The 135,187-nt window shown below is 40.4% G+C and overlaps 3 protein-coding genes and 1 long non-coding RNA gene across 4 annotated transcripts; 1 reads left to right on the top strand and 3 right to left on the bottom strand.

Annotated features, from left to right (window-relative positions):
• Nucleotides 1-14,655: 14,655 nt before the first annotated feature.
• On the bottom strand, nucleotides 14,656-66,370 carry hbp1 (HMG-box transcription factor 1). Its single transcript, XM_034176291.1, has 11 exons — nucleotides 66,292-66,370; nucleotides 61,483-61,640; nucleotides 61,210-61,390; nucleotides 45,035-45,155; nucleotides 44,765-44,879; nucleotides 39,491-39,606; nucleotides 39,065-39,221; nucleotides 38,747-38,891; nucleotides 24,589-24,876; nucleotides 20,658-20,799; nucleotides 14,656-15,541 (listed from the first exon to the last, which is right to left on the bottom strand). Exons 2-11 carry the CDS (start codon nucleotides 61,553-61,555, stop codon nucleotides 15,527-15,529), a joined length of 1,353 nt encoding a protein of 450 aa, XP_034032182.1. The 5' UTR covers nucleotides 61,556-61,640; nucleotides 66,292-66,370; the 3' UTR covers nucleotides 14,656-15,526.
• LOC117515645 lies at nucleotides 64,135-72,880 on the top strand. Its single transcript, XR_004562201.1, has 3 exons — nucleotides 64,135-64,274; nucleotides 67,854-67,857; nucleotides 72,869-72,880. It is a non-coding gene; the product is annotated as an uncharacterized LOC117515645 (long non-coding RNA).
• LOC117515643 (cAMP-dependent protein kinase type II-beta regulatory subunit) lies at nucleotides 71,203-90,479 on the bottom strand. Its single transcript, XM_034176292.1, is given in 12 exon segments — nucleotides 71,203-71,883; nucleotides 71,998-72,133; nucleotides 72,230-72,298; nucleotides 72,418-72,492; nucleotides 72,579-72,617; nucleotides 72,619-72,680; nucleotides 80,802-80,959; nucleotides 81,127-81,233; nucleotides 81,381-81,464; nucleotides 81,570-81,622; nucleotides 86,583-86,618; nucleotides 90,184-90,479. Coding segments are annotated over 12 exon segments (1,218 nt in total). The 5' UTR covers nucleotides 90,449-90,479; the 3' UTR covers nucleotides 71,203-71,749.
• A 12,327-nt stretch (nucleotides 90,480-102,806) lies between these two features.
• On the bottom strand, nucleotides 102,807-117,214 carry hsp90b1 (heat shock protein 90, beta (grp94), member 1). Its single transcript, XM_034176293.1, has 18 exons — nucleotides 117,166-117,214; nucleotides 116,623-116,725; nucleotides 115,360-115,501; nucleotides 115,131-115,247; nucleotides 114,723-115,054; nucleotides 114,487-114,598; nucleotides 114,248-114,373; nucleotides 113,875-113,991; nucleotides 113,645-113,782; nucleotides 113,478-113,555; nucleotides 113,340-113,405; nucleotides 107,565-107,834; nucleotides 106,920-107,165; nucleotides 105,167-105,303; nucleotides 104,986-105,064; nucleotides 104,679-104,834; nucleotides 103,131-103,220; nucleotides 102,807-103,051 (listed from the first exon to the last, which is right to left on the bottom strand). The coding sequence occupies exons 1-18, from the start codon at nucleotides 117,212-117,214 to the stop codon at nucleotides 103,025-103,027; spliced, it is 2,385 nt and encodes a 794-aa protein (XP_034032184.1). The 3' UTR covers nucleotides 102,807-103,024.
• Nucleotides 117,215-135,187: the final 17,973 nt, after the last annotated feature.

Consider the following 135,187-nt stretch of genomic DNA (forward strand, 5'->3'; position numbering starts at 1 on the left):
TCAAACGGGCCTGGACATGTGCTGTCTTGAACAGGGGAAGCTTGCTGCCCTGCAGGATTTTAAACCATGACAGCATCATGTGTTACTATTGTAATCTTTGTGACTGTGGTCCCAGCTCTCTTCAGGTCATTGACCAGGTCCTCCTGTGTAGTTCTGAGCTTTCTCAGAATCATCCTTACCCCACAAAGTGAGCTCTTGCATGGAATCCCAGACCAAAGGAGATTCACAGTCATCTTGTGTTTCTTCACTTTCTAATAATAATCATAACAGTTGTTGTCTTCTACCAAGCTGCTTGCCTGTTGTCCTGTAGTCCAACCCAGCCTTGTGCAGGTCTACAGTTTTGTCCTGGTATCCTTAGACAGCTCTTTGGTCTTGGCTATGGTGGACAGGTTGGAGTGTGATTGGTTGAGTGTGTGAACAGGTGTCTTTTATACAGGTAACAAGTTCAAACAGGTGCAATTAATACAGGTAAAGAGTGAAGAATAAGAGGGCTTCTTAAAGAAAAATGAACAGGTCTGTGTGAGCCAGAATTCTTGCTGGTTGGTAGGTGATCAAATACTTATTTTATGCAATAAAATGCAAATTAATTATTTATCAATCATACAATGTGATTTTCTGGATTTTTTTTTTTTTTTTTTTTGATTCTGTATCTCACAGTTGAAGTGTACCTACGATAAAAATTACAGACCTCTCCATTCTTAGTAGGTGGGAAAACCTGCAAAACTGACCCCCTGTCAGTTTTGCCAAAACTGCCAGTGCAGGGACGTTTTGGCGTCCCTGCACTGGCTTCCTGTTCCTGCAAGATCAGATTTTAAAGTACTGTTATTAGATTATAAAATTGTTCATGGACTTGCACCTCCCTGTCTGGCTGACCTGGTAAGCCCCTATGTACCGGCTTGGGCCCTGCGTTCTCAGGGTGCAGGACTTCTGTGTGTTCCCAGGGTGAATAAAAAGTCTGCCGGTCACAGAGCTTTCTCCTACTGTGCCCCAGCTCTGTGGAACGATCTCCCGGCACACGTTCGGCAGTCTGATACTGTGGAGACTTTTAAGTCACATTTAAACACTCATTTGTTTTCCCTGTTTTATCATTAATGTTATGATGTGTTTTTATTCTTGTATTCTTTTCATGGTTGTGTTTTTATTGTGTTTTAAATTTTTAATTGGTTTTTTTTTATGTTGTGTGAAGCACCTTGAGACAATTTCATCGTGAATTGGCGCTATATAAATTAATAAAATTTGATTTTGATTTGATTTGAAATTTGGGGTCAAATACTTATTTTCCCCACTGTACGTGCCCACTCAGTTTCTCCCAGTGGTTCTGTTCCAAAGCTGGTGATCCTTCCTGACCCAGGCATTAAAGTCACCAGGAGGATGATCTTGTCAGATGCTGGGATCACAGTACTGGTGTCAAGTAATCTCGCAAACAAAGCCCAAACACACAATGTGTATTTGTATGGTTCCAGCACTACAGCAGTGGGAGATAAAAATGTGGCATTTGTCTTAATCACCTATGACTGCTTTGACCTTCTAAGTGTTAAATATGCAACGCAGAAAGAAAATTATCATGCATGCCATATTTAACAAGGCACGGTGTCAGCTGCACACTTCTGGCTGTATCCGGCCTTCAGCTCATCAGTCTGCAGAGGATGGTGTGAAATACAAAACATATGCGGTGAGAAACAGTTCTGTGGGTAAAACATCATGTTAATGAGAGGGTAAGAGGAGAACAGACAAACACAAATTACAACAGTGCTGCACAAGAGCACCGTGCACCAACCAACGCGCCCATCCTTGAAGGCAGTGTTGGTGAGTCAACTGCACAATGTGGAACACAGTGATGGGTACTGTGGGCAGTGAACTTGTAATGAACTACAAAGCACCCTATGGTAAATAGAATCAAGCATTTTTTCCTTTCCTGCCTCAAAATATAATGATATGTTTGTACAGTAAAAGGCAAGTCTTTACTTGGAAAAGAAGCAGTCAGCTACACAAACTGATATTTGTTTATACATGCTGAATCAAATTCAGTAAGACTGCTCTTCTGGTCCTAGCTGTGCCAAAATAGCCTTTGTGTCTTCCATACAATCATGTCAAACATTATTCAAAGCATGTAGGACAGTTGGTCTGGGACTATTGGGGTTTTGGGTTTCCTTGAAGCAGAAAGGTCCTCTGGGCCTCCTCTCAGGTGCCTTACATTGTAAGTCCATGGTGTGGGTGTGGCATAGGGGAGACCAGAGCATCTTAAGGGCTCCCTGACGTCCTGCCTCCCTACAGTGCCCTCCAAAAGTAGTGGACCCCTTGGTATGTCACACTTTTTAATTTCTTTATGCCATTTCAAATACAAAAAGTAAATCAGGCTTCTCAATATAACAATTTCTAAAATGATCTTCCTTAAACTCAAACTCAAAGCAAATTAATTAAAAGTATAAAAGCCAAGATGATGGTTGCATACGTAATGAGCCCTTTGGTATAATACCTGTAAATAATCAGTTTTATTGCCAGTTTTCTTCAGACAAGTCAGGGGATGGATACATGAACATTTCCAACTCACTAAATATGTCTTGGACTTTATTTGCATCAGTTATGAAGAAATACAAACACTCTATAGTGCACTCGGTAAATCTGTGTGAAGTAGATATTTCTCACAAACTGAATGACAGTGCAAGAAGGAGAAGAGTGAGGAAAGCCACCAGGACACCCAGACAACCCAGAAGGCTATAGGCTTCTCTAGCTGTGACTGGAGAAGTTATGCATAGTGCATTTTTTGCATTTTGTATCACCAGTTATACAGCTTCATGATGAAGTGGTACAGAGGAGGATTTTCATTCAGCAAAACATCAAATCTAGGCTTGCATTTCAGATGTAGTTTGTGGCAAATTGCATCTGAACTTTCAGATCTTTTTAAGAAAATCCTCCTCTGTACTGCTTCAGAAATATTAGGTGACTTGGAAATGTTCATGTATCCCCTGGCTTGTCTGAAGAAAACTAGCAATAAAACTAGCAATAAAACTGATTATTTACAAGTATTATACCAAAGCATTCAATTACTTATGCAACCCATCATCTTGGCTTTTATATTTTTAATGAATTTATATCAACTTGTAGAGATTTGCTTTGAGTTGGAGTCTAAGCAAGACAACTTTAGAAATTTTTATACTGAGAAGCCTGATTTACTTTATGTATTTGAAATGACATAAATAAATTCAAATGTGTGAAATATCAAGGGGCCAAATACTTTTGGTTTGCACTGTATATTAGGATGCCTGTACAGCCACCTGCATCACCAATTCAATTGCAGCACATCTGACATACACTCCATATACATCTTGAAATATGCAGTCGCACACCATTCTTCATGAGGCAATCTAGGGGTTGTGGTTTTGGGGGTGGTGCAGAGGAGAAGTGTCTGGCAACCTCAACAGGACTTTTAAATATCTTCACTCAATTTTTTTTTTTTTTTTTTTTTTAATAAAGCAGTTCTGCCCAAACATCTAGAGCCAACATTTTCAACAAGTGTCCATCATTCTGGGTGTGCTGTGGGCTGCCTGTTCCTGCTGCTGCTTCTGTCTCTCTTTTTTCTGCACAGGTGGCGCGCCTGAAGCTGATCGACACACTTGCTTTTCACCTCATCAGTCTCTGCATATAAACCCCAACTCTTCATTTCATCGTCACCAGAAACTCAGCGTTATCTTCCATGGTATCTGGCCTGTCTCCTCAGAGTTTATGCGTTCCTACGCAAGTATTTTCTCGAGCTCCCACGCTCAGTAGTTTGTGTGCTGTTACTTTTCCTGCAGCTTTCTCTGAGCTTCCAAGCTCAGCGTTTTTGTGTGCCTTTTTCTAGCTTTCAGCTCGTTCCAGTATTTGGGATTCTGCTAAGATGCTGACTGTTTCTCATAGATCTGACTGTGAACTTGATTTACTTCTGGAACTATACTGGGTTCGTGTGCTCAGCAAACCACTCACCTGTGTCCTCTCCAGATTACACGTCGACAGCTTGCAGGCAGCCACCTGGCTCCCGGATTGCATCATACACTCCTCGCTCTGGTTTCAACGCCGTCCAGACTGTGGTTCCCTGGTTCCACCGGGCCCTGTCTCCACTCTGCAAGGCTGCAGACTCATCCACATCCTCCACGCACATCCCATTGTCAATAAACCTGTTTTCAGATTCACTCCACTCTTGTTTTTGCTCCCAGCACTTGGGTTCTCCGTTCCACTCCGGTCCGAACCATAACAGAGTGATTCCAACAATCCCACAAAAACACATGAGCTGAAACGGACAAAATACAGTCCATCTTGCAGACTGTGCTAAATTGCATATCTCTACCAAAATTCTAAATCATAAGTGTCAGACAAGAACAGACACACACTTTGGTCTGACAGACACTGTCTGCTATTCTCGGTAAATTGCTAAAACTAATTGCCTCTAATTAGAAAGTCTTGATTAAAATGCAGCTTCAGCTTCTGATTTAAAAGGACACCAGCAGAGATGATCCCTGTGCTAGTTTCTCTCCATTATAATTGTTCATTTTATCTTTCACTTTTCTAATTGTTCCAGTCAAGCGCCGTTCTGCATAAAAGCTGTTCATTTGTGCAACAAGCCTGTCCAGAGCAATCTGAAATCTGCAATTATGCTATTGTTAAAACACACTCAATTTCTGAAAGGTTTGAGTATGTAGAGCTGTTTAATCATTAATATTCGAGTATCATTACCCGAGGCCATCAAATATAGCCATCAGTATTGCAAAAGCTTTGCATCCATCCCCTTCTGGGGGAGTTCCGCCACTCCCCCCAGACCCCCCGCCTTATATATATTAAGCATTTTTCTATTTTTTGCCTACAATATGGCCAAATTATCATATGGCAATGTTGGCACATCAGTATGATATACGATATGACTATGCAGCAACAGTGAAAATTAAACATTCTTAAACATTCATTCATTCATTCATCTTCTACCGCTTAGTCCAATTAAGGGTCAGGGGGAGCTGGAGCCTATCCCAGCAGTCATAGAGCGCGAGGTGGGGTACACCCAGGACAGGACGCCAGTCTGTCGCAGGGCCACAGATAGACAAACAAAATAGTAATAATACCAAACTCATTTTGCACTCATCATAAGCTTAGGATAAAGTGCCCTCCAAACGTATTGGAACACTTGGTATTTCACACATATTATGTTAGAAAGATTAAAAAGAAAAGATTATAAAATCAACTGTGCTTTGTGACAGACTCACTACGATGACTGGTCCAAGATGGCAGCCGCATTTCTTGCACCTCAGCAACCAATGCGGCGTCTACTAGTCTTTATAATGTCTATGTTTGTTTACCGTCGGTTTGTGGCTTTTTATGGCTTTGTACAACAATTTTGTCCGGTTTGTGGCCTTTTTTTTTTTCCGCTGGGGCTAAATGTTTGTGACATTTCCGGTTTGTGCTTTCGGCTACAATAGAGCGAGCTTCGCACCGCTGCGTATTATGCAAAAGTTAGTGAAAATAAGCACTTCCAAAACTGAAAACACTGTTTTTGGAACCCAATAACACCTCTGAACATATTTACAAGACATTTCGCAGATGTTAGCATGGTGACATCATAGACTGGTAGCTAGCTGCAAACGTCCATTTCATTTGTGTGTAAATATAACCTCTGTGTCATATATTATGTAAAAGCTTGAGAAAAATAAATACTTCTAAAAATGAAAACGTTGTTTTTGGAACCTGATAACACCTCTGCAGTTATTTAGAAGACATTTTGTGTTGTGTGGGCCGCCAGAAGAGGAGGTACTGCTGGCCCACCACCAGAGGGCGCCCTGCCTGAAGTGCGGGCTTCAGGCACGAGAGGGCGCTGCCGCCTACAGGAACAGCCAAGGTGACAGCTGTCACCCATCAACCATGACAGCTGTCACCGATCATCTGCATCACACCTGGAATAAAAGCAGGAAGACACCTCCACCACATCGCCGAGATATCGACTTCAGTGAGAGGTAATATCCTCAGCCATTTGTGGTTATCTAATAATCTGTCTATTGTGAGTGTTTGCACGAGTACCGGTCCCTAGTTTTGTGGAAGCTGAGTGAGTGCAGGACGGCACTCTTTTCCTCTGAGGGATCACTGCTTACACATCAGAATATTGAGTGAGAGGTGGAGGTGGAATTCCCACCATTATTGTTATAGGGTGTACACACACCCACACTTGACTGTCTTTGTTTTCCGCCAGCAGTACCAGATCCGACACGCTGAGACGGTGGCCACCTGGGGACTTCGGGACTTGGCGGCTCCAGTATCCCTCGGGTTCGGTGGCGGTGGAAATCGTGTGGTTCCGGTTCGTCTCCAGACGGGCGTCTCCTATCGTCGAGCCTGCCCACACGACACCTTTATTGATTGACTTGTATCCATTCTGTAATCTGCTGTGTTTGGTTGTGGCATTCACAGCAGTAAAGTGTTCTAATTTAACTCCTTCTATTGTCCGTTCATTTACGCCCCCTGTTGTGGGTCCGTGTCACTACACTTTCCCAACAATTTTGCAGATGTTAGTGTGCACACTAACTTCCGCTAATTCAAAGATAACTTTGTCTTATTAATACCTGCAAATGCACAGAGGGTGACCTACAACAAATATTCCTTGATTTGCACGACATGAAGAAATTATTTGAATTGAGCATGTACAAATTGTTTGGAAGACAATAGGATCTAAATAATTCATTAAACAACTGCAAATTATAAAGAACACGGTGCTCATATGGCCGAGGGTATTTTAGCATTGTGTTATTTTTTATTATCTTTTTCAACTATTTCCAAATTCCATTTCCAAACCAAAGCACAGCTTGTTTAAAAATACCAAATGACATCTGATGTTATTTATAGCGGCATCTCATGGTGCTTTTCTGTCTACATTCATGCGCCATGTTCAACCTGTTACATACATCACTGATACTGCTTCAGTCTTGCAAAACAGCACAAATTTGAAAAATGTTTTAAATTTCTGTTTGGACTAACTTACATTATTGTGCCACAAGCACATCAGACATGACTTGCAATGCTCAAAGAAGTCAGATCATTTCAGCATGCCTTGTTGTGTATATGCTATAATTAGATTGGGTGAAAGGCATGGGGGTGTTGATCAGTGTTATTTCATTAAGCATGTGGCGCTTTCTTCATCCAGTTATTTTCCACTTACAGGGAAATACAGCTTTCAAGTTAACATCATCTTCTCAAACATCTTACATCAAAGGAAGGATCATACATAAAGTATAACTTGCATACTCCTAAATGACAGATGCATGATTAACAGCACAGTCTCTATATTAACTTAGCGGTCACCTTATCTTCTACTAAATGAGCCTGAGGTGAGGGAGGTTTCGAATATGGAGAGTAAGAGAAAAAAAACGTTTCAGCCATTGTTACAGAAAAATTGAGTGTTGGCGCCATCTACCTCAAAGAGAGTAAATAGTTTTAATATGAAGGAGTATTGTGTAACAAGCATTTCTTTGCTTTTACACACATATAAAGTAAGCCCCTGTGGCTCAGGGTCACCACAGCAAATTTGAGGTGGGTCTGCATGTTGAATTGGCACAGGTTTTACACTGGATGCACTTAATTTATTTCATTAATTAATTTATTTTCATTTACCGCCAAATCACAACAAAGTTGCCTCAAGGCACTTCACAAAAGTAAGGTCTAACCTTACTAGCCCCCAGAGCAAGCACATAGGCAACAGTGGTAAGGAAAAACTCCCTCTGAGGAAGAAACCCCAAGCAGACCAGACTCAAAGGGGTTACCCTCTGCTTGGGCCATGCTCCTGACACAAATTACAAAACAATTCAAAAAAACGATTATACAGGAAATGTTGCCGGTGCACAGGACGGGAGGGTTTCAGAAACAGACACCACACCCCTCTCTGGATGGAGCCACACAACAAAGAGAGAGAAATAACAGAATCAGCCATCAAAAAGACAGTATAATTTGTCAGCATTAAGCAACAGGAAGAACAGAAGAAATACTAAGGTCATCGCCGAACACTAGCGCAAAGCTTCACTTAAAGACCCAGAATTTAAATAAAGTTGAGGCCGCGGCCCGCTCCCTTTCCTAATACAATTAATTTAAAAGAGTCAAAAACATAGTAACATACTATGCCAGTATGCTAGCCATATGAAAGGAAACATAAGTGCATCTTAAATCTGTACTTGTCATTCTCTACAGAATTTGACTGTTTTATTGATGCAGGTAGATCATTCCACAGAACAGGGGCACGATAAGAGAAAGCTCTATGACCCGCAGACTTTTTATTCACCCTAGGGACATAAAGCAGTCCTTCACGCTGATAACGCAAAGCCTGGTTCGGTACATAGGGTTTAATTAGGTCAGCTAAGTAGGGAGGTGCCAGTCCGTGAACAATTTTATAGGCTAGTAGCAGAACCTTAAAATCTGAACTCACTGGGACAGAAAGCCAAAATGGAGGTAATGTGGTCAAATGTTGTTTTTCATGTCAGACGTCTGACAGCAGCATTTTGAACCAATTGGTGACCCCACATGCTGGACCGCGGCAAACCAGAAAACAGAAGATTACAGTAGTACAATCTAGAAGAGACAAATGCATGAATCCAGGTCTCAGCATCAGCCATAGACAGGATGGGACGAATCTTCGCTATATTTCGCAGGTGTAAGAAAGCAGTCCTCGTAATATCTCTAATGTGCAGGTCAAAGAACAACATAGGATCAAAAATCACCCCAAGGTTCCTCACTTTGCCAGTGTGATGTATGACATACGAGCATAGCCTAAGCGTTAGCCAGGTTTCACATAACCCAATCATATCTAAGTGATGATCCATAATTGGATCATTAATCAACAATGATTTTGAGGACAGTGATCTTATGTTAATGAGACCCAGACTAAGGACCTCAGTGGGGTTGACAGTTGGACTGTTTGGATTTAGGGGTGGTTCCAGAGTAGCATATATAAGATGCCTGGAAGTAGGTTTAGGTTTGAGACATTCCACGTGGGTTGTAGGTAGCAGACACGAAATACACAACTTCCTAACACAACTCTGCCTTACACGGAGAAATGTGGCAGGGGTGGAGTTTGAACTAGGAAGCTTCTGCACTGAAACCAAGCACACTAACCACGTGGCCACCAGTTTCCACCAGGTAAGGATTGTTTTTTTACCAAGTCAGGAAAACATAAACCCTCTGGTGATAATATGAAAAACCTCAAGCAGACCAGACCCAAAGGGGTGACCCACTGCTTAGGTTTTTACAGATTGTACAAGAGTTTCTTTCCAAGCAGTCAAAACAGAGGAGCAACATAAACAGTATTTAATTGAAAATGCAGTAGTGTCCATCTTGGGTCTCTAATATATAGACATCCATGTCCAGCACCGATAGGCTGCAGGGCAGAACTTCCCACAAAGTGATGCAATAGGAGTGGAATCCCAAACTCTGTACAAATACTCCTAATAGGCTTTTAGGAGCCTCATAAGCACCATGCACATGCCTATAAGTCATCATAGTAACTTGTACACAAACTGTGCCACGCTGTTGTTGCTAAATTTTGAACATCTTGAAATTAGCGCCACGCTCAGAGAGGATCCTTGTTAACTAAAGATAATGCCTCTAAGAGCCACTCAGAGCCACCATTCTCCCACATTAGTTAAAGAAACCCTCTCGTAGCAAAGAAAACATACTCATGGCTCATTATTCATCCTTCATTATTCAGTGGGACCCAGACTTTACAGGCATGTGTGTGGTGCTTGCGAGGCTGCTAAAAGCCCATTAACTGTACACCTGACAGCTACACAGGACCTGAGAGTCTATTTTTGGCGCGGCTGCCCTCTTACACACACAATTCCACCTGCTCTGTGTGCTGGATGCTGTATATAAAATAATTATTTTGTATCAGATTAATCTCTTCTGGAATCACAGAGGACTGTTTCATCCGGATGCTTTTTTCCTCTCTTTCCTGCTCCATGTGGAGTTTTGTACAGCTTAAGGTAACTATTTTTAATGTGTTTATAGCTTGATAAAACAGTTCCTAGCTGTAAAATTATGTCTATGGTTGATTTAATATCTTGTTAATGGATCACATGAGCTCTGCTGTGTGTGCACACTGAGGCAGAAGAGCGATTTTGCAAAAATAAACAGACAAACATAAAGTTAAAAGTGGGATCACAATGTGAGTGTTTAAAGCCGCAGAAGAAATAAAGCCAGCGAGCCTCAGAGCCAGCGAGGAGCACAGAGGCAGCTGTCCAGTAACCCGTGGTTCGGTTCTAGCTGGTCTGGTGCATTACAGGTGGACAGCAACCTGGTGCACAGGGCACAACCCCGGGACTGTACTGGAGCGTCTATTTTTGGACTGCGTTTAAAAAATGTGACATCTTTAAATGCTGCTGTGAACTGAAAACCCACACTTTAAAAGGACCAGGTGTGGGAGGGCTGGAGGTTTTTACCAAACCCCTGCCTAAAGATGCGCCAACATCGCGTTATTATGGCGCTATCACGGCACTACATGGCTTAGCGTGGCTGACGCAAGCCATTTGAGGCTCTAATGACAGGTCGGTCATGGCTCACTGGAGGCTGCTACGTGACACATGCGGGGTACAGAGATGCATATAGAGGCACCTTAGTAGCGGATACGCAATAGATGAAAACGTGGGTCATTCTTCGAATAATCGCTGACACACCCAAGCGTAGCTCATTACTCGTGACTTACTATTCGGAGGGAAAAGCAGACTAGTCACTTGAATTTTCAATAGGCGGCCAGGTCAATTGAAGAATTACACAGAAGTCAAAATTTAAATGTTCCAGTTATATTGAAAACTATACCACACAGTTTGTCTGATCATAACGATTCCAAAAAAGGTGTAGTTTGGACTGTCTGTAACTGAATATTTTGGACCCGACTCCGGATAAAGCAGAAGAAAATAGATGGATGGAGGGGTAAGTTTGTACAGTTTGTACAAGGGTCAAAAGTTAAAGTTGCTCCAATTTTGGTAAAAAGTGATGCAAATTATGAGTTAATAGGATTAATAAATGGAATAGTTTTGACAATGTTGAATGTTTGATCTCCAAAGTAAAGGTGAAACAAGGTCAGTGTCCACTGGATGCTGACATATGACCCACTACTCTGTTAACTACGCTTGATAGATGGTGTAAACTATTCCTCTTTCATTCTCTCTTAACCAAAACTTTTCCTCACTTTTTACCAAAATTGGAGCAAACTCTTCTGTGAAGAGGACAGTATTTTATAGATCAGTTGTATTGCAACACTCTTCCAGGGGAGACTTGTGACAGAAAGTAAGGCTGGCTTTAAAATGAGACTAAGAACATATTTGTCATCATCTTATTATCATATAGACCTAGTTATTTGATTGAGTGAGATTAACACATCAAATTGTATGTGATTTGTATGATCTTTTATTTATTTTTTGTAAATTTTATTGATAAAGATTTATTTTATGAACTGATATTGTAATGTTTGACTTTGTATTTTATTGTTTGGACCCCAGGAAGACTAAACAAATAAACCCCTGCACAAACTGAAACTGACCCGTCACCATTTTTACCCCATAATTCCATAACATTCCATCACAGAGAGGCCATACAGTCCTATACAATTTATTAATCTTTATGATGAGACAAATAATGGTATGGTATACAGTAGTGTTGAGAATAATAGTAGTGCTATGTGACTAAAAAGATTAATCCAGGTTTTGAGTATATTTCTTATTGTTACATGGGAAACAAGGTACCAGTAGATTCAATAGATTCTCACAAATCCAACAAGACCAAGCATTCATGATATGCACACTCTTAAGGCTATGAAATTGGGCTATTAGTAAAAAAAGTAGAAAAGCGGGTGTTCACAATAATAGTAGCATCTGCTGTTGACGCTACAAACTCAAAACCATTATGTTCAAACTGCTTTTTTAGCAATCTTGTGAATCACTAAACTAGTATTTAGTTGTATAACCACAGTTTTTCATGATTTCTTCACATCTGTGAGGCATTAATTTTGTTGGTTTGGAACCAAGATTTTGCTCGTTTACTAGTGTGCTTGGGGTCATTCTCTTGTTAAAACACCCATTTCAAGGGCATATCCTCTTCAGCATGAGGCAACATGACCTCTTCAAGTATTTTGACATATCCAAACTGATCCATGATACCTGGTATGCGATATATAGTCCCAACACCATAGTAGGAGAAACATGCCCATATCATGATGCTTGCACCACCATGCTTCACTGTCTTCACTGTGAACTGTGGCTTGAATTCAGAGTTTGGGGGTCGTCTCACAAACTGTCTGCGGCCCTTGGACCCAAAAAGAACAATTTTACTCTCATCAGTCCACAAAATATTCCTCCATTTCTCTTTAGGCCAGTTGATGTGTTCTTTGGCAAACTGTAACCTCTTCTGCACGTCTTTTATTTAACAGAGGGACTTTGCGGGGGATTGTTGCAAATAAATTAGCTTCACACAGGCGTCTTCTGTCACAGCACTTACAGGTAACTCCAGACTGTCTTTGATCATCCTGGAGCTGATCAATAGGTGAGCCTTTGCCATTCTGGTTATTCTTCTATCCATTTTGATGGTTGTTTTCCGTTTTCTTCCACGCGTCTTTTTTTTTTTTTTTTGTCCATTTTAAAGCATTGGAGATCATTGTAGATGAACAGCCTATAATTTTTTGCACCTGCGTGTAAGTTTTCCCCTCTCCAATCAAGTTTTTAATCAAACTACGCTGTTCTGAACAATGTCTTGAACGTCCTATTTTCCTCAGGCTTTCAAAGAGAAAAGCATGTTCAACAGGTGCTGGCTTCATCCTTAAATAGGGGACACCTGATTCACACCCGTTTGTTCCACAAAACTGACGAACTCACTGACTGAATACCACACTACTAGTATTTTGAACACCCCCTTTTCTTTTCTTTTTACTAATAGCCCAATTTCATAGCCTTAAGAGTGTGCATATCATGAATGCTTGGTCTTGTTGGATTTTTGAGAATCTACTGAATCTACTTGTTTCCCATGTAACAATAAGAAATGTACTCAAAACCTGGATTAATCTTTTTAGTCTACTATTCTGAACACTACTGTATATTGAAAACTATACAACACAATTTGTCTGATCATAAAGATTCCAAAAAAGGTGTAGTTTGGACTGTCTGTAACTGAATATTTTGGAGTGAAGGGGTAAAAAACAAAAATGGCTAAAGAATAATTTTAGTTTGTACAAGGGTCAAAAGTTAAAGTTGTTCCAATTTTGGTAAAAAGTGATGCAAATTATGAGTGGAATAGTTTTGACAATGTTGAATGTTTGATCTCCAAAGTAAAGGTGAAACAAGGTCAGTATCCACTGGATGCTGACATATGACCCACTACTCTGTTAACTACGCTTGATAGATGGTGTAAACTATTCCTTTTTCATTCTCTCTTAACCAAACATTTTCGTCACTTTTTACCAAAATTGGAGCAAATTCTTCTGTGAAGACGACAGTATTTTATAGATCAGTTGCATTGTAACACTCTTTCTGGGGAGACTTGTGACATTAGAAAGTAAGGCTGGCTTTAAATTGAGACTAAGAACATATCTGTCATCATCTTATCATATAGACCTAGTTATTTGAGTGAGATTAACACATCAAATTGTATGTGATTTGTATGATCTTTTATTTTTTGTAAATTTTATTGATAAAGATTTATTTTATGAACTGATATTGTAATGTTTGACTTTGTATTTTATTGTCTGGACTCCAGGTAGACTAAACCTATAAACCCCTTCACAAACTGAAACTGACCCGTCACCATTTTTGCTGTTTTTACCCCATAATTCCATAACATTCCATCACAGATGGGCCATACAGTCCTATACAATTTATTAATCTTTATGATCAGACAAATAATGGTATACATACTTTCAATATGATTGGATATTTTAAAATACTTCATTGACCACTACCTAGAGGCCGATTGAAAAGTCAAGTGGCTGTCTGCTTTAATCAGAAGAGGAAGGTCTAAGGAGTATTTGAGACAAATTTGGTCCTTGGGTCACCATTTGAAAAATTCTTCTGTAAATATTGTATTTTCTGATGCACTAACGTACACAGACAGATGCAGAAAAGAAAAAAAAAAGTCTTGGTAATCTAAACGCATCACTGCTGTTTAATCTTGTCTTGTAAAAAGGGAACACTTCCACTGTTGTGACTTAATTTTTTTTAGAGTTTTTTTTTAGTAAAAGCTTGTGAATATATTAATATAACCCTATATTTTAATTTGCTTTTGGACACCTCTCCTTGTCCAAGACAGAAGGACACGGTGCAATGTAATATGAGTTTCAATTATAAAACCTTTTAGATGTGTCCTCATTCAGCTCGACAGTGTGGCTTTGTTCATGGTTACTATGATGGGTTTGATGTGCACGTCCACCAAAGACAGCAGAACAAAACACTGGAAACATCAGGCTTTAGCTGTGGTTTGACATTTAAATGACTGGATGCAGAGAGCTCTTGAACCCTGACACTTGGTTCAGCATGATGTCCACAAGAAGCAGCTGATTATTGTAGCAAAATACAAAAAAAGTGAATTAACATGCACACAAGTTCCATTATGAGAAACCATGACTACAGAACCCTTACTTATGAAAGAGAACAAAAACAGAGAAAAGTGGGTAGGATGCAGATTTAAAAAATATTTATAGTGTAATACAGGGATACTTGTGCAAGAGGCTGGCAGAGGTGTGAACCTGTACAATATCAACAAAGCATGTTTAATACAATAGCGACCTGAAAGCAGAGCGTGGCCATCAGGCCATGCTTGAATACATCACGTTACCAAAATTATTATACAAATGGTTTCCACCATTAAAGGCTGTATATGATGAGGTTACATATTTATATAAAGTGCATAAGACAAAAATGTATACAGTGAAGGCCTGAAGTGCTGTGTGACAGAGTAAAGCAAACATCACCACCGGCTGGAAACACAGTCTTATGTGATCAGGTGGCTGGGCGGCAACAACGCATCACTTAGCAAATCGGATGGATATACAAGTATTTAATATATATATATATTTATACTGTATTACAAAATGCATGTAAGTTCAACCAATCTGTGCAATAGCTCAATGTTACAAATATAATCAATATGAACAGCTGTGTAAAGGTGATCTAAAAATCCCCATTTCATACAATTATAAATAGACATTTGTAGATTATTGCTCCGTCTGCACTGAAGCATAGCACCACAGGCTCTCCTTTTTCAAACCTTAAACATGAAAAAACCTGAAATAAGTGAGAAGATTCACGCTTGTTTCAGGAGAGTAAGACCTTACGGATATTAAAGATATAAGAAAATATATATGCACTGTTAGTGACTACATTATGCGCTTTGTATATAGTTCATATTTCTCAATTTTAGGTTACAAAAACAGAACAAGTTCGGCATCACAGTGGAGTCTCCAGAATACAGGAGAGCAAAGAGGAATCAAGCGATCAGTGGGGCTCCTCTTCACGTTAACCACCAGTGGCAAGGGATTGTGGGGGATGATCTATTGCTGGGAACCCTGTTGAAAGACAAGAGGAACAGTCAGTACAGAGTAAAGTGCTTATTATCACAGGTGGCATGTAGGCACAAGACATTATTTAAAGCATGTACACAGAAGAAAAAACAAAAAACAAAAAAACAAATACACCTTTTCATACACCAACTGAAATTAATGAAGGAAAACTGTGGGAATGTGTAAGTCAAATCTGATATTGAAACAGAAATTAAAGGTGAGCTGGGATTGAACATAAAGGAGTGATTGTTACAGAGCTTAGACTCCTCATCATAAAAATACTGATGTTCTCAGGTTCACTTGTGACCTGGACCATTCTGTGCCGAATTGCTGAGTAAAATTTATTTACATACAGTAGCACCTTTCACAGACAGAGTCACAAAGTGCTTTACAATACAACGTTAAAACAATATAAACACACTCCATGCGAGAACATTCCATGACAATCAATCGTACACAAAAATCATAGAAAGAAAAAAAAAAGATGGAAAGGACTTTAAAAATAAAAAAAAATAAAAAACAACACACAAAGAAGACAACGACAAACAATAATAATGCATGATCTCCTCATGTTGTGTTTCCTCACACCTCCAACTACATGCATGTTAGGTGAATTGGTGATTAAATTGAAAGATTGAATGTGTCTGTCTCCATCTGGTGGCGCTGCAATAAAGTGGTGGCGTGTCCAGGGTGTACCCCGCTGCTCACCCAGTGACCACAGAGATAGGCTGCAGCCCCCTGTGACCCTTAGTTTTAATCATCGTCATGGCAATCCCTCGTGACAAGGAAGATTTGTCTCTTGGTAGATTCCTGGAGGAGATGGTGTAATTCTACATCCAGGGTCGATGCAGAGACGCTTGCGCGAGTTTAAAGCTTTAGTTTAAAGCTTTTTAACCTACCATCCCTGGTTCTCAAAACCAGGCACCTAAGTGGCTCTACTCTACTCTTTTCTACTCTCCTATTTTACTCTTCCTTTTTAGATATTTAGATATACGTACTTACCCATCTGTCTCTTTGGCCTGAATCTGCAATGTCTGAGTCTACCCAGTTGTAAAGTGGGTACCAGCCTTGGCTAGAAAGTAACCCACCATGAACTGGAATCCAATCCAGGGGAAGTCAGATTTTCATCCGTATCACGTCACGGAAATTGGTGTGTGTGTTTTTTTTGTTTTTTTTTAAATCCTCATAGCAGCGGAATGATGTGGTGCCACATGTTCCAGGTGCTCGCACTGTGTTCGTGCACGTGCATGAAAACAGTCACGGCAGTATCATGCATGCCTGTCCAACCGTGTGTCCCTCCCAACAACAGGTGGAATATTTCGCGGTTCCCAATTTTATTTTTTGGGGGGTTTTTTGCTAATTTTTCTGCTTCTTTCGCCCAATTTTGTGTTATGTGTGAAGGGGCCATGACAGTTGATAGTTTTCTTAGGTATGAAAGTCTCACCTTTAACTCCTCCAAACATATCTCTTGTCATTGCACCCAAACAGCTCTTTGTCTCATCTGATCAAAAACTTTTCTCCAGAAGGCATTTGGCTTATCCATGTGTGCGGGTGCAAGCAGGAGCTTCTTTCTTGGTTGGCACCCTCTCGGTCCATGGCAATCTAAAACTTGTTTCACTGTGGACAGTGATGTTGGCGTTCCAGCAGGTTCCAGTTCCTGGCAGGCCTGAGCCTTGGTAGTTCCTGGGTTGTTCCTGTACATTCTAACCAATTTCCTGTCATCTGAGGGTAACAGTTTTGGTCTTCTTCCAGATCATGGCAAAGTGGCAACATATTTGACTAACTTGTACTTACGTACAGTTGTTTGAACTGATGATCCTGGTATCTGCAGTTGTTTAGAAATGGCTCCAAGAGACCTTCCCAACTTACCTAAATCGTCAATTCTGCTTCTTAGATCATCACTGAGTTACCTGGACTTTCCTGTTGTTCTGAGTACTGGTCAGTCTAATGAGTGCTGTCAAGGCGCTGAGAAGACTCAGGAGTTAAAATATGTTGTAGAACCTTCAGCACCAATTATTAAAATATTTAAGTGAATGTTTGTATATATTTGAGCCTGTATGTATTAAATTCATTCATAATGTATGCTTGTATATATTTGAGCCTGTATGTATTAAATTCATTCATAATGTATGCTTGTATATATTTGAGCCTGTATGTGTTAAATTCATTCATAATGTATGCTGTACAATGATTCCATCCTGGCTAAAGAACAGGTCAAAGACATCATTAAATGCCGAAAGTTACCATGACATTCATACCCAAGATGAGTCTATGTAAACTACAGCTGTTAACAAGGGCGTAGGTTTGGTCTCAGCTTTGGTAGGGACAATACCACCCCCCCCCCCCCCCCCGGCCACCCTGCCCACCACCACCACCCCCTAACCCACTCATACCATTAGACGCACAAGTACAGCATAATACATAACATATGACGACATAATGCTGAATAATTTAACACTTTATTTACAATATTAAGCGTGTAGGCAAACAAACAAATAGCTTAAATAACAAAATTGCACCCAAAATCACGAATCTATTCGATAGGCCTACACCTGAGAGAACAAGACAACAAAAAAATACTTGTGGAGCTAACAAAAAAAAAAGTTTTGCAACCAAGATGTATAATCTATTCTCTTCATCAATAATGCAGTTGTAGGTATCTGGCAACCTAATTAAAAAAAAAAAAAAAAGGGATTTCCAATGATATATATGGTGTATTACGGTAAATGAAGCCTGTGATGTCATAACGCAGAGGAAAAACACGGAAGTTTCACACTAATGCGCCGCTGATTCTCATTACCATAAGTTCTCATGTAAGCCCTCACTCTGAAAAATTTAACACTGACAGCAAGCCAAGAACCCGTGCTTTCCAACAGCATGCTATATGTTGCATATATTACGGTAAAGTGCGTTCGGTGACTTTTGAAACGAGGCAAAAGTATGAAAAAGAGCGCAAAACTGACAAAAAAGTACAGAGACAGACAGCAAACATAAATGTAGTAATTTCTGAGGAAAAGGCAGGATGTTAGTGTCATTTGTGAAGGTGTGTGTGGGTGTGCAGTTTATTTTAAGTGTGGCGCACAGCATTGTTCGCAAGCCCCCCCCCCCCACCCTTCTTGTTTTTCTGCACCGGAGCAGTGTTGCTAGATATGAAATATGAAAGTATCGTACCAAAACCTCAAAATTATCGTATTTTGGGAGAAATGATCGTACACAAACAAAACGCATACAACGTAGCTATTTTAGTGTTTTTTTTTTTTTTTTTAAATTTCCAAAGAATTTTATGTCACATTTTTAAACAGTAATTATAGTAATGGGGAAACTAGAACGCACTACTAGAAAGATTTTTTTTTTTCTGTGAAGGGACACAAACGTGTTAATTACCAGACTAGAAAGAGTCGAATTCAACCTCGAGGTGGCTGTCGTCATCCGATGCCATGGCCACTTGTGCAGATTTTGTTGAACACAAAAAAATGTTGACACCTCCATAAGGAACTTGAACTTTTTTTTATTTTTCTTGTATATCTCTTTGCTCTTGTGTTTTGTTCGTTTGTTGTTGCATTTGTTGAAATAAAGTTTAAAAAAAAAAAAGATGGTTGGGGAATCTTCCTGTCACGGCAGATTGGATGGGAACTCATTACTTTGTATGGGGAGGGGGCAGGCTTTCAAATGACGTTGTCCCGGGCGGCCAAAGCCAGCAGCAGCCCTGTGTGTGGTGTGTCTTTGATGCCGACTGAGTGCAACGCCTGCAAAATGATTCTTGGGTGTCAGAGAGAGATGCGTGTTTGGGCAACAACTGAAATTATCGTACATTTTGGATTTTTTCCCATTATTGATCGTACATCGTACAGAGGGCAAAACTATCGTACAAATACGATAATTATCGTACATCTGGCAACACTGCACCGGAGCCACCCATCCTCTGCGCTCCGGGACCTCCCACTTTACAAATTAAGCACTGCCTGCCACGAGATGCGCTTTGTTTACGTCCATGTGAGAAGAACGTGAGCCAATGAAATTGCAACATGGGTAACCCTGTCACTCTGGCACGTCAAAAACACAAAACGTGACGACTAAAATTATAGTATCGAGTTCGCAAAAAAATAGTGAATGATTCTGTTATATAAACAAAAATGCTAAATATTGGTAGGGACTATTTTGCCATCCCAAAATAATGGTTTTGACTTGTCCCTATGGTCCATATGCAAACCTACGCCCCTGGCTGTTAATGCAAATGATTACTTTAAGGAAGTGTCTACATGCATTCATGGTGAAAGATGGGAGTAGACAGCAGGCATATGCATATGTACCCATAATATCACAATGACTTAGTTTTGTAACTGGTGAAAAGAATGTCCACATTTCTGCCTCTGTGAGTACACACAGTTTTCAAGTTGATTCTATTAGGGAGGGGTATTATTTCAATAAATTTGGAAATCTATAAATGTTTGCATGGAATATGGACATATACATGGAATAAACCATAGCGGGATAAATTTTGGGTCATTTGGTTCCAAAAACCCATATGGACGGAGCGTTTGAAAATTTCAAATAACTTGTGTGTCATATATGTGCTGTTGACATAGAAAACCACTCTGTTGCTTATAATTAGTTCATTGTGGCCATGTAATTCTTTACATGTGATGATTATACCCAACTGATGTTCCTAAATAAAAACTACATTGATTTTGTTTGTTACAATTGATCGTAACATATGTACTGAAATTAGGTTTTTTTGTCAATTACTCTTAAAAAACACCAGATAGGCTTATTGTTACTATAGAAACTGAATATAAACTTGGGGTCAAGCAACATTTGGAGCCAAATTTCAAGTCTCTAGGTGCAGCGTTTCTCAAGATATGACATTTTCGTCGATATTTTTGGTGATTTTTGAACCCGATATCTTCACTGGCTCCGACCATATGAGTTTTTGGAACCAAATGATCCAAAATTTATCCTGCTATGGTTTATTCCGTGTATATTTCCATATTCCATGCAAACATTTATAGATTTCCAAATTTTTTGACATAACACCCCTCCCTAATTCTATCCACACAGTTTTATAAATGAGGCGCATGCCTAGATATTTGGAAGATGGCACAGAATGAGCATTCCTCCTTACCGAGTTGGTTCTTTTACGTTTCCAGCAGTCTGGATTGAGTCTTTTCTGCTCCTCAGCAAGAGCTTTGGCCTCCATGGTGTATATCCTCCTCTCCTCACTCTTCATCTTCTTCCACTTGTCACCCAGGATAACACTAATGGCTCTGGAGTGAAAGATCAGAGGCATAAAAATAAATAAATAAATAAATAGATAGATTAAAATAAAAAAAAAAAATAAATAAATAAAAAAAAAAAAAACAAGCACTTACTGCCCCCTCAACACACCCTGTATTTTCCAGGATGCTTTGATAGAATCTGTGAAAAAAAAAAAATTTAAGCAATGTTAAATAATTAAGACTCCCCCTCTAGCTGCCACTTTATCGTGGTGGGGGAGTTTGAGTACCCGGATGATCCTAGGAGCTATGTTGTCGGGGGCTTTGTGACCCCTGTAGGGTCTCCCAAGGCAAACAGGTCCTAGGTGACGGGTCAGACTAAGGGCAGTTCAGAAGCTCCCATGACCAGTAAAAAAAAAATCAAGGACCGAGACGTTGCCCGGTATGGCGGAGCCGGGGCCCAACTCTGGAGCCAGGTCTGGGGTTGGGGCTCGTGCACGATCGCATGGTGGTCGGGCCTTAGTCCATGGGGCCCGGCCAGTTTCAACCAGAAAGAGAGACGTGGGCCCGCCCTCCTGTGGGTTCACCACCCGCAGAGGGGGCCATGGGGGTCGGGTGCAGAGAGGATTGGGTGGCGGTCGAGGGCGGGTGGCCCGGCGACCCGGTCCGCGCTCACAGCCCCTGGCTGTTGGGACGTGGAATGTCACTTCACTGGGGGGAAGGAGCCCGAGTGTGTGCGGGAGGTTGAGAGATACCGACAAGAGATAGTCGGGCTCACCTCCACGCATAGCTTGGGCTCTGGTACCCAACTCCTAGAGAGGGGCTGGACAATCCACTTTTCTGGCATTGCCCACAGGGAGAGTCGGAGAGCTGGGGTCGCTGGGGTCGCATTGCTTATTGCTCCCCAGCTCAGTTGCCATGTGTTGGAGTTCACTCCGGTGAACGAGAGGGTCGCGTCCCTACGCCTTCGGGTCAGGGACAGGTCTCTCACTGTTGTCTCGGTCTACGGGCCGAGTGGCATTGCAGAGTACCCGACCTTCTTGGAATCCCTAGGAGGGGTACTAGACAGCGCTCCGACTGGGGACGCCATTGTTTTCCTGGGGGATTTGCGGCGACAGTGAGACCTGGAGGGGGGTGATCGGGAAGCACGGCCTCCCCGATCTGAACCTGAGTGGTGTTCAGTTGTTGGACTTCTGTACTAGCCACAGTTTGTCCATCACGAACACCATGTTCAAGCACAAGGGTGTCCATAAGCACACGTGGCACCAGGACACCTTGAGCCGGAGGTCGATGATCGACTTTGTAGTCGTATCATCTGACCTTCGGCCATGTGTCTCGGACACTCGAGTGAAGAGAGGGGCTGAGCTGTCGACCGATCACCACCTGGCAGTGAGTTGGATCTGCTGGGAGGGGAGGAAGCCAGGCAGACCCAAACGTATCGTGAGGGTCTGCTGGGAGCGATTGGCGGAACCCTCTGTCAGCTAGGTCTTCAACTCCCACCTCCGGGAGAGCTTCTCCCAGATCCCGGGGAGGTTGGAGACATGGAGTCCAAGTGGACCATGTTCTCCACCTCCATTGTCGATGTGGCCGCTCGTAGCTGTGGTCACAAGGTCTCTGGTGTCTGTCGCGGCGGCAATCCCCGAACCCGGTGGTGGACGCCGGAAGTAAGGGATGCCGTCAAGCTTAAGAAGGAGTCCTACTTGTCTTTGTTGGTAGGTGGGACCCCGGAGGCAGCTGACAGATACCGGCAAGCCAAGCGTGCCGCAGCCCGTGTGGTGGCAGAGGCAAAAACTCGGGTCTGGGAGGAGATCGGGGAGGCCATGGAGGAGGACTATTGGTCGGCCTAAAGAAATTCTGACAAACCATCCGACGCCTCAGGAGGCGGAAGCAGCTCTCCACCAGCACTGTCCACGGTGCGGGTGGGGAGCTGTTGACCCTGACTGGGGATGTTGTCGAGCGGTGGAAGGAATACTTCGAGGATCTCCTCAATCCCATTGTCATGTCTTCCGAAGAGGAAGCAGAGACTGGGGACTCAGAGGCAGATTCATCCATTACCCAGGCCGAAGTTACCGAGGTGGTTAGAAAGCTCCTCGGTGGCAAGGCTCCTGGTGTGGATGAAATCCTTCCTGAGTACCTTAAGTCTCTGGATGTAACAACACACAATGCTTGATATGTCACATGGCATTGCAATTTTGCAACACAGTAGTCAGTGGCCAACTTAAGATTCAGGACTGGCTGTGCTCCTCTTCAAATTTGTTTTTGATAAAGCTTTATTATTATTATTTTATTATTCATGGACTCACTTCATCTGTGTACACGTGGCTCACCATCTGTGGCCTGCTAACCCTCAACCTCCTTACAGATGACTTAAAGTATTATGATCCACTAAACCTAAACCTACACATCACCTATGGTTATGGCAGGTGATAGTACACTCCTGACAAATGGCTCTGCTGTATTGTTTCCTTAAGCAGGCTATTTTGTACAGATCTTTCTGCTCGGATATTTGACATCTGTAATGCCAGGGTTGTGGTAGCTGATCTGCCAGTCAGCTGCAAAGCACCACATATTACTGAGGACGGGGGGGGGGGGGGGTGGCTGGACCACAGTTGAGGACAGGGAAAGCTGCAGGATTTGTTGTACTGGAGCTGAGCTATTCTCCCGACACTGCAAATAATCTTTGCGTCAATCAGGCAGACAGCCATCATTAATACTGTGGAAAGGGTGATCTCCTGGATTGTAACTGCAGGGTATTACACAGTTTTTGGTAATGGGAAAGGTAACTGCATCAGAAATCTACGTCTATGAAAGTGTTAAACTTGTACAGATTCCCTTATCTCTGCAGTGAGATTCATCTCTCTGGGGTCTCAGCCACTGAGATTGTAAGTTGCCTGCGAAGAATTTATGGAGTCATGAGGACCCACACTAGAGGTGTTTGGTGATGCCAATATCTTTGCAGGAGACCTAAAATTAGAATCCTGGCGCTGCCTGCCACAATGTATGGTTGTGAGGCTTTGATGCTAGCCAGTGACCTCAGGCAATGGCTAGATGTCTTTACTAGTACGTCTCTTCGCAATTCTTTGGATACTGTTGGAATGACTTTGTTTAACAGCTACTTTAGGAGACTAAGATGAGGTGCATCACTTGCACTGTGAGGGAATATCAGATGTAACATTTTGGTCATGTGGTATGCTTCTCTGATCATGATCCAGCGCACACGTGCCTCAGTGCTGAGAACCCCAGCGAGTGGGAAAAGCCAAGGCGATGCCCATATTTCTCCTGGCTGTGAAAAATGGTTACTTTTGGGAGGTAGCGATGGACCAGTTTTTTGCCTTGGATCAAATGGGGTTCCATAGTGTGGTGGATGTGTTGACATGCAGCACCTGAGCTGCTCTCAACTCCACTGCAGTATTATTGAGGCCATACAAAATCTATTTTCCTCCCTGCTGAAATATATCCGGGACCAGGTCATCATCACTTGTTTGACTTTGATTTTTGACAACTTGTGTTCATACGTGATATGAACATATCTATAATTGCATCTGGTCATGGGTTCTTTGGGAGTAGTCTGCTTCACCACTCACTTATACTACCAGATTATTTTGTAGTATAACTGCTGGACTAATAACTCGCCAGTATAAGGTTCACTTCTACTCTGCAACAAAACAATTACAGAAAAAAAGAGAATGGTGCATGAATTCATGACATGCACAATATAAATCCACAGGGTGTCTCTATTAGTTTGTTTTCACTCAAGAAATGACAGGCTCAGTCATTAAACCCAGTTCAATAATGTGACTGTGTAAACAAGTACACTGGTTTTCAACAGCATCACCCCACCTGTTATCCTTCCCAGGATACATCTGTGTGTACTCCACTCGGTACTTCTTAGCAAAGAGCATGAAGGCATTCATTGGCCGCTTGCACTTTGTAGGTGTGGCACCACTGACTGTCCCTGAGGTGTGGCTCCGATTTGATTTGTTACTGGTGATACGGGGTGAGCTGGAGCGCTCAAGTTTATCACAGTCTGGGCTGACGGTGCCCCCGCTGGACAGGGAGGTCCTGCGCTGACGGGCCATGCTGCTGAGAACATACACTGCTGAAGAATCCAGCGGGGTGAAGTCATAACTGTAAAAGACATGAAGGAAGAAGAAGAAAAAAAGCAGTCAACACTAAAACCTGTTTTAAATGACTTTGTTTTTTTTTAAGACATGTATATCTTCTACAGGATGCGAAAAAGCCTGAAACATTACTACATGCTGTATGCAGCTCAGTGGATAAAGCAGTTCATCCACATTCTGAAGGGTGACGGGATCAAAGCCTGTTTCCTTGAGCAATATTATGAACCCCAAACTGCTCCATCTGGGTATGATGATAAATTCTGAGGGTGGTGACAGGTCTGGTGCCAAGGTGTCATCCCAAAGGCATGTAGCAAAATGCAACTACAACCCATGCTAAAAGTTAATAAAACATGGGTTAAAGCAATCAATTTTCATCCGACTGAAATTTTTTCCTGGCAAAAATCAATGCCAGCAATTCCCTAAAATGTGGCGTAGTGGGGGCACACACTCTTTTTTCCTCCATAAGTACAATAAACACATTACAAAGTATACAAATCTATTCTAAATAGCCTCTAAGGCCCCTGTCCCACTGGCGATTAGGAGGAATTGCGCATGGATTGCGCACAAAATTGGCTCATATTCGCTTAACATCCGCAATATGCGTGAAACATGCTTGTATGAGTCGGCCGACACCCGCACACGTCTGCAATTATCCGCAGAGGCACGTTTTTCCGTTACAAGGATTTTTTGAGCTGCACAAAATTTTGGCTGCGGATGCCATCCGCCTTACATACTCCATACATACTCAATACATACACAAACATACTCGATCTATGCGCTGTATATTCACCGTCATCTCCTGATATCTGCAACTGACAGGGATTTGCGGCTTGTCAGCAGACTGGGACAGTGTGGAAAACGGATATTTTGCATGCCCATCATGTCCACATCACAAATTAAAATAAGTTGTAGCGACTGTATACAGATTGGTCTGCTTTGCATCTGATTTGCGGCGGATGCAAATCAGATGCGCTGTGTTCACAGCTGGATGCCGTTCTTTGTTCTACCAGCTGCCACACGCTCTGCGCTGGATGCTGCCTATATAAAATAATTATTTCGTGCCAAATTAATCATTTTATTCTGCAAATTGCCTGTTGAAAACTGCTCTAATCACCTCCTGCATCACAGAGGAAGCTGCAGCTGGGCCGTTCGCATGCGCTCCAGCTGCAGAAAGCATTTTGAGCCGTATAAAAAGGTAATTATTTGACTTGTTTACATTGTCAAGACTTGATAAAACAGTTGTGTGTTTTTTCCTTCTTGTCTGCAGCTGTTACACCATTTATTCCTATGTTTATAACAGATTTAACTTCTAATCGTTCAGACGAGCTGTGGTCTGATGCGATCCGCTGACGTCACCACTCGCCCTGTTCACTGCTTCTTTACTCCAATCAACTTGTCCAAGTCCAGCAAATGCTCCAGAGGCTGTATTGTTGGTGTGAATAGTGATGCCGACGGCTCGAGTGTGCTTCATTTATGACCACAATGCAGATGCCGTGCACGTGCAACACGTGCAAGACGTGCGCGATGCATCATAATACAGCCGTAATACTGCCGTGATAATCGCAATGTGTCTGATCCGTTTCCTCACTACATTACTTAGGACAGGGCCCTAAGGCATGCGTCAGGTGCGCGCAGCAGGGGGCAGAGAGGAGGTGAGAATGCAGCCTGCAGGTTCTCTGCACAGAGAAGTCAGAGTGCACAGTTTGGCTGCAGACAGACTGTGCACTCTGACTTCTCTTCTACTTGTTGTGCTGAGCTGCAGGGCTGCGCTCTGAGTTCTGTTATAGTTTATCTTTTCTCCCTTGACTGCGAGATGCGCGAACCGTCCTTGAGCAAATGTGGAGATGTCTGGAGTTCTACTTGATGTTGACATGTCCTGGACTTATGTCCTTTTTTTTAACTGTGATGAGAGAGTCTGAGGAGAGAAAGGAACTAACTGCCTGCAGACAACTTTTTTCTTTTCTTTCCTCCTTTGACCGCGAGATGCGTGCGCGCGCGAATGGACCGTCAAGCAAATGTGGAGATGTCTGGAGTTCTACCTGATGTCGACATGTCCCGTCTCAGGACTTATGTCCTTTTTTTTAACTATGATGTGAGAGTTTGCGCAGAGAACAAGGAATTAATGCCTGCAGCCAGACTTTTTTTTCTTTTTCTTTTAATTGTTCCTCACTACATGTGTTATACAACCGTGATTGTTCATCATATATTCGCTATATATTATTAATATATCCATAATTCATACTGGGACATTTGTCATTTTTGACCATTTTTGTTGCGGACGACAACGAACGCCCGTACTTTGTATACTCAATTCATGCGCAATTAATCCTCTCCCCAGTGGGACAGGGCCCTAAGGCATGGGTTAAAGCAATAAATTTTCATCCGACTGAAATTTTTTCCTGGCAAATCAATCCCAGCAATTCCCTAAAATTTCCTCAATAAATACAATAAACACATTATACAGCATACAAATCTATTCTAAATAGACTTTAAGGAGAGACAAAGCATAAAAAGAATGCAAAACTTGAACATAAAGGTACATAAAAGGGTGGTGGGGTGTAGTCTTGATTCTGGGGGGTCTGGGGGTGCCCCCCAGAACATTTTTTTTAAAGACCAAGTCAAATTTAGTGTATTCTGGTGAATTTTAACAGGTATGAAGCCCTCTGAAACAAATAAAACTCACTTCAATCTGTGAAGTAAAAACACAGTATTGATTATGGGGGTCAGGGGGATCTCCCCCAGAATTTTTTTTAAAAGAGCAAGTTAAATTTTGTATATTCTGGTGAATTTTAATGGGTATGAAGCTCTCAAACAAAGAAAACTCACTTCAAACTATGGGGGTCTGGGGGATCTCCCACAGAATTTTTTTTTAAAGAGCAACGCGTTAGCATGTCTATGGCATTTTCAAAGTTAAAAGTTAGCATTAAGTAGTTGCAGATGTCATCACATTCGGGTGCATTTGTTTTCAAATTGTAATATTTCTTAAATTTATTTTTGTTGAAATTTTGTGGAGTGGTTGGAAATGACAAGAGGAACAAGTGATTAAATTTTAGTGGTGATCCGGATCACGATCCGGATCCCGATGCTAACGCGTTAGCATGTCTATGGCATTTTCAATGTTAAAAGTTAGCATTAAGCAGTTGCAGCTGTCATCACGTTTGGGTGCATTTGTTTTCAAATTGTAATATTTCTTAAATGTATTTTTGTTTATATATTAATAATCTAATGATTATTATATATAATTTTAGAGAAAGAGACAAAAAGAAATAGATCACTGTGCCAAGGAGGGAATCTCTTTAGGGTCAGTGACCCTATGGCCTTGTCTACAGAAGTGTTTCATAAATGTTAAAAAATTCATATATCTGCAGTTTAGTTGAATAATAAATTGATTTTTGTCTCTTATTTGTTTTTGTCTATAAGCACATGCAATATCAATATTAGTGCTCAGATGACAGTAGCTTCTGGGACAGGTTCAAGTTGCAATAAACTGTGATGCCAAGCGCTAAGGATACATGCTATCCAGTCACAGCAGATGAAACTTTTTTACTACTGAGCAAACATCATTGTTAGACTTTTTTAGGTTCAATGATTCCACGGCGTGTAGATGTTATGGCGTCAGTGACCCCATGGCCTTGGCGGAGGTTTGCACTCTCTGAGTGCTTCTAGTTTGTTGTTGTTGTTTTTTTTTTGTTTTGTTTTTTTTTAACTTACATGTGAGTTTTGCCTTTATTTCTTGGAGTTAATATTAAAAGGCCTTTATCACGCAACATCAATGTTTAAGCTTGTAATAAAGTTATGATGTTATATTCTCGTCAAAACATACCTGGAGTAGTGTTTTGTTTTATTTTGCACATACATACATTACCGACACACCACAAAGAGATTTCCATAAGGTTTCACCTGATTATGAGCATTTTTAGATGCCTACAGCAACTATCTCAACCACTGACAACATATTACAGCAAGAGTTCACAAAAGTATTTTAAAGGCCTGACTAAAGTGTAATATGTGATCTTTAATAAGTTATTTTCATGAAAAAAGACACAAATGTGCAGTTTACTGCATTTTTTTTTCTTGTGTAAAAACACAGCTTAGATGTGGTTTGACCGAAACAAATTGTCATTAAACTTAAATAAAACAGGGATGAAGTGGAGTCACTAGGTGTTCACAGGAAACAGTTATTTATTTCTATATTTGTTTATTTATGTTCATTGTTAGTTGGTTTTACCTTTTCTGTTGTGTTTTGTTTTATCAAGTTCTTTTTGTCTGTTTCTCTAAAACTGTATTGTAGCAATATTAGTTATTATTACTTTTGTTGTTGTTGCTATTATTAATATATAAATAAAAAGAAATAAAAAAAACATAATTCGTAATACATTTGACGCTTTTACAACAACAAACGCTAAGCCATTAATTATTTATTATACAGAAAAGAAATGCACACAAACTGTGCTGAAATGCGAACAGCTTAATGCTAACTTTAACAGTGAAAACACCATAGACATGCTAATGCAGTAGCATCGGTCCCGTTTTTAAGCTATAAAATACATCTATCAACTGTTTTAGAAGACCATAACAGGTCGGTTTAACATAAAAACGGTAAATATTACTCACAGACATATGCTCTTTAGGGTTTTAGCTGGGAAAATTAAGATAAAGCGAAATAATACAACAAACCATCGACGCAGTGAGTCGGATCAATGTTTCATTGGTTTAAAGCAAAGCCACACCCCGCTCCATTTGGGGAAGGTCTGCCAATGTTCTCACGAAGACAGGGAGGAGAAGGACCGTGGCTCATGGCAAGCAGTAAACAGAGCAGAGAGGAAGGAAAATTCACAGTCCCCTTCCCCCTCAGTGTGGCACCATCCACGCAGACATTGCTGCTTTGATTAGTGCAGAATGGGATGTTGCTTGTCAAACGGTGAGAATATCATATTTCGGTCCCAAAACACGCATGACACCATGTGTGCATGCGTATGTGTGGTTAAATTTTCCAAATGACGGAAATCCATCATGGTGACGGACGACTTTAACCCATGCTCTAAAGCCCCTTTCACACCGGGGCTGCTCCCAGTTGCTTCCTGTGGTGTCATGACGACGCAGGAATTTCTGCGTCAGGTGCGCGCAGCAGGGGGCAGAGAGGAGGTGAGAACGCAGCCTGCAGGTTCTCTGCACAGAGAAGTCAGAGTGCACAGTTTGGCTGCAGACAGACTGTGCACTCTGACTTCTCTTCTACTTGTTGATGTGCTGAGCTGCAGGGCTGCGCTCTGAGTTCTGTTATAGTTTATCTTTTCTCCCTTGACTGCGAGATGCGCGAACCGTCCTTGAGCAAATGTGGAGATGTCTGGAGTTCTACTTGATGTTGACATGTCCTGGACTTATGTCCTTTTTTTTTTAACTGTGATGAGAGAGTCTGAGGAGAGAAAGGAACTAACTGCCTGCAGACAATTTTCTTCTTTTCTTTCCTCCTTTGACCGCGAGATGCGTGCGCGCGCGAACGGACCGTCAAGCAAATGTGGAGATGTCTGGAGTTCTACTTGATGTCGACATGTCCCGTCTCAGGACTTATGTCCTTTTTTTTTAACTATGATGTGAGAGTTTGCGCAGAGAACAAGGAATTAATGCCTGCAGCCAGACTTTTTTTTTTTTCTTTTAATTGTTCCTCACTACATGTGTTATACAACCGTGATTGTTCATCATATATTCGCTATATATTATTAATATATCCATAATTCATACTGGGACATTTGTCATTTTTGACCATTTTTGTTGCGGACAACAACGAACGCCCGTACTTTGTATACTCAATTCATGCGCAAGTAATCCTCTCCCCAGTGGTTCACATGTGCGCGCGTGAACGAACGTCCATGAGTGGACTAGAGATGTCCTGACTTTTTACTGGATATTTCTGGCAATCAGTCTGCTTTTTTTTTTTTCTTCAGTGTGTAGTTTTTACTGCATTGAGTACACGGTATAAAAACAATCCTGCATGATTTATACTGCGGAAACAATGGAACACAGCAGGAATCATAATTGGCTTGCCGGGTAATGCCTCTTTGCCCCGAGTTACGCCTCTTTTCCCCGACTTGCGCTGGAACCACTTCCTTTCTGCATCGAGCACAGGACGCCAAAAAAATTAAAGAGGTTTAATTTTTCGGTGCCCGACTTGCTTCCTCCTTTGCGCCCCTCGCGCTGTTGTGGCGCCGAGCTGCATCGTCTCGGCACTGAGTTGCTTCCACGCAGCGTTATCATAATGACGCACGGCGCAACTGGGAGCAACTGGAGCACCCCCGGAAGTGAAAGGGGCCTAAGGAGAGAGAGACAACGCAAAAAAAGAATGCAAATCTGAACATAAAGGTATATAAAAGCGTGGTGGGAGTGGGGTGTAGTCTTGATTCTGGGGGGTCTGGGGGATCTCCCCCAGAAATTTTTTAAAAGAGCAAGTCAAATTTTGTATATTCTGGTGAATTTTAATGGGTTTGAAGCCCTCTGAAACAAAGAAAACTCACTTCAAACTGTCAAGTAAAAATTCTTTGTCTTCTGTAGTATTTTGATCAGTTCTATAACGGTAAATGCGCCAAAAGGGTGCTGTGTTGCTGGCTGTACAGTCAATAAAACACAAAATTAGGGCCTAAAACAATTGACAATGTTGTTCTGCTGTGCACAAAGTATCACTGTCACCCGTTTTGAAAACGCATGCGCACTGAGAAACTCAAAACTGGATTATTCACATTTAATCAGTAAAATGCTCTCACTCGCAAAACAAACTAGGGCTGCAACTAACGATTATTTTAGTAATGGATTAATTGGTCAATTATTTTTCAATTAATTGTTTTTTTTTTTTTTTTTTTTTTTAACTTACATGTGGGTTTTGCCATTATTTCTTTAAGTGAGTTATTAAAAGCCCTTTATCATGCAACATCGACATTTGAGCTTGGATCAAAGTTATGATGTTATATTCTCGTCAAAAACATACCTGGAGTAGTGTTTTGTTTTATTCTGCACATACATACATTACCGACACACCACAAAGTGATTTCCTTCAGGTTTGACCTGATTATGAGCATTTTTAGATGCCTACAGCAACTATCTCAACCATTGACAACATATAACAGCAAGAGTCCACAAAGTATTTTAAAGGCCTGACTAAAGTGTAATATATGATATTTAATAAGATATTTTCATGAAAAAAGACAAAAATGTGCAGTTTACTGCATTTTATTTTTTTCTTGTGTAAAATCGCACCATAGATGTGGTTTGACCGAAACAAATTGTCATTAAACTTAAATAAAACAGGGATGAAGTGAAGGTGTAAGAGTCACTAGTGTTCACAGGAAACAGTTATTTATTTCTATATTTATTTATGTTCATTGTTAGTTGGTTTTATCTTTTCTGTTTTGTTTTATCAGGTTCTTTTTGTGTGTTTCTCTAAAATTGTATTGTAGCATTATTAATTATTACTATTATTGTTGTTGCTATTATTATTATTAATATATAAGTAAAAATAAATAAAAAAAATTACAATTTGTAATACATTTGACTCTTTTATGACAACAAATGCTGAGCCATTAATTATTATACAGAAAACAAATGCACACAAATGTGGTGAGATGCGAACAGCTCAATGCTAACTTTAACATTGAAAACGCCATAGACATGCTAATGTGTTAGCATCGGTCGCATTTTTAAGTTATAAAGTACATCTATCAACTGTTTCAGAAGACCATAACACGTCGGTTTAACATAAAAAAGGTAAATATTACTCACAGACATATCTCCTTTAGGGTTTTAGCTGGAAAAATTAAGATAAAGTGAAATAAAACAAAGAACCAACGAAGCAGCAGATCTTTGAACCAATGCTTTATTGGTTCAAAGCAAAGCCATACCCTGCTGTACTTGGGGAAGGTCTGCCAATGTTCCCATGAAGACAGGGGAGGAGCAGGACCATGGCTCATGGCAAGCAGGAAACAGAGCAGAGAGGAGTGAAAATTCATACAGTCCCTTCCTCCGCAGTCCACGCTGACATTGCTGATGCTTTGATTAGCGCAGAATGGGATGTTGCTTTGACAGTGGCCGTATCATATTTTGGTACCAAAACACGCATGATACCACGTGCACGCGCGTAGGTTAGGGTGTCCCAAAAAATGCCAACTTTAAAAAATTTCGAGTCTCACCCACCAAAAAGTTTCCTTTTGGTGAGTCATTCTCACATGTAAAATTGTTTGCCAATCAGAAATTATTTAGAGGTGGCTCAAGGTCACCAAACATTGAAAATCTAACCGCAACAATCGACATCGGTGCAAAAATTGGAATGTCATATCTTTGCCACTTTTAGAACTATTAGATCACTACTTTTCAGATGTGTACAGTTTATTTTGGTAATTTAGAAATTATAGCAGCAGATTGTGTGCTAGATGTTTACTGCAGTGACTATACAGGTCCAAACTTGGCTCCAAACCCAATTTGTGCAGAAGCTGGGCTTCATTAGTCAGCCTATGATATTGGTCAGTTAGACAATTTATTTACATGTTATATTTACAATACTGTGTTTACTTACTTTTTATTTTGCCTTTATGGCTTTGTTTAATATTTTTTGGTACTTTGTTGATAACTGTCTGCATTCTGCAAGTGCTTACAGATTAATCATAAATGTTGAAAGAACAAACACTCCGTTAGGGCCGTTTTTATCATTTCTGTATAATTAGTGCAATGAAAATACTTATATGAATACTGAAAATCAGTTGCTGGTTAAAGGTATGTAATATGTTACTGTGATGCTTTCATATGGAATATATCAATGTTTCTAGTGTTTAGAGAGACCAAAACTGGTGAGTGTCCATACAGTGCTATAGTTTTCTTTCACTTCCCAGTCTTCCAGGTTTCAGATCTGCAAAAAACTGGCAAACCAGGTTTTACCATTTCTTTGCTATTTTTGTAGGAGAATGGCACGACCCATCAATTTCTAAATTACCAAAGGAAATTGTACACAATAAAAAGTAGTGATCTAATAGTTCTAACAGTGGCAGAGATATGACATTTCAAATATTGCACCAATGCCGATTGTCGCAGGTAGATTTTCAATGTTTGGTGACCTTGAGCCACCTCTAAATAATTTCTGATTGGCAAACAATTTTACATGTGAGAATGATTCACCAAAAGGAAATTTTTTGGTGGGTGAGACTCGAAATTCTTTAAAGTTGGCATTTTTTTGGGACACCCTAGCACAGGTGTAGTTAAAGTTTCCAAATGACGGAAATCCGTCTTGGTGACAGAGAACTTTAACCCATGTAATAAAAGCAGAGAAAAGGTTTGTGATGCATGGCCAATGGAATGCAGATTTCAGGAGAAAACTTGAAACTTTTTAAGTCACCTTTTCGCAAACTTAAGTCACATTAAATGTGCAACTCTTCAAATTCAATTTGCTACATGTTCATCTAAAGATACATGTAACAACCATATGGAGATGGACAATGGCACGTTATACAACCTGTTACACTACATCTGCTTTTACTGAAGTGTAGAACAAGAAGAATTCAGGCTAATGCATGAATTCAAGAAACGCATGAAAAACAAAGTACTAGTACATACTATGGTAGTGACACAGCAAATGAAGATCCTACAAGGACTGCTTCTATGGATGGTTGCTAGCCAGCGTGGTCTGAACAGTGCAGGTAGATCCTGCCACAGCAGCTGCAAGTGCAGATGTGGTTATAAGCTGATGTAGAGGAGCCTTACTTCTTCTGCTGGTCTTGAAGAACATGCACAGTAAAATCACCAGTGTAAAACTAACACTGTTGATTTTACTGTGTGGTAGACTGGTCAACTGTGTGATGCATCTACTGCCAGAATTGGCCAGTGGTGGTGGACACTGGCATAAACATTTAAAAAAAAAAGCGTTCCTGGCAGTCTTTGAAAAGCTTCTGTGGAGCTCCTTTGATACACTAGGCTGAAAAACAATCTTATATCCCCATCACACTAGAGGCCGAATGAGCCCAAATGCCATCTGAATGGTAATTCAACTTCCATTCGGGCAATATCGAGGCACAATCAAAAATGTCTGACAGCATTCTGAGTGCACTCCAAACAGTCGTACACAGTCGAGCAGCCAGCCCGAATGTAGAGCACATGCACCCAACTTTCGAGGTGCGTTTGAGGTGGAAATACAGTAAGCCAAATAAGTATTTGATCCACTGTCGATCTTACAAGTTTTCCCACCTACAACGAATGGAGATGTCTGTAATTTTTATCGTAGGTACACTTCAACTGTGAGACAGAATTAAAAATCAGAAAATTACACTGCATGATTTTTAAATAATTAATTTGTATTTTATTGCATGAAATAAGTATTTGATCACCTACCAATCAGCAAGAATTCTGGCTCTCACAGACCTGTTAGTTTTTCTTTAAGAAGCCCACCTATTCTGCACCTGTCTGAACTTGTTACCTGTATTAAAGACATCTGTGCACACACTCAATCAATCACACTCCAACCAATCCACCATGGCCAAGACCAAAGAGCTGTCTAAAGACACCAGGGACAAAATTGTAGACCTGCACAAGGCTGGGATGGGCTACAGGACAACAGGCAAGCAATTTGGTGAGAAGGCAACAATTGTTGGTGTAATTACTAGAAAATGCATTTGGCCTGATTTGGCTTCATTCATGCTAAGTGTGAGAGGGCCCTTAAGGAGAGAATAACTCTCTAGCCTTGCGTCACATCCCCACCAGTGCAATGGTGACTACGTTTACATGCAGCCAATAACCCTTTCATAACCGGAATATTGGCAATAACCCGGTTGCGCATGGCCATGTAAACGCCCGCAAAAACCCGAATATGCTCATATTCCGGTTTTTAAAAACCCGAATAAGACCCCTGGGTTACTCCTTTTCTAACCCAAATATCAGGTCATATAAATGCGCATCGGGATATCCCCATAGAAAGGAACATTATTTTGCGTTCTGCGCATGTCCTATCCGCAAGGAATCTTGGTCTATTGAGTACAGCAACTACTTGTATGTGGCGCGTGCAGCCCACCGGACACCACAGAAGCAGATGTAAACAGCACATTGTGTTCTGTGTCCTTATCAGGCGGGCCGGTCGCGGCACCGGTCGCGGCACCGGTCGGCATATCACCGCGACTGCTCTGCCTCCGATGCGCTTACCGTCTGTGGCTCGGTAAACGCCACAACGGACCACTCTCACCGCCCCCCTCTCTTCTGTGCGTAGCTGCGCCAAATCTGGCAACAGCTCCAGAGACTCTCGCTGTTTTGATGCGGAGGCAGCCCGCAGGAGAGAAAAATGAGAAAATGTTAATGCCTGTTTGAGAAAAGTGTGTAGTGAGGGGTTTTACACGAAGCAGGATTTGCACAAACGCCAGATCAAATCAAGCACCGGTGGACGACGTGCGTCGCTGTTTAGATGGGGATATTCCAAATGATACCAGTGACCATGTATACAGGAGTAACTCTGTCTGCTTAAGCATGTAAACGGGTTATTCCTAATGATTCAGAAACCAGAATATTGACCTTAATCCGAATATTAACGGCATGTAAACGTAGTCTGTGTGCTCTGGACCAAGGCCTTACTGCTGCTCACCCCTGCTTTTTCCAAGACCTCTACCATGGTGGAAGTTGAAATATGGTGTTAAAATATTTCAATATTCAATTATAGTTCAGTGATTCAGAGACCCTGTTTGCCCTGAAAAGAAAAGAGGACTGTATTTAACATCATGACCATGTGTGAAATCAGTGTTTCAGATGCATGTGTGTATGTTTGAATGTGTAATTCAAGCAACAAATGCAGCTTTGGAGGGACACAACTGCTGGCTCTGGTGTGCTACTCAGTGTTTTTGCTTTTAAAATTCATGGTTTTACAGTGTGCCATCTTCAAAACTAACAGTACCTCACATTAGGGCCACACAATTCATCACATTGCAATTGCAATCACAATGTCAGCCTGTGTGATTACACAATTGTGAACGGGTGTGATTTAAATAAACCATCTTCATGTTACACTGTCCCCTGCTGTGGTCAAAGGTCAAGGAAATATTTTTGTTAAACCTCATGAATTAAAGCGGAAAACCTAAAGTAACTGCCAAACAAGCACATCTTGACTCCCCCCATGGGGGTGTACAGAAGCAAAATCACAAAAATTATGTAACTCTACAAATACATACCTGGCTCTAGCATCACAAGTTCAGACATTTACAGTAATCCACATTCACAGATACCTAAAGTTGTGGTTGGATGTACAGCATGTACATGTTGATGTACACATTAATGGTTGCACATGGGTGATGTACAGCATACATCATTAATTACTTTAAAAACAAGAAATGGGTGCACGCATTTGAATTTTTTTGTATCCTCTCTTATCCACACAGGGTCAAAATTATACATACAGGCTCAAATAAATATACACATACACCCCCACTGATAACTGGTTAAATGTCCCTGAGCAAGCTGCACCTCAACCAGATGGTTTTGGTAATGATTGACAAGCTTCTGGCATAATTCTGGCTGGATATTTGACCACTCTTCTTGGCAGAAGTTAATTTAAATTGCTTGGTTTTCTGGCACAGACCCAGCTTTTAAGTGTAGCCCACAAATTTTCAATAGAGTTTTTTGGGGATTTGGGAATGCCACTCTAAAAGGCTAATGTTAGCCTGTTTAATCAGCCCACAACCAGTTTTGATGTGTGTTTGGGATCATTGTCCTGCTGAAACACCCTATTGTGGCCAAGTTTCAAGCATCCAGCTTTTGATTTGAGGTGACACTGAATAATTTGGAGGTAGTCCTTCTTCATTATTTCACCCACTATGTGCAATGCGCCAATATCACTGGGAGCAAAACAGCCCCAAAAGTATGATGCTACAACCACCATGCTTGACAGTTGGACCAGTGTTCTTAGCTTGGAAAGTCTCTCCTTTACTCCTCCAAATGTACCTCTTGTCACTGTGGCCAAATAGCTTAAAAATTTTGCCCAGAAGGCATTTGGCTTGTCCATGTTGAGCAGCTGCAAATTTCAGTCTTGCTTGAAGATGTCTGTTTTTTTGAGTGGGGCTTCTTTCTTGATCGGTACCCTCTCAGTCCATGATAACATAAAACTAGTTTCACTGCGAACAATGATGCTGGTGTTCCACCAGTTTCCAGTTCATGGCAGGCCTGAGCCTTGGTGGTTCCTGAACATCTTAACCAATTTCTTCTCATCTGAGGGTGACAGTTTGGGTCTTCATCCAGATCTTGGCAAAGTGGTGACACATCAGAGTAACTTGAAATCTTGAAAGTAGTGACACATCAGAGTAACTTGAAATCTGGAGTCATTTAGAAATGGCTCCAAGATACCTTCCAACTTGTGGAAATCTACAGTTCTTCTCAGATCGTCACTGAGTTCTTGGACTTTCACATTGTTCTGAGTATCAGTCAGTCCAGTGAGTGCTGTCACATATCCTTTTTATGCTGGCACAGAGAAAGTACCAGTTGAGGTCAATCGAGATCACCAACGAGGATCTTGTTGGTGATCTCAACTAGACCTTGGCCTTGTCACATTAAAAGACACTGCAGAACCTTCAGCACTACTAATTAAAAGCTTCATGGTACGTTAATGTATGTATACATCGGAGCCTGTATGTATAATTTTGATCCTGTATGTGTTAGAGAAGATTCAGAATTTCAAAATAAGTCAAAACTTGTGCACCCAATTCTTGTTTTGTTTTTTTTTGTTTTTTTTAAGTCATTAAAGATTAATGCTGTTTTGTCATTAAACGCTGGCAAAAGAACAGATCAAAGAAATCATTAAAAGCCAAACTTACCATGACATTCATGTCCATCCAACCACAATTGTACATTAGCAAGCTGATATTACTTAAAGGACATACCTTCTGAACGTGTCAAAGACAACAGAGTCATCACAATTGATTGCATCTGGATGGTATGGTGGCAGGCACACGTCGCCCAGCTGCATCTCATAGCAAGGGATCCCATGATGCACCACAGTAAGGCTGGGATAAAAGGAAGACCACCCTGAAAATGCAGAAATGAATGGAAAATCATGCTCTAAAGCTGTGTGTTCAATAAAAAAATTAATTAAACATATCCAACACATATTTCTATAAAATGCCATAATTCTTTTTTTTTTCCTCTTTCCAAGAAAGCATATTTGATCTTATTTATTTATTTTAAAGGCATTACTTTACCTTTATTTTTCACAAAAAATGGGTGATCCAATCGGCATTCTGCGGTTAAAAAAGCATCATCGGGTGAGCCAGGGTCAAACGTCAGTTTAAGAATTGCCTGACCAAATGATATGGTCTCTTCGTGGCTCACCAACTTAAGTCCCTCAGAGCCATATCTCTGCAAACACAGAAATTAAAATGGCAATCAGAAGTGTTTAACTCAGCAACAAGATCAGGTAAGCAAATCCATCACACAAATGATCTGCTAATCTAAATATTGCATTATCTCCTGGATTTACAGTGTTGTACAAGACAACTACTACTACAATTCCCTCAGTGCAGGAATGTGAGAATGCGATATAAAGAATACAGTCATGAAAAATTCCCAAATATTGTGCATTAAAAGGATTTATTTAAGATGTGCCAAAGTCGTCATTTAATGCCTACTTTCAGAGTGGAGGACGGCATCATACTGTCATCATCCGAGTCATCATCAGAATCACCAACTTCTTCAGCATCTTGCCACTCCACATTAGGACCGCGATGGAAGCGCAGACGAGTTCCTGAATGTCAGCATAAGAAGAAAATATAAGCCAGAGTAAAGCAGAGTGTAGGTGTAATATCACAGGTTGCAGTTTCAGGGACCCAGTGTTATGAGGCTGTTCCACAGAGCACCATTCCTTCCAGTTTAATCTCGAATGGCAAAACGGGGCGTTTTGAAGCACCATAGTAACTTTGTGATCCATCTTTGTCAATCTTGAACCAACTTGGTATATGTAGTCGTTACAGCAATTATCACCACCAGTTTAGAAACTGTGGTCAAATTTTCATCCCAATTCAAAATTTTCATCCCAATTCACAAAACTGTTGCAAATGCACAGTAACTTCTGGGTGTTTTAATTTGAAGCAGAAGTACTGTTTGCAACGATACTGACCAAGGGCGCATCCGGGTGCAGTTCCTTATTTTAGTCTTTCGTCTCCACTTTTTCAGCCAGCCTGTTAGAAGGCAATCCAGAGGAACCTGTTTCATCCTGTTTTTGCACTTTTTGGATCATAGACGATCATAATAGAATGGCGCCCTGTTGATAGGGGTGTTAGGACCACAGTTTTCCTTACAGTTCTACCTACCAAAGTGGATGACCAATAAGGCTGCCTCGATTAGTCAACTAGTTACGATTACGTCATCTATCAAAATCATTGGTGATTAATTTAATAATCTACATCATCGTTTATTTTTTTTTACGCTTTGTTTTTCTCTCAAAACTGACGCTGTATCTTTTGCTGCCTTTCTGTCCTTGATGCACATGTGCAGTCGTGGTAATCCGGGTCAGCTGTGATTTCACTGGAAACGTTATGCCCAAACAATATCATGGCTAGCTGGTGTTCTGTCAAGATGAGCTCCCCCGTCAAGTTGAGCTCCCCGTCATCTAACGGCAATAATCTGCTTTAATGACAGTGTATAAATGCAAATCTTTACTTTTTAAAATTGCAAAAGATACTTATTACTGTATTTTTATGTAAAAACAAAACTTATGCAGGTTTTTCTCAGTGGGGTACCTCAACATGACAGTGTTGAAGTCTGGGGTAGGAAGAGATGCGTGTGCATGCGCAGTTGCGTGGTGGACCTCAGCTTGATGGGTAGTTCATCTCAACAGAACACTGGCAATGGAGCTCAAACGTTTGGGAGCATTTCAACCAAATTAAAGAGAAAAACATGCAATGCAAAAATCTACAAGGCAGGGCTTGCCTTCCACAGCAGTACAACGGCGATGCAGTTGCATCTGAAAAGGAAGCACGCTGTGGCTGATGCTGACGGGGGACAGTCATCTCACTAAGCTAATTGGCTAGTTAGCTGCAAACATTAACATCTATAGTGAGCTACTTGATACTGATAGCTGTAAACGTTAACACTGATGACAAATTCATCAGCATTAGTACACATATATCATGTTTGAATAGCAAATGTGATAACGCTAATGTTTTATAATGCTATGCTACAGTGCTAAAAATTATGTCCCTCTTCAATGGATGACTGTTACCAAGCCAACAACATGGCAAGCAAATAACAGCTGCATGCTGGTGCGATAAGCCACAATTTACATATGATCCAATTAGTCAACAATTTGCAAAAAAACTGGTGACTAGTCAATTATTAAAATAATCATTTGTGGCAGCCTTAATGTCAAACTTCTAAATTTCATGAAGGCTGAACTGCAATGACCACCAAGCAAGAGCACTGAATGCAAAGTTTTCACAGCAGTTCTGCTGTCTTGAATTTGACAGCAAAGTTTTTGTCAGTTATCTGATGTTTACACAGATGTTTCAGGCAAGACACCCTGTCTGTACCATAGATGCTGGCAATTTCACAATCAATACGGGTGGGATTAAAGATACATGCGGTTGAGGTCACCTATGATTAACCCCAACTGTACATGTTAATTGTGAAATTGACAGAATATACAAAGGCCGTTTTTCCCCGAGACACCAAGGTAGTAAATAAAATAAAAAAGGACTGCTGTCTTCTTGTCTGTTTTTATTATAAACTACAATAAGGATTCAATAGCTATTCTTCTACGGCTAACCATGAGTTCAGTACATTGCGTCCTAATTTTTATTTGTTTAACGTTAATGAAACGGTAGTGTGATTTGACAAGCCCAACTAGGTGTCTTATTGACTTAATGACTATGTAATTAGTACAAGCTAGCACATTAATTGCGCTTAAAAGGATAATAAAAGCATGTGGATATGATCCGTGTCTGTCAGCTACATTAAATCAACAGTAGCATACTGGGATCAGTATCATCGGAGGGAGTTTTTCCTTAGCACTGTCACCTGTGTGCTTGCTCTAGGGGTTGGTAAGGTTAGACCTTACTTGTGTGAAGCAGCTTGAGGCAGCTTTATTGTGATTTGGCACTATATAAATGTAATAAATTGAACTGAATACAGATCTCAGTCTAAATGCTTGTTTGATCCCATCATTTTACCATTTTTATCCAGGTTAAATAATATTGTCTACACTGAGATGACTGCGTGTTTACTGTTTACATTGTGCTGACTGCATGTTTACCCCACAATACATGTGATCAGACCGTGTATTAATATTGACATAGCTGTGTAATGGATGAGCCATTAAGCATTTCTAATAGTTATTATGTAGGTCTATTCTGCAAGCCTACACCATACACTATCACATTTGATTCTGTTATTTTAATGTAAAGCCTATACAGAGTTCAGGGACACAAATTAAGCTCAATCCAGGGCATGGCTTTTGAAAATGTTTATTACTAATTTACTAATTAATGCATCCTTTTTAAGTACTGCCAATATTTGTGTTAATCCAGCAATGATTATACTGCCTGTTAACTATTTCAGTAAGGTAGAAGGAAATGCCAGCCAGATAGACAAGCAATTGAGGAAAAAAAAACAAACAAAACAAAACAGAGAAACCATTTGAATGGTAGGTTGTGCTCCAATATCTGAGGTGTGAATGTGGAGAGGGGTCAATTATCAATAGCAGCTTTATTTGTTTTGTTTTTTTTACTATCAGGACAAGTTGAGGATGGAACCATTACTGTAGCAAAAGTATTTGCAAATGTGTAATTCGATCTGTGTGTGTGTGTAACCAGATCCACAAATCAGTAAAAAAATGTGTTTGCATAACAAGGTCCACAAATATGTAAAATAAATGCAAATGTGGACATTGATCTGTATGCTTAGACAGATCAGTAAATGCATACGAAGTATTAGAACACTTAGCATTTCACACATTTTAATTTGTTTATGCCATTTCAAATACAAAATGTAAAAAAATATACAAAAATTAAAATGTGTAAAATGATCTTCCTTAAACTCAAACTGAAAGCAAATCTTTTCAACTTGATACAAATTAATTAAAAATATAAAAGCCAAGATGATGAGTTGAATAAGTCATGGAATGCTTTGGTATAATACCTGTAAATAGTCATTTCCAATCCTCAGCCAAATCCTCTAACTCTTCCTGGGAGATCCCAAGGCAGCTGGAAAATACATTCCCTCCAGTGTGTCTTGGGTCTTCCCTGGGGGTTCCTCCTAGTTTGAAGTGCCTGGAAGACCTCCCTAGGCAAACCACCAGGGGACATCCTCACCAGATGTTTGGACCACCTCAGCACTCCCTTTTAATGTGAGGAAGCAGTGGCCCCTCTCAGAGTCCCTCCCAAATATTCAAGCTTCTGACCCTGTTCATGAGTGTAAGCCCAGAACCAGATGGAGGAACTCATTTTCACCACTTGTATAATTAGCTAAATCCTCCAATTACACAAACTGCCTTACATGCAACTCTTAGCAACGAGGATGAACTACAAGGCAAAGTCTGTTGGTGGAACAATTGTTTAAGGCCGTAAGTACTCGGAAATTAAGCATTTTGGGGGATAGGGGGAACCCTTTACAACTGGAAGTTGCTATACAATTGTATTTTTATGGAACAAAACAGAAAACATTTTTCCTACAAGTAATTGGAAATAAAGTAAATCTGAGTGGAAATAATATTTTAAAACTATCCATACATTGATAGACACAGGACTTTAGTGACATAAACCTCCAAAGAAAGCTTTAAAAATAATGAAATAAAGTAGAAGTGGAATAAATGTTTTTAAAACAATTAGGAAAGCAGTGTTTTGGTGGAAGAAACCTTTAAACCGTGAGTAGTAAAACTTCAACAAAGTATTTGGAATACTGTCTGGAGCCATCATTCAGATCGCTAGGTGTTGTTGCAGTAAGCCTGGGCGATATGTCGATTTTATCGATTAATTCAAGTTTTTTTGTTGCGGACGATTTAAAAAATAAAAAATTTGAGTTTTTTCTCCTCTTTCTCCCACTCCCCGTCTCGTTTCCTTCACACAATAACACACACGGCTCACCGCTAATGAAGAGCGAGTTTCGTCTGCAGTTTGCCTAAAGCCCACTGCAACAAAACGCAGCCGCACAACAATCTTATTCCAGCATCTAAAACAGAGGCATCCAGCTGCGTGGGAGAAATGCCACACTTTACGAGGGGAACAAGAGCGCAAATTCCTGCTAAAATGCAGCTTACTCTGGTGGAATCATTTGCCCAAGTATATTTTTTAAATGAAAAGAACAGTTGGAGCTTCAATTCCAGGAGGTATGTAGGGATTACTTTGGTTAAGTTTTTGATAAAATAAAAGCAAAACTTCTTTTGAGTTATCCCTGTCATTTGTATTAAATGTTTTCTTTAAAAAAGTAGGGGGAAGGGGAAAAAAATAGATAAATCGGAAAAAAAAAAAAAAAAAAAAAAAAAAAAAGTCAAAAGTCAAATTTTTTCTGGAAAAAAAAAAAAAAAAAAAAAATCAGAGATTTTATTTTTAGGCCAAATCGCCCAGGCCTATGTTGCGGTCAAAAATTAGGATCTGAGAAATGTGGCCCTGAAATTGCAGCTACATATTAGTGGACTACAAGAAAATGGCTGCAACAGCGCTGTTTGGACACCAGAGGTCAGGATTTCTAGATAAATGCTTGCAATAGTGGTTGGGTTAATTTCTTCAAAGGAGGATCCTTTGAGGAAAGCATGAACAAAAGATTAGTCTCAGCACCTTCTGACCAAATTCACTGGAGATTTCATGTCCGCCTGTCAGTGGCGGCTTTGAAAACCGCAGCGAATCAGTAGTTTTACTCATGTGCCTGACGGGTGCTGTGTATGCTGTTTGCCGTTGTAATTGTGCGTGTACCTTTCAGGAAGCAATGCCAGGCTGTGGAGGGCCAGGAATGAGACCAGGCCATGTCTTCATCATCAGAAAAGGATGAAGCCACAGAAAAAACTCCAGACTCAGATTCACTGCTGGCCTGTTGCAGATAAAATTTTAAACATATTACAAACTATCAGTATACGAATATAGTAAACCTATTCAGTGGGAATGAACATGAGTCATAAGATTTACAGGAATCTATTTAATAATGTGTCGACTGTAAAGAGGTTGACGTTGGAAGTCAAAGGTTACCCTGACACGCCTGCGTTCCCTAAGGTGGATTCGTGATGGGTTGGGTGCACTACTGGCTAACGGGGGACGAGCATAGGAATGTAAACTATTACTGTTGCCAAAGATGTGGACTGGAGATGATCTGAAAAATAAAACACACAAGAGTACACATATACATTACGTGATTTTAAATATAACCCAGGACAGGCAAACTCTCCATTGCAAGGCCACATGATTGGCAGGGCCACGCGATCCCCCCTCTGCTGTTGAAACATATTAAATTAAGTGAATGAAATGGGACTGCACCGATTTTGAATTTCATATATAAAGGCTACAGTCGGCGCAAGGTCTGCATATTCACGAGTACACAGGTTGCTTTTCTTTGATGAGACCCCATAATTAAGGTAGTTATTTAAGATTCAAAGCTACAGTATAAAAATACACATGTAGCATAGCTACACTTAATGTTTTCTGTCATTTTAACTGTACCACAATAGTGCATCATGAAAGTATTTACAGTGCCTCACTTTTTCCACATTTTATTATGTTACACCCTTATTCCAAATTGGATGAAATCCCCCCCCTTCAAACTTTTACACACAATACCCCACAATGACGAAGTGAAAAAAGTTCATCCGTAAATGGAAGAAGTTTGGATCCACCAGGACTCTTCCTAGAGCTGGCCACCTGTCTAAACTGAACGATCGGGGGAAAAGAGCCCTAGTCAGGCTGACCAAGAACCTGATGGTCATTCTGTCAGATCTCCACCATTTCGCTGTGGAGAGAGGGGAACCTTTCAGAAGGACAACAATCTCTGCAGCAATCCACCAATCAGGCCTGTATGGTAGAGTGGCCAGACGCAAACCACTCCTTAGGGCCCTGTCCCACTGGGGAGAGGATCAATTGCGCATGAATTGAGTACAAAATTACGGGCGTTCGTTGTCGTCCGCAACAAAAATGGCCAAAAATGACAAATGTCCCAGTGTGAATTACGGATATATTAATAATATATAGCAAATATATGATGAACAGTCACGGTTATATAACGCATGTAGTGCGAAAACGGCGCCGACGCATTGCGATTATCACGACAGTATTACGGGTGTATTATGAATGCATCGCGCACATGTTGCGCATGCACGGCATCTGCATTGCGGTCATAAAATAAGCGCACTCGGGCCGTCAGCATCACCATTCACACCAATAATACAGCGTCTAGAGCAACTGCTGGACTTGGACAAGTTGATCACAGAGTTAATGTTCATGTTGTCATGCGAGGGTTAACTGTTCATGAGTTTGGGGAGTGGGAGGGGGGAAGCCGCTTGGGGTGTGAAGCGGTGTTTTTTTTTTTTTTTGAGTGTCACAGAAAACAGACTTCAGCGTGAGTTGGTGTTAAATAAAAGTCATGGAGGAGACATGATTGCAGCAGCTACGTCTTTGTGGATTTACACAGCCGGACCGGCACGTCGCTTTCTGCCACATATAGTACTGTGGGTTTACATGACGTGTTTGTTATGCATTCACAGATTGTCCGCAAATCAGCTGCAAAGCAGATGTAATAAAAACACTTTATTTGTGGCCAATTTGTATGCAATCGCTACAACATACTTTAGTTTGTGATGTGGACATGATGGGCATGATATATATCTGTTTTACACACTATCCCAGTCCGCTGCCAAGCCGCAAATCCCTGTCAGTTGCGGATATCAGCGGTTAACGGTAGATATACAGCGCATAGAGCGAGTATGTATTGTGTATGAATTGAGTATATACGGAGTATGTAAGGCGGATGTTATCCGCATCCAGATTTTTTGAGCAGCTCAAAAATCCTGGCTGCGGACATGCGTGCCTCTGCGGATAATCATGGACGTGTTCGGATGACGGCCGACTCATACAGGCATGTTACACGGATACTGCGGATGTTTGGCGAATATGGGCCAATTTTGTGCGCAATCCATACGCAAATTCCCCTTAAACTCCAGTGTGACAGGCCCCTTTGTAAAAGGCACATGGGAGCCCGCTTGGACTCTCAGACCATGAGAAACAAAATTCTCTGGTCTGATGAGACAAAGATTGAACTCTTTGGCATGAATGCCAGGCTTCATGTTTGGAGGAAACCAGACACCATCCCTACAGTGAAGCATGGTGGTGGCAGCATCATGCTGTTGGGATTTTTTTTTCAGCAGCAGGAACTGGGAGAATAGTCGGGATTGAGGGAGAGATGAATGAAGGAATGTACAGAGACATCCTGGATGAAAACTTGCTCCAGAGGGCTCTTGACCTCAGACTGGGGTGACAGTTCATCTTACAGCAGGACAATGACCCAAAGCACACAGCCAAGATATCAAAGGGGTGGCTTCAGAACAACGAATGAATTAATTAATGTCTTTGAGTGGTCCAGCCAGAGTCCAGACCTGAATCTGACTGAACATCTCTGGAGAGATCTGAAAATGGATGTGCACTGACACTCCCCATCCAACCTGATGGAGCTTGAGAGGTGCTGCAAAGAGGAATGGGCAAAACTGCCCAAAGACAGGTGCACCAAGCTTGTGGCATCATATTCAAGAAGACCTGAGGCTGTAATTGCTGCCAATGGTGCCTAAACAAAAGTATTGAGCAAATGCTGTGAATACTTGTGTACATGTGATTTCTTTTTTTAATTTTAATAAATTTGGGAAAATACAAACCTTTTCATGTTGTCATTATAGAGTGTTGTGTGTAGAATTTTGGGGGGTAAAATGAATTTTCTCCATTTTGGCATGAGGCTGTAACATAAAATGTTAAACAAGTGAAGCACTGTGAATACTTTCCAGATGCACTGTATTGTATTTTGTTAACATCTCTGCTGGCGGCATGTCACTGTGACAGGATGGTTTGTTCCAGCTGAAACAAAACAGGTCAGGTTTAAAGTGAAGCAGCACTTTGAAGGCATTTAAGAAATGCAGCTGAAACAGACATGGTTGCATGCTGTGATCTCATTTTGTTAATTAAAACTGAAGTTGAATATGTTTTATACCATAAACCTTTTATAACATGAAACCAATACAATCAGTCATGAAATGCCCAGATTGGCTTTCAACATTAGCCTCTCAGTGTGCTCACTGCATGCAACGATAGGCATTCTCGAAGTCACTCGTGTGGACTGGGACATGTTTGCTCCACCGATCTGACTGAACTTAAGGATACCCCAGATGTGGCAATCAGCACACTAGAGTGGTATTCAGTAAGTAACACAGATAATACATTTGACCAGTTCGTGCATACAAGACCACGAAAGTGTACAATTTCTACATGAAATCTAATAATATGGCTTAAATGACCCAGGACAAGATGTGCAGCATCGCCATTGACTTATCACAGGAAGACTGATGTAGACTGAATAACCAGAATGGCAAAGGCTCACCCATTGATCAGCTCCAGGATGATCAAAGATAGTCTGGAGTTAAGTGCTGTGACAGTTAAGGCTGGTTTACACACAGATGGTTTTGTCAGCGAGTAGTACGTAGACCGAAGTTTGCGGTAGTTCCGGCTGTTTTCGCGGAGGAAAGGGGCAGAGCTCGCCGGCTCCGGTTGTCAGTCAAAATTAACATGACGGACCTTGATCACACGAAGCAAGTTGCTGTGGAAAGCTACCAATACAGACAGTATCATTATTATTATTTGCTCCAGGAGCTGACTGGATGACGGCTGCTTTCAGCAGTCCTTCCGCCTCTGCAGGAGCCAGTTTGAGGATCAACTGTCCCGTTCACACGCGCACATGTAAACAATTAAAAAAATAAAAAATAAACTCCATTGCTTGCTGCAGCTCGCACTTTCCCCCAAAAAACTGTCATAATTGTGTTTAGAAGCCAGTCACCATTTCCTTCATTATACAGCTGTGTAGCTAATAAGTAAAATAATCTCCAGGACGATTTGCGCGCACACGCACGTAAAATAAAATTTAAAAGAACCTCCGCTCCACGTTGCTGTGGTGCTGCTGCTCGCTCCAAAAACTCTGTCATGATTGTAAAATAAAGGACAAAAGAGACATAAGTCCTGCTCACAGGCTGCTACCAGATACAGGACATGTTCACATCTTCAAACGCCAGACATCTCCACGTCACTACATATTCAGTCCCTGATTGGTCATCGCGGGCTGACAAGAACTGCGGCACAACAGGAAGCGGCAGGATAAAACGGCGATTATAAAGTATCACACACCGTTGTTCATCATCACGGGAGGTCTCCGGGAGCGCTACCGGAATTATTCGACATGTTGAATAATTCTGGGAGCGATTCCCGGTAAAGCCGGAACTAAACCACGCCCCCTAGTGCCGGCGTTAACAACGGCGTGTGATTCTTAAGACGGCCAAAAACTCTTCCGGGACGCTTCCGGGAGCTCTTACCGTCTGTGTGTAAATGGGGCTTTAAAAGATGCCTGTGTGAAACTAATTTATTTGCAAGAATCCCCTGCAAGGTCCCTCTGTTAAATAAAAGACGTGCAGAAGAGGTTACAATTTGCCAAAGAACACATCAACTGGCCTAAAGAGAAATGGAGGAATATTTTGTGGACTGATGAGAGTAAAATTGTTCTTTTTGGGTCCAAGGGCCGCAGACAGTTTGTGAGACAACCCCCAAACTCTGAATTCAAGCCACAGTTCACAGTGAAGACAGTGAAGGATGGTGGTGCAAGCATCATGATATGGGCATGTTTCTCCTACTATGGTGTTGGGACTATATATCGCATACCAGGTATCATAGATCAGTTTGGATATGTCAAAATACTTGAAGAGGTCATGTTGCCTTATGTTGAAGAGGACATGCCCTTGAAATGGGTGTTTCAACAAGACAATGACCCCAAGGACACTAATAAACAAGCAAAATCTTGGTTCCAAACCAACAAAATTAATGTCTCACAGATGTGAAGAAATCATGAAAAACTGTGGTTATACAACTAAATACTAGTTTAGTGATTCACGGGATTGCTAAAAAAGCAGTTTGAACTTAATAGTTTTGAGTTTGTAGCGTCAACAGCAGATGATACTATTATTGTGAACACCCCCTTTTCTACTTTTTTTTTTACTAATAGCCCAATTTCATAGCCTTAAGAGTTTGCATATCATGAATGCTTGGTCTTGTTGGATTTGTGAGAATCTACTGAATCTACTGGTACCTTGTTTCCCATGTAACACTAAGAAATATACTCAAAACCTGGATTAATCTTTTTAGTCACATAGCACTACTATTATTCTGAACACTACTGTACTTAACACCAGCTAAGTTTCATGCCGTTGTCGAGCTTGCTTGCAGAGGTTGCAGGAAGCTGCATTGTTTCGTTTGTACAGTAATGCTGATGTTTTGCTGAACAACAAATTACTCCATTCCATGTGTTTTAGTCTAACTTCACAACAGTTTGGGCCGGAATTAGGCCTGTCACGATAATCGATATATCATTCAATATATAGAGATGAACGCGATCATTTTCCTGTCCTTGATATATATCAATAAACATGCATGTTTGTTGTCGCCAACATTTCAGTGAGTCATGTCGTTGCTTTTGTCCCTCTCAGCCTCCAGGAGGTGGGAATGTTGGGCTCAGCTCGCTCTGTGTGAAGTGCTCCGACCACACACACACACACACACACACACACACACACACACAAAGCGAACAGTGTGCCGTAGTAAACAGAAAGCTGAGTCGACTGCATAGTTATATCCAGAAAGTTTCCATCCACAAAGTTTTGAAGCACACATGGACTTGGTTTCAAAGCCTAATTCCACAGCTCCTGTGTGGAAACATTTCAGACTTAAGTTCAATGAGCGAGGAGAACCAACGCTTATCAGTCAGTATGTTGACTTTCCTTGAAAAAAGTGGCAACAAAAACTGCACTTTAACCCTCTGGGGCCGACGCCGTCGTATACGACGGCTAAGACCAAGCTTTACTAAATTATAAATACCTTTTTAATGATATGAGATAGAAACTTACTTTTTTTTTTTGCTGAAAAGTTACCTCCGTGGACTTTCGAGCCAGCCATTAGCCACCTTTGTACTCCTCATAGAAGCTGTGTAATGACATGAGCAATGTGAGTGTCCAATCGGAATTGGTTCACTGGTTCATGGTTTTCCAAAATCCAATCGTAGATTTACCTCACATGAAAAGCCAAAGATCGTTTTCAGGAGTGATATGTTACTAGTTGGCCCGTTTGAATAGCCCCCTGGGTGCTCCAATGAGTACATATAAATTCCAATGCACCCTGCGCCATTACGCACAACGAAAGTGAAAGCAAACGGAGCAGACAGAGAGCCTCTGGTGACAATCTCACGTGCTCAAACAAAGAGTATGTAACTATCAGGATTGCTCCACTAGTTTGCATATGAATGTTACTGGATAACTCTGTAGCTTTCTCGGCGTAAATCACTGTTTACCATATCAATGGGACGAGGGGAGGGCCACTCCTCAGACTGTAAGGAGCCAAAGTGGGCCAAAGTGTGAATGAAAGCTGCTTTAGGAGCAGCACAGAACAGTCCAAAACACAGTAGAAGTTTGTGATGCAACCTTTGTGTAATAGCAGACAGAAATTGCTTTGAGATGAGACAAACAAAACGCATAGACCATTTTGTATATATTGTTCAAAATGTGCATTTGTGTTTATTGTTTGAACCTTTCTGTTGTATAGTCTTTCACACAAGACCTCAAATTACCTTTATAAAGTGTCAAAACAGTTGTTTATTATAGTTTGCTGTGTGTTTTGAATAAATGTGTGTGGAAAATTATTTTTTGCTTTATTTTTTCCTTTCTTATTTCTGACTGTAAACCTTTATTACACTTATAAAACACAACAAAAACACATATTCTGAAAGCACAGGTTGCCCTGAAAAAAAGAGACATAAAACTTGATTGTGGGATGCAGGGAGAGCTGTTAACAGCAATAATAAAACATTTATGCCAGGCGAGTGAACTGTCCAAAAAATGCCCTCGGACCCCAGAGGGTTAAACATTACCAACCCATCCCGTTTTAATAACTGGGAACAAAACTACAGATGGACATGGAACAAGATGGTGAATTTAGCCTGATTTTACCTGCTCCTTTGAAATGGTCACATATGATAGCCTACATGAAATGTTGACCTCAGTCACGTCACCTTATGAACTCCATTCCAGAGCCATTTGGCCTTTTTCTTTAAAGCAAATGGGAAAAGTGGATTTTTTTTCCCAGTTCCAAATCTGTGTTTTGGTTGACTGTGACAGTGAATATGTTGAAATGGTGTGCAAGTGTTTTGGGAGGGTCCATCAAAACCAGTCATGTATTTGTTGCATAGCTTTCTGAAGAATAAGATTTTCAAGGTGGAAAGTGGAAGCATTTTTTATGTTTATAAGTGTGACCACAAAGAGTTGGTGAGAAACTAACAGCGGGTAACAATCGGGAAAAGCCATTTGGGATTAACAGGAGCGTCATGATGTGGACATGGGACTGGGGCTCTCAGCTGTTTTTGTGTGGATGTTTACCGTGGAAAGACAAACGCAGAACAACATTTTACATAGTCTGTGTGCAAACACAGCAGGAGTAAAATCAGTGCTATGCCTTTCAGGACATGTATTTATTACCATGTTGTGTTTATTCAAACTTATTTAGACATACAGTAAAACTTGCATATAATGGATTCAGGTGGACCAGCGAAATGTGCCCTTTACAATCAAAATCCGCTATATGTATAAAATGGACAAAATCCGTTATATGTATGCAGTGGCGGGCACAGTTCTGCTAATCCACTAACCGCTAATTATCGAAGATAATGTTTTCATTATCGGATTAGCTTTTCAGATAACTTTGAAAACCATTAACGGACTAATTATCTTCCGATAAATTTTGGTCCGATAATTTTTAGACCGCTAACGTATTTTTACAGATGTGGTAAACAAAGCTGAATAGTTACAAACATTTATGAAACCTACAATCAGTTGAGTACCTATCTGTTAAATGTTTTGTAGTAGGTGCACAGTTCTATCCTGCATAAACAGAGGAGAGCTGGTTCTAAAAGAAACCGCTCCATCCTCTGCAGGCAAAGGAGAACTTGTCACAGAAAAGAAAAAAGCTCATTTCTTTTGACCCCATACTGATACGCTGGCAATATCACACGTCATCCAGAGGCATACAGTTTTAACCTATGGTTAAAATTTTAACCAAACTAGTTTCGGACAAGTTATTTAAAATAATGTCACATCTGAAGTTTTATAAAGTGAAAATATCAGATATATGTTTTAGTTTTAAAGTAATGCACTAATTTTGAAGCTTTTCGTGTGGATATCCTGTGCCCAGCAGTGCAATATGGGTAATGTCAGTACATTCACGACAGAAGAAATGCATTTGAGACGCTCTGATCAGGCTCCACACGGACAACAGCATTAAACTCTTTGTCTATTGTGCCTAAAACTCTCGTGAATATATTCTCTGGGTTTATAGATGTTGTTATTGTGTTTGTTTTATGTAAAAATGCCAGAAGAAGCCTAGGTTGCTTCGCCATTATTTTCCAATTGGAATCACTGCAATCGATTCCTGTTTGCTCTTTCGAGTCCTGCTTATGTCAAACACTGTCTGTCATCTTTGTTCCAGAGTAATATATATATATATATATATATATATATATATATATATATATATATATATATATATATATATATATATATATATATATATATATATATATATATATATATCATCAATTCATCATCAATTTTATTTATATAGCACCAAATCACAACAAACAGTTGCCCCAAGGCGCTTTATATTGTAAGGCAAGGCCATACAATAATTACGTAAAAACCCCAACGGTCAAAACGACCCCCTGTGAGCAAGCACTTGGCGACAGTGGGAAGGAAAAACTCCCTTTTAACAGGAAGAAACCTCCAGCAGAACCAGGCTCAGGGAGGGGCAGTCTTCTGCTGGGACTGGTTGGGGCTGAGGGAGAGAACCAAGAAAAAGACATGCTGTGGAGGGGAGCAGAGATCAATCACTAATGATTAAATGCAGAGTGGTGCATACAGAGCAAAAAGAGAAAGAAACACTCAGTGCATCATGGGAACCCCCCAGCAGTCTAAGTCTATAGCAGCATAACTAAGGGATGGTTCAGGGTCAACTGATCCAGCCCTAACTATAAGCTTTAGCAAAAAGGAAAGTTTTAAGCCTAATCTTAAAAGTAGAGAGGGTGTCTGTCTCCCTGATCCGAATTGGGAGCTGGTTCCACAGGAGAGGAGCCTGAAAGCTGAAGGCTCTGCCTCCCATTCTACTCTTACAAACCCTAGGAACTACAAGTAAGCCTGCAGTCAAAGAGCGAAGCGCTCTATTGGGGTGATATGGTACTATGAGGTCCCTAAGATAAGATGGGACCTGATTATTCAAAACCTTATAAGTAAGAAGAAGAATTTTAAATTCTACTCTAGAATTAACAGGAAGCCAATGAAGAGAGGCCAATACGGGTGAGATATGCTCTCTCCTTCTAGTCCCCGCTAGTACTCTAGCTGCAGCATTTTGAATTAACTGAAGGCTTTTCAGGGAACTTTTAGGACAACCTGATAATAATGAATTACAATAGTCCAGCCTAGAGGAAATAAATGCATGAATTAGTTTTTCAGCATCACTCTGAGACAAGACCTTTCTAATTTTAGAGATATTGCGTAAATGCGTAGAGGGAGAGAGCATATCTCACCCATATTGGCCTCTCTTCATTGGCTTCCTGTTAATTCTAGAATAGAATTTAAAATTCTTCTTCTTACTTATAAGGTTTTGAATAATCAGGTCCCATCTTATCTTAGGGACCTCATAGTACCATATCACCCCAATAGAGCGCTTCGCTCTCAGACTGCAGGCTTACTTGTTGTTCCTAGGGTTTGTAAGAGTAGAATGGGAGGCAGAGCCTTCAGCTTTCAGGCTCCTCTCCTGTGGAACCAGCTCCCAATTCAGATCAGGGAGACAGACACCCTCTCTACTTTTAAGATTAGGCTTAAAACTTTCCTTTTCGCTAAGGCTTATAGTTAGGGCTGGATCAGGTGACCCTGGACCATCCCTTGGTTATGCTGCTTTAGACGTAGACTGTGGGGGGGTTCCCATGATGCACTGTTTCTTTCTCTTTTTGCTCTGTATGCACCACTCTGCATTTAATCATTAGTGATCGATCTCTGCTCCCCTCCACAGCATGTCTTTTTCCTGGTTCTCTCCCTCAGCCCCAACCAGTCCCAGCAGAAGACTGCCCCTCCCTGAGCCTGGTTCTGCTGGAGGTTTCTTCCTGTTAAAAGGGAGTTTTTCCTTCCCACTGTAGCCAAGTGCTTGCTCACAGGGGGTCGTTTTGACCGTTGGGGTTTTACATAATTATTGTATGGCCTTGCCTTACAATATAAAGCGCCTTGGGGCAACTGTTTGTTGTGATTTGGCGCTATATAAAAAAAAATTGATTGATTGAATTGAAATGCAAAAAAGCAGTCCTATATATTTGTTTAATATGCGCTTTGAATGACATATCCTGATCAAAAATGACTCCAAGATTTCTCACAGTATTACTAGAGGTCAGGGTAATGCCATCCAGAGTAAGGATCTGGTTAGACACCATGTTTCTAAGATTTGTGGGGCCAAGTACAATAACTTCAGTTTTATCTGAGTTTAAAAGCAGGAAATTAGAGGTCATCCATGTCTTTATGTCTGTAAGACAATCCTGCAGTTTAGCTAATTGGTGTGTGTCCTCTGGCTTCATGGATAGATAAAGCTGGGTATCATCTGCGTAACAATGAAAATTTAAGCAATGCCGTCTAATAATACTGCCTAAGGGAAGCATGTATAAAGTGAATAAAATTGGTCCTAGCACAGAACCTTGTGGAACTCCATAATTAACCTTAGTCTGTGAAGACGATTCCCCATTTACATGAACAAATTGTAATCTATTAGATAAATATGATTCAAACCACTGCAGCGCAGTGCCTTTAATACCTATGGCATGCTCTAATCTCTGTAATAAAATTTTATGGTCAACAGTATCAAAAGCAGCACTGAGGTCTAACAGAACAAGCACAGCGATGAGTCCACTGTCTGAGGCCATAAGAAGATCATTTGTAACCTTCACTAATGCTGTTTCTGTACTATGATGAATATATATATATATATATATATATATATATATATATATATATATATATATATATATATATATATATATAAGGTGTCTGAAATTCAGTTTGCGTTTATTAAATTCCACCCATCTTAAACGTAGCAGACATAGATTATCTGGAATTTTGTTTTGGCAGGTTTTCACGGTCTCTACTGCTATCTATTGGCCAGTAGTGTTCATGGCAGTATTCATCCTAAAGCTGGGCAGACACTGTACGATATTTTCAATTATTGTACTCGGCTCCAGCTCAAACTGTACGACAAAACCGCACAGTGTAAAAGTGTAGAGCGCACGAATTATGTTCTCACACTATACAGCCCGATGCTCTGATGCAATCTGACTGCTTACAAAAAAAACTTGTGTTTCCAGAAGCAAAACGTAAACAGAAGCTTTTATTTTGTTTTTTTCAAACTTTACTTACATTTCTTATTTTTACAAAAACTCTCGATGGGAGACATCAAAGACTTTACATGAGTTGAAGAAAGGGGGGGAAAAGAAACAGAAGCTGCTCTCCCAAAGAGATGATCACTGTTTATGCTCTCTCCAATTCTGCATCAGTGTTTGCACATGCACAATGCGAGAGGTTGGACGCTTGTAGCGCTTCAGCAGCGGGATACCCTCACAATGGCTGACCAGAATATCAAACAGGTTTGCTTTTCATCCAACCATACGATTGCTGATCAGGAGGTGGTTGTGAGAGGTTAAATGCAGCTCGTTACTCCATGTATACTACACGATGCAGGACGCACGATTAAGCTGAAACTCGGCACAATCCAAAAAAATTCTCACACGAGTGAAAAATCAGCTGAAAAAGGGCCAAAACTCGCCCAGTGTAAGCCCAGCTTAAGTACTGAACATCTGGGCACCAGTAGATCATTGCAGGATTCTATTTATTTTGACACCGGTTATATCAGATGGTTATCTAATTACAACTTGGCTTTTTTTTTGAAAATGCCTTTTTTTACAAATAAAAAAAGGCATATTTTACAAACGCACATTTATCTGTAAACACCAACACTCGACACACCTCACATTAACGTGTTGGTTTACACAGAATGAATGAGTCAACCAATCAGTGTTAGCGGAGGCACATTTTACCCATAATCCCTTTCCCATCTATCTGTGTTTGTTACAAAACTTCAGAGGTTAGTGCATTATTAAACATTAAAAGATACATGTTATATTTTAATTTTGTAAAAATGACAGAATTGACATTAATGGAGTTATTCTATCAGTATTAATTTTATTTATAAACCAAACCACAAGTCAGCACTGCTTTATTTTCCAAGACCTCCGCCTCACGGCTACACTGTTACTGAGTAGATATTTGAGCTGATCCTCTCAGCTGCTTTGCTGCTGGAAGCTATATAATAAACAGGAGCTTCCAGTAGTGGGCAGGGCACACAAAGACAGAAGTGCTGACTCATTGTTTGGGTCTGTAGTCACTTTTGATGCTACCAGAAGCGACTGTGGTGTTAAAACTCAAAATCAGCTTATTAGTAGTTGCAAGTGTACTTCAACACTGGAAGTTATCGGTTATCTGTAGCTTCCGGTAATTTTTGGGCGGCTTATTTGTTTAGCTTTACGAAAGATCACTTTTCAGTTAGCTGATTATCTGTTATCGAAGCTAATTTTTTGGTTAGTTGTGCCCACCACTGTATGTATGTAATGGATCAGTTACAGTCAGGAGGTGATGAACAATCTACAGGGAATCCCCAGCACCAATTAGGCTTAGGCATTTCCTTGATTAAGCATCTGGCCTTGAATAGGGGCCTGCCTCATTTAATTGAAAAAAAATAAACACCTGCTCTAAATGAGCGCCGGGCATTATGTACATTAAAAGGATTACATTTGGTTGAGTTACTCTTTTTTCTAAGCCAGCTGCGGAGTGGTACCTTGAAATCCTAAAGCCTGATTTATGCTTCTACAACTCTGTAACTCCATGGCCATGCAATGACATTGACGCGCGCATGGCCCTTTAAAGTTCTCTGTCTCATTGGTGGCCGTCTTACTGCAATTTACCACAGGAACAGCAGCTTTTTCTGGATCAATTTGTCCCTCAATGAGCTCCACTCTTTATACAATCATCAACCTCCAAACCAATTTTACGGTACCTGCAATTTCGCTCCATGAATTGCAGGTCGTTTGAGTATCTTTGTAGTTTTTAGACTCCATGTTGTAAAGTTGGTCATATTTGCAGACTTCTGCCAAATGTATTTGATCCATGATCAAAACGTAATCAGTGGGCGCACTGCAAAAACTTGTGAAATATGATGGGAGAGGAAGCAGTGAAACCGTAAAAGTGACAAATCGCAGCCTTTGTGGTCTCCGTTGTTTAGCAGGTGGTCAGGCTGCGGAGAGGGTTAGCACGGACACAGAAGGCTTTGATCTAAAGCGGTTGTTATTGTTTCACCACACCCAGGGATGTGTGTGAAACTTTAAACCATATTATAGTGCAGGCAGCAAGCAGCATTTTGTTAATAATCACCAGCTTTGAATGAAGGCCTGCCTCATTTAGGCGCTGTAAGGTGGTCCCGAAAAACAAGCTTACACTTTTAGAAGGTGCGTCTTCATTTTTTAAGAGCCCGACCGATATGGATTTTTTGAGGGCGATGCCGATAACGATATTTGGATGAAAAAAAATACAGATAATCGATAAATCGGCTGATTTGCCGATAGCCGATAAATGAGCCGATTTTTTTTTTTTTGATGAATAAAATGTTCTTTTTTGGACCCTTAACAAAAAAGGTATAAAGCTAAAAGCTGAAGCTTTGTCCTCATATTGATTAATTTTATAACAGAAGAATTTTCAAGTTCAAAAAAATGCAAAAATGCAACTGGAGCAGTCAGGGGGCTATTAAACGGGCAAACTAGTAAGATATCACTCCTGAAAACGATCTTTACCATATCACGTGAGGTAAATCTGCCCTACGATTGGATTTTGGAAAACCATGTGACGAAGAACCAATTCCGACTGGACACTTACATTGCACACGCCATCACACATCTTCTATGAGGAGTACCAAGCTGGCCGATGGTGGATCGAAAGTCAGTGGAGTTAACTTTTCAGCAAAAAAAGAAAAAAGTAAGTTTCTATCTCATATCATTAAAAAATTATTTACAATTTAGTAAAGCTTGGTCCCAGCCGTCGTATACAACGGCATTGGTCCCAGAGGGTTAATGGCGAATGGCAGTAATTCCCAGAACCCTTCCGGACGACCAGTGAATCTGAATGTTTCCACCTCTTAGCAGTAAACGAAAGTTTTTCATGCTAGAAATAAGGTCTATACAACGTGGGCTTAATAAAAAGCGTGACCGACGCAATGAAGCACATTTGACACATTACTACATAAACTGAGTTAATCAAACTGAGTTGAACTGAAACGGGAGAAATGTGGGGTGAATGTAATCGCAAAGTTATAGTACTTGTATGCTTTTGTCAGGCGATCAGTGCAGTGTGACGGCGAACTACGGGGGACAGTGATGAACACATTTAAGCAGGGGTGTAAGCAGCTCTCAGTTGAATGAGTCAGCACTCCATCTACTGGACAAACAGTGCAAGAACATTTTACATTGCCAACACAAACATTCTTTCAGTAACTGTTCGGTTTATGAGAAATTATCGGCGCTCTATCGGCAAAATTTCGGCCGATAGTGAGTACTTTGAAAGGGGCTCATATCGGCCGATAATATCGGCCGGCCGATATATCAGTCGGGCTCTAATTTTTTTGGTTCCTCTAGGGGTAAAAATAAACTGGGTGAAATTTCATGAGATTTGAAAAGTATTAACCACTGCAGCCCGGCCGTGTTTTTTGTGATATGCGAGTGACATTTTGAGTTATGGACTGGAAACATTAGTTCATTAGTGGCAGATTTTGTTACATCTGCCTCGGGTCACATTTTTGAGGCATTCAACATCAACATGGACTTCCCTCATCAAGGACCCCTCAGAGTGGGAAGATGACCCATTATTCCAGTCATCACAGCAGGTCCTGGATAACAATGCTGTTGTCAATGATTTTGCTGAGGGAGGAGTTGCAGTTATCCAGGATTACAATCAGACCCTAATGAAGGATGAACAGCAGCACCAATACCTGCTGTAAATTGTTGATTGGCATCGATGTCAGTTCCCGGAGGAAAAGTAAATCAGAACCAAATCCCACTCCCCATTCTGTTTACACCAAATAGGTGGACAGTGACATGTAATGTTTTTTTATCTCTCCTGTGTGGTCAGTTAAAGGAGAAAACATTGTTATTTCTATTTGCATTTCATTTGTGAACAGGTACATTACTGTTGTGATTTGCACCAATATGCTCAACCATTGTCATTTCCACCCCGAGTGCGGCAGTGGTTAGAGTAGTCGTATCGAAATAACATTTTGTACACAACATTTTCTCATCAAGATGACCAATTTTGTCAGGAAGCACCTTAAGAAAGTTGCATTTTTATTTTTGGCATACTGTTGAGAACCACCCTAAGGGGCCGGGTCTGAGCACAGTTTTAAAAAAATAAATGCCTGGGCTTTTAATTAAGGAAATACAGTACTCACTTTCCTCAAATTGGCTCTGTTGCGACGGAGCACACCCTGCTCTGTTGGGTACATGTGACTAGTTTTACTGGAAGGACACTCCGATGGTGGCGAGACTCTGTGTCTGATGAGTGAAAATCCATGATGTTTATTACATGGAAAGCCATACAAAAACAATGGGACTTTTGCTTTTGTCCAGTGAGAGAGAGTATCCAGTTTGTGATGATGATGTTTTAGGCATTTTTACTGTATTTAATTTTTTTGTTTTATTTCATTTCCTGAATACACCACAGGTTACAAAGGAAGCATAGAGAAAAATATGTTGATTGGCAAAGTACAAGAATTTCACTTGATGGCCAAATTAAAGCCTTATTACATTTGTAGACAAAAAGCAACCCAGTTTGTAACACTGACCTATTGCATGTGCCATCAGCTTTTCCTTACACCAATATCACCAAGAATAAATCCTAGACATTTATTCGCTCTTCACACCTGATGGCTTAAGCTTAATTCAGACAAGTCTTTGTGCAAACCTCTTATGTGGTGCATCCTTCAGCAGAGGACTCTGAGGACTGGTGGCAATGTTAGCCAGCTCAGTGAGCCAGTTGGTGCTGGGGGAGCTGCTGAGTTCCTGGTGAGACACTCCAGCTCCAACGTGAAACAAACTTAGAGATCTCTGGTCCTCCTCCACCTCCTGTAACTCTGGCATGTCATCTAGACAGGGAGAGAAAAAGGAAGTCACTAGAAATGTGAAGACACAGTTTGCATACATGTCCATGTGACTAATCGACGTTTTGGCTTTTTACCATAATCCATGTGGCACCCAGGTGAGGACGGCAGGTCCTCACAACACTTCACTGGGTTAAAGGCATTATCCATTGTCACAATGTTGGTCTACCTCCTCTATGTTAACACGCTGCGGGTCAGTTTACTCAGCTTCCATCATCGTGTTATTCCACACCATCTGGTTTAAAGCAAGACAGACAAGAATAGCACTTTCACAGTCAGAGTGAGGCTGCAATTAGAAAAGCCAAAGCTGATAATTTTCTCACCAAAACCCAAAACAACCCTTTGAAATTCTGGAAGACTATTGAACTAGCTAGAGATGAAAAAATAGCATTGAGCTTCTTCCATATATTGTTAACTCTCACACACACACACACACACAAAATAAATATTTGATTGTTTTAACATGCACTTTGTTGCCTTTGGTTCCCTATTCAATTCTCTCAACACCACACATGAAAATTCAATTATGCTTTATTGTGAAATTGATGTTATGTTAATTCAATCAGTTTAATCAGTGATGACAGACTCACATGTGCATAAAGACATCAAACTTTTAAACACTACAATATTACCATGTTCTGAAGGTTTGAAAGCATTAATTCCTGTAGCTTGCATCCTATTTTATTTTTTGACATGTTTTTAGCCTCTCTACATAGACTAACAAAATTCCACTCATATGTACTATAAACCAGCCTATGTTGTTTTTTGTTTGTTTGTTTTTATCAGTGTGACCTGAAAACTTTAAACATTTACAGGACCATCTCCAAACTATTTATCCTTGTCAAGATACTGGAATCCCTTGCAAAAGAATTCCCATTTGCAAATAATTCTATACATGATTATTAAAAACAGACTGCATATATACTGGACAAAGCCTGCGTGATGTGACCCATAAGTTTTCTATACAGACCTGATGTCGCAGACCAAATGGTCCCCCGAGCCTCCACTGTGCATGTGTCATTTGGGACCACAGCAACACATCTGAGAGTGACTCTCTCCGCCCAAAGTGATCAAAGGGAATAATGTGATTATTAACCATCAGATGACAAGGTAAAACCTCTTAAATAATTCTAAAGTCAGTTTTAAGCAGAAACAAGGCCGTTTTAAGCAGAAAACTGGGCGACAATCAGTGAGTTGTTATTGACACTCTGAAATGACGTAGGCGCCGCACCACGTCAGAGTCTGACCTGGTACTGTGGCACTCTGATTGCTTCCTCTGTCTTTTATTATGAAATCATGCTGAGTTTATTTGGAAATGATTATTGTACAAAAGCTTCAAATATCTGTCGCTGAGCTAGATGATGAGTGGAGTGCAGTTTTAAGAAGAAATGAGGTGACGCTCAGAAATGATGTTGCTGAGCTCCAAAATGATGCATGCGTAGTGAAGGCAGGGCGGATCGTTCAGTCGACGACAAAGGAACAGCCAATATGAAGCCCATATTTGGGCTGTGAACTAGGTGTCATCATGTTCACAGCAGCGGGTACTATAAACTTAGTAATATATAAAGGGGTGGCTCGTGGGTAGGGATGGGTATCGATGTCGATTAAAATCTTATCGATACCATTATCGATTCCGCTTATCCGTCTGATTCCTTATCGATTCCCCTTGTGAATTTTTTGTGTACTAAAAGTAGGCTTTACAGGTTTTCTATGTCAGTGGGTCAAAGTGCTTTTTCTTATCATGCACCCGCTCTGTGGAATGGTCTTCCTGTGACCGTGAGGCAGTTGAAGTCCGTGGACATTTTTAAGTCAAGATTTAAAGCCTATTTTTATTCTTTCTTATGAATAGTTTTTATTTGTTTATCTGTTTTATTCTTTTACTTCTGTTTTTAATTATGTATTTGAATTTTTTAATTTTTATTTATTTAAATTTTTTATGTTAAACTGTTCTATGTGAGGTGCCTTGAGACGGCCTTTGTTGTGATTTGGCACTTTATAAGCCGATTAAATTGAAATTGAACAATATTTTATTGAGTCTTAAAGTAAATAAATATGAAATTGGTCACTGACTCCTTAAACTTTGGACATAATAAACTCTACATGGTGGATCCTTGATGTCTGGACATAAATAGAAATAAACAAAATCTGTAGATATTGTCAAAAGCATTTCCTTTCAGACATTATTGGCATGAATGTCTTTCTATACCTCTGAGCTGAGCTCTTGCAGTCCGCTGTGCTGCACGTCAGGATGTAATTCATTAAGAATGCAGCACGTCTCATTTTGGGAGGAAAAAAAAAAGTTTTAGTCGATTGTAGTTTCTTGTCTGTATTACAACATTTGTAAGAGGTGTCATTATATTTAAAGCGGCAATTCGTTTTGAGGTTATTAATTCTGGCCGCACTCTGTCTCAGCAGAGAGCCGCACAACATTTGGAGCTGTGCCAACAGAATGGAGAACGACTCTCGTTTCTTGACTGCAAGAAGACATGAGTCCCAGTTAGTGACTCTAATCCACACAAAAGTGACTCACAATATTTTAATGGCTTTAAGAAAGGTTAAGAAGCGGACTTGCCGTTTCTGAAGAGCAGCGAATCAAAGAACCAACGAGGTCGTGGAATGAAGCATTGCTTCATTGGTTCACGCTTCAAAGTGGTGTTGCGCTGCCGAAATGGTTGATTACAGAGCCGCTGCAGGGTCTGTCATCAGCATAGAGGAATGATCATTTTCCCGACAAGCACCCTCAAAAACAACGGCTGCTCTGAAAGACTGATAAGGGAATCGTTATGCAAAAAGGCTATTTATATCGGTGGATCAAATCATTTCTTAACGACACTCGAAAAGAACCGATTCTCGATACCCAATCCTACTCGTGGGTGGCTCCGTGCCGAAGAAAGACGCCTGAACGCAACCCTCTCATCAAGACTGAACCACCTAACCTCAGTTTGGGTGTTTATTGAATCCTATTTTTTGGGGACTGTGCAGTGGTTCACCTAACGATTTACTCTGTTGTGGACATTAAAAGTTATGAACCACTTATTTTCTCAGTAATCATGCATCAAGTGGATGCAACAGATGATGCTGCAGACAGCTGCTAAATGAGTGAATGCTATTGGCATGCAACATTACATCCAAACAGAATTTCATTCAGCTCTAATATTGCAGTAGATGTCTTAGATGAGCTATTAGGACCTTTCACCTCACAAAAAGCCAAATTATTCCATGTGTTTGGAATAAAATATTCCAAACAAAACAGGCACAGCTTTCTACTACTACCAGCGCATGCAGTGGACTCAGAGCTAAAAATACTATGAGAGGCAGAGACGCTAGGCTTAGCAGCTGTCACTCAAAAGTGACCACAAAACAAAATTTGCAAAACTTTATGGTGTAAAATGTCTTAAAGTAAGAAGTTAGAAAAAAAACCTCCCATACAGTTGTCATGGAGGAGGAACCTATGGATAGAGACCAAAAACATTTTTTTTTGTACCAGGCTGTAAACATGTTTATTCCAGCTCTAAAGTTAAATATTTTAACACGGCGTCCTATGCGAAAGTGCTAAGTTAAAAAAAAATAAAAATTTAATTTAAATTTAAATAAAATAAATTAAATTTAAATTAATGTTTTTACAGTAAATTAGTAATAACCAATACATAAATAATTATTTATTTCATAACTCAACATTTTAGTAAGGGTCAAAGTATGCACAAAGTACATTCCTACCTTCTGATTTCATTGCCCATCGCAATGTTTTACTGCGGAGATAATTTATCCAATTCAGTTAAAATTGCCTAACTCCAATACAGTTAAGCACAGAATGGTATATCAAGATGAATAGGAAAAAAAAAAAATAAAAAAAAAATATATATATATATATATATATATATATATATATATATATATATATATATATATATATATATATATATATACACACACACAGACATACATACATACTCGTATATATATGCATCTGCTTTGTTACTCTCTCACGTTGTACAGAATAAACTATCAAAAATAAGTAATTTATAAAGTAATGCAGTCGGTAACAGAATTTTTGTATGGCTGACGGGGACTTCTTTTGTCCTCGAAGGAACGCTTACTGGTCACGTGACTAGTGCTGCGCGGAAGCCTTGTTTATAAACTTATAGCGTTTCGCGCATGCGCAACACAGCTCATTCATTCATAACTGCGTAGCGAAAAAAGTTAAATCGCTAGTTAACTAATAATACAAAATGGGTTATTCCAAATCAAAATGAACAAGAAAACCAACTATTCAGTGCGAGATTTTTTTTGTTGAATGTGGGGTCATATAAACGTAAAGAAAATATGAACATGACAAAGTCAAACCCATAATTGACAGGAATTCTTGTCAGCTTCACACAAAAACATATACTCTGACGTCACGCTAACATTTTTACTATTAACAAGTTTGAACTCTCCATTTATAAAACGTTTTAAACAACAATTAGAATGTGTGAAGTGTGAAAAGTGACTGAGGCCTGCAACACTGTAAACAAAAGAATGTCAACAAGTTGAGGCATGACGCAACAATCTGCGCTCCGTGCTAAATGAATGACATACTAAAAAATAAGATAAAACCCGTCGACTGCAAGGAGTACGTACAGCTCAATTTACCATTTAAACCGTTGGTTTGGGCACGCCGAGCTGCCGTCAGAGGGCTGAGATAAAAAAAAAACAGAAACAATCCTCATTGTGAAGAAAAAAGAAAAACAAAAACTGCGACGCGTCATTCGACGTCCTAAAAGTCCGTGACAACCTCGTCACAACCCCGCGTTACCGCGGCCAACACTGCCAGAGTTAAAAATCAACGACAACGTTTTGTCTTTTTGGAAATAAACAAAGAAAACACAAGGTAATTTCTCACTTACCAAACCTGTCGCCATCAAGAAACTCTGGAATACACTCGAGGGGTGGTAACACAGGCTTCCACAGGCGGCTCGGCATTGGTAGATGTAAACGTCAATAACAGAAAAATTCGATTTCTATTGGTCAATATTGCAGGAAAAAATGTACAAGGCGGGGTCTAATTTGTTGATCGTCGTATGATTGGATGAAAGTACACGCCTGTTACTGCCCAGTAACAGCTGATTGGCAACAACAGGAACAATACATGGTTATTTTTTTTTAGAATATTGCAACGACAGCAGTATTTTTGCTGCGTTTTACAGACTATTTATATTAAGAAGAGGACATTAGCTTTATACTACAGTAACTAATGAATGAATATCAATATATCATAAATGAATGAATGATAGAATGAATGGATCCTGAACAGCATTATTCTGAGGTTTAAAAAGGAGAATATGAAGTTTTAGCTCGCTTATCAAAAAAAATTGAAGACTTGAGCCTAGATTTGATGTGCAAACAAAAGTTGCACGGAGGACAGTTTATCTAATAACAACCAGAAAAGCCTGTAACTCCTTTAGAGTTTTCATTAGATTACATTAGACAGAACTTTATTGATCCCATGGGAAGACTCCCTCGGGGAAATTGAGGTTCTAGCAGCTAGCAGCACACAGGGTAAGAAGCACACAGAGTATCAAAAGTGAAAGTAAAACAGTTTGCAATATACGATATCAATATCGATATACGAAGCAATATCGTAAATACACAATATAAATACTAGGCATACTGATCAATACTGGTTTACTGGCTACTACTGTTCCTCTCCTTCCTGTCCTGTCTTCCTGTTACTCCTCCTCCCCTTGAGTGAGGAGTTGTACCGTCTGATGGCCTGAGGGACAAGGGAGTTCTTCAGTCTGTTGGTCCTGCACTTGGGAAGGAGCAGTCTGGCTGAAGAGGTTCCTCTGGTTGCTGACGATGGTGTGCAGAGGGTGGTATGATGGCTTATTTCTCATTCACTCATGTAAATCAAGTCCAAGACACAGAGGCTTGGGAATATTCACAAATTCCTTTAATTTTCTTAAAATGGTTTTAAAAGGTAAAGGTCCATTTACACAGGGGTAAGACCATCTGTAAATTGGGAGAGTTGCTGACAGTCATAGCCCACTCAAGAATATTGTTATTAGTGTTTAGACAAAAAATGAAGTTGCAGTCATATATATGACTGTTGTATGATCGTTGCAAAGACACTGTGACAAAAAGTGTGCACGATGGTGGCATCATTATTGTGGGATGGTTGCGTGTATGTGGCATAAATTTATAGGACCGTCTTACTTTTTTCAGACCTGTGGTTGGGATGTGGCAGAACTGTTATGCATATGTCATAAAACTTTTTTCCCTCCCAATATCACTGCAAGTCATTGATATTGACACCTCTGTGGCCCCCAGTGACACCACTGTAATACTCTTCTTTAAAACCAGTCACCCATTTTAGTAGCAGGAGTCGCAGAGAGTATTTTGAACATGTACAAAAACGCAGTGTGACTGATTTTTCAGCCAGCGTCTCACTGCCTTGAACCTGTGGCAGGGCAGTCCTAATCCTAAACTGTCTTTAAAAAGATGTAAGTTGATGTTAATGTATTATATTAACACTTTAATGGTCAGCTCAGCCTTTTGGTATAGAGCGTATTGACATCAGCTACATTCTATTGAAAAATGTGAGAACATTAAAGGATTAAAGGGTATGCTTCTACTGAGTGCTGTATTTTCAATATAGTTTTTTTCAATGATTTATACAACTTATGCAAAATGTAAATATTGAAAGCTGATAGTTTTGAATTATTTGAAATTAAATTGATATTGCACATGGATATCCTCATCTCTGTTGTGTGCTGTAGCTTTTGGGTGATTCTTAGACTACGGGCACTTATTATGTCCTTTGATCATATTGTATGAAAAACAGCAAAAAGGGGAAATTTCACACTTTTATAGTTATCTTTACAATGAAAGTGTGTTAAGAAATTTGTTCTAGTAGTCTATGATGACTTTTTCACCTTTTTTCAGCATCATTATATGCAAATATTGCCGTTTTGTGCTTGTCCCAGACCCAGACTTTTGATCTTCAATGATAAAAATTAATGGTAAAGAAACGTTTTTTCTAATGTTTTAAAATATCTCTGAATAAAATATCAGTAAAATAATCAAAACATAATTGCGGTATTCAATGTCATACAACTGTTGTGATTTTTTTAAACAAAATGTAGTTGTCCCACACTATTGCCGTAATTTCCACCACAACACTGTAATGTCCCTTTAAACAGTTTGTATGAAAGATTGTTTGGGTAGTTTCTATGGAGATAAACAGTGACATCAGCGCACATGTATATAGCGCCAAATCACAACAAACAGTTGCCCCAAGGCGCTTTATATTGTAAGGCAATGGTGTGGTGGAAATTACATTTACAAGGCCAATAGTGCCCGTAGTTAAAGAATCACCCTTTTGTCATGTTTTAAATGTAATCTGTTGGCTTCCTCTGCTGCTGAAGGTCTTTTTGTACCAATGTTCATTTTAAGTCATTAACACATTCAGACAATACACAAAAATACAAAATTGTTCTTTATTGACATGAAAAGTGAAACATACAGTACTCTCAACCAACATAATGGGTTTACCTTTGAAAATAATCAGTACTATGCACATAACAGGGTAAAATAAAGTTTCATTTTCAAATCTCGAGCCAGCTGTAAACAATTTAAGCTGCAGTAAAATGCAGAGTATATTATAATGTTTATTTTATTTTATTTTAAAAAGTCAGTTGGGAACAGGTAGAGGTTGTTACTCAGAGTGAAACATAAAAATGTGTATTTCCAAACAGTGATATTTGCTGGCGGAGGTAGACAGCAAAAATCGATGTCATGTTCACAATGTATGTATCACTGACACAAAACCATATGACCCAAATTTTTTATATTAAAACACAGGGAACAAAATTGTCTTAATATGTTACTTATAATGATGAGAGTCTAGTGGGTGTTAATGTATTAAGGTGGGCCTATGTAGCCATGTAAATAGTCATCGTACTGAAGTGTGTTTTATATTATTACAAAACTATCAGCTATCTCTCAGAGGTTTGTTTTTTGCAGAAATATAGTATTAGGCTAATGGCCACAAATACTGACTAATGATGATACAGTTTATGAACAAGTGTCCAGTGGATCAAGGCTTATGATGATTAACTTAAAATGTGTCTTAAAAATGTTAGAGTACTGCCAGGTCTACATTCTCTAAAGATTACAAGTATAAACAACCTAAATCAAATTATTCTCATAAATAATTTTAAATATTGTGTGTTTGCTCTATGTCATATTGGGGGACTCAACAGAAAATAAACAGAATGTGACAAAATTATTCTCTGGTATAGCCAATGGTCGAGACAGTTCAGCTAGCCAGCTAATAGCTAATTAGCTATCAAACAACTTTGAAAAAAATTAGTGGAACAATTAGCTGAGACTAAATTTAGTTCTACAAACTTTAAGTCAGCTAACATTTGTTAAATTCAGTACAATGGTCAAAAAAGTTTGCAAACTTTGACATCAGACATGTTTGTTCCTGTTGGAGTTTATACACTAATATAACAAGCAAAACCGACACATCGAGTGAAGGCAACAAGGATCACCCAGAAGAGATGAAGGAACAGGAGGTCAAGCCTAAGTAAACACATTAATTGGACTAAAATTGTTTTCAATGTGCATTTTTTTACGTTTTAATATTTTATTCTCATTTAATACTTTCTGTACTGTGAAAATGCATGTTGAATGCAAACTACTGTTTAATTTTATTATTCATGTAATTATTTCAGTACCTCCATGTCAACGCTACACCATACAGTCACTTGCCCAGTTCCAGATCATTGCTGGTTCCGGATCACTGCTGTAGTATTTGCGCCACCGTTTCTCGTAATCAGTGCAAATAAGCTAATACTTGGTACCAATGGAAAGACTGATGTTTTGTCTACAAATGACCACAAGCTCGACCGGATCCAGCCATCCTTGTGATCAGCAGAGGAATCAAAACATCCCGGTGTCTGCACTGTGCGCATTTTTTCTCTCATTCATTCCTGCAAGTTTGAAAGTAACGATCTCTAAGACGTAGCAAAGGTGAGTTAGCCATTCTGTGTTTTTGGTTATAGAGTGGGAAAATACTTACTTACTTGGGTAGAAAATGTCAGTGTGTTATGGCTTGCTGTTTAACTGCTGAACACATTTATCTCTGACGCAAAAATGTGCCGGTTGTGGATCACTGAAGCAGCAGCCTCGTGTCACTACTTGTGAGCCATGTGGACTTTGGGGGTCATCTTAACATCATGAATGTGGGGGCTTTTACTTTTTTAATTTCGAGAGAATCTCACCTCCACACTTCATTTTTTGGCTCGTAAAAACATGTAACAGTGCCTTTCGAAACTAATAAATTCTCATTTAATAAGTATAATTTATATCATGTTGTGTTCAAAACACATTCTTGGGCACAGTGTGTATTATTCTGCATTAGAAGTGCTCCAGCCAGATGCCAGGAATGCCCCCAAAGTGACACAGAGTGTCGTGATCCCGAACTGGGCAAAGTGATCCACTTCTGGCAAATATTTGCACCACACATAATGTGGCTTCACACTTTAAGTAGAAGGGCTACCCCATCCAGACTTTTTCAGCTAGACAACATCCAAATACCAATACAACAATACCCAAAAGGGATATTCAGTTGCATTATGGCCTCCGTATAGGGGGACCTTTAAAAAAGGTGATCCGAAACTGGGCAACTGTCTGTATTAAAATTTCAGCTCTGTAGGTCTATTTTCCATGTTTTAGAGTAACAACATAAAACAAACCCCAAAGCTAAATTCATAAACAGCGGTTAGCAGTAACTTCAACTAAATATTTTAACAGTTGATCGGTTTAGCTTTGTCACAGTTAACTTTTCAGTTTGCCAATTAATGGTTATCAAAGCAAACTTTGACATTAGCTGCGCCCACCACTGGACATAATAAATGACCTTTGGCATGTAATATTAAGAAAAATGTTAGAAATTACAAAAGATAAGATGGGGTGGGTGTTGTAACTATAATACTGGAGAACAATAAGGAGTGTTTCTTTAAAAATAAAAAAGTGCTCAATATACAAACAATTAACTCATCGACATTGCACAGGTAAAATGTACACGCAATGTTTCTTAAGGTGAGAGCTGTGAAAAATTAATCAGTTTTAAGCAACACTGATTTGGCTTTACTTTCAATTGTGGCAAAAGGTGAACTGTTTGTGTGATAAAGGGATATAATCTGCTTCGCATTTATTTCATCTGAGAGATACACAAAATGTTGTTGTGGATATTCACGCTGTTCATAAGAAAAGTGTTTAAGTGGTTGTGGTGCCAGTTGGGGTGGGGTGGGTCCATACTTTTCATTCATCAGTTCAGGGTTGATTAGTGCCGTCTCATGCACTTTGTTGCTCAATGTCAGTGCTACTGCCGAACAGGGCCACCAGCTGCTCCTCGTAGTTAGCGATATTCCTCTTCATGATGTCCATGCACGGGCCCAGAAGCCTCTCAAATGCCTTGACATCCATGACTGGCAAACAATAACACAGTAAAAGTTTCATGAGGGTCCTTTCGGGATTGCACTGGGAAATTTTATTGGTAAGGCAACGTGTGTGAACAATCAGAAAACTGTCTGTTAATGTACCCAAGCATTTAACGCTTCCCACAGCATACGCTGACGCAGCTCTGGGCTTGTTTGTGACAAGCGCCAATTCCCCAAAATACTGGCCCCTAGAGCATGTGGCTATCTCCACCTCCTCCTCGTCTTGGTCTTTTTTCGTCTGGTAAGAAAGAATTACACATTACACTGCAGAGAAAATGTGCCTTTGCACAACAATTCCCCAGTTTATCATTGTAAATAGACCACTGTCACATACCCTGCTTCTTCTCATGGTGATTCTAACCTGGCCGGACTCAACGATATAGAAGCAATCTGCTAAATCACCCTGTGACGCAAACAAATCAAGCCAAAAATAGTCATATGAATAAAACGGTTAACAATCAGTGTTCTTCAATAGCAGAAAAAAAAAATACAAATTGTGGCTGTATTAGAAAGAGTCAGTACCTGAGCAATAATCTGCTGTGAGTCATTGTACGTCTTGGTGGACAGCACATCGACTACCTTCATTCTCTCTGAAAGCTGCGGATGAAAGCAAATTGGTTGGCAGTGACTTCGCTGTAAATGCATACAGCCATTTAATACTGCGGAAAAGGCCTAATCTTAACCTCTAATGACGTAAGGAGCGGAAGAGTCTCAATGAACGCTTTCATACAGCTTCCTTTTCTTGGCATTGTTTTTGACTATGATCCTCCTGATGTCAGACGATCCTGAAATGGAAAAGGCAAAATGCACACACACACACACACACACACACAGATCTATACTTAAAAACTAATGATAGAAGACCATGGGGTGCCCAAAATGTCAGCTGCATCTTTATCCTCCACTTTGTAGAATTCTGGACTAATACTGAGCTGACATTTTCCACAAACTGACATCCTTTACCAAACCGTAGCTAGCACATTTTCTCAAAAAAACCATAAATACAATGTTGTGGAAATATTTTTTGGTACATTTAATGTCCTTAAATATTTCTAAAACATGCTAAATATTTAACTGAAAATTAATATAAATGGGTTAGATGTTGACCTCTGTTCACCATTACAAATAATGTAATTTAAGTGGTGTGACAATATGATTTTCTTTTGGTTGGTGTCCGGGAACTGATTAGAAAAATTGCGTAAAAATTCTGGGGCAGCATGGTGGCTTTGTGTTTAGCACTGTTGCCTCACAGTGAGAAGGTCATGGGATCAATTCCCACCTGTGGCAGTGCTCCTCGGATACAGTGGTGGGTAGTTAGTTCCGCTAATCTGCTAACCACTAATTATCGAATCTAATGTTTTCATTATTGAATTAGCTTTTCAGATAACTTTGAAAACCATCATTGGACCAATTATCTTCCGATAAGTTTTGGTCCAATAATTTTAGATCGCTAACATGTTTTTGCAGGTGAAGTAAATAAATCTGAAACAGTTAAACTTTGTTAAGTCTGATATCAAATATTTTAGTGCTTACCTGTTAAATGTTTTGTAGCAAATAAACAGCTCTATTCTCTGTAAACAGGGGTGAACCAGTTTCAGGAGAAACTGCTCTATCCTCTGCAATCAGAGAAGAGCTGGTCACAAGATAATTGCTCTTGACACCATACTAACTCACTGGCAATATCACCCAAGTCATCCAGAGACATACAGTTTTAACTTATGGTTAAAATTTTAACCAAACTAATTTTGGACATTATTTAAATTAACATCACTTCTGAAGTTTTATAAAGTGAAAACATCAGCTATATGTTAGTTTTAAAGTATTGCACTAATTTTGAAGGTTTTAGTGTGGACATGCTGTGTCCAGGTGCATTATGGGTAATCTCAGTACAGTCACGGCAGGAGAAATGCATTTGAGACACTCTGATCAGGCTCCACACAGACAACAGCATTAAACTCTTTGTATATTGTGCCTAAAACTCTCATGAATATATTCTCTGGGTTTATAGACATTGTTATTGTGTTTGTTTTATGTAAAAATGGCAGAAGAAGCTCAGGTTGCTTCTCCATTATTTTCAATTGGAATCACTGTGAGTTGCAATCGATTCCTGTTTGCTCTATAACATCCTGCTTATTGTCCTACAACACTATTTATCATCTTTGTTCCAGAGTAATATATATAAGATGTCTGAAATTCGGTTTGCGTTTATTAAATTCCACGCAGATTAAACGTAGCACACGGATTATTTGGAATATTTGTTTTGGCAAGTTTTCACAGCCTCTACTGCCATCTACTGGCCAGTAGTGTTCATGGCAGTATTCACCCTAAGTATTGAGATATCCCATCATCCTTTGTGTGCCTGAGAGTTGTTATAGCCTCTTGCAGCAGCTAAAGAAATAAAAATGTACATTTTGGTTGTATAATGTTCATTTACAATTGTCATTGTGGATTCTGTTGTTTAAACTGCAGCAACTCTCTGGCGCACGAAAAAAAAAACTGGTACGCAAAGGATTATGGGTAAGGGCCTGAGTAGATGGCAGTGTTCTATGCATTTTGACCACAGTTATATCAGACGGTTGTCTAATCACAGCTTGACTTTTGGCTTTTGCAAATGCCTTTTTTTAACATATGAATAAAATGGCATATTTTATAAAAGCATATTTATATGTAAATACCAACACGCACGTCACGTCACATTAACGTGTTGGTTTTTACATAGAATGAATGAGTCAACCAATCAGTGTTAGCGGAGGCTCATTTACCCATAATCCCTTTGGCATCTGTCTGTGTTTGTTACAAAACTTTAGACTTAGTGCATTATTTAAAATTAAAAGATATGTGTTATATTTTAACTTTGTACAAATGACAGAATTGACATTAATAGAGTTATTCTATCCGAATTAATTTTTTAAAATCAAAACCATAAGTCAAAACTGCTTTATTTTCCAAGCAGTGCCTCACGGTGGCACCAGAAGTGATATTGTGTCAAAACTTGAAATCACCTTGTTAGTAGTTGTTGCAAGTGTACCGGAGACAATATTGAAGGTTAGCTGTAGCTTCCGATAAATTTTTGGGTGGTTTATCGGTTTAGCTTTATGAAAGTATAAAAGATAACTTTTCAGTTAGCTGATTAGCTGTTATCAAAGCTGACTTTTTGGTTAGCTGTGGCCACCACTGCTCGGACATCCAAATACATGCAGGTTAGGTGAATTGGAAACTTTAAATTGTGTGCAGGTGTGAATGTGTTTGTTTGTCTATATGTGGCCCTGCAACAGACTGGCATCCTGTCCAGCGAGTACGCTGCCTCATGCCCTATGACTGCTTGGATGGGCTCCAGCCCATCGCGACCCAATTTTAGATAGGCAGTTGAAGATGAGTGTGGGTATGTGTAGTATTTCTCTAAGTATTTCTTAGTATTTCTACAATCATTTTATTTTTGAGAGAAAATCAGCAGCTGTTCCCTTTTTTTTTTCTAATCTGAAACTGAAGTTTGTAACTGATAAATATTATTTAACACTTAGAGCTGGGTATTTTGTTGATTTTACTATACCTTAAGAAATTCCCCTTTTAGGGTACTTTCTTTCAGTATAATACCCATGTATTGCATATCAAAATGTTCAGAATGAATGAATGTGAGACATATATTTGTCTTGAACAATCTGCAAAGATATGATCTATTCATAGAAATATGATGAAAAGTTGGCCAGGATGCGAGACAGCATTATTAGGGCTTGGAGGGGAAACAGGAAACAAAATAAAGGATTTTTTCTCCCACCTCCAAACACATGCAGGTTATGTGAATTGGTAACTCTAAATTGGCTGCAGAAATGTATGAGTGTGAATGAATTTGTCTCTCTATGTGTTGGCCCTGTGATAGACTGGTGGCCTTTTTCGGTTTGACCCCAGCTCTTGCCTAGTGTTGCCCCTTGTGACTAAGCGGGTTAAGAAAATGAATGAATTATGAGTTTTTGGATACTTTCTAGATTGAATTTTTCAAATATGATGCAACATCAAGCAATGAGAGAAGAATATTTGTGGAAATACAAAAATCTGCAGTGTTAAACTAACACACAGCACATGCATATGGCCCAATTGGAAAGAATGTTAAATTAACAGTCTCATTGAATAAATCTATATTATAATAGACAAGTGGCCTCTGTGTGCATGAGTGCGTGCATGCGTCTGTGCGTGTGTGCATGCGTGTGTATGGCAGACTTGATTTGTCACTACAATAGAGTTGAATCAACACCATTCTGAATGGCACTATATACAGTTGTATGTAAAGTTTGGGCACCCCTGATGATTTCCATGATTTTCCTTTATAAATCATTGGTTGTTTGGATCAGCAATTTCAGTTAAATATATCATATAGCAGACAAACACAGTGATATTTGAGAATTGAAATGAAGTTTATGGAATTTACAGAAAGTGTCCAATAATTCTTTAAACAAAATTAGGCAGGTGCATAAATTTGGGCACCCAGTAGAAAAAAATACATGAATATTTAGTAGCTCCTCCTTTTGCAGAAACAGCCTCTAAATGCTTCCGATACCTTCCAATGAAAGTCTGGATTTACAGAAAGTGTACTATAATTCTTTAAACAGATTTTGAGCAGTGTTTAGGGTCATTGTCGTGTTGAAAGATCCAGCCCCGGCGCAACTTCAACTTTGTCACTGATTCATGAACATTGTTCTCAAGAATCTGCTGATATTGACTGGAATCCATCTGACCCTCAACTTTAACAAGATTCCCAGTACCTGCACTGGCTACACAGCCCCACAGCATGATGGAACCACCTCCAAATTTTACTGTAGGTAGCAAGCGTTTTTCTTGGAATGCTGTGTTCTTTTTCAGCCATGCATACTGCCCCTTGTTGTGTCCAAATAACTCAATTTTAGTTTCATCAGTCCACAGCTCCTTATTCCAAAATGAAGCTGGCTTGTCAAAATGTGTTTTAGCATACCTCAAGCGACTCTGTCTGTGGGATGTACGCAGGAAAAGGCTTCCTACAGCATATCTTTGTGCAAAGTGTGCTGTATAGTTGAACAATGTACAGAGACACTATCTGCAGCAAGATCATATTGTAGGTCTTTGGAGCAGGTCTGTGGGTTGACTATGACTGTTCTCACCATTCTTCGCTTCAGCTTATCTGAGATTTTTCTTGGCCTGCCACTTCGGGCCTTAACTAGTACTGTGCCTGCGGTCTTCCATTTCTTCACTATGTTCCTCACAGTGGAAACTGACAGCTGAAATCTCTGAGATAGCTTTTTGTATCCTTCCCCTAAACCATGATGTTGAACAATCTTTGTTTTCAGGTCATTTGAGAGTTGTTTAGAGGCTCCCACGTTGCCACTCATTAGAAGAGATGCAAAGAGGGGAAACATTTGCAAATGGCCACCTTAAATACCCTTTCTCATGACTGGATTCACCTGTGTAAGGAGGTCAAGGGTCAATGAACTTACCAAACCAATTTTGTGTTCCAGCAATTAGTGCTGAATGTATTCAAATCAATAAGGGTGCCCAAATTTATGCACCTCCCTAATTTTGTTTAAAAAATTATTGCACACTTTCTGTAAATACTAGAAACTTCATTTTACTTCTCAAATATCAGTGTGTTCATCTGCTATATGATATATTTAACTAAGATTTCTGATCCAGACAACCAATGATTTATAAAGGAAAATCATGAAAATTATCAGGGGTGCCCAAACATTTGCATAAAAATATACTACCTACACTCATGTTAATGTAGCTAAACATTGCAAGAATTCCTGTTGTACACATCCAGTAAAAAGAAAAACGCCTATGGGTGTTTCATATTGTAAAAAATTGGCATATCTAAAATGTAGGATCACAAGTATTTTATTGCAACAAGTGAAAACGATTTAAATTTTCTTTTGTATGACATTGATAAATGGCTGACAAATCATATGAACTATTTCAGAACATCTTATTGTTCTTCAGCAACTTTTAATGTAGGTCCCTTGCAGTCATTGGTGAGAGGCAAGGAACACCCTGGACAGGCCGCCACTCTGTTGCAAGGCCACATATAGACAGACACACCTGTGGTAAAGTTAAGCCCCCGTCACATATAGCAAGAATGTGGCAGGAACCAGGCCAAAATGGCAAATATTACCATCATCAGACGCAGTCGGGAGGGGAAAGAGGCTGTGGTCAGCAGTGTCCAGAACACATCCAGATTACCTTGGCCTACACCTGCACGTTGGCATCCAAAGCGCATGTAGACAACAGTTTAGATGACACAGACTGCTGTCAGATGGCCATAAAAGGCGCTGAAGACTGTCCAATGTCCAAATGTCTGGATGGCAAACATGGGACCGGACTGGGAGACAGTGCTGTGTTCCTCATGTGCATATGCGTGTGAGTGCGCAGGGCGCATGTGTGTGTGGCACATGTGTACCCCGTGCACACACCCTGGGCTGAAATTATCACTCAGCTGTGTATGTGTGTATATTCATAACCGCTGCATGAGCCACTAAGTGCACGCGGGGATTAGGTGCATGCCACTGGACACCTTTGCCAAGCAGTCACACCATGCATCAGACGCAGCTTTTCCAGCAAACTTTAATTTCTTTTTTCCTCACTTCAGGAGCACAACGCAACTCTATACACCGTGACGTCAGTTGGATTATCACATGGGTTTTCCTTTTTGCGTGGTTATTTCAGCACACAGCAGCTGGGTGAGGCTTTTCACCACAGGCTGTGGTTTGGTTCCTGTGCACTCTGCGCTGTGAAACGATTGTGGTTCCATGCTGGAGGTGAGTTTTTATGTTAATAATGGTGTCACAGCCTGATGATACAGTTCCACATCACACCTCCTGCAGAGTAGATGGTGTGTTCAGGTAATAACATGTATATTACAGCGGTGAGATCCATTCAGCACCGTGCCTGATGTGCGCTATGACACATTACTGCACATGAGACCACGGAGAGGCGCAGCGGCACACGGTACTTCAGTTTGAATTGTGCGCTGTTCACATTCACTGTACATGATGAATGTGTGCCACATACGTTATTACATATCAACATTTCCTTTGCCCTCCTTGGCCGGGGTCCAGTGGAGGTGGACATCCACACATGCCGACAGATTCTGCTGTGACTGATCAATCTCAGAGTTCAATCAACCACAATCAGAACATTTCAGATGTTGTTTGATGCCGTCATAATATGTAGACTGCGATCAGATGTGCCTTCCATCAGATGTGCCTTCCATCAGATGTGCCTTCCATCTCGATGGCGCTAAGAGTGTTTTGAACATGTGCAACACACTCGGTACAGCCAAGCGAATGGGGCCAAATATGTAGATGTTCAGAGGCTGCCATTCGTAGGTGTTCAAACTGCAAATCAATATTTCCCGATTGTGGTTGGATGTGTCATTCGATGCAATTCGGCCTGTATCGGCGTGTTGTGTGATGGGGGTATTAGACTCACCAATTCAACTAACTTGCACATCCAGTGACTTGACCTTTTGACTCCAAAGACAATTGGCGTCGTTGGGATGGAATAATTTGTGCAGCATGCATCATTAATGATAAAAAACAAAAGCAAGAATTGGGTGCACAAGTTTGAATTTCTTTTGATCTCCAATTCACACAGGGTCAAACTTATACATACAGTCTCAAATATATACCATACACCCCCATAAATATTTGGTTAAATGTCCCTTATCACCTGCATCTCAAAGAGATGCTTCGATTGCCATCAACAAGCTTCTGGCATAATTCTGGCTGGATATTTGACCACTCCTCTTGGCAGAATTGGTGGAGTTAATGTAAACTGGTTGGTTTACTGACACAAACCCAGCATTTCAGTATAGTTCACAAATTTTCAATAGGGTTGAGGTTGGGGCTTTGGGAAGGCCACTCCAGAATCTTAATGTTAGCCTGCTTTATCCAATCCACACCCAGTTGTGATGTATGTTTTAGACCATTGTGCTGCTGTAACACCCAATTGTGGCCATGTTTCAACCATCTAGCTGTTGATTTAAAGTGACGTTGAAGAATTTAGAGGTAGTCCCTCAGTTGCTCTTAGTATTGGTCAGTGCAGTGAATGCTGTCAAATACATTCTTTATATGCTGGCAAAGAGAAACTATCAATTGTAGTCAATCATAATCAATAATGAGGGGTTAATAGATCTTGGCACATTGAAAGACATTGTAGAACCTTCAGCACCACTTATTAAAGATTTAAGTGAATGTATGCATATATTTGAGCCTGTTTTGTATAATTTTGACCCTGTGTGGATGCTAGAAGATCTAAAATAAATTCAACCTTGTGTACCCAATTCTTGTTTTTTAAAGTCATTAACGATGTATGCACTACAATCTTTCCACCCTAGCAAAAGAACAGATCTAAGACATCATTAAAAGCCCAAAATTTCCATGACATTCATGCCCATGATGAGGGTATGTCAATTTCTGACCACAACTGTACCTAACACACAGCTTTGCCCATTTGTCTATTTGACCCGTTTACTTCTTACAGAAGTATTTTTCCCTTTCTTTTTATTGTTGTTTATGTACCTATTACTTCTGACAGAAGTATTTTCTTTTATTGTTGTTTATGCATCAATGACACCAAACCCGATTCCTTGTATCTGAGAATAGATAGATAGAATTTGATTCTTATCTATCTATCTATCTATCTATCTGTCTGTCTATCTATCTACAATACAATCTCATATTTGCTTTAATGAACATGTCAATCAGAATGTCATTATTAATACCCACCCAGTTTCATTGAATTTGAGTTATTCAATACATTATATTACTTAGAAAGCACAATCTCACCTGTTGTGTGAGTCAACAACAAACAGTTAAAAAGCAACAACAAAGATCATTATAAAAAGCTCAGTGACCCACACATGTGAGGACCTAAAGGTTTACTCACTAAGCACCAAAGTGCTCCAGGCGATGTGGCGACTATCGTTGCTGCCCTTGGAGTGTTGTACATCAACGCCAATTCTCCGAAGCTCCCTCGGTTGTCATAGGAGCCTACCATTTTCTCTACGCCATCAACTCTCACCAAAATGTTAAATGTCCCACTGAATAAAAATTCAAGAGGAAAAACAGACAAAATTTGAAAACATTGTTCACTGGCTGATTAGACTTGACAGCTTTTGTCTGCAGGAAAATGTGTTCATTGCTCATTATAGAATTGTATTTATATCTCAGTTCAACAATCAGGGTGGCAAGTGGTGTGAAATATTACTTTTCAATAACATAGAAGTTGTCCCCATCATCATTTTGTTCGATGATGTGCTCCCCTTCTGTGCAGAACTTCTCAAACATGGCATCCAGCACCTTAGACATCTGCTCCTATGATTACAACCAGAAAACTTTTGTCATTTCACCTCTTCCAGCGACTAAAAAAAACATGTGGCGTGAACTGAGCCATGGTACCATCTGGGATTTGGGTCATGTTTGTTTTATGTCATTTAAGATATGGCTGGGTGCTCCACTCACTGGGTCCAAATTCTTGAAGAGAAGAATGTCCCTGCATGCTTCCTGTAGTCGCTGTCTCTGCTCATCTGTTTTTGGGTGAGTGACCTGGAGATTAAAGCACACTTCTGTGATCCAGCCCTCAGGTCCACATGTATGTGTAGAAGACTTTAATGTCATGGAATTTTAACTTGGCTGTGACGTTTAATTTACCCTGGGCTCTTTATCTTCATCATCTTCATCAGGATTGAAGGCTTCAGCACAAACTGCATGACAGAAACATACTGAATAATGAGCTGAACAATTATCCAATAACATTAAAGCCAACCAAATCCCCAACTGGCCCGAATATAAGATGGCCCCTTTACAAAAACATATTTTTGGCAGAAGAAAAAAAATCTTTCTAAAGGCTAAATCTTGTTTTTGAAAAATAATTTTATTTGAAAATAATGGTAGTAAAGGCACAGTGAGGGATCAAAAATGCTAGACTGCATAAGTCAATAACACCAGTATTATTGACAATAAAATAGACAATAGGTCCACAGAGACAGCGTTCACTAAAGTGGTGAATTCTGCTTGCAATGGATTTGGACACCACAACGGTTCTGGTGCTGTTAGATCTTAGTGCTGCGTTTGATACCATGGATCACCATATTCTGCTCGATAGGCTGGAGAATCATTTTGACATCATACGTGACCATTTGTTCTCACTGGTTAACACTACCACACTCAATAACGCTACCTCTAATCTTAGTGGCATGAAATTTGGGGTTCCACAGGGGTCCATCTTAGGCCCTTGCTTTTCTCTCTTTATATAGCACCCCTTGGGGACATATTTCGGCATTTTGGGATTACCTTTCACTGGTATGCTGATGATACTCAGTTATACATGCCAATAACTGTTGGTAATCTCATCCACATAAAATCCTTAGAAGATTGCCTTGCATCAGTGAGAAGCTGGATGTCTAGCAACTTCCTACTTTTAAACTCTGATATGACTGAAATTATGGTTCGTGGTCCAGTGAGACATCAGCATCATTTGACCAGCTAACGCTTAGCCTAGGCTCATGTGTCATACTCACACCGACAAAGTGAGGAAACCTTGGGGTAATTTTTGATCCTACATTGTCCTTTGACCTCCACATTAGAGATATTACGAGGACTACTTTCTTCTACCGCAAAATATAGCGAAGATTAGTCCCATTCTCTCTATGGCTAATGCGAGACCCTGATTCATGTGTTTGTTGTCTTCTAGATTGGACTACTGCAATGTTCTATTTTCTGGTTTACACGCAGTCAAGCATTAGGGGTCTCCCAATTGGTTCAAAATGCTGCATGCCAGACTTTTGACACAAAGCTGAATGTGTTGACCACATTACACCCATTTTGAGATCTGTTCCGGTGGCTTCCTGTCCCAGTGAAATCAGATTTTAAGGTTCTGCTACTAGCCCATAAAATTGTTCATGGGACTGTACCCTCCCTAGTTAGCTGACCTAATTAAACCCTACGTACCGGCCTGGGTTCTAATTAAACCCTACGTACCAGCCCGGGCTCTGTGTTCTCAGGGTGCAGGACTACTTTGTGTACCGAGGGTGAATAAAAAGTCTGCAGGTCACAGTGCTTTCTCTTATCATGCCCTGTTCTATGGAATAATCTCCCTGCATCTCAATAAAACAGTCAGATTCTGTAGAGACTTTCAAGTCCAGACTTAAGATGTACTTATTTTCCCTTTCGTATGGCTAGCATACTGGTATAGTATGTTACTATGCTTTTTACTCTAAATTAATTTTATTAGGAATGGCACGGACTGCTGCCTCACCTTTATCTAAAGTCTGGTCTTTTAGTGAAGCTTAGGGCTAGTGGCCGGCAATCACCTTAGTATTTCTTCTGTTGTTCTTGCTGCTTAATGCTGACAAATTACACTGTATTTGTTGTCTTTCCAATGTCTGATTCTGCTTTTTTCCTCTCTGTTTTAGGTGCGGCTCCATCCAGAGATGGGTGTGGTGTTTGCTTCTGCTACCCTCCTGTCCTGTGCACCACCAAAATTTCCTGTTTATTCGTTTTGTAAATTGTTTTGTAAAATGTGTTGGTAGCATGGCTCAAGCAAAGAGTCACCTCTTTGATTCTAGTCTGCTTGAGGTTTCTTCCTCAAATAATCAGAGAGTTTTTCCTTACCACTGTCGCCTGTGTGCTTGCTCTGGGGGTTGGTAAGGTTAGACCTTACGTGTGTGAAGCACCTTGAGGCAACTTTGTTGTGATCTGGCGCTATATAAATGAAAATAAATTGAAACTGAGGACCACAGTCTAATGCTGCTGACTGGCGGCCGTGACAGTGGATTTAAGCTGTGTGGAGAATGTGGACGAGGTGATCCCGATTTATTGTTTTTATTTTCACTGTCTGTGTGGACGTTAAGGAAACTTGAGAGTCGCAACTCAGTGGACATCATTCTGTAAGTCCGTGAGTGGTTGTTCACACTTTTCTTCTGTTTTTTTTTATTATTACTTATTTATTTATTTATTTATTTATTTGAGTAATTATTATTTTCAGTGCTTTTTCTGCTTAAAGTCAGGGGAATTTTCACAGCCTCTTTCACATAATAACAATATAATATTCCACAGCCATCCTAATGACTGTGTGCGCAAATGTGTGGTTATTTCAGCAGCGCCAGTGGCGCTGAACATCCATGAGAGTGCTGTGTGGTATTAATGTGCAAATCCTTCACCTGCAAAGACCGCACCAGTACCGCTTGACTTTGGCATGTGTATGTGTGAAGACTGCTCGAGACTTCTGGCCGTAATTTTAGCCGCCACTCTGGACGGCATTCAAAGGACAGTCAGCTGTCAGGTGCACACGTGTCGGGAGGACCAATTCCTGAGAATCCACATGAGAAAGCTATCGCCTTTTCGTGCGATTTTGTGTCTCTGCCTTCTCTTCACCAGTTGCGTGTCAGTGAGATACTACCCTAAGGATCCTCCTGAGAGCAGTCATCACCTTAGGTCACTGGTTTATGTCCAGATCTCACAATCATACAGTGAGCATCAAACACTGAAGACTTGCACCCTTATTCGCCACCCAGTAACCTCAATGACTCCATAAGCTCTTCCCAGGCATCTCTCAATCTCAAAAGCCAAAGTCCCAGAGGCTTGATTGATACCAATCACAAACCCATAGGTCAGCAAACCTTTCCTTAATGACAAAGGCACCTAGGTTTCCAGACTCCACAGCTCTACCCAACACCCAGGCAATGCAACTATGTATCAGAGTAGGTGTTCTGGCTGTTGGTACCAACCCTAACCATCAGAATTTATTGGGAAGAAATGAGGCACTATATTTACATAGTCCGTATATACGGACTATGTAATCCAGCAACTCACAGAGGAGAGCACAAATTCTCAGGATGCCTCACATAGCAGCCCGAAAAAAGGAACAAATACTTGCCTAAAATCAAAATAGACTGCAAAGTAATCTGCGGATAGTCCCACTAACATTCAAAGAGTACTGGCAGAGCTAGGATGTGATCAGTGGTTGACTTCTTGGGTGTAAATCCAAACTCCTCTGGTCATGGAGAGCCAAGGAACTAGGACTGAATTATACTTGATTTTGACTAGTGCAGGTTTGATAAAACCTAAAATCAGAATTTTTTTATGATGTGGAAAATGGAAAAATGAAAAAAAAAAAGAAAAAGAAAATATCATACATACCATACTGTTTGTATTTATTAATGATTGATGTACTGTAAATGAAGTCCAAGACATATTCAGTGTGTTAATTCAACAAAATGTTCACGTATCCATCACCTGACTTTTCTAAAAAACTAGATGGAAAAATGAGGCTAATACAAATAATGTACAAACCAACCGCCCCATGTATGATGTGCCTTGTTTCAATTAATGGTATGTTTACTTACATTCTAAATGTGTGCAAACCTGCAAGTACCTGAACTAACACGAAATGCTTTATTTTCCATCACATGCACACACAAAAAAAGCAGGTAATACACTTCAAGAAGTCTGATGCATGTGCACAGATTCACAAGCATGCAGCTGTCAGGTGCTGATACACTCTAAAAAAAAAAAAGCCTATACTTCTACTCTCATAAACAAGAAATTACGTATTTTACTGCACCTCTGTTGATCCACACCTACTTTACTAGTGCAGCAGATAACTGAAACAATCCTTCAAATGGTGACATCAAGCACCAAATTCGCAAAAAGCAGACTGGCCACTTGAATGTTTCAATTTTTCAATTGAGCCAGGTTGGGCTCAATTGTAAAAATTACACAGGTGTCAAAATTTAAAAATACTCCAATCATACTGAAACTATACCATAATATTTGCCTGAAAATAAAGATTCCAAAAAGGTATAGTTTGGACTATCTATGACTGAATGTTATGGAGTTATGGAATAAAAACAGCAAGATTGGTAACAAGGTCAGTTTCGGTTTGTACAGGGGTCAAAAGTTAAAGTTGCTCCAATTTTGGTAAAGACATGCAGATTATTGATTGAAATAATAGGATTAATAAATGGAATAGTTTTGACTGTGTTGAATGTTTGGTCTCCAAAGTAAATGTCAAACAATATTGATGTCCACTGGATTCTATGACGTGACATATGTTACCCCGTAACATGATAACTAAGCATGACACGGAGCAAACTATTCCTTTTTAAAACTTTATTATCTCAACCAATCATTTGCATGACGTTTTAACGAAATGGCAGCAATTTTTACTTTTGACCCTTGTACATACTGAAATTGACCTTTGTCACCATTCTTGCTGTTTTTTACCCCATAGCTCCATAACATTCAGTCATAGATAGTCCAAACTATACCTTTTTGGAATCTTTATGTTCAAACAAATAATGTGATATAGTTTTCAATATGATTGTAGCACTTTTAAATTTTGACCCCTGTGTAATTCCTCAATTGACCCCTACCTGGTCACCTATTGAAAATGCAAGTGGCCAGTACATTTTTTCAAAAAAGGTGCATTTCTGCCATATTTGGTGCTTGCATCACCATTTGAAGGATTCCTGTGTAAATATTCTGTTATCTGCTGCACTACACCCACTGACATTATTCTTCATACGAGAAACAAATCATGACCTCTAACACACGACACCGTCAATCATTTGCAACTGAAACACAGTGAGAAAAAACAGGTAGAAAAACTTCATTGTGTTTCAAGTACTGTTCTTTTTTTGTCAGCCAACAAATGACACTCACCTGATGCTCTTCTGATGAATCTGTTTATTATGGGGGCTGCAAAAGCACAATCAGTATGTTAGCATGTTAGAGTTCATTGCAAAATGTCTGACAAGAAGTGTGATAAACTGAGACAAGCTGTGTTCATGCTTCAATGTTTCACAACATCTGAAGCAGACAGTAGGCCCACCCATCCCTGCAGAAAGCTAGAATTACAGTAAGAGTTCTGCTGCAAGTGCATCTCTGGATTGAATTCAAATTAAAAAAAATAATCAAATTAAAAAATGGTGATACAATAAGAGTCATATTCTAAGAACATTATAGTTCTGAACAAAGCCAATGATGCTTTCAATGATGATGGACTCACAATTCTCTTTTCATTGACTTTCCCATATCTCAGCTACTGTGATGAATTTTGGGGCAACACAAATGTGAGTAATGTTAAAAAACAACAAAGAAGATGATTCATTTGACAGAGACAATGATCAATAATATGGACACACAAATTAACTCTTTATGAAAGTGAAAGATTTTGGTGATTTAAAAATACATCAATGTGGACAATCATGTGCAATATTACGACCAGGGTCTGATCTTTCCAAAGCATCTTAAACTGAAGGTGATCTTTGTGCCATTGTGGGTATGTGGACTAATATTGTCTGAAACTTAAGATCTGTTTGGAAAAGTGGGCCGAGAAAAATTTCCTCAACATCTGAAACAGATTTAAAAAGGTTATATACACCCTCCCATCAAGATAATACAGAATGGCAGGTGTTTCAACGAAATTACCCCAAAGACATTGAGATGACGCCTCTGGCAGCAGGGTTGTCCAATGCCGTCTCTGGGCAGGATGGATGACCTCTCAGGTGGCTGGGGATGGTGCTTCTTGCATCTGCTCTCGTGTGGGGTTCTCAACCTGGGGAAGGGTGGGTGTGGGGTGCTTGGGGGTGTTGCTGGCCCTGTTTCCAGTAGTTGGTCCCAGGAGGACCATTGGCCTACCCTGTCTTTAGGGTTCTGCCCAGTTTTGGGGCTGGGCAGTTGTGTTCTACATCTCATGCTCATAGGACAGCTTCACTCCCACGTGCCGTGGGTCGGTGTACTATTCCGTTGGGTTGCTGGTTTGCAGTACCAGTGGTTGTTTCTTGCTTCCAAGCGTTGAAGCATTATTGTTCTGTCCTGGCACACGTTCTCCCCAGGGTGAGATGCTCTGTGGTGCTCGCCATGGCTGGAGAGGCCTGTGTGGCCATGCGGCCACTTCTCATTTTGGGGGCCATGTGGCACTGATGCAACTCCTCACTGTCATTCACATTATCAGACATCTATCTTTATCTTTCGTACTTTGCACACAGATTCATCGTTTCCTAGAACCCCCAAACACATGGTCAAATCAGTGGATAAAAATGACCCATTTTAGACCCCTTGGATCTAAGGGCTTAATGTGAAAACTTTTACAGTTCATCACCTAACTGAGTTATCCTTCAAAAAAAATGTACCTGTGAAAAGATGATAACCTTATGATTGCTTTGTTAAGAGGATTAAGTTCTAAGTTGTTGCTCCTACAGTTCACCTTATTTTAGCTTGTTTTGGACAAAAAGACATTTTTAGCATCCTACAGAGTGAAAAATATATATCACAGAGACTTACCTGATGCCATATTTCAAAAATTTGGTTGTCATTTAGTAAATAACTGCAATATTACCTTCCTAAATGATTCCAATATACAATTATAAGCACCTGAAATTGAGGGGAAATGCTGTATGCCAAATTACCTTTTGAGGGACAGGTTTTTAAGGTCTCCATTTCTTAAACTATAGGTAAATTTAAGCCAATATTTTTGCATGTTGGATAGAAGCATATGGATCTAAAATTAAGAGTTATTCCATCAAAATCTGAGGGGTGACCTAAGTGCACTGGCAAAGAATGACCCAATATTCTTTATGGTATGAGCCTGCCATGACTCTTACTGGAAAGATATATAGACAAGGAATTAAAAGGTAGTGTGGTGGGGGAAATTAATTAATATGCAATGCACAAGTGGGCGTGTCACACAATGTGGAGGAAATAAATTCATTCATTCATTCATTCAACTGCAATTTGAATGCAAAGTCATATTTTTTGGGAATATGAAACTCCAAGCTGACATAACTGTAAATAAAAACAATTTTCATATAATATGACCCCTTTATGAGACTCTGAAAACAATCATATTTGAAGGGTGCTGCCATAAAAGGCGCTCACTACACACCAGAAGCAACTAGGGGATTAAGGACCTTGCCCAAGGGCCCCTAGTGATTTTCCAGTCAGGGTGGGATTTGAACCAAGGATCCTCTGGTCTCAAGTCTACTTCCTAACCACTAGGCCATCACCTCAGTCATTAAGTAATCATTAAGAATTACAAACAGGCTGGTGTAGGCAGTTGTCAAAAAAACAATGATGATGCCAGGAGGTGAGGGAAGCCATCAAGACACACATGGCAAATCTGGATTTTACAGGGCTCTCTTGACTGTGACTGCAGAAACTGTACAAAATGCAACTTTTGTCTATTGCATCATCACTTATACAGTACACCTTCAGAGAAGGATTTTCATTTTAAAAAAAGCCATAAAATTTCAGCTAGTTTGGCACAAGGCACAGGGGAGATTCAAACCTAGATTTGATCTGTGCCACTCTACCATGAAGCTGTTACTGGTTTTTGCAACAATTAAAAGTTACAGTTTCTTCCATCACATCCACAAACGCTTATAACTCCTTCAGAGGTGTTTGGTGGCTTCCCTCACTTATGTACTTTTTAAATGGTCAGTTTTTGAGAACTGCCTCCTCCAGACAGATATTCCATACTGTGTACTGTTTGAATTTGTTGTGGATTTAATTTAGGTCACTCAATAAGAAATATAGTGCCTTGGAAATGTTCATGTATCCATCCTCTGACTTCTGTAAAGAAAACTGGCTGTAAAAGAGACTATCCTTATAGTTACTTATAGGCTCTAAAAATTGAGGTATTGTGTACACAAATAGTAGTAATTCCTAAATGGTTAATGCTATATTTTCGTTAAAGTCAACCTAAACTACAAGAAAATCTTTATTGATTCATTTCAACACCAGTGTTGTTGTGAACAGAAGCAAAATTACAAAATTGTGTCTGTCCATCCAGTTATGGACCTGACTGTAGGTGACAAGGGGAGTTGGGGTGCTACAATGCAGTGGCTTGTTATGAGCTGTACATTAGATTAAACAGCATTTAATGCATGTGTTCGTCCTTATGTAACTGTTGCAGCCCTGCAGACTCAATTAGGATGCTGTGTCGGTGCTCTCTGGGTTGCTATGCTACTCCTGGACCTTGTGGCAATCGCGCACCAATCACACATGAGCCTACGTTCAGGCGGCACTAATTATTATTCCACGGCTGCAAATCATATGTTTTGTTGGTGTTTTTTATGCATAATGAGCGCAGGCCCACGCAGCCTGCACCTGTACCATCGGGCGGTCCTTTTGTTCTTGCTTTAATGCATCATACAGTAAAGACGACGCGCGCGCGGCTTTCGCGCCATGTATGGCAACGTCAGGAGAGCATCGCCCCGCACGAACGCGCGCACACACGCAAATCCGAGCTCCATCAGCCTACCTACGAAGTCATCGTCGTCGTCGTCGTCCTCCTCTCCGTTTTCAGAGTCGATCTGCATGGCTTCGTCGAGAAAATTGACGGCTTTTCCGCCTCTGGGCGCCGAGTTCTGGCCATTACCGAACGAGGCCTCTTTGGTCTCACTGTCCTTCAGCTGGGTGAAGTACTGTAACGCGAACTCGAGCAAATCCCTGGGCTGGTTCCTCAACACTTCCACTGTAAAGCTCTGTAGCAGCTCCGTCAGTCCTTCAGGGATTTCTATACTCATTCCTGTGATCAGTTTTTTTGGATGGAGACTAAAAGCGCTGTGCAGGTGGGAAAGCAAAAAAAAAAAAAAAAAAAAAAAACCGTCTAAAGTATTAATGTGAGAAACGCAGCACGCAATTCCTCCGCCGCCAAAGCTCTGTTTTTCTTCAATGAAAATGGCTCTGGATTTTTGGTCCAAGCATCTTCTGATGCTTCTGGCTACAGGAAACCCACGCATGTGACCCGGGTTTCCATGGCAACCACCTATCCAGGGATTGCGTTCGAGCAGCAGCAGAAGCTGCAGTCGCAAAAATACAAAGGACGTGAGACAGTCCGCATATCTGTTTATAAAAAAAAAAAACATTGTTTCAGATTACATCCATCTTTAACACATTTTCTGCGTATAGACCAACAGGAAATCTGTTACCACTCTGACTGTAATATTTTTCAAATAACTGGAAATATGACAAAATAAATAATACCGCTTTAAAATAAATATGTATTTGTGAATAATATAATCTAATGACATAAAATATCAAATAGTTCTGCCAATTATGACAATATGCTATTATAGCCCCTGATGCCCAGAGATAATTGTTTTCATTATATGTACTATTCTCAATTATCCAGTTATATTTATCATTGCAGTCATTCTAAACTTATCATATGCTATGATCCCTGATGCATAGACAATTATTTTGATTACATTTATTCTTATTTTGATAATTACATTTATTGTTCTTGTTATTGCAATTATGGTAAAGCTGATCAATAACAGCAATAATAAGGTAATTATAGACTTGAGCATAATAAGTGTAATAAGAATAATTATCGCTGGTTGTTAGGGATCATAATAGCATATCCATCCATATATTTTCTCTACCTGCTTGGGGGACGGGGGGTAGAGCCTATCCAACAGTCGGGCGTGAGGTGGAGTACCAAGGGTGCAATTTCGAACTAGAAATTGGGGGGGACAAAGTGCAAGGCCCACAGGGCCGAAGCCCATAGGCCGGGGGTGTGGGGGCCACTTTTGGCACCCAGAAGCCAACGGTTTCTAGATAAGCTCAGATGCATTCTGAGCATCCAGAACAGTAATTTTAATGTTTTGAGAAGACCATAAAGTGGACACCATTTGACTTATGCAATTTGAAACTGTGGATATAAGTACTTTATTCTGAGAATAGCCAGCATTGATTTTATTAACATCCTGGTGTAAATAAGGTATCACCACATGTGTAGAACTCAAAAAGAATGATGGCTTGAGTTGTCATAAAAAAACAACTGCAATGTTGTAAAATGTATTCATAAATATGAAAGAACAGGCTCTTAATAATTATTAACTATCGCATACTATATTTTTTTTCTCAAGATTTGTTTTTGCATAAGTTTGAAAAAACAACAGATCATAAGTTTAGGATAAATTATCATGAATTGAATTTTCAAAGTGGCACTAATGACAACACTCATACTGAACATAATTTCACTTGCATAGACTGATTTTGGAGATCAAGCAATAATTGCAGATGGGCTTTCTGAGGTCCCAGAGAGCTTTTCTGATTTCCTTTTCTAACTTTCAGAATTTAGTAAATTAGCACATGGTCTATTGATACTTATGTGTAGACACTAGTCCCTAGAGACAACTATTTTTGGTTTCAAATCTGAGCAAATGCAGTCCCAGAAAATTCTGAATGTGACAAACAAGAAACAGGTGTTGTAAACATGTCAATGCTGCTAAAAATACAAACTTGCAGAAACAAAGATATTATTCTGACATGGTTTTGCACATAAGACTGGCATAGCATGTTTCAAGTACACACATATATGTCAGAAGGTGGGGGAGACATACCATATTCTGTCCCCCCTGGTTAAAAAGGTGGGGGGGACATGTCCCCCCATCCCCCACCAAATTGCACCAATGCGGAGTACACCCTGGACAGGACACCAGTCTGTCACAGGGCCAAATAGCGTGCAATGATATCACACGCAACACGCGGTTTTGTGTCTGCAGCCATACTGGACTGCAAGCTCTGTGTACAACACAGCATGGCCGATGCTGGATCATCTCCGGACGGCCAAGTTAATTTGTCCGATATAGCTAAAGCACTCAATCCTGAATATCAGCAAAGGTATTTAGAGAAAATACAGAGAATCAACATGGATCCCAACAATATTTCCCTTGAGAAGTTCACCAGTTTTATCAATTTTGAGCAGAAGCCAAGACGTGCGGTATCCAGACATTTTCAACTACTTTATCAACACTCCATCACCCTGCACAGGAGATGTCTTGAAGGCATATAAAAGTTTGGATGCCTACAGCTTCTTCACGGCTGGATGGGTACAGAATGAGGTTACTGATGACATCTCAGTAAAACCCGCCTGTCATTGTATAAACCAGATACCTCCACTCACTGGCCAATAGTCCCAATGATTTTGTGGTTTTCCATGTAATAAACACTGTATATAATGGATTTTCGTTCACAGCAGACAAAATGTCCTGTCCAATCACAAAGCATTTCCATTGAAAACCCCTCCATATACTGGACAGAGCAATCTGGATGTGCACAGTAACACAGGTACAAAATTAGAGTTTTTAAACATTTTTTTGTTGTTTTTGTCTTTCAGTTTCTGGGGGAGCTCCGACCGTGGTGACACACCATCCACTACACACTGGCATCTAGATCTAAATGTGAGACAGTGCAGTGTGGGTGGACACCTGGCACATACTTTCTCGTAGCAAGGATAACCATCTTCCACTGCTGTAGAGGGAGTCTGGAAAGCTTGGCATTGCGGTTGCTGCACTGTTTAGAATTAACAAATCTCAATGGATCTCAGTTTTGGTCTGGTTGCCCCAAGAGTCAGCACATCAAGGGAGTGGCAACTGCTGTGGTTGACTAACTCCTATTGATGTCATCAGATATCATCCCGTCAGTGAACATATCAGCTCAAAATTAAGCATTTTCTGGGTGTCTTCTATGTTGTCTCAGTTTGTACCCCAAACATAGGGAGTGATCATGGTGAAAATGGTTCAGTACTCCTTATCTCTGCAAAAAGGGGCTATGTCCACAGCGGCATTGCTGGATATGGTGTTCTGATATTGTAAGTGTTGCTGAAGAAATTGGGCATGTTCGTGTCGGAAGACACTGATTTCTGCAGAACTGTAAGGTCTATAGATGTACCTATCTTCTTTAAGGATTTAGTTTATCAGACTGCAGTCTTGCTCACATGCCCCAAATTAAATGTGACTTGACTTCAAGATCAGACTGTTTCACTGGAGTTTGTATGCAGTATGGCTAACGACAGACACAAAAGGCGACACAAATGGAATGTGGCAGTTCTTCCAAGACCAGACCCTGAAGGTTGCTGGGAATCGCCAACATCCAAATGAGGAAGTGCTTCATATCTGAAAGCAATCTAAATATTCAGAGGAATCAGAGCACGGCTTAATGGAAATTCCAGGCTGTTGGGAGGTCTCTATTCTTTCAAATCTATACTTTGTCCCATCACAGTAGCATTGTTTAACAGATCAGTCCTGTCAGATGTGTCTACTGTACAGTCCTACTGGACTGGTTACAAAGACGTTGTACTGTTTAAGGCTGATCATCCTGCCATGATGTTAAGACATCTACAGTGCCAGGGTTCTTGTGGGTGATTCCCTAGCCAGCTGTGAACAGATAGTGAGACTGCAAAGGTGGTAGAACAGCTGGGGGCAGGCAAAGTTCTACTGTTCTGAATCAGAGCTCTTTCATGTGAGTGGAGATTCCCCACCCCAGCAACCAGAAAATGCCAAAGGGATGTCCTTGTTTCATCTGGCTGCTGTTGGTCAATCACCACTTTCAAGAAAAGGGGATTGACTGAACCTCTACCTGCGTGGTTGGCATCCCATACCCATAGGGGCTCTGCAGTGGGGTGGATGCACTGACACGAGCACATGCTCCCTCATCTTACCCACCCTTTACATGCGAAGACATTTGTCTTAGTAATAACATTTTATCAATCAATCAATCAATTTTTTTTATATAGCGCCAAATCACAACAAACAGTTACCCCAAGGCGCTTTATATTGTAAGGCAAGGCCATACAATAATTATGTAAAACCCCAACGGTCAAAACGACCCCCTGTGAGCAAGCACTTGGCTACAGTGGGAAGGAAAAACTCCCTTTTAACAGGAAGAAACCTCCAGCAGAACCAGGCTTAGGGAGGGGCAGTCTTCTGCTGGGACTGGTTGGGGCTGAGGGAGAGAACCAGGAAAAAGACATGCTGTGGAGGGGAGCAGAGATCGATCACTAATGATTAAATGCAGAGTGGTGCATACAGAGCAAAAAGAGAAAGAAACAGTGCATCATGGGAACCCCCCAGCAGTCTACGTCTATAGCAGCATAACTAAGGGATGGTTCAGGGTCACCTGATCCAGCCCTAACTATAAGCTTTAGCAAAAAGGAAAGTTTTAAGCCTAATCTTAAAAGTAGAGAGGGTGTCTGTCTCCCTGATCTGAATTGGGAGCTGGTTCCACAGGAGAGGAGCCTGAAAGCTGAAGGCTCTGCCTCCCATTCTACTACAAACCCTAGGAACTACAAGTAAGCCTGCAGTCTGAGAGCGAAGCGCTCTATTGGGGTGATATGGTACTACAAGGTCCCTAAGATAAGATGGGACCTGATTATTCAAAACCTTATAAGTAAGAAGAAGAATTTTAAATTCTATTCTAGAATTAACAGGAAGCCAATGAAGAGAGGCCAATATGGGTGAGATATGCTCTCTCCTTCTAGTCCCCGTCAGTACTCTAGCTGCAGCATTTTGAATTAACTGAAGGCTTTTTAGGGAACTTTTAGGACAACCTGATAATAATGAATTACAATAGTCCAGCCTAGAGGAAATAAATGCATGAATTAGTTTTCAGCATCACTCTGAGACAAGACCTTTCTGATTTTAGAGATATTGCGTAAATGCAAAAAAGCAGTCCTACATATTTGTTTAAAATGCGCTTTGAATGACATATCCTGATCAAAAATGACTCCAAGATTTCTCACAGTATTACTAGAGGTCAGGGTAATGCCATCCAGAGTAAGGATCTGGTTAGACACCATGTTTCTAAGATTTGTGGGGCCAAGTACAATAACTTCAGTTTTATCTGAGTTTAAAAGCAGGAAATTAGAGGTCATCCATGTCTTTATGTCTGTAAGACAATCCTGCAGTTTAGCTAATTGGTGTGTGTCCTCTGGCTTCATGGATAGATAAAGCTGGGTATCATCTGCGTAACAATGAAAATTTAAGCAATACCGTCTAATAATACTGCCTAAGGGAAGCATGTATAAAGTGAATAAAATTGGTCCTAGCACAGAACCTTGTGGAACTCCATAATTAACTTTAGTCTGTGAAGAAGATTCCCCATTTACATTAACAAATTGTAATCTATTAGACAAATATGATTCAAACCACCGCAGCGCAGTGCCTTTAATACCTATGGCATGCTCTAATCTCTGTAATAAAATTTTATGGTCAACAGTATCAAAAGCAGCACTGAGGTCTAACAGAACAAGCACAGAGATGAGTCCACTGTCCGAGGCCATAAGAAGATCATTTGTAACCTTCACTAATGCTGTTTCTGTACTATGATGAATTCTAAAACCTGACTGAAACTCTTCAAATAGACCATTCCTCTGCAGATGATCAGTTAGCTGTTTTACAACTACCCTTTCAAGATTTTTTGAGAGAAAAGGAAGGTTGGATATTGGCCTATAATTAGCTAAGATAGCTGGGTCAAGTGATGGCTTTTTAAGTAATGGTTTAATTACTGCCACCTTAAAAGCCTGTGGTACATAGCCAACTAACAAAGATAGATTGATCATATTTAAGATCGAAGCATTAAATAATGGTAGGGCTTCCTTGAGCAGCCTGGTAGGAATGGGGTCTAATAAACATGTTGATGGTTTGGATGAAGTAACTAATGAAAATAACTCAGACAGAACAATCGGAGAGAAAGAGTCTAACCAAATACCGGCATCACTGAAAGCAGCCAAAGATAACGATACGTCTTTGGGATGGTTATGAGTAATTTTTTCTCTAATAGTTAAAATTTTGTTAGCAAAGAAAGTCATGAAGTCATTACTAGTTAAAGTTAATGGAATACTCAGCTCAATAGAGCTCTGACTCTTTGTCAGCCTGGCTACAGTGCTGAAAAGAAACCTGGGGTTGTTCTTATTTTCTTCAATTAGTGATGAGTAGAAAGATGTCCTAGCTTTACGGAGGGCTTTTTTTATAGAGCAACAGACTCTTTTTCCAGGCTAAGTGAAGATCTTCTAAATTAGTGAGACGCCATTTCCTCTCCAACTTACGGGTTATCTGCTTTAAGCTACGAGTTTGTGAGTTATACCATGGAGTCAGGCACTTCTGATTTAAAGCTGTCTTTTTTAGAGGAGCTACAGCATCCAAAGTTGTCTTCAATGAGGATGTAAAACTATTGACGAGATACTCTATCTCACTTACAGAGTTTAGGTAGCTATTCTGCACTGTGTTGGTATATGGCATTAGAGAACATAAAGAAGGAATCATATCCTTAAACCTAGTTACAGCGCTTTCTGAAAGACTTCTAGTGTAATGAAACTTATTCCCCACTGCTGGGTAGTCCATCAGAGTAAATGTAAATGTTATTAAGAAATGATCAGACAGAAGGGAGTTTTCAGGGAATACTGTTAAGTCTTCTATTTCCATACCATAAGTCAGAACAAGATCTAAGATATGATTAAAGTGGTGGGTGGACTCATTTACTTTTTGAGCAAAGCCAATAGAGTCTAATAATAGATTAAATGCAGTGTTGAGGCTGTCATTCTCAGCATCTGTGTGGATGTTAAAATCGCCCACTATAATATCTTATCTGAGCTAAGCACTAAGTCAGACAAAAGGTCTGAAAATTCACAGAGAAACTCACAGTAACGACCAGGTGGACGATAGATAATAACAAATAAAACTGGTTTTTGGGACTTCCAATTTGGATGGACAAGACTAAGAGTCAAGCTTTCAAATGAATTAAAGCTCTGTCTGGGTTTTTGATTAATTAATAAGCTGGAATGGAAGATTGCTGCTAATCCTCCGCCCCGGCCCGTGCTACGAGCATTCTGACAGTTAGTGTGACTCAGGGGTGTTGACTCATTTAAACTAACATATTCATCCTGCTGTAACCAGGTTTCTGTAAGGCAGAATAAATCAATATGTTGATCAATTATTATATCATTTACCAACAGGGACTTAGAAGAGAGAGACCTAATGTTTAATAGACCACATTTAACTGTTTTAGTCTGTGGTGCAGTTGAAGGTGCTATATTATTTTTTCTTTTTGAATTTTTATGCTTAAATAGATTTTTGCTGGTTATTGGTAGTCTGGGAGCAGGCACCGTCTCTACGGGGATGGGGTAATGAGGGGATGGCAGGGGGAGAGAAGCTGCAGAGAGGTGTGTAAGACTACAACTCTGCTTCCTGGTCCCAACCCTGGATAGTCACGGTTTGGAGGATTTAAGAAAATTGGCCAGATTTCTAGAAATGAGAGCTGCTCCATCCAAAGTGGGATGCATTTTATAATGTGCAATATTAGAAAACTGCATCTGAAAGTGTACCAGACATGTCCACAAGCATTCACAATTGTATTAGACCCTGATCATTTGACTTCAATTCTTTCAGAATTGGATGTGAATTAAATTTGACTTCAGTATGCAGTGTTTTGCATGATGTACCATTAAAATCTATTAAACCACCAGTCTCTGCCCATTTGTGTTCATTTTTACCTCCGCCAAGGAGGTTGTTTTCGGTCGCATTTGTTAGTTTGTCTGTCAGCAGGATAACTCAAAACGTTTTGAATGGATTTTGATGAAATTTTGTGGAGTGGTTGGAAATGGCAATGATTAAATTTTAGTGGTGATCCAGATCACGATCTGGATCCAGGAATTTTTTAAAGGATTCTTCATAGAATCCTTTAAAAATAGAAAATGTGTCAGTGTGAGGTGACAAATGAAGCTAGAGATGCACAACTAACACCAAATTGTAGAAGAATCTGTACAGATTCAGTAAGGTGTCATTAGATTTGATGGAGCTTCACATGTTATGGAGCTAGATCCAGAAGAAAAACGCCATTACCAAAAATCATTTTTATACAATAACGTTTGAACTACTAAACACACAAAAGTGATTCCAAGTTCTAGTGGTATGTTTTCATGGTCAAGGATGTCAAATATACAGGAAAGAAAAGTGTATGTATCATAGTTTTGGTTGTAACACTGAATTGTTGAATAGATCACTGTGCCAAGGAGGGAATCTCTTTAGGGTCAGTGACCCTATGGCCTTGGCGGAGGTTTGCACTCTGAGTGCTTCTAGTTAATTATGCAATTCTCAGTCCAGTGAGTGTCCAACAACTTGTAGTGCACAGTAAGTCAGCGAAATCCTTAGCACTGTATTGTCAAGACTGAGATGAGCTAGTCCACTCAAAAAGGAATCAGTTATATACATCAGCAGAAAATCTTTACTTACACTTGTATGTCATGATTATCTGCCCTGCTATAAAAGCAGAAAGAAGAGTAAGGCAGTTTATATCTGAGGACCTTAGTGTAGGCCTACATAAACTTAAGGATCAATTTTGCAACAGTATTACATTAAAATGGCGACAATTCCTTTTGTGCCCAGCTTGACAGTTTGAATAGGCATAAAATACAACCAAGTGGCAAAAGAGGTAAACTGCTGCCTCCTCCTAGTAAAACATGACTTCAAATCTACAGGTCTGCAGAAGCTTAACAGATCCAGTAAATTTATGCATTGTGGCAAGAGGTTGTTTCACTTGTTCTCATGCATTTCCCCACAAACGGGTTCAAGCTGCCATTTCAAGTGAATAGTAGAGAAGCTTGAATCTTCGACTGGACTGACTTACTTAATGCAAGGACGTTTCGCTTCTAATCTCAGAAACTTCCTCAGCTAAAATTCTTTCTCTGATAGTCTGACTTCCTCTCTTGACTCTTGTAGAGAAGAATGAAACGTCTGGACAACTGAGAGCCTTCACAGAAACATTTCAAGTGAACTTTGAGTTCCTTCTGCTTCTCCCGTGTTTCACTCTGGGCCACCACAGCAAACCAAAGGTGGCTCTGCATGACTGACAGGTTTTGCTCTTCCTGACAACTCCACATTACACGGATAGTGGGCACAGATGGTCTTGATTAGGACCCTTCTGCACTGTTAAGTGCACTGAACTGCTTGGCCAACACCTCTGCCAATATACGTTATGAAAGTTAATATGAACTCATTTTTAGTGCTTTGGCATCATTATACAGTAGTGTTCAGACTAATATTAGATTAATCCAGGTTTTGAGTATATTTGTTACATGGGAAAAAAGGTACCAGTAGATTCAGTAGATTCTGACAAATCCAACAAGACCAAGCATTCATGATATGCACACTCTTAAGGCTATGAAATTAGGCTATTAATAAAAAAAAAGTAGAAAATGGCTGAATTTGTCAATTTTGTGGAACAAACGGGTGTGAATCAGGTGTCCCCTATTTAAGGATGAAGCCAGCACCTGTTGAACATGCTTTTCTCTTTGAAAGCCTGAGGAAAATGGGACATTCAAGACATTGTTCCGAAGAACAGCATAGATTGATTAAAAAGTTTATTGGAGAGGGGAAAACATACAGGTGCAAAAAATTATAGGCTGTTCATCTACAATGATCTCCAATGCTTTAAAACGGACCCCCCCCCCCCCCCAAAAAAAAAACTGCGTGGAAGAAAACACCATCAAAATGGATAGAAGAATAACCAGAATGGCAAAGGCTCACCCACTGAACAGCTCCAGGATGATCAAAGACAGTCTGGAGTTACCTGTAAGTGCTGTGACAGAAGACGCCTGTGTGAAGCTAATTTATTTGCAAGAATCCCCCGCAAAGTCCCTCTGTTAAATAATAGATGTGCAGAAGAGGTTACAATTTGCTAAAGAACACATCAACTGGCCTAAAGAGAAAAGGAAGAATATTTTATGGACTATGAGTAAAATTGTTCTTTTTGGGTCCAAGGGCCGCAGTTTGTGAGACGACCCCCAAACTCTGAATTGAAGCCACAGTTCACAGCGAAGCATGGTGGTGCAAGCATCATATGGGCATGTTCCTCCTACTATGGTGTTGGGCCTATACGAGGTCTATTAGAAAAGTATCCGACCTTATTTTTTCAAAAACCATATGGATTTGAATCACGTGTGATTACATCAGACATGCTTGAACCCTCGTGGGCATGCAAGAGTTTTTTCACGCCTGTCGGTTACGTCATTCGCCTGTGGGCAGTCTTTGAGTGAGGAGTCGTCCACCCGCTCGTCGATTTTTTTCATTGTTTAGGAATGGCTCAGAGACTGTTGCTTTGTTTGATAAAAAATTTTTCAAAACTAAGGCACAACTGAGTGGACACCATTCAATAAATTCAGCTGGTTTTCGGTAAAAATTTTAACGGCTTATGAGAGATTTTGGTCTGGTAGTGTCGCCGTAAGGACGGTCCACGGCGCCTGACGGAGATCTGCGCTTCGAGGCGGCAGCGTCTCGCCGTTTCAAGTTGAAAACTTCCACATTTCACGCTCTGTTGACGCAGTAAGTCGTCAGAGAACAGAGAACTTTCAGAAGAAGTCGGCATGAGGAGTTTATTCGGACATTCCATTGTTAACGGTCATTTTGTAATGAAAGAACGTGCGGGCAGAGTCGCATGTCGGGCCGGACCCGACCGCGGGGGGTCGCGGCAGGAAAAACACCTCCGTGTTGGAAACCTTAACGGGCAAGTTGGAACATACCCAAGCTGTTAAACAATTTCTCAGTTACTCACTTGTTGAAAGCCATTAAAAGCCGCCTGAATTCTACAAATGGTTTTCAACACGGAGGTGTTTTTCCTGTCGCGGCGCACACAGATTTGCCGAGTCGTCACGGAAACGACTCGGCGAATTTGCGCGTACGTGTTTCATTAAAATAATGTCCTTAAACAGTGGAATGTCCGCATAAATTCCTCATGCCAGCCTCTTCTGAATCTTCTCTATTCTCTCACGATGTCCTGGGTGAATTAAGCCTTAAATTAGGATGTTTTCAGCTCGAAACAGGCCGACGACAGCGCCTGGAAGCGCTGCAGGACGTCCCGCTCCGTGGGAAGTCCTTACACCGACAGAAACACCCCATAATCTCTCATCAGCCGTTAAACTTTTCACAGAAAACCAGCTTAATTTCTCGAATAGTGTCCACTCGGATATTCCTCACAGGTCCAGAAAAAATTTTGATAAAGCAACGCGCGCCGTCTCGAGCAGCGTGTGAAACAAAGGAATTCAGCCGAGAGGGCGGGACCACATCTCACTCAAGGCCTGCCCGCGGGGAAATGACGTCACCGACACCGACACGCGTGAAAAAACTCACGCATGCGCACGAGGGTTCAAGCATGATTGGTGTAATCGCATGTCATTCTAATCCATATAGTTAAAAAAATAAATAAAGGGTCGGTTTATTATCTAAGAGACCTCGTATATCGCATACCAGGTATCATGGATCAGTTTGGCTATGTCAAAATACTTGAAGAGGTCATGTTGCCTTATGCTGAAGAGGACATGCCCTTGAAATGGGTATTTCAACAAGACAATGACCCCAAGCACACTAGTAAACAAGCAAAATCCTGGTTCTAGAACAAAATTAATGCCTCAGATGAAGAAATCATGAAAAACTGGTTATACAACTAAATACTAGTTTAGTATTTCACGGGATTGCTAGAGAAGCAGTGTGAACATAATAGTTGAGTTTGTAGCGTCAACATCAAATGCCATTATTGTGAACACCCCCTTTTCTATTTTTTTTTTTAGCAATAGTCCAATTTCATAGCCTTAAGTGTGCATATCATGAACGCTTGGTCTTGTGAGAATCTACTGGTACCTTGTTCCCCATGTAACAATAAGAAACTCAAAACCTGGATTAATCTTTTTAGTCACATAGTACTACTATTATTCTGAACACTACTGTATAGCTCGGGCTTTCATAGACATTAACTGAAGCATTTTTTTGATTCAATGGCAAGTTAGTAATGCTATCTCATGTAACTTCTACCTCCCTAGCTTATTTAGGGTACACCAAGTGGACTTTTGAAAATTTAAGAGCCAACTGCTGCTGCCGCCGTTTGCCATCAGCGAGATGTCACAAATGCTGGTTTTAACAGGATGCTGTAGACCCGTTGTGAGGACGCTAAAGACCAAGCTGTTAAAAATTCTAAGTACAGCTAGTCAAAGGCACAGACTGAATGTAGACTAAAGTCAACAGATTGACATTTAATGCACAGACAGGAAGTTACAACCTCAGTCACCATAAGCAGTCTCATTTTAACACTTGACACCAAACAGGACATCAGTTTCAGGAAACATTTATTCGATCAGATGGGATCGCATCTTTCCATAAGCAGGTCAGTTAAATATTAACAAATTTACAGTTACGAGGAATGTAAAACAAAAACAGTGGCCATAAAAAAACCCAAACCTCAACCCCACCCAAAAGAAACCAATCAAGTGTCGCTTAAACACTCAAGTCCAGCTCCCTGCTCCAATGGTTCATGCTCTTCTCTTCAGTGCGTCACAGTTCGTCTTTTTCTGTTTGTGCCTGTAAGGGAATAAATGTAATTTAAAGTTTTTGAAGTGTTTCGAGTGAACGTTGTAAAGCAAAAGCTTCAAGTACTCACTGTTTCATCATTTTCCTCGTCTACAGTTTCTTCTTTATCTTCAGAGTCTTCTTCCACAGGCTCTTCTGGCTCCTCAGGCTCTTCTTCAATCTGCAGAAAATAATGTTCAGTCATCACTACAGTGTTGTCTAGAAACGCTTTGACCTCTTAAAACCTATACTCGAAATTCGTCAGAGTACTTTTCTGCAATGCCATGATGCAAGACTGCGTAGCAAGCAACCAGTGACATGCTTGTGCAGATTACACACTCTGCGATGGTGATTCAGTCACCTGCTGCAGAGCAAGTGTTCTTGGGAAAAAAAAACCACACACGACACGGGATGTCTAATGACATGCTAGAGCAGCGGAGTTTATTGGCTCAGTGACTGCCTAGTGTGCCATGTTAACAGAATGTTCCCAAGGGAGGGAGAGGTTGTGGTAAAACCTCAGAAAAAGCAATGTGACCCTTTTCAAGTTATAATTGACCAAGTCTATAAAAGCCATTAAGTATCCGAGTGCCTTCGTCACTTGTCATTCATTTCTCCAGCCAGTTAGCACAGACATAGCTAACAGCTAGCAATTCTAAACTGCTTTAAAGTGCCATGGCCACACCACAGCCATCCTGTGGAGATCACATCCTCTAAAAGCCTTCATGGTCAGACTCTTGCAGATCTGTTCAAGTTGTGCCGGTTTCTTCTAAACGCATGAACATGGACATCAAAACAATGGCACAAGTTTTGCTGACTTGTGGGGGGTGTTGACAAAGCAATGCAACCTAGGGAGAATATGGTCACTTGTTTTTTGCGGGGGGGATACCTCATGACAGGACAACATCCTTCTCTTAATTTCCTGGGGGTAGCCACTAAACGCGCTTTTGAGACCCCACTCTGTCATATAACACCTCTTTCATGTTCGAGAACACCACAAGTATTACATTAAGAATCCAATTGGGAAAACCATTGACATAGAATCTTACACAAACGAGATCTGTGTGCAAGCTGAAAATGATATGCCTACTTTGCTGCAATACATATTGACTGTAGCATGTTTTGTGATGTTTTAGTGCAATGCCCCTTTCAATGAACATTTAATACAGTAAATTTTGCTGAGTAAGACACTGCTGGACTACACTGGTCCCATACCAAAGAGTTAAATTACGTTCATCAGTTCTGCCGAAATGTTAGTCAATTTGTTCTACTCAGTTAATATCACTCTGCAAAACGTTTAGCTATTTGGATAAATAGAGTCCCAGAAGATCCATTTGACTCTACAAGTTTACTGTTGTATGGTGGGCTACCATTGTGTCAGGTTTCATTAAAAGCCAACCAGTTGAACAGGAGTAATGCTTACAAACGGGGAGGGTGATTATAAAAGCAAAGACATAATTTGTGGAAGAGTAGCATCCATATAGCTTCTGCCTTTTTCCTAGACGTTAGATGCAACATTTTGTGCCTTCCAAAATTAAGAACTGGTCTACCAATTGTCCAGTATACAATTCCCTCATTGCCACTATGAACGACTTTTGGTTTCCTCGTGTTGAAGATTTTAACACAGATTGTACAAACTCACCTGTTCGTCCAGAGGTATGTTCATACTGAGGCGTAGCATGCGCTCTATTCTGTCTCCGTATGCCTTTGTGTCAGATAGCTGGTAACCTGAACGCAGTGTTGCAGTTTCAAACAGAACCACAGCCAGATCCGATGCAGTTTGGTCCTCAGCATCATCCTGAAGGACAACGGACAAGAAACTTAATCTGATTTGGTTGAGTCAGACTGGTTAACAATATGAATTTAAAGGTGTTGCAAAGTGTTTGTGTTAATTAGCAACATTAACATATTCATTCCATAAGTTATTTGATGGGGTGACACTGACTTACATTGACTCGTTTAAGCATCTGCTTGATCAGAGGGTGTTTGGGATTGACTTCCAGTGTTTTCTTCTGGCTGGCATAGTAACTGCAAGAAAACGCCATTTATGAAGTCAGTGCACAGTGAGGAAAAGTTGTGCTGTATTTACATGTTACCCCTTCCAACAGAGCTAAAAAGACAGCTCCTCACTTTGTGGAAATGTCTTTTCCTGTCTGGTAAGCCTGTGCCTTCATGATTCTCTCCATGTTTCCTGACCAGCCATACTGACTGGCAACCAAAGCACAGGGTGACTTTGTGAGCCGCTGAGAGAGGACAGCCTTCTCAATCTGTACAAAACAGTGTCACATGAAGGAATGCCAGTGACTTCAAGTAATGCATTGATTAATTAAAAATAGGGCTGGGCAACGCTAACGTTGCGTTAATTATTGAGGTCATTATCACCGACAATTTTGTTCCTCCCCTTAACGCTGCGGGTTTTTTTTTTTTTTAGCCTTTTATGACTGTTGCGCGTTGCCTTTTATTTTGAAAGCGTCAGTCGGGGGCGAGCTTATGCTGCTGCTTCCTGCTGATAGCTGAGTTCACACAGAAAACGACACGAGGATCGAGAAAAGTACAGGCTATGCAATGCACAACAAAAAAATGCAGAAAGACACCGAACTTTTGAATGGACATTTTCGGTACAGGATCAGGCCCGGATCCAGCTGCATCGGTCAAATTTTTTACGCATCGTCATCAGTAAAAAAAAAAACAAAACCTTGAATAATCTCGAATAGCCGAACGTGTCCCCGCGGTGAACACAGCTTTTCGATGGTTTTCATGTCAACCTATAGTCCGTAAATGATACGGATTTTTCTGAGTTTCAGAGTCATATGGATGTACAAATGAAGTCGGATATTCAGGGTTTGGTCTGTAATAAACTATTTCTGCAGCGCGGCTCCACTTTGAAACCACGAACCATTGAAGCAATGCTTCGATCCAGTAGCTCATTGGTTCTTTGATTCACTGCTCTTCAGAAACGGCAAGCCGCTTCTTAACCCCTCGCAAAGCCATTAAAATATCGTCAGTCACTTTTGTGTGGATTAAAGTCACTAACTGGGACTCTTGTCTTGTTGCTGTCAAGAAACGAGAATGGTCCTCCGTTCCGTTCACACAGCTCGAAACGCTGCGCGGCTGAGACAAAGTCCGGTCGGAATTAATAACTTCAAAACGAATCGCCGCTTTAAATAAAATGACACCTTTCCAAATGTAATACAGACAAGAAACTACAATCGACAAACTTTTTTCCTCCCAAAATGAAACGTGCTGCATTTTCTTTTCAAATTACATCCTGAAGTGAAGCACAGCAGCTGTAAGCTCAGATATATGGAAACATTCATGCCAATGTCTGAAAGGAAATGCTTTTGACAAAAACTACAGATTTTGTTTATTCCTATTTATGTCCAGAGATCAAGGATTCACCATGTAGAGTTCATTATGTACAAAGTTTAAGGATCCAGTGACCAAATTCATGTTTACTTTAAGACTCAAAATGTTCAATTTCAATTTAATTGGCTTATAAAGTGCCAAATAAAATCTAAATATACTAAAACAAATACATCACAATTGTACAATGTGTACAGTTGTGACATTTGTTTTAGTACATTTAGTCATGGACATGATTATTTTGATATGAAATAGGATAACAAATGACCTGCCAGTGGTTTTATATTTGATTTCATTAGTGTGTTTCAGTTGAAATTTACATTTTCAAATTTATGCAATGTTCATTTACATTTTCAAATAAAACTGTGCTTTTAAGCGGCTTTTTGAATTCATTTTTGGGTTTCACATATACCATGTGATTAATCACAGAAAGTCACTGAGTTAACGCGATTAAGATTTTTTTTATGTTTGCCCACCCCTAATTAAAAAAAAAGTCAATTTTAAAAACTTTGTGGTGTACCTTGTCCTTCAGGGCCTTGTCCTTCAGCCAAGTGGTAAGAGGCTCATATTCCTTCTCAAGCGCCTCTCTCTGCTCCTTTAACTTATCAGTCTCATCAAATTTGATACCTTCCTTCGCCACATTCTGGAACCGTTTCCCATCAAACTCTGGTAGTGCCTGGATGCAGTACTCATCCACAGGCTCTGTCAGGTAGATGACCTCATAACCCTTCTTCAGAAGCCTCTCCACAAAAGGAGAGGACTCAGCCTAGGGGAACAACGACAAGATCATTCCTGTGAGCTTTTAAATCAGGCTCATTAAAGACACATATGTAGTACATGATTTTCTGACACTAGCTTTGCTTTCATTTTTTTGTTTGGGGAGGGGGAACAAAGCTCCCCTGCATCATTGATTTTTTTTAATTAATATTTATTCTGTTTGTTTTATCAAGTGCTTTAATTCCTAGGAAAGTCCCATATAGTCATAATTAAAATGTGATTTCTGCATACAAGTTGCACCAGAGTACATGTTGCAGAATGCCCAAAACAAAAAGAAACCCACCCACATCATACTTTGAAGAGACTGCAATTCAATTTATTTTACTTTTATGACACCAAATCAGAATGTTGCTTCACACAAGTAAGGTCTTAAATGCACGGTATGTACCTCTTTCCTGCTGGTAGCAGCCATGAAGTAGATCTTGTCCTGCTTCTCCTTCATTCGTTCCCCATACTGTTCCAAACTGCACAAGGCTGACTCACTGTTTGAAGTCTGGAAGCGCAATAGCTTTGCCAGACGGGTTCTGTTGGAGTGGTCCTCAATCACACCCAGTTTAATGTTGGTTCCAAACTCCTTCCAAAACTTATCGTTGTACTGTTCCTCAGCAATCTTTTTGATCATATCTAAGGTCTTTCGCACCAGCTTCTTACGAATAACCTGGAGACAACAGATAAGTCAGTTGTCATTTGAGATACTCAATTGTTATTTGTAAAAATGTAACATTTGATAACAGAAACCAGATGTGCAATACCCATCAGCTGACAAGATGAAAAAGTTCATTTGCATTTATGAAGAAATTTCTGCCTGTGAGGCTAAATGGTTGGTGGATCCATTAAGACTGGACACAGCATGTGTGTTGCTGCTTTAACACCAGGAATCAAGTTGTCATTTAAAAAAAAAAAAAAGCAATGAAATGCAGTGTGGTCAACATTTGCATTTTTAATTGAGCTTAACTGACACTGGTTGGCCAATAAGAGCCCTTAAACATAACATTTGATTCATTTTTGCCAACATGAAAACATTTATTTTACTGAATAAACGCCCTGTCACACCTTGATTTAGCGTGCAAATGCAGACAGCCAGTTTCTACTGAGTGGGTCAAGTTGGTACTTCATGGTGTGGTGCAGGTCAGAAAGAGTAATTTAACATTTTACTTTTATCTTTGTGGATCATTTTCATAGTGAGCAGAATGCTGATGAGTCGACTGATGGCTGTGGTAAACGCTGCCATGAATGAATGAAGCGCTGTGACTAAACTTCAAGTATCGGTCACAATCAGACAGCAACCGGCACATTGATTGGTTCCTTCCGTCTATCAGTCAAGACGGAGGAACAGATCAGACTGTGACACCAGCCATGACAAGGAATTAAAGTATTTTCAGACGTTTTCTAAAATCAGGACGCTTTGTGGATACGTGTTCGGACAGGTGAGACTTTATATTTACTTAATATGGGAAAGACACTGCAGGTTTCAGCCAATCAATAGATGTATTTTGACTTATGAGTAAATTACAAGAAACGTGTGTCAACAATCGCATACCTTACATAGCACATGTGAGATGTATGAGTTATACGCTGGCATGCATTAAAAATTTTCAACATGCTCAATTTTTCAAGGTGCTTGGTGCATATCAGTGTGCTCCTAACTTACATAAAACATATGCCAGCTTTTTTTTTTTTTTTTTTTTTTTAAATATGGTCAGCATATGCTGGCTAAATCATGTGTGATAGGGCCTTAACCCTCCTGGGTCCGGGGGATTTTTTGGACAGTTCACATGCCTGGCATAAATATATTATTGCTGTTAAAAATCCCACAATCTAGTATGTCTCTTAAAGGACAACCTGTACTTTCAGAATATATGCGCTAGTGGTGTTTTATAAGTGTAATAAAGGGTTACAATCAGAAATAAGAAAGGGGGAAAAAGGCAGAACATTTTCATGTACATTTAATTCAAAACAGCAAACTATAACAAACTACTTATAAAAGTAGTTTGGGATCTTGTACAAAAGGAAGGTTCTTAAAACACAAATGTACATTTTGAACAATATATACACAAAATGGTCTATGTTTTGTTGGTTTTCATGCCACATCTCAAAGCAATTTCTGTCTGCTATTACACAAAGGCCCACGTCAAAACTTTTTCACTTCCATGGTGTTGACTTTTCTTGGAATGTGTTCCTGCACTGTAAACAACCTCTCCTCAGACTTTGAGGCTCTCCTGACACCGCTCCCCCTCCTTCCATTCATGTGTGTAAACGGCACTTTACGCGTGAGAGGCTTATTCAACAATAGTCATCTCTCCTACTAACACTCTTTGGTCGACCACGTGAGATTGTACGAGGCCCTCTTATACCGATCACTTCCATTCATATGCGTAATGGTGCTTTACGCATTGGAAACTCAGCCACATGGGGTGTGCAGCCAGTACATGCCGAGTGCCGGTCCCAAGCCCGGATAAATGATGGTTGCGTCAGGAAGGGCATCCGGCGTAAAACAAGCCAACCCAACTATGCAGACTCAATCGAATTCCCATAACGGATCGGTCACGGCCCGGGTTAACAACGTCCGCCACCGGTGCTGTTGCCCAACAGGGTGCCGGTGGAAATTGGGCTACTGCTGGGCGAAGACAATGAAGAGGAGGAGGAAAACGTTGCCACGAACAGCGGGAGAAGAAGAAAACTAGAAGGGTGGAAATGAGTGGGGACTTTGAATGTTGGTAGTATGACTGGTAAAGGGAGAGAGCTGGCTGATATGATGGAGAGGAGAAAGGTAGACATATTGTGTGTGCAAGAGACCAAGTGGAAGGAAAGTAAGAGCAGGAGCATCGGCGGTGGGTACAAGTTGTACCATGATGAGGACAGGAAGAGAAATGGTGTTGGGGTCATTTTAAAAGGAAGAGTATGTTAAAAGTGTGTTGGAGGTTAAGCGAGTGTCTGACAGGGTGATGTGTGAAGTTGGAAATTGAAGGGGTGATAATGAATATCAGTGCATATGCCTCACAGGTAGGTTGTGAGATGGAGAAAGAAGACTTCTGGAGTGTGTTAGATGAGGTGGTGGAGAGCGTGCCCAAGCATGAAAGAGTGGTGATAGGAGCAGACTTCAATGGGCATGTTGAAGGGAACAGAGGTGATGAGGAAGTAATGGGTAGATATGGTATCAAGGATAGGAATGGGGAAGGACAGATGGTAGTTGAGTTTGCAAAAAGGATGGAAATGGCTGTAGTGAATACCTACTTTAAGTAAAGGGAGGAGCACAGGGTAACATAAGAGTGGAGGAAGGTGCACACAGGTGGACTACATTCTTTATAGGAGATGCAAGCTAAAAGAAATCACAGACTAAGGTGGTAGCAGGAGAGAGTGTCACTAGACAGCATAGGATGGTTGTTTGAAGGATGACTTTAGAGGTAAAGAAGAAGGAGAGAGAGCTCAACAAAGGATCAGATGGTGGAAGCTGAAGGAGGAAGACTGTTGTGTGAAATTTAGCGAGCAGGTGAGAGAAGCACTAGTTGGAGGGGAAGCAATTTTGGACAACTGGAAAAGTACTGCAGATGTGGTGAGGGAGACAGCTAGGGCAGTACTGGGTATGACATCTGGACAGTGGAAGGAAGACAAGGAGACTTGGTGGTGGAATGAAGAGGTCCAGGAAAGCATAAGGAGAAAGAGGTTGGCGAAAAAGGTTTGGGATAGTCGGAGAGATGAAGAAAGTAGACAGGAGTACAAGGAGATGCAGCGTAAGGCGAGAAGAGAAGTGGCAAAAAGCAAAGGAAAAGGCATATTGCGAGCTGTACAAGAAGTTGAATAGTAAGGAAGGAGAAAAGGACTTGTACCGATTGGCCAGACAAAGGGACAGAGCTGGAAAGGATGTGCAGCAGGTTAGGGTGGTAAAACATGCACATGGTAATGTACTGACAAGTGAGGAGTGTGTGCTGAGAAGGTGGAGGGAATATTTTGAAGAGTTGATGAATAAAGAAAATGAGCGAGAGAAAAGGCTGGATGATGTGGTGAGAGTAAATCAGGAAGTAAAAGATTAGCAAGGACAAAGTGAGGGCTGCTATGAAGAGGATGAAGAGTGGAAAGGCAGTTGGTCCAGATGACATTCCAATGGAGGCATGGAAATGTCTAGGAGAGATGGCAGTAGAGTTTAACCAGATTGTTTAATAAAATCTTGGAAAGTGAGAGGATGCCTGAGGAGTGGAGACGAAGTGTGCTGGTTCCTATTTTCAAGAACAAGGGTGATGTGCAGAGCTGCAGTAACTACAGAGGCATAAAGCTGATCAGCCACAGCATGAAGTTATGGGAAAGAGTAGTAGAAGCTAGGCTTAGAAAGCAGGTGAAGATCTGTGAGCAGCAATATGGTTTCATGCTGAGAAAGAGCACTACAGATGCAATGTTTGCTCTGAGAATACTGTTGGAAAAGTACAGAGAAGGACAGAAAGTTACATTGTGTGTTTGTGGACTTAAAAAAAAGCTTATGATAGGGTGCCAAGAGAAGAGTTGTGGCATTGTATGAGGAAGTCTGGAGTGGCAGAGAAGTACGTTAGGGTAGTGCAGGACATGTACAAGAATAGTGTGACAACGGTGAGATGTGCAGTCGGAATGACAGACTCATTCAAGGTGGAGGTGGGATTACACCAAGGATCAGCTCTGAGTCCTTTCTTGTTTGCAGTGGTGATGGACAGGTTGACAGATGAGATCAAACAGGAGTCCCCATGGACTATGATGTTTGCAGATGACACTGATCTGTAGTGAGAGTAGAGAGCAAGTTGAGTCTAGTCTGGAGAAGTGGAGATATGCTTTGGAGAGAAGGGGAATGAAAGTCAGTAGAAGCAAGACTTGAGTACATGTGTGTGAATGAGAAGGAGCCCAGTGGAATAGTGCAGTTACAAGGAGTAGAAGTGGTGAAAGTAGATGAGTTTAAATATTTGGGGTCAACTGTTCAAAGTAATGGAGAGTGTGGTAGAGAGGTGAAGAAAACAGTGCAGGCAGGGTGGAGAAAGGTGGCAGGAGTGATTTGTGACTGAAGAATATCAGCAAGAGTGAAGGTGAAAGTTTACAAAACAGTAGTGAGACCAGCTATGTTGTATGGTTTAGAGACAGTGGTACTAACAAAAAGACAGGAGGCAGAGCTGGAGGTGGCAGAGCTGAAGATGTTGAGATTCTCTTTGGGAGTGACAAGAATGGACAAGATTAGGAATGAACATATCAGAGGGACAGCTCAGGTGGGACGGTTTGGAAACAAAGTCAGAGAGGCGAGATTGAGATGGTTTGGACATGTGCAGAGGAGGGACCCAGGGTATATAGGGAGAAGGATGCTGAGGATGGAGCCACCAGGCAGGAGGAGAAGAGGGAGACCAAAGAGGAGGTTCATGGATGTGCTGAGAGAGGACATGCAGGTGGTTGGTGTGACAGAGGAAGATACAGAGGACAGGGTGAGATGGAAACGATTGATCTGCTGTGGCGACCCCTAACGGGAACAGCCAAAAGACAAAGAAAGAAGTGCTTTATGCATTGGAGCCAGCAGCCAGAGAGCTATTCAAGCAGCATTCACGGGCCAAAGAGTAACATCGCTTCCTCTAACACTCTTTGGTGCACCATTTGAGACTGCTCTGCCCTGTGATTGGTTACTGGAAAACCATGTGACGGTGTACCAATTCCGATTGGACACGTCATCACACAGCTTCTATGAGGACTACAAACATGGAGCGCTGGATCGAAAGTCAGTGGAGTGTACTTTCCAGCAAAAAAAGTAAATTTCTTTCTAATATTAAAAATCTGCATCATTAAAACCTGTATTCTGCCGTCGTATACGACGGGCCAACCCCACAACACTTTGGCTGTTGGAAACTGTTAGTTTGTCCACCAGAGGGCACTCCTACAGCATTCTTTACAAAACTATCAATACAGGTGATGCCCCCCCCCCCCACTCATTAGCTACAGAAAAGTCAAACTGAACAGCTGCTATTCATTTTCTAGAATTAACTGGATGTTATGCCACTGGCTAGACAGGGCAAAAAGATTTTATTATAAACTTCATGATTAAAGTCAAGCCTCAATTCCATTGTTGCAAGGATTTGATGAAATGTTACAAATATTGCCTTTTTTCCTCCAATGTACACACCAGCAGATCTCTCTCCAATGTCACCATCATAGACGCAAAACTCACCTTGAGCAGTTTGTGTTGCTGCAGTGTCTCTCTGGATACATTCAGAGGAAGGTCATCAGAGTCCACCTAAAAAGAGACATCATTTAGATGGGAACCAAAGCTTAGACATTAGTGCATAGCTGATTTGGGAAAACTCACCACTCCCTTAATGAAGTTCAAGTACTTGGGCATCATGTCATTGAAGTCATCAGTGATGAACACTCTCCTGACAAACAGCTGCAACATGAAGTGATTAAGTCAGAAAAGTGAGTGCATTAAATACCCCTCAACAAATACTGACTTAGAATTCAAAGTGTGGCACACACCTTTATGTAGTCATTTTTCTTTGAACCATACTCGTCAAACAGACCACGGGGAGCAGATTGTGGCACAAAGAGGATAGATTTGAAAGTGACCTCTCCCTCTGCAGTGAAGTGTATGTGTGCCAAAGGGTCATCATTGTCCTGTTTGCAGGCACAACAGTGCAAATATGAATTTCAGCCTGTAAATAAAGTGGGTTTCACTGTTATTTAAGCAGTAATAGTTAGGTACTAACCTTGGAGAAAGTTTTGTAGAAAGCCTTATACTCATCCTCCTCAACCTCCTTTGCTGGTCTCTGCCAGATGGGCTTGATATCATTCATCAGTTCCCAGTCCCATACAGTCTTCTCAACCTACAAATGTTAAATTTAAGACCGCCCATGCCATTTTAATTAAACATGCAAGGAGTAAACGAACAAGAATGTAATCAGTTAAGGATGTCGAAAATCTCAATTTAAAATAAAGCCATAACGAAAGATTTCAATTTGCATGCATTACTCTCAAAAGTGAAATACAGATATAGGCAATACACAAAGATTAATTAGATCAAGTGACTTACATTTTAAACCACATTTCGCTTTACAGTCAGTCTCACTATAGACAACCTACCTTCTTTGTTTTGGGCTTGTCTTTGTCATCTTCTTCCTCTACCTCAGCCTCATCTTCAGCTGCTTCTTTCTCTGGTTCCTCAGTTGTCTCAGCATCTTCCTCAATGGGCTCCTCAACAGTTTCAGTCTAGCATGGGTCAATATTGTAATACCCACCAGTTAAGGTCAAGACAAGCAAGTTGCATAATCTAACTGCAGTATGAGCATATTAAGTCAACCAAAAAGTCATGTGGAGCAGACCTTGCTTGCCCAGACGTAGATTGGAAAGTTGATGAACTGAGAATACTTCCTGACAAGGTTCTTGATAGTCTCCAACTCAAGAAAATCTGAGGCCTCCTCTTTCAGGACAAGTCTAGAGGTTTATAAAAAAAAAAAAAAAAATATATATATATATATATATATATATATATATATAAAAATTATAGAAAACAAGGCAATTAATACTAACAGCAATGCTCAGATGAAACTGATCTTACGTAATTGTGGTTCCTCTGCCTAGTGTGTTCCCACGGGGGTCCTCAATGACAGAGAACTCATTGGAGTCAGACTCCCAGATGTGCTGGGTGTCATTGTTGTGCTTTGATGTCACAATGACCCTGTCAGCTACCAGGAAAGCAGAATAGAAACCCACACCAAACTGGCCAATCAGCTCTGAAGTAGATTGACCCTCAGACTGCATCTCTGTCATCTTGTTGAGGAACTCGCTGGTACCAGATTTAGCAATTGTGCCCAGGTTCCTCACCAGCTCATCCTTGGTCATTCCAATACCAGTGTCAGTGATGTGGAGCACATTCTTCTCCTTATCTGACTGTAGGGAGAAAATTACAGTTAAATTACTAATCAGAATCATTAATATTACTATGAAGAATAAAACCACCACACACTTTTATTTTGATCGTCAGCTCTTCATTGGAGGCCAGCGCATCTTCATCCGTCAGCGATAACAAGCGAATCTTATCCAGAGCATCTGATGCATTGGAAATCAGCTCCCTAAGGAATATCTTCAAAACAAAAAGAGTATCTTTTTGAAAGGCATACAGTGCATTGATATCCACAGAAATTACTTTCTAGAACTGCCAAGTATGCACCCAGATGTGCATTACTTCTGCTCACCTCTTTGTTCTTGTAGAGAGAATTAATAATCAACTTCATCATGCGGTTCACCTCTGCCTGGAAGGCATGTTTTTCTGACTTCTCACGGAGTTCCTTGATCTGTGCTGCATTCAACCCATCCAGCTGGATGGCTTCTTCCTCTCTGAGGATGATGAAACGCACAGGAGAAATCAGTGCTCAAGTTCCACAACAACAAAATGTACTTATTTACAGAAAATCAAGAAATTCTCATCAAGACATTTCTATAGAAAGATTGAAGGCTTTGTCCCTTTACATTTCTGTATCATTACCTACTTATAGCTGGGCACAGAGCTCCATCACATTGCATTACCAACACGACCGCAAATCAATGGGATTTGTTCTCAACGGTTTGTTTTCAATGGCTCTACCATGCTAGCCAATGAGGGGTGGGACTTCCAGGCTGTGTGTGCAGTAAATGCCCAGCTGTCCATGAGGGTCTATTTATGTAGTTTGTGTATTGTTCAAATGGACAGGTAGCCATCCAGCTGAGCATCACTTTTAAAGCTCAGTGGGCTCTAGCTGCCAAAGAATGAAGTACTTAAAGCCCAATTTATTGTTTTATTAGCTTTACCAATGAGTGGGTGCACAGGATTTGGCCCATTGAACATGTGATCAGAACACCCATAACAAAAAACAGGTATGACTGGACAAAGTAACTGCTGTTTTCAATGACAAAAAATGAAAAAGAACTTGAGCTTTGGTAACAGGCCATGACCATGTGTGCACACAAACTTGGTCAGTAAGACCTTGTGCTATCAAGTTACCTTCCCAGATAACCACATTTTACATCAAGGGTTTAATTAACACCAAATAATCTCATTAGGAAAGCTGAGCAATCGGCCCCTGTGCCATTTCACCCTCAATATAACACTGGCCATTCGTGTTGTATCAAACAAAAATAAATCTGAGCACATAATGGCCATTTGTGCTCATGTGACTGACAGCATCACATTAATCTAGGCCATAAAAAAAAAGACCCATTGTCTTGTCCACATAAATACAGAAACTTTAGGTGGTACACATGGCATCTTCATTGTTTTTCTGGTTCTGCCTTTTGTTTTCTTACATTGTGCACAAGTAAGGTCTAACTTTATGCACCTACTATCTACATTATACAATGTAAACCATACATGCACTACCTGTCCACGCACACTACCTTACCAATTTAATAATACCACAGTTACATATTAGTGGCAAAATTGATCAGAGATAAAGTGTCTAGGAACCCTCATTCAAACTGACCTCTGCACAACTTCATCATCTGTTCTGGAGCCATCTCTGCTTTTACCCAGATCCTCTTCCACAGTCCCATCCACATCAACTTCATCATCTGCCTTAACAGTACCTGTACAGGGACATTGTATTGAAGGAAAAAAAAGAGTACACAAAATTGCTATTGCTACGAGTGTGAGCTGCAAATTAAATGACTAAGAACAGCCACGAAACCACTAAATTAGCCAAGGGTGTACGTTACAGACGACATGCATTTTCAGGCGTTTTCAAGTAGATGAAAGCCTAATCAGGTGAACAGAACACCACGACGTCTCCCTCAGAAACTCCTAGAAAAGTAATTATGAACGACTTATCTGGCGCTACTCCACGTTACTTAATACAGCTAAACATTAACAAAGTACAGCGCACCCGAGAAACACAAAGACAGTAAATCCCCGTCAGCGAACACAGACGCACAAAACCAAGTTGACGCTAGCGTTAGCAACTAATACTAGCCAAAACACGCGCTGCTTCAAACAACCCGAGAAAACATCAAATTCTCGCGGAACTCACCAAAAGCTAAAAGCGCGAATAGAAGACCCATCATCCAAAGCCGTTTCATTTTGACAGACTAGTTGTCTGACAATATGCCTTCCACTCCTGAGGACAAACGCCGGGGAACGAACGCGCAAAGCGCCGACTTCAAGCTAACTCTCTTACCAAAAGAGCCCACTCTATTAAACCGGCGACACCTGACCAATGGCTGTGCACCACGCACAACCTTCAGCCAATCACGGTAAAGTCTACCGAACACGCAAACCAATCAGACGCTTCAACATAGATCCATACCCGAAAATCGTGGCTGGACACCATTGGCCAGACATGAATAATCCGCATCCTACTTCCTAAAAAAAGAAAAAAATTATGTGTGCGTATATATGTATATATGTGTGGGCACGTAAGTTTGATTTGATGTAATATCACAGTCAAAGTACTCCCTGGGGCGTGGTGACATTTAAGAAACAGCATGTTTTCATGGTGAATTGTGCTTCTGCTGTTACAGCATTGTTTCACCATTCGTAATAATCAATCAGTAATCAATAATATTCAATGTTTGTGTAGTTCCAATGATTACATATCATCTCACTTCGAGGGAGCTTAAATAGTCAGCACAGGTGATGGCAAACACACAGTTTTATTATTCAAAGAAAGACTGCGATGGTGCTTTTTGGAATCAGTTTTAATGTGCCTTAAAAACATTTTAATGACAATCTGATAAATAGCCAATAAATTCCAAATAAATAAGTAAAATTACCACGTCATATGTGATTTAGTTAAAGTGGACAGCACTAGTTTATAATAAAATCATGTACTTCATCATGTTATAACATTCACTTTCTTATTGAGTGATCATCAGTGATCGTCTGTATTATTTTGTTCCACAATTACACTTAGCACATGTAGGGAGGTGTTTATGGTCCTACGTGTGTCTGTGAGAGTGTGAACAACATAACTCAAAGAGTTTTCATTTGATTTGGACCAAACTTGGTGGATTGAATGGAAGTCAGTCAACAACCAAGTGATTTGATTTTTAGAAGAATCAATTGAAAGTCAAGGCCACAGGCCAAGGTCAACATGTTGGTCCAGTTCTTCCATCCATTATCTCCACCCAAGAGCCTATCCCAGCAGTCATAGGGCGTGAGGTGGGGTACACCCTGGACAGGATGCCAGTCTATCGCAGGGCCCCATATAGACAGACATCACAGTCACACCCGTACACACACCTACGGTCAGTTAAAGCTTCTACCTCACCTTACCGACATGTCACTGGATGTGAGAGAAAATCTGAGCACCTGGAGGAAACCCACGCAAACACAGGCAGAACATACAAACTCCACACAGGTGGGAAGCGATCCCACGACCTTCTTGCTATGAGGCAACAGTCCTAACCACTAAGTCACTGATATATATATTAATAGCCAAGTAGCCTCTGTGTGTGTGTGTGTGTGTGTGTGTGTGTGTGTGTGTGTGTGTGTGCGTGCGTGCGTGCGTGCGTGCGTGCGTGCGTGTGTGTGTGTGTGTATAACTTCGATCACAGACAAACTGGGGAGAGCTTTTTGTTGAGATTTTTGCAAATTTGTAAAGAAATAAAAACCCTAAGAAATCACATGTGCATAAGGATTTACAGCCTTTGCCATGAAGTTCAAAATTGAGCTCAGGTTCATCCTGTTTCCACTGATCATCCTTGAGATGTTTCTACAGCTTAATTGGAGTTCACCTGAGATAAATTTAGTTGTTTGCACATGATTTGGAAAGACACACTCCTGTCTACATGTAAGGTCCAACAGTTGACAGTCCATGTCAGAGCACAAACCAAGCATGAAATCAAAGGACTTGTCTGTAGACCTTTGAGACAGGTTTGTCTTAAGGCACAAATCTGGAGAAGGGAACAAAAATATTTCTGCTGCTTTGAAGGTCCCAATGAGCACAGTGGTCTCCAACATCCATAAATGTAAGACGTTCTGATCCACAGGGACTCTTCCAAGATGGCTGCCCGTCTAAACTCAGCGATTGAAGGGTCTCATTCAGGGAGGTGAATAAGAACCCGATGGCCACTCTGTCAGAGCTCCGGCATTCCTCTGTGGAGAGAGGAGAACCTTCCAGAAGGTCAACCATCTCTACACCAATCAGGTCTGTATGGTAGAGCAGCCAGACGTAAGACACTCCTTAGTAAAAGGCACATGGCAGCACACCTGGAGTTTGCCTAATGGCACCTAAAAGACTCAGATCATGAGAAACAAAATTCTTTGGTCTGAATGCCAGGTATCATACTTGGAGGAAACCAGGCACCACTCATCACCTAGCCAATACCATCCCTACAGTGAAGCATCATGCTGTGGGGATGTTTTTCAACAGCAGCAACTAGGAGACTAGTCAGGATTGAAGGAAAGATGAATGCAGCAATGTACAGAGACATATTGGATGAAAACCTGCTCCAGAGCACTCTTGACCTCAGACAATGGTTCATCTTTCAGCAGGACAATGCACACAGCCAAAGGAGTGGCTTCAAGACAGCTCTGTGAATGTCCTTGAGTGGCCCAGCCAGAGCCCAGACCCGAATATGATTGAACATCTCTGGAGAGATCTGAAAATGTCTGTGCACCGACGCTCCACATCCAACCTGATGGAGCCTGAGAGGTGCTGCAAAGAGAAATGGACAAAACTGCCAAAAGATAGGTGCACCAGGCTTGTGGCATCATATTCAAGAAGTCTTGAGGCTGTAATTGCTGCCAAAAGTGCACCAACAAAGTATTGAGCAAAGGGTCTGAATATTTATGTTCATGTGATTTCTTAGTTTTTTTTATTTTGAATGAATTTGCAAAAAAAAAAAAAAAAAAACCAACAACTTTATGTTGTCATTATGGGATTCTGTGAGTAGAATTTTGAGGGGAAAAAACGAACTTACTACATTTTGCAATAAGGTTGTAACATAAGATGTGGAAAAAGTGAAGTGCTGTGAATACTTTCCAGATACACTGTATTCCTTCATTTGGAGGCAATAAAGTTCAGTTTTAATGTAGGCAAAACTAAAACAACTAGAAGCACTCGGAGAGTGCAAACCTCCGCCAAGGCCACTGATGCCATAACATCTACACGCTGTGGAATCACTGAACCTAAAAAAGTCTAACGATGATTGCTAGTAAAAAAGTTTAATCTGCTGTGACTGGATAGCATGTATCCTTAGTGCTTGGCATCACAGTTTATTGCAACTTGCACCTTTCCCAGAAGCTACTGTTATCTGAGCACTGATATTGATATTGCATGTGCTTATAGACAAAAACAAATAAGAGACAAAATTCAATTTATTATTCAACTAAACTGCAAATATATGACTTTTTTTTAACATTTATGAAACACTTCTCTAAATAAATAACAGCAAATTCTGAAATAGAACTATTTTTTAAGTGTTGCATGTGCTACACAAGGCCATAGGTGTTGTGTGTTGGGGGGTTTGGCTGGATGTTTTTGTGTTGTTTTCTTTTCTTTGCTCTCCAGGTGGTATGCAAACTGGTTTTTGTCTGTGGAGAAGGTGCTGGCAGAAGAATCCTTCACCCTCATCAACATTATTGGCTGCACTTGTGGAGGATGTCCACGTGCAGGCCTAATGACTCGCAGCACCTGTGGATGATGCTCACGTGCAGACTTAAGGACTTTCAGCTGAAGCAGATAATCAGATGGCGTTCTGCATTTAAGCCATGAGTGGTTCAAGCAGAATTGCTGGGAACTCGACCTTGTGACGTTCGTTTGTGAGACGCTGAGGACCGCACCTGGGTTTGACACATCGTGCCTGTGAAGGAGGACGGGTGAGGGACACATGCTGTCAGCACACATCAGAGAGTCAGTTTGTCGTGTCCACCTGGGGGGTGTTTGGCGGTGAATTTGAGTCCAGAAGCGCCGGGCTTCGATCCCTTTGGGCGCTGGAGAGCGCGCCGTCCTTCACTCCGCCAGACAAGGTATATATTATGTTGTACACAATTATTGCACGGAAAGGGAAATAAATGTTTTGTTTTTGGAACCGCTTTCTGGTTATTTAGCGCTGGGTTCAGTCAGACGCAGGTCCGCTCCTCAACCCGCGTCGGCACATAACAATAGGGTCACTGACCCTAAAGAGATTCCCTCCTTGGCACAGTGATCTATTCAACAATTCAGTGTTACAACCAAAACTATGATACATACACTTTTCTTTCTGTTATGTGTCGGACGCGGGCGGAGGACCGACCAGCGTTTGAAGAACCCAGTATAAAATAAGCAGAGCACGGTACAAAAGATAACAGAATTTAATAACATAACAGTGAGTGCTTAACAATAACAAATGAGTGCGCGGTCTGGCGTGGTGGAATAGCGGTGCGCTCCCAGCAGCACAAACGGTCCGGAGCCAGAACAGTTCGGACCCAAGGACCCCGCCGACACCCCCCAGGTGGCTGCGACCAACCGAGTCTGTGAAAGAAGAAACCATCATGTGAGTCCACACTCCACACACAGAGAGACCACTCAAAGGTGTACATAAACAGCAAACACTTCCTGGCTTAATCACCAATCAGCTTCCCACCCTGCAGGCATGGAACACCCAGTTCACATTCTCCACTGCAGTGGAAGCTGATTAAACGACTACCATTAACAAGGTAATTTCTCTGCTGACAGACACTTTGTGTGTTTAACCTGAACTTCTGTTACAGCTGTTTTCCTGGAGTGTTTCCTTGTCTGAGGGATTGGCGTTTGGTGTGACAGCGACGGCTTCGCCTCACATCCCAACCCAGATAAGTGGTTAAACCAGGAGCTGTACGAGTGTGTGATTGGAGGTGGAGGAGCTCCCTCCTAACTGTGTATGGACTGTGAATTACTGAGTGTGCGGACTCACACTCATACATCTTGTCTCTGCTTTCTGCCAGCAGTACCAGGGTTGACAGCCGAAGACAGAGGCCACCTGGGGACTCGGGACTTTGCGGCTCAGGTGTTCTTCAGACCGTTGGTGGTGGAAGCCGTGTGGGACGCGGCTTCTCTCTCGTCAGGGGTCTTCTATCTTCGAGCCTGCCCACACGTCACCTGGTGTTAATTGACTGTGCAAATTCTGTGATTTTAGTTGTGTATTATCACAACATTAAATTGTTACTTTTTGGCTTACTCATTGTCCGTTCATTTGCGCCCCCTGTTGTAGGTCCGTGCTACGACACCTTCACAACACTTTCCTTTATATTTGACATCCTTGACCATGAAAACATACCACTAGAACTTGGAATCACTTTTATGTCTTTATTAGTTCAAAAGTTATTGTATAAAAACGATTTTTTGGTAATGGCGGTTTTCTTCTGGATCTAGCTCCATAACATTTGAAGCTACATCAAATCTGATGACACCTTTGGTGTTAGTTGTGCATCTCTAGCTTCATTTGTCACCTCACACTGACACATTTTCTATTTTCCCTATATTTTTACATATTCTGGATTACCAGATCCGGAATCTGGATCCAATCATCACCAAACTTTGTTGTTTGATAGAACATTTGACTGTGTTACACCCTAATTTTTTTCAAGCCTTTCTGCCTTGTTTTTGTGGAGTTAGAAACTAGAATGTCAAAATTTCTCCTATCCCGCAATGGTGAAGAAGCCTTTAAAAAATTCCTGGATCCGGATCGTGATCCGGATCACCACTAAAATTTAATCACTTGTTCCTCTTGTCATTTCCAACCACTCCACAAAATTTCATCAAAATCCGTTCAAAACGTTTTGAGTTATCCTGCTGATATCAGACAGACAAACAAACAAACTTGACCGAAAACATAACCTCCTTGGTGGAGGTAAAAATCCCAATAGCTAACAAAACAAGGAACAAAAACTGGTTAGTGTCAACAAGGACAAAAAGGAAAATTCTGAATACATATACTGTGCAATGCCTCATAGTAATCCTATGCATTAACTTTTCAGTTCATATACTGTGATCAACATGTCATGTCTTGCTGATAAAATATTGCCATATAATTGCATATTATTTGATACAGAACAATAATAAAATAAAAAATCAGGTACAATACAAAAGCAAGTAACAAGATAATATTACACCACAATATGAGTAAGTCAACAAGTGAGTGAGCAAGATTGATAACACAAATGTGCAGACAATCATGCAATACCTCTGTCAATTCATGAAAAATACAAACTTTAGTAAATGGTAGACACATTTAATTCATAATTTATTTTATTTTTGTGATAAAAAGGTACACGACTGTACATAAAAGCATACATCAAAGTTTGCAATATTTGAATGAAAACTCAAAAATCTTAAATGCAAACAAAAATTTAAATACAACAAATAAAATGAAATTAAAAGTGAAAATCTGTTGTGCAATGCCACTTGAAATACGATAATACTCTGTACATAGCAATTTGAGAAGTCTCATAACAAATTAGAAACCATTATAATACACATCAAATATCATTTTAAAAATTACATTTGGAGCATTTGTTTACATACAAAGTTAAACCTTCAAATTAAAATTCCAATGTAAATCACAGAACTACCTCAAACCGTAAAACCCTAATTCAGAAATGTAAGTGCTGCTAGAGGAGGTCAAGTGGTGGGTTTGTAACCAGATGATCTTTGGTTCAAATCCCACTCAGATTGGAAAGTCTTTTAAGATCCCAGGGCAAGGTCCTTAATCCCCAAATTGCTTATGGCATCTAATGAGTTCTTCTTGCAAGGCAGCATTCCTGCAACAGTGGGTGAATGTGAGTCATCAATGTAAAGTGGGTTGACCGTGCAACTTCTATATAAATGCAATCCATTTCCAAATTATGACTACATCAGAATAATGACATTATTTTATTTTTTTTTAGAGTGACAAATGAGACAACAATTTAAAGATTGAAAGTTTAACGTAAATTTCATTTATGAGGTGCTAAATTGAAATTATGTTAATCAAACATAAGACTTTCTGTGTTGTCAGTCAAAATATGACTTTTTAAAATTTTGACTCAGTAGGGCAACATTCTGAGACATAATGTCAAAACACTGACTTGATTTTAATTCTTAAAATATGTTTATTCATTTATTTATTTTTTAGACAGGTATTCCAAACAAGGCACCGTGAACAGGCGAAACCTATACAGTGGTGCCATTAGATGGCGCTGTGTTGCTTCACTTGCAAATGTTTAATCCCATGATGATTTCACTGTGTAAAAAGCAGTAATGAGGGAAATAAAATTTCAAATGTTCGAATATTTTTGATCTCAGTTCTTAGATTAATATCTAAATTGACATTTTACTCAGTAGCCCACAAGTCTCACTTATTTTTTTAACGAAATCAGAATTCTGTGTTACAATAACTTTGATTTGCATAGTCTAACATTTTGACTTGGTGCCTGGGAATAAAATTTAGAACACATTTTGAAGAGTAACTATGTGTCCATCTGGTTTCACGGGTCACGGAAGAAGACTGGAGAGGACGTAGTGTTCACGAGTAGAACGGTTTGGATTGTATAAAGTGCTGATGAAAGCCAACGCAGACATAAACTTTTGTGTATTGAGATTAGTGGGGCTAGAGGAGGGAATATTTTGCACTAGAACTGGTTGACGGCCTGGATAGGCTCAGTATACTGTACTCTTGCTGGTATTCCTTACTCTTATGGCAGGGAGAAGAGGGAGACAGTAGTTGGAATATGGGTGATTTAGAGTAGTGAAGCAGCTTAAGTACAATTTCCATAACAATTGTGCATTTTGTGGTAAAAGCATAAAATTTGGTGCACATATTCTAAATGAACTAATGTTTATTTTCAGATATAAAGCCATCCTGGAGCTGACCTCTAATGAGCTACAGGGGTCAATAAAGAAATACACAGGGGTCAAAATTTTAAAATGCTCCAATCATGTTGAAAACTATACCACATATTTGTCCGATCATAACAATTCCAAAAAGGTATAGTTTGGACTCTCTATGACTGAATGTTCTGGAGTTATGAGGCAAAAACAACAAATATGGTGAAAAACATCAGTTTCAGTTTGTACAGGGGTCAAAACTTAAAGTTGCTCCAATTTTGGTAAAAAATTATGCAAATTATTGGTTGAGTTAATAGCATTTTAAAAAGGAATAGTTTGCACCATCTGTCATGCTTAGTTATCATGTTATGGGGTAACATATGTCACATGTCATAGAATCCAATGGACATCAACCTTGTTTGACCTTTACTCTGGAGACCAAACATTCAACACAGTCAAAACTATTAATTTTTTTAATCCTTTTATCTCAACCAATAATTTGCGTCACTTTTTACCTAAATTAACTTTTGACCCCTGTACAAACTGAAACTGACCTTTGTCACCATTTTTGCTGTTTTTACCCCATAACTCCAGAACATTCCATCATAGATAGTCCAAGCTATACCTTTTTGGAATTGTTATGATCGGACAAATAGTGTGGTATAGTTTTCAACATGATTTGAGCATTTTAAAATTTTGACCCCTATGTAATACTTTTTTGACCCCTGTAGCTCATTAGAGGTCAGCTCCAGGATGGCCCCATGGGAAGGGAAAGGAGGAGTTAAACACTTGAACCAATTAAAGCTTGCAAAAATAATTAAAAATCAGAGGTTTGCTAGAGTGGCAGCATGATGGATTAGTGGTTAGCACTGTTGCCACACAGCAAAAAGGTCATGGGCTTGATTCCCACCTGTGGCCTTTCTGTGTGGAATTTGCATGATCTCACCATATTTGTGTGGGTTCTCTCCGGGTGCTTCAGCTTCCTCCCACATCCAAAGACACACAGGTTAGGTAGATCAGAAACTTTAAATTGTCCGTAGGAGTGTGTGCGGGTGTGAATGTGTTTGTTTGTCTATATGTGGCCCTGTGATAGACGCGTCCTGTCCAAGATGTACCCTGCCTCACACCCTATGACTGGGCTCCAGCTCTGCGCGACCTTTAATTGGACTAAGCGGTTGAAGATGAGTGAGTGAGTGAGTGAGGTTTGCTAGAGTTTTGAGTGATAAAAACTTGTTAATTGGATGCAGTTCCGAGGAGTTGACCCAGACAGCTCAAAAGTTGCAATCTGTTGGGAAGGCTGTAGCTAAGGTCGTGAAAGTGGGAGAACATGGGAGTGAAAGTGATCTATGGGATTCCTGGAACGGTTGGCACATGAAGGATCTTGTTAAGAATCTCAAGTTTAGATGTGGAGCAGTTAGAAGTGTAACCAATGGAATCAAAAAGACATCAACTGGGTCAGTTTTGATGGAATTTAGCCCAAGAGATCTTCTGAGTGAGGTGTATTTTGGACTCATGAGGTACAGGGTAAGGGAGTATACGCACAGAAGCCAATGAGGTGCTTTAAGTGACAGAAGTTTGGCCATGTGGCAAAAGTTTGTAAGGGCGAGAAAAGATGTTCCTACTGTGGTGGAGGCCACGACTATGGAGAATGTGGGGAGGGATTGAGTCCAAAATGTTGCCACTGTGGTGGAGGCCATAGTACTGCATACTGGGGATGTGAAGTAATGAAAAGAGAAATTGAGATTCACAATATAAAAGTGAAGAGGAAGATGTCATATGCAGAAGCACTCAAAAGACTCGAACTACCAAAGAAAGGTAACGGAGAAAATATTAGAAGGGAAACTGCGTTTGTAGATGCATAGAAACAGAGACAGGAAATGCTCAAAGGGAAGGAAATTAAGACATGGGAAGAAAGAAGGACTTGCTTATCTTTATTGCAGAGGTAATCAATGCAACAGCTGACGTTAAATTAAAGACTGAGAGGATTCAAATGATTACAAAGGCATAGTTGCAGCATTTGGATATGGTGGGTTTAAAGTGGGAAGAGATACGGGATGGACTCAGCGTGCAACCAAGTCAGGAAGTGAATAGTTTGGGATGATTGACTGTTACTTTTACAGTGGAATGCCAGACGTTTACTAGCAAATGGACAGGATTTTAAACAGTTTATCGACAGTAGAACTGAGAAACCACATATAATATAATAGTGTTCAAAAAACACGGTTAAAGCCTAGTTTGGATTTTGTGTTATTTCGCTATATGGGTGTTAGACGAGATATGGAACAAGGACGGTTGGGGGGAGGGGGGAGGGGAGTGCTACTTTTGTAAAGTGGGGAGTACCGTATAGAGTAATAGGTATAGGGAAAGAGCATGAATATGTGGTGGTGGAAGTATGGTTGGAAAGGAAGAAGATTGTGGTAAGAAACTATTACAACCCCTGGCAGTAATTATGGAATCACCGGCCTCAGAGGATGTTCATTCAGTTGTTTAATTTTGTAGAAAAAAGCAGATCACAGACATGACACAAAACTAAAGTCATTTCAAATGGCAACTTTCTGGCTTTAGGAAACACTATAAGAAATCAGGAAAAAAAATTGTGGCAGTCAGTAACGGTTACTTTTTTAGACCAAGCAGAGGGAAAAAATATGGACTCACTCAATTCTGAGGAATAAATTATGGAATCACCCTGTAAATTTTCATCCCCAAAACTAACATCTGCATCAAATCAGATCTGCTTGTTAGTCTGCATCTAAAAAGGAGTGATCACACCTTGGAGAGCTGTTGCACCAAGTGGACTGACATGAATCATGGCTCCAACACAAGAGATGTCAATTGAAACAAAGGAGAGGATTATCAAACTCTTAAAAGAGGGTAAATCATCACGCAATGTTGCAAAAGATGTTGGTTGTTCACAATCAGCTGTGTCTAAACTCTGGACCAAATACAAACAACATGGGAAGGTTGTTAAAGGCAAACATACTGGTAGACCAAGGAAGACATCAAAGCGTCAAGACAGAAAACTTAAAGAAATATGTCTCAAAAATCGAAAATGCACAACAAAACAAATGAGGAACGAATGGGAGGAAACTGGAGTCAATGTCTGTGACTGAACTGTAAGAAACCGCCTAAAGGAAATGGGATTTACATACAGAAAAGCTAAACGAAAGCCATCATTAACACCTAAATAGAAAAAAACAAGGTTACAATGGGCTAAGGAAAAGCAATCGTGGACTGTGGATGACTGGATGAAAGTCATATTCAGTGATGAATCTCGAATCTGCATTGGGCAAGGTGATGATGCTGGAACTTTTGTTTGGTGCCGTTCCAATGAGATTTATAAAGATGACTGCCTGAAGAGAACATGTAAATTTCCACAGTCATTGATGATATGGGGCTGCATGTCAAGTAAAGGCACTGGGGAGATGGCTGTCATTACATCATCAATAAATGCACAAGTTTACGTTGATATTTTGGACACTTCTTATCCCATCAATTGAAAGGATGTTTGGGGATGATGAAATCATTTTTCAAGATGATAATGCATCTTGCCATAGAGCAAAAACTGTGAAAACATTCCTTGCAAAAAGACACATAGGGTCAATGTCATGGCCTGCAAATAGTCCGGATCTTAATCCAATTGAAAATCTTTGGTGGAAGTTGAAGAAAATGGTCCATGACAAGGCTCCAACCTGCAAAGCTGATCTGGCAACAGCAATCAGAGAAAGTTGGAGCCAGATTGATGAAGAGTACTGTTTGTCACTCATTAAGTCCACACCTCAGAGACTGCAAGCTGTTATAAAAGCCAGAGGTGGTGCAACAAAATACTAGTGATGTGTTGGAGCGTTCTTTTGTTTTTCATGATTCCATAATTTATTCATCAGAATTGAGTGATTCCATATTGTTTTCCCTCTGCTTGGTCTAAAAAGTAACAGTTACTGACTGCCACAATTTTTTTTTTCCTGATTTCTTATAGTGTTTCTTAAAGCCATAAAGTTGCCATTTGAAATGACTTTAGTTTTGTGTCATGTCTGTGATCTGCTTTTTTCTACAAAATTAAACAACTGAATGAACATCCTCCGAGGCCGGTGATTCCATAATTTTTGCCAGGGGTTGTATAATCCATGCAAACAGGGAGAATTTGATGAACTAGAGAAAGTGAAAGTCTATGATAGTGATAATATTGTTTGGTGGGAGGATTTCAATGCCCATAATACATTATGGGGAGGGGAAAGGATAGATAATAATGGTCAGATTATAGAGGAGATGTGTCTTAGTGTGTCTCAATGATGGTAAAAAGGCAAGGATAGATATAAGAACTGGCAAGGAGTCAATGTTAGATGTCACATTAGTGTCTAGTGGGTCGTGTATGACAGTGGGACTGTAGGAAGTGATCACTATCCAGTTATGTGTAGGCTGGGTATTACTATATCACACCAAACTGATAATGGTAATGGAAGATGGGTCTTCTGAAAAGCAAATTGGTGGAAGATTTATGGACGTGAGTGACACGTACCTCGGCTTAGTGCAAGAGGAAGATGATGTCAAGAAATATGAAAGTGAACTGCGACAGAGTATACATTTGGCTGCAGTGACTGCAATACCACAGAACACAGGTAAACGTATGGGGAAAGCTGTTCCTTGGTGGAATGGTAAGCATGATGAAGCAATTAAGAACAGAAATCTGGCTTTATAGCTAAAAAGGACTCATAATTACCAGCATTTGATTGAGTATAAGCAGTTACAGGCAGTAGTGAGGAGAACTATAAGGCAAACAAAAAGGACATACTGGACATATTTTATCCACTTCTATGGATAAAATATAAGGGATGATCAAGAGGATGGAAGCTAATAAAAGAGAGTGGAGCTTCCCGATCCTTTCTGATAAAGAGCAGTGGCAATATAAAAAGCAGAATTAATGGTGAGAACTCTGAGTAGAGTGCACAGTTCTTCTAATCTGTCTGAAGAGGAGAAAAGCAGAAGAAAGGCGGGAGCTATTTTGAAGTTATTCAAAGAAAATGAAAGTCTCAGTATAAGTATAATGTTCCATTCACTCTGCTTTGGATAAATGTAAGAAGTCAGCTTCGGGAAAAGATGAAGTTTGTTATTCTATGTTAAGTCCCTTAAGTGATGAGGGACTTCAGAAGCTTTTGAATTTGTATAATAAGGTGTGGGAGGAAGGCAAAGTTCCTTCAGGGTGGAAGGAGGCAGTTATTGTCCTCATCAGGAAACCAGGGAAAGATGCTAGTAACCCAGCAAACTATAGAACAATAGCTTTAACATCTCATGTTGGTAAATTAATGGAAAGATTGGTTAATGGAAGAATAATAGAATAGAATAGAAGTCTTTATTGTTATTTTTTATTGTACAGTGTAGAACTACTGTACACCACAAAAAAAGAAAAACAGGACATCTTATACACCACAAAAATTGTTTAAATATGATTTATATATATATATATATATATATATTTTTTTTTTTTTTTTTTTTTTTTTTTTTGGGGGGGGGGGCATTTTTCAGAGAATATGAATGATAACACAACTTATTTTTCACTCATGGTTTGTGGTTGTTTGAAAACTGTTGTGAAAGTGTCGTGACACGGACCCACAACAGGGGGCGTTAATGAACGGACAATGGATAAGCCAAAAAGTAACAATTTAATGTTGTGAATCACACAACGATGTACAGACAATAACAATATGGTGACTGTCAATCATACACCAGGTGACGTGTGGGCAGGCTCGACGATAGAAGATGCTTGGCGAGAGAAGAGCCGGATCCACACAGCTTCCACCGCCAACGGAGCTGAAGAACACCGGAGCCGCCAAGCCCTGCGCCCCAGGTGGCCGCTGTCTTCAGCAGTCAGACCCGGTACTGCTGGCAGAGAACAGAGACAGTCCAGATGAGTGTGAGGTCGCACACTCAGTAATCCCACAGTCTGTATTCAGTAAAGGAGGGAGAACCTCCACCTCCAATCACACACTCGTGCAGCTCCTGTTTAACCACTTATCTGGTTGGGTGTGAAGCGAAGCCATCGCTGATCACACCAAATGCCAATCCCACAGATAAGGACACACCACAGGAAAACGGCTGCAAAGAAGTTCAGATTAGTACTCAATGTTTTGAGTCAGCAGAGAAATTACCTGATTGGTAGTTGATTTCTCGGCGGGGAGGTGGAGTTGCAGTCCGGCCTTTATGGTGGTGGTGATGAGTAGTGGATGAGTGACAGCTGGTACGGATGATGAGTGACAGCTGTCACTCCTGGTCGCTCCGACGCCCTCTCGTGCTTGAAGCCCGCACTTCAAGCAGGGCGCCATCTTGTGGTGGTGGGCCAGCAGTACCTCCTCTTCAGCGGCCCACACAACAAAAACAACTGTTTACTCTTTTTTTAAAATCACAATGACAACAGAAACTACCCAAATGACCCTGATCAAAAGTTTACATACTCCAGTTCTTAATACAGCGTATTGGCCCCTTTAACATCAATGGCAGCTTGGAATATTTTGTGGTACTTGTGGACAAGGCTCTTTATATACTCTGATGGTAAAGCTGCTCATTCTTTTTGACAAAAAGCCTCCAGTTCCTGTAAATTCTTGTGCTGTCTTGCATGAACTGCACTTTTGAGATATCCCCAGAGTGGCTCAATGATAGTGAGGTCAGGAGACTGAGATGGCCACTCCAGAACCTTTATTCTGCTGTAGCCAGTAGTTGGTCCACTTGGTCTTGTGTTTTGGATCACTGTCATGTTGATAAGTGCAAATTTTCCTCCAGTATTTTCTGATAACATGCTGCAGTAATCCTGCCATCAATTTTGACCACGTTTCCTGTGCCTTTGAAGCTCACACATCCCCAAAACATCAGTGATCCACCTCCATGTTTCACAGTAGGAATGGTGTACCTTTCATCATAGGCCTTGTTGACTCTGCTCCAAATGTATCGTTTATGGTTGTGGCCAAAAAGTTCAATTTTGGTCTATCACGCCAAATGACTTTGTTCTCTGTGCTGTTTGGTGTATTGTAAGAGGGATACTTTGTGGAATTTGCATAGTAATGGCTGTCTTCTGGTGACTGGACCATGCAGCCCATTTTCCTTCAAGTGCTTCCTTATTGTGCATCTTGAAACAACCAAACCACTTTTTTTTTTTTTTTTCAGAGAGTCCTGTATTTCAGCTGAAGTTATTTGCATACTGAACAATTTTCCTGGTAGTTGTTGCTGAGATATTTGTTGGTCTATCTGACTGTGGTTTGGTTCCAACAGAATCCCTCAGTTTCAACTTCTGAATTAGAGTTTGAACACTGCTGATTGACATTCTCAATCCCTTGGATACAATTCAATTACCTTTTCTTTGTTAATTCTTTTGCTTTCCCTCTGACTCAAACATCAGTGCAGCACTGGATGACAGATGCAAGGGTCTGTCAGGAGCCCAGAAACTCACTGACCTTTTATACACACACAGTGATTGCAAACAAACAGATTACAGGTGAGGATGGTTACTTTTTATAGCCATTCAAACCCATTTGTGTCAACGTGTGTGCATGTTATCAGGCCAAAATCACGCGGATCCGTCCGCACGTCTTTCATTAAAAAAATCTCCTTTAACAGTGGAATATCCGGATAAAATGCTGAAGCCGACTTCTTCTGAAACTTCTCTGTTCTCTCACGACTTCCTGGATCAATAGAGCCTGAAATGTGGAGGTTTTCAGCTTGAACAGGCTGACGACGGCGGCTGAGAGCGCTGAGCGACGTCTCGCACCGTGGGAAGTCCTTAAAGCGACAGAATCACCTCAAAATCTCTCATCAGCCGTTAAAATTTTCACTGAAAACCAGCTTAATTTTTCGAACCGTGTCCACTTCGATGTGTCTCACAGGTTTAGAAAAAATTTTGATCAAACAAAGCGCCAGTCTCTCAGCAACTTCTCAGACAAAGGAATTCCGACGAGGGGCTGGACGACTCCTCCCACAAGGAGTGCTCACAGGCGAATGACGTCACCGACAGGCGTGGAAAAACTCACGCATGCGCACGAGGGTTCAAGCATGTCTGACGTAAAAACATATGAATGAAATCCATATAGTTTTTGAAAAAAATAAAAAGGACCCTTACTTTATTGACAGCCCTCGTATTCATTTATTTTTGCAGCTGATGGAAGGTTATGAAAAAGAGGGAAAATGTTAAATTTAAGAAGCTGAAACACAATTGGGGAAGGAAGTGGAACTTTCGGCTGTCTGTTGAGAAGACTATGCTCTTTCCGAGGAAGAAAAGTGGAGAAAATCTAAAACTGTCACTACATGGTAAGCATTTGGACAGAGTGTCAAGTTTTAAGTTCTTGGGAGTTTTTTTTTATATATACAATACTTACAGTGAGGCAAGTAAGTATTTGATCCACTGTCAATTTTGTCAAGTTTTCCCACCTACAAAGAATGGAGAAGTCTGTAATTTTTATTGTAGGTACACTTCAACTGTGACAGACAGACAAATTCAGAAAATCACATTGTATGATTTTTAAATAATGAATTTACATTTTATTGCATGAAATAAGTATTTGATACAATAGAAAAACAGACCTTAATATTTGGTACAGAAACCTTTGTTTGCAGTTACAGAGGTCAGATGTTTCCTGTAGTTCTTGACCAAGTTTGCACACTGCAGCAGGGATTTTGGTCCACTCCTCCATACAGATCTTCTCCAGATCTTTCAGGTTTGGAGTTTCAGCTCCCTCCAAAGATTTTCTATTGAGTTCAGGTCTGGAGACTGGCCAGGCCACTCCAGAACCTTGAAATGCTTCTTACGGAGCCCCTCCTTAGTTGCCCTGTTTGTGTGTTTTGGGTCATTGTCATGCTGGAAGACCCAGCCATGACCCATCTTCAATGCTCTTACTGAGGGAAGGAGGTTGTTTGCCAAAATCTTGCGATACATGACCCCATCCATCCTCCCTTCAATACGGTGCAGTCATCCTGTCCCCTTTGCAAAGCACCCCCAAAAATGATGTTTCTACCCCCATGCTTCACAGTTGAGATGGTGTTCTTGGGGTTGCTGCCATCCTCCAAACCTGGCGAGTGGAGTTGATACCAAAAAGCTCTATTTTGGTCTCATCTGACCACATGACCTTCTCCCATGCCTCCTCTGGATCATCCAGATGGTCACTGGTGAACTTCAAACGGGCCTGGACATGTGCTGGCTTGAGCAATGGGACCTTGCTGCCCTGCAGGATTTAAACCATGACAGCATCATGTGTTACTAATGTAATCTTTGTGACTGTGGTCCCAGCTCTCTTCACGTCACTGACCAGGTCCTCCTGTGTAGTTCTGAGCTTTCTCAGAATCATCCTTACTCCACGAGGCGAGATTTTGCATGGAGCCCCAGATTGAGGGAGATTGACAGTCATCTTGTGTTTCTTCTATTTTCTAAGAAAGCAACTTCAGGCTAATTACTGGATAAACCTGATGGGTCAGAGAGACAATCACCTGGCTAAAGTAGTGATTGGCCAAAAAAGCTGTGACAAAAGAAAGCACAGACCTCAGAATCAGTTTTTCCAAAGCAGAGAGCAAGTGTATTGTCTGGAGAAAAATTAACTTACAATGGAAAAAAAATGCTGGGAGCAGAAGACTAAGGGTAGACATTTATTTTCAATAGCTAGTAGAGTGACAGATTCAGTAAATAGTTGTAGAAGAAAAGGGTGGAAAAGAAAGGATGAAGTCACTACTGCTAGACTGGGAATCGGTCATACTTTCTTGAACAGTACTGTCTTCCTCCTTGGAAAGCACCAGGATGGACTATGTTTGGAATGTACACAGCCAGAGACAGTGCAGCATTAGATTAGATTAGATAGAACTTTATTGATCCCTTGGGAAGACTCCCACAGGGAAACTGAGGTTCCAGCAGCATTGTGTAGCAGCACACAGGGTAAGAAGCACACAGAGCATCAAAAGTGAAAGTATGAAAAACAATTTGCAAATATAAATATAGATACACAAATATAAATACCAGACATACTGATCAGTACTGGTTTACTGCCTACTACTGTACCTCTCCTTCCTGTCCTCTGTCTTCCTGTTATTCCTCCTCTCCCCAAGTGAGGAGCTGTACAGTCTGGTGGCCTGAGCCTGAGTTCTCATGTATTGTAATAAATATTCCAAAAAAGGCAAGAGCTTCTCTCAGAATTTAGAAGAATCGGCCTGAAAGAAGTTTCTGTAGGAAGTATTTCAGACATAGGGTCAAGTGGGAGAGGGAAGTGTTGGCTTTTACTTGAAAGACACTGGACTCCTCAAGAGAATTTAATACTGCTATAAC

The sequence above is a fragment of the Thalassophryne amazonica genome, chromosome 8, assembly GCF_902500255.1.
Source record: "Thalassophryne amazonica chromosome 8, fThaAma1.1, whole genome shotgun sequence".
NCBI classification, from domain to species: Eukaryota; Metazoa; Chordata; class Actinopteri; order Batrachoidiformes; family Batrachoididae; genus Thalassophryne; species Thalassophryne amazonica.

Excerpts from the sequence above, each read along its gene's own strand:
- hbp1 (XM_034176291.1), bottom strand. The coding sequence starts at position 61,555 with ATGGATAATGCCTTTAACCCAGTGAAGTGTTGTGAGGACCTGCCGTCC. Across the intron at positions 61,391-61,482 it reads TGGGTGCCACATGGATTATG|ATGACATGCCAGAGTTACAG; the intron begins GTAAAAAGCCAA and ends CTCCCTGTCTAG. Across the intron at positions 24,877-38,746 it reads GTCTTTGACACGTTCAGAAG|TTATGACTTCACCCCGCTGG; the intron begins GTATGTCCTTTA and ends TGTCTTTTACAG.
- hsp90b1 (XM_034176293.1), bottom strand. The coding sequence starts at position 117,214 with ATGAAACGGCTTTGGATGATGGGTCTTCTATTCGCGCTTTTAGCTTTT. Across the intron at positions 113,556-113,644 it reads AGAAAAATGACTACATAAAG|CTGTTTGTCAGGAGAGTGTT; the intron begins GTGTGTGCCACA and ends TTCATGTTGCAG. Across the intron at positions 113,406-113,477 it reads TGAACTTCATTAAGGGAGTG|GTGGACTCTGATGACCTTCC; the intron begins GTGAGTTTTCCC and ends GTCTCTTTTTAG.